The sequence below is a fragment of the Xyrauchen texanus genome, chromosome 16 (assembly GCF_025860055.1).
Source record: "Xyrauchen texanus isolate HMW12.3.18 chromosome 16, RBS_HiC_50CHRs, whole genome shotgun sequence".
NCBI classification, from domain to species: Eukaryota; Metazoa; Chordata; class Actinopteri; order Cypriniformes; family Catostomidae; genus Xyrauchen; species Xyrauchen texanus.
This window is the reverse complement of record NC_068291.1, coordinates 36,945,454-37,057,043: the sequence shown is the minus strand read 5'-3', so window position 1 is coordinate 37,057,043 and position 111,590 is coordinate 36,945,454. Positions and strand designations below refer to the sequence as shown.

General features: G+C 37.4%; 3 protein-coding genes across 10 annotated transcripts; 1 reads left to right on the top strand and 2 right to left on the bottom strand.

The window, feature by feature from the left end:
* Window positions 1-9,835: 9,835 nt before the first annotated feature.
* LOC127657189 (zinc finger MYM-type protein 4-like) lies at window positions 9,836-50,298 on the bottom strand. Of its 8 annotated transcripts, none has more exons than XM_052145872.1 (32): window positions 50,169-50,298; window positions 46,460-46,524; window positions 45,564-45,729; window positions 41,565-41,722; window positions 34,771-34,819; window positions 34,109-34,345; window positions 33,522-33,623; window positions 33,284-33,339; window positions 33,038-33,190; window positions 32,847-32,922; window positions 30,942-31,362; window positions 29,040-29,202; window positions 28,377-28,583; window positions 26,989-27,136; window positions 25,900-26,015; window positions 25,442-25,774; window positions 24,961-25,111; window positions 24,653-24,825; window positions 22,438-22,582; window positions 22,189-22,305; window positions 22,043-22,086; window positions 21,695-21,842; window positions 21,450-21,580; window positions 21,184-21,316; window positions 20,501-20,746; window positions 18,996-19,081; window positions 14,546-14,696; window positions 14,234-14,385; window positions 12,533-12,647; window positions 12,126-12,374; window positions 11,883-12,006; window positions 9,836-11,287 (listed from the first exon to the last, which is right to left on the bottom strand). In XM_052145872.1, exons 3-32 carry the CDS (start codon window positions 45,727-45,729, stop codon window positions 11,080-11,082), a joined length of 4,758 nt encoding a protein of 1,585 aa, XP_052001832.1. In that variant the 5' UTR covers window positions 46,460-46,524; window positions 50,169-50,298; the 3' UTR covers window positions 9,836-11,079. The 8 variants fall into 8 exon arrangements, with proteins under 8 accessions (XP_052001832.1, XP_052001831.1, XP_052001833.1 ...); XM_052145871.1 differs by having other exon boundaries at window positions 46,460-46,527; window positions 50,169-50,250; XM_052145873.1 differs by having other exon boundaries at window positions 33,038-33,187; window positions 46,460-46,527; window positions 50,169-50,250.
* A 1,619-nt stretch (window positions 50,299-51,917) lies between these two features.
* Window positions 51,918-58,808, top strand: rtraf (RNA transcription, translation and transport factor). The gene is made up of 8 exons (XM_052145682.1): window positions 51,918-52,087; window positions 52,953-53,077; window positions 53,221-53,320; window positions 56,527-56,607; window positions 57,731-57,819; window positions 57,923-57,991; window positions 58,093-58,141; window positions 58,335-58,808. Exons 1-8 carry the CDS (start codon window positions 52,027-52,029, stop codon window positions 58,487-58,489), a joined length of 729 nt encoding a protein of 242 aa, XP_052001642.1. The 5' UTR covers window positions 51,918-52,026; the 3' UTR covers window positions 58,490-58,808.
* A 184-nt stretch (window positions 58,809-58,992) lies between these two features.
* LOC127657043 (nidogen-2-like) lies at window positions 58,993-111,365 on the bottom strand. Its single transcript, XM_052145681.1, is given in 22 exon segments — window positions 58,993-59,455; window positions 61,314-61,423; window positions 61,752-61,875; window positions 61,966-62,123; window positions 64,920-65,091; window positions 65,302-65,431; window positions 65,549-65,718; window positions 68,301-68,525; window positions 72,457-72,693; window positions 75,399-75,629; window positions 78,037-78,162; window positions 79,917-80,045; window positions 83,532-83,678; window positions 93,974-94,201; window positions 94,893-95,093; window positions 96,175-96,420; window positions 99,448-99,597; window positions 100,008-100,492; window positions 101,845-102,086; window positions 110,343-110,645; window positions 111,139-111,347; window positions 111,350-111,365. Coding segments are annotated over 21 exon segments (4,038 nt in total). The 3' UTR covers window positions 58,993-59,455; window position 61,314.
* Window positions 111,366-111,590: the final 225 nt, after the last annotated feature.

Genomic DNA, 111,590 nt, shown 5'->3' with positions numbered 1-111,590 from the left:
TCAATTCCGTTGTAGGTGCTTTATTGTAACTGTGATTTCTTTATGTGTTTTGTTTAATAAACTAGGGATGAGTAAATAAAAAAATCAACATTATCACAAATGCTGTTGACTGAGCTTAACTTGTATTCAACCTGGAATATTCCTTTAAGATGCATTGCATTCTTGGAGTGTCTTGCATATTTCACAATCTTGAATAGTTGGGGGGTTTGAATGTATTAGTTGTCTAAAGCAAGATACTTAATTAGTTTAGACCTCATGTTACATTCAAACTATATCTTTTATAGTTTTTATTATCAGGTCTTATAGGTGTGGTAACCACCATCTGTTCATGTGAATGTATATAAATATAATTATTCTGTCAGTCAAAATGCACTATTGGAAGAGGTTAGCCTTTCTCTGAATACATCACAGTAAATGTGAGTTGGCTATGTACATTTTGAGGTTGATATAATATTTGCACGTCTCAAGCAGTACCAAACATTTTTAAGTTTTGTTATGATAGTTTTATTTTTTTTATGTACATACTGTATGTACACAAGTGGTAAAGCATGGGCTCAATTCCCAGGGAATACATCCAGACAAAATGTATACATCAAATTCATTGTCTCCTTTTGGTGCGCACCAAATGCAATAATGTAAACAATGTAAATGCACATGTGTATTGAGTATAGCATTTACATATTCAAGTGTAGGTCCTGCCAGTTTTACCTGTTTGAAGTTTGCATAGCATGCTATTCTTATGTTAACATATTCTCAAGGAAAGAAATATAATGCCATTTCAAATCTCTTCCAGCTTTTCAAGCTCTCAGTATGTATCTGTCTCATTCTTGGTTCGACTTTTCAGTCCATACTGCACTGCCTACACAGCTTTTGTTCCTAGAATGCACTTAAACATAAAATCCTTTAGCCACAGTGCCCAGTGCACTTTCATTTAATTGTTACATAAGGAACACCTCTTTTGCCTTAAGCAACCAATGATTACATCCCTCCTACCTTTTCCATTGCTCACACACACTGTATCACACTGCACATTGAGCACAAAAACTGATTTACTAGATCTTTATTCATTTTAATAGATAATGTGAGAACAGAATGCGATTCTTTCATTCAAAGTATTTTAATTGATGAACCTGAATTTCAAAGCATCATCATGTTGCTACCCTGCATATCATTTTTCAAATCTTCATCAAATTGAGGAGAAAGAACAGAGCAAATGTTCTAATCTATGATTCATTCACTCAGTGCTAATCCTCCTACACATGTGTACTGGCTTCAGCTCAAATGCACACAGCTTTGCTTTTAGCCCTGTTCCTTCTCTACAACCAAATTATGATGTATACGAATCAGGGTTGGGTACCATTCAGAAATGAATTAAGAATGCCCAATTCAGTTTCTGAATTTGAACTGAAACAACACCTCAATGCAAATGGGATGCAGAATTGTCATTTGAATTTAAGGAAACAGAATTTAAAAACATGAAAGTAATAGAAATCTATATGCTGTTAGTGTAGTTTCCAATAATACTTTTAACTTTTAAGTGAAATACCAATAAACTTGTTTTCATACACACAACAGAGAATTTCATGATACAACCAAATATACCTAGACATTTGTATTTAATTATTATATTAGCACTTAATTAGGAACACTATGTCCTAATAAAGTGGCCTATGTGATCTGCTGTTGTTGCCCATCCGCCTCAAGGTTCGATGTGTTTTGCATTCTGAAATGCTATTCTGATCACTACAATTGTACAGAGTGAGTTACCGTAGCCTTTCTGTCAGCTCAAACCAGTCTGGCCATTCTTCATTGACCTCTCTCATTAACAAGATGTTAATGCCGCTCACTGGATATTTTTTGTTTTTGACTGTTGTGTGTGAAAATCCCAGGAGATCAAGAGTTACAGAAATACTCAAACCAGCCCATCTGGCATCAAAAGTCATGCCATGGTCGAAATCACTGAGATCACATTTTTTCCCCATTCTGATGATTGATGTGAACATTAACTGAAGCTCCTGACCCATATCTGCATGATTGTATGCATTGCACTGCTGCCACACTATTGGCCGATTAGATAATCGCATAAATATGTAGGTGTACAGGTGTTCCTAATAAAGTGCTCCGTGAGTGTGCCTTTAATTCTAATGAATAAATTACATTTTATTCACCAAAAGGCTTCGAAACAGAAACTTGAAACAGAAAGTCCATATGTTTGGTGACTGTATTACATTTCTTTGAATTCCTGTGAATCCAATTCAATATCCTGTGGGGTGTAGACATTTCCGTTTAAATTCTTACTAATGAATTGAAAGAGCAAATCTTTGTCAACATGAATTACATCACTCTGATAGAAACAAGATATTCTACAAGAAAATGTAGGACAGGACTTGTTTTTATCCACAGGGACTTAATTGGATCTCGAAAAGTGGCCATTACGATCGTGAAAAGTGGGTGAGCCAAACTGAATAAGAGTTTTCAAAAAAAAAAAAAAAAAGAAAAAGATAAAAAGGCCTAAATAGCTAATTGGCTATCGGTTAACATTATCCAAACTCCCTGTATGATCATGTTGCATAAGTGAGGGAAAATTTCATTTTTTTTAATCAAGTTATTACATTTTGATGACGGGCAAATTATGAAGACAAACATTTTTTTTGGAATGACATGCACTGATGAATTGTTCACAATTAGTCCAGGCCTGTTAATTAAGTAAAGAAGCGTTAACATTTTGATGTTAACACTTTACAATAAGGTTGTATTAATTAAAAACAGTTGACGCAGTAGTTAACATGAACTAACAATGAATACAACTTTTACAGCATTTTTGTTTCCAATCCTGGTTAATGTTCGGTTTTACATGCACTGATCAGCCACAACATTAAAACCACCTTCCTAATATTGTGTAGCTCCCCCTCGTGCAACCAAAATAGCGCCAATCCGCATCTCAGAATAGCTGAGAATAGAATCTGAAATGATGTTCTTCTCACCACAATTGTACAGAGCGGTTTTCTGAGTTACCGTAGACTTTGTCAGTCTGACCATTCTCTGTTTACCTCTCTCAACAACAAGAGATTTCCGTCCACAGAACTGCCACTCACTGGATGTTTTTTGTTTTTGACACCATTCGGAGTAAATTCTAGAGACTGTTGTGAATACCAAGAGATCAGCAGTTACAGAAATACTCAAACCAGCCCATCTGGCACCAACAATCATCCATGCGATTATCTAATCAGTCATTTGTGTGGCAGCAGTGCATAAAATCATGCAGGTACGGGTCAGGAGCTTTAGTAAATGTTCACATCAACCATCAAATGGGGAAAAAATGTGATCTCAGTGATTATGAACGTGCCAGATGGGCTGGTTTGAGTATTTCTGTATCTGCTGATCTCCTGGGATTTTCACACACAACAGTCTCTAGAATTTACTCCAAATGGTGCCAAAAACAAAAAACATCCAGTGAGCAGCAGTTCTGTGGATGGAAATGCCTTGTTAATGACAGAGGTCAACAGAGAATGGACAGACTGGTTCGAACTGACGAAGTCTACGGTAACTCAGATAACCTCTCTGTACAACTGTGTTGAGAACAATATCTTATCAGAATGGTATGCGGGTTGGCATTTTGAAAAACATTTACCAAGATTAGTAAACTGTGTAAAAATTATTATTAGCTCATGATACATAATGCATTAACTTATGTCAAAGAATATAAATGTAGTGTAAAAAATTCTGAATTTTACGTAACCCTGATAAGAATCATTAGTCTTAAATCATTTTTATATCTTTTGTAGAAACACATGAGAACAGATGATCCAGAGACTACATTACAAGGATTGCAGGATATTCACTGCAAGCCAAAAAGATTCAGGTTGGACCCCAGAAACCACAGCGACATTGTTACATTACGTGTAACAGATGGAGGGGAACAAAATGAGCATGATGTAGGTTAGTGAGGAACAACAGCATGTGACACCAAAATCCTATGCACCTTAATGGCACAGAAACTAGTATGTCGTGTTAGCTGACACTCGACCCACTTATGTATTATCTTGGCACACAATGCGTTCAGTTTGGCCTCATTTACACTGAACTAATTAATTTAACTAAAAATAGCCCCTTTTGCCCCTACATCACCTCCAGAATTTCAGGCTCCTTCACTCTGCTCCCAAATAATTGTCATGGGAAATCATGTTTTTATATATATATATATATATATATATATATATATATATATATATATATATATATATATAGGCCATGAGACAGATGGAGGAATAGAATAGAGGCTAAGGAGGGGTGGAGCTAAAAAAGAATCCAACAGCATGCAGAATAAACAGCTACGAATGAAAAAGAGGAAGACGTCAACTTTGATCATCCACATTTATTGACAGCCCATGTAGTGTTTATAATGCATTTCCTTATGTAATGTGTCAACAGGTGAGAATGCTCCCTGCTGATTACCATTTTGCTATTAAGTATTGTAAACTTGATCTAAACACACACATTTCACTGCACATTAAGCATTATTTGTGCTGTAAATTGTGCTTCTTATTGATGAGGCCCTTATTTTTACACTAGTCCTTCAGTACTTTATCTATCACAGTTGATTCTTCAGAAATAACCCAGTAACATATTACATTTACTATTGTTATATAAAGCACACAGCATATATAGCAAATATACTGTAGTATCTATTACTGACAAAACATTGCAGTGTGCAATAGATTTTAGGCTTCTAAGCTTAGGCTTCGATTTGTGATTAAAAGTCATATTGGATTCACAATTACCAATAAACAGCCAGACCTATCAGTTAACATAAATACTTATTGTTAAACATAAGATTAAAATCATAACTCAGAAAATAAAGCTGTCCACCATTACATAAACTTTACCAGAGAAAAGCAGCTTAAAAGAAAGACCTTAAGTGTGCTTCAGAAATTTAGAAAAAACCATTAAGAAAAATCCCAATTTTATTGTGAATTCCTAGATGATTAGCGGATGCTGGAGTTACTACTTGGAAATAATATTTACGTTTTTCAATAACGAGAAAGAAAAACAAATACCTGTATATGATGTTAAGAATTATTTACTGGGCATTAATATAATAAGTTTGCTAGTGCGGTAATAAGTGTTAGAATTTCAGACTTCACCTCAGTGTGCTTCACTCCCCCCTGTGTACACTGTTAGGACACCTCTTCCAGCTCTGCTCTCTCCTGTACAACAATAGCAGCCAACTCCCCACGCTGGCAGGAAATCTGCTGAGCTTGGTTGCCATGGAGCAGTTTGTCTGTATCTGATTGGTCCTCACCGAATAGCTTCTGCAGCACCCCCTGCTCTAGGTCCTTCCAGTAGTCCCACGCAGACTTGGAAGAGTTTGGCTCAGGTTCAGAATCAGTCAGGTCCGAGTCCCAGTCACTATCTCGACCAACAGCAGAGCCCAGAACAAAATCTGCCTTAGAACCACTGTCCTCCGAATCAGAATCTTTTGAGTCACCATATACGGAATGGCCCTCTGTGACCAGCAAGTGGCAATCAGGTGCAGCCAGGTAAACAAAACTGTCAGTAGACAGGAAGTCACATTCATCAGGGTAACGGCAAGGTTTGGTAAAGGATGTAGGAGGTGATGGCTCCTCCAGTGCAGTTTTAGTCACACCTTCCTGTGTGGATAGGGGCAATGATACTGCCAGGTAGACAAAACTATCAGTGGCAACAAATGGATCCATGTCACTCTTGCCTAATACAGTCTTTTTAACTTCATGTTTAGAGGGAGACAGTGGTAAAGGCACATCAGTCTTTGATGTGTTCACAGTGTTATGAATCTCTTGGGTTAGAGATTCTTTGTCCACAGCTTTCAAGCGTTCTTGCATTTCTGCAGCTTTGGTTGTAATCTCTTTAAAAAATGATTGCCTTACTAGCTCTATGGTGTTAGATCTCATTCTAGAGGGTTCTTTTTTGTCCAAAATTGTCAATTTATTTGCCTTTGGGACTGGGGAGCATGTCCCATACTTTCTCTGAATGTCTGTGCTCTCTTCCCCTTGACTAATGGATGAAATACTTCCAAGATCTACATCTGACATAGGTCTGTCATTATCAGAGGTGATGTCCTCTCTACTGGTTTGACTGGGATTTGACATATAGACACCACTTGATTCAGACTCCAGCGTCAGATTAGAGTATGGCGACTCACTCTGGCTATATTTGTTTCCCATTTGAGCATCGATGGTGGCAAAATCTAAGCTGGTTGGAATCGTGGCTATGGCAAGCTTGTGGCCTCCTGGCTGAGTCACAACAATGTTCTTTCTTTCACATGTTTGCAAATTGGACTGAAATAGTGGTTCTTCATCATCTTGGCTTTCCACAACCTCTCTGTTCATTCTCTCAATCTCCAAGAGATCTTCAGCATCCAGTTCGGAGCTTGTGCCAGATGGAGCTTGTGAACCTCCAAACCCTGATGGAGGATGTAAAAGAGGCCAGCGCCTTAGAGAACCAGCATTTTGTGAATCGCACCACGTCTCATCCCAAAGTGTGTTAACCATCTCCAACACAGCCTCCCAATTCTCCTCCTCACATTCAGGATTGGTATTTTCATCAATGCCTGGCTCAGTATTCTCCTGTACAAGAATAATTTTGCTCTCCCCTTCTAAAGCTTCTACCATAATTTTCTCATTTTTTGATGCTTCAGCTTTACGTTCCTCTTGCTCACGCAAGATCTTCCATTCCTGAAGTGAGCACTCCTTCAATTCTCTAGTTAATGAAGATTTTCCAAGCTGTCCATCTACATTGCCTTGATGTTCAGGGAATGGTGAAAGATGAGGGATAGTCTTTTTGTCTGAAACACTCCGTATTAGCAGAGAGGGTAATGGAGGGAGAATTGGTAGGTTGTGATCTGCACCACCTTGTCTTACTGTCCTCCTCCTTCCAATCAGCCGCCGTGGCCAGGTGGACTCCATTGGAGTAGGGGAAACAGTAGCAGGCCTTTTTGATATTTGGGAGCGAAGAAGGGGTGTAGTGTCATTTTCAGGTTCTGGGGTGGTGGATGGCTGTTCTCTCTCGGGCTCAATGTTCTTTGGTTTAAAAGTCAGAAACAGATGATCTTTTGGCCTGCTCCCATCATCCTTCATGTCCTGGTCTTGGGCAGCTTGACCGCACATAAGGGAACTAACTGATAATTCTGACAAAGGTGGTCTTGGTGAAGAAGGTTGGGTGGGTAAAGACTGTCTCTGGAATTGCTGATGGTAGGGAAAGGGTGAAGGAGAAAAGAACACAGAAGGTGTATGAGTGCCAGTAGAGAAAGGTGATCCAGAGAAGGGTGAGATATGTGGGGAGGTCATGCTGTTTGGAAAGAAAGCAACACCTGGGTTCAAATAGTTATTTTCCCCTGGGGAGAGTTCCAATGCTTCTGGGTACTTTGGCGGAGCCAGGACTTTCCATGAGTGGCGGCAGAGATTGTCCTTTTTGCCGCTGTCCTGGAGCTGCTGCCGTTTGTTCATGGATCCACTTGGAGCAGAGCTGCAGGACATGCTGGGGGACGCTGACCTCACAAACCCTCTTGGTGACCTTCTCAGCTCATCATTTGCCAGTTTTAAAGAGTCAAAAATTAACCTCTCATCCAATTTTCTGCCACTGCTGACCAGCACAGAAGACCTTGTGTCAAACATATCTCCCCCTGCTCCCAGAGAGCCATTACTGGAGAAGTCAGTTTCTCGACCCCTCCTCGAACCCAGAGTGCTGTGAGCAGAACTGTGGTCGATCTGTTCATTGATGCACATTGTGTCATAGATGGAGCGTTGAGGGATGTACCCATCTTCGTTGTAGCCCTCTCTTTCATCTCCTTTCTTCGAACAACAAGGGCTCTGTCGTAAGCAGCCTGGACGACTTAATGGCTTTCCCATTTTATCACTTTTTAACAATGGCTTCCTAAAAGACTTTAACTCAACCCTTCAGAAGTCGATCGTGTGACGTTGCCAGAGCATGTGTACCTGTCTTCTTGGCAATTATTGAACACAGATGTTTTTTTGTTTTTACATAAAAACTGAAAAAGTTTCTTAAAACTGGTCTTCTGATGATGAAAAGCAGTTAGATGAATATGTTTTAAAAAATGCATCCGTATCTCCACTGGAGATTAAAAACATTTAAAAATAAAACATGCCTTCTTCCAATGTGTATTTCTCAACAGCAACAGCAAAGGAATCAACTTTACGAGTCAGTAGGCAATAAACAGCCTTGCAAGTAGTAGCTTTCCTTTAAAAATGGACATAAAAAACAATATCTCCTCAGTTTGTTCCAAAATTCTAACTCTCATGCCCTTGAGACAAGATGTTACACTTTAAAAATGAACAGCTTAAAATGAAAAAACTCACTCTTCTTCCTTATTAAAACACACTTCTCCATGGTCTCTTTGGATTGCTTCTTCGTGTTAGTAAGCACTGACGTAACTCTAGCAATCATAGCACTGCAGGCATGACAGATGGACAGTCCAAGTCCCTTGCATCCTGGTAGTCCAGGTGTGAAAAGTGTCCAGGAATCCAAGCATCCAATCTGTCTTCCGTCATTATCTGTCAGCTCTCGGAGTCTTGTCCTTCCTCAAAGAGGAACACTATTGGTTTGATAAATAGACTCTTATTTCAGCACCAACGGCAGCTCTCTCTCTCTCTCTCCTCTCCCTTACTATCACTCTCTCAGCTCTCCCTCCCCTGAATTTTGAGGCTGCTTCAGGGCTTTATCATTTATCAGAAGCTTTGGCCTTTTTTGCCTCATTTTATTTCAGCCTTTTTTCTCTCAATTTGATTTGACCTCTAATTACATTGGTTAGATTTTCATCAGACACCATCTCCATTTACAAATATCCTTGTCATATTGGTTTGTAAAAAGAGCTCATTTAAATTAAACAAGTAGCACATTATTGGGCCAAAAGCACATTTGACATTAATGTCATTGTTTATGATTGTGAATAAAACTAGATGGAACCAGTAATGTACTGCCAGATTGTCTGTCTTTGTTGTACTTCTCTCTGTCTCTCTCTCCCACACACACTTCTTATTCTCAAACCCTCTCGAATCACACCTCATCTGCCCAGAGAACGCCTACACACTTTTGAACATGCAATATAAACTTGATCAGTCCATTAGATGTGCTATCTTTCAATCCATCAGGACCAATTGCACATGCAAAAACAATGGTGGGAGATGTTGAGATCAGTCAAATGTTTGCCCTTCACCAACTGTAGATACAAATAGTCCAGCTTGCTCTCTTAAATGTTTTTTCTCCCCTACATTAGCTTTGCAATGCTGAAAATCACTGCAGACTAAATAAGGGGTCCTGATGTGGGACATTGTCATTATGTTAGACAATAATTCCTGAAGGCTGATGTATATAAGTGCTTTTCATATCTGAATTGCAATGATCTCGACAGCAGTAGCACATTCAGAATCCAGTGTGAAGCACAAGCAACAGCTCTTGTCTCCGTTACCATGGCAGCGAATGACAATTGGCTTTACATCGTAGGCTGGCGCTGCATCTATCTGTGCAAATATCAGCATAATCATGTGGCTAAACATTGCTTAGTTGATTCCTCAATGTTGCCTTGTCAAGGTCCTTTCACTTGAACTAACAAAGCAGGACTGCCCTCTATTGACTGAGACACGACATTTTGACTCCAGGAATGTATCAGATTAATAAATATTGCATTCATTCTTATTGTCTAGAGACGATGTCATCTAATTAAGGTGGCCAGACAAGGTCTTGATTATTGGGACAAGAATGATTTAAAATGAACATATGAGCAAGTCAACATGAAAATCAAAATGGACTCTATTTACTTTCTAAATAGGATTTATTGGTGCAAATTATTCCAAAGAAAAAAATGGTCTTAGTAATCTTTCATCAAAATGTAATAGTTATCAAGCCCTCTTATATTTCCACCGCTCCTCTCCAACAACCCATCAAATAGAGAACTCTCTTTACAATTCAATCCATTCGCAATAAATAAAACCAAGTCTCGCTCTACATTTTTCTCATTTAATATTCTGCCTGTTTCATGTTGACTTGAACTGTGGGGGTCGGTTGCTAGTAGCAGTTCCTATGCGACTGCTGTGTCCAACTGTATCAGGCGGCAGAACAGAAAACATGTTGAAGGAATAGTTCACACAAAAATGAGTTTCTTCTCTACAACTAAAAACAATCCCATTACTTAAATGAACACGTGAGCCACTGTGAATTACCTTATCTCATAGCATTTATGAATGTGCAATAGATGTCAAGATTTTTACAAAAATGACTTAAATTTCAGGTTGTTTTTCACCAAAAGCCACTGTACGCATTTAGAAGACTTTTGAAAAATGATGCACGAGTCACATGAATCACTTTATAATATTTCTGGGTACGTTTTTAATCTTTAAAGTGAGGCACCACCCACTCCCGTTGTATTAAATAGACGGATGAGATATTTATTAAAACATCTTTTGTGTTTTGCATAAGAAAGTCACATGTATTTGGAATGACATGTGGGTGAGTAAATGATGAAAGAATTGTCATTTTTGGGTGAACAATCCCTTTAAGATTAAGGGCAATGTTTATATATCTAACCAGAAGTAAACCAGTCATATGTCTGAGAATTCAAATATATTTCCAAAGGACACCAACAATGACAAAGAAGAATGTTTTAACATAAAAAGATTACGCTATATAATTCAGAGTATACAGAGTAACAACGTCTACTGCAACGTGTCTACTGTGATGCAATCGAAATAAAAACCAAACATTTTTCCTCTTAAATTGGTCTTTAACATTCATGACATGATGACTCGAGGAATGTCTGGTGAGTGTGTCCACATGTGGAAGAGGGAGTCTACAACAGTAATGGTTTCAAATTAAAAAGTCATAAGTTGCTCTTGCCTCCCATTTCATTAGAATAAAAGTAGATGTCTTTAAATGTCTCATGATTGGCTTTCCGGTGTTTGTTTTGCTCCTTTTAAGTTCAGTCTCATGATTGGTACTTTGCTACTTTTGAGTTCTGGGGAGATCCATGATTCGTTATCTTTTTAAAAGCAATGTCCCCTTCTAATGAGCAGTTTTTTTTGGTTCTCATTAAGAACTCTCTTCATCTGATGAGTCCTGGGACTTTTGCAGCTTAGAGTCCAGGTGAATGTCCCGTACGGCTATGATGCGTGTGAGCATGCTCTCCATCATGGAACTGTCCAATGGCTCGGCTGAGTACCACACAGGGCTGCTGGGGTGGCAGGAACTCTCAGGCTGAAGGTAGAACAGATCTTGACGCTGTTTGACGGAGTTTGAGCTGTGGATGTAAAAAAAGAAGGAACATTACATGTCTCACTGATGTCGAATACTAACAGTGCCAGCAAAAATTCTAAATAAGAGACTTTTTTCCAAAAAGAGCAATCTGAATGAAGCACGTATAAGGCACTTAGTGGCATCACTCATGAATATTCATCTTAATTTAAATTCTAATTCAAATACACTCATAAAAACAAAATTTTACAAAGAATAAATCCCACCCAGAACTGAATAAAGACCCCATGAAATAGCTTGTTTTCTTTCCCGTTTTTCAGAATTTTGATAATAAAAAAAAGAAGCTACAAGCCATTATATACAATTTGCAAGTTGGTTGCAGGTAGTAATAGGGGGAGGGACAGTCTCACTCTAGAAACCATTTGATTGGACAAAAATCTGTTGTGTGCAAGATGAGTCATAAATATTTTGTCTGTTTTGCCAATTTTGTCAACTTTTAGGCGTTCACTACCATTTAGATACGTCCAAAGCGAATAGATGTGGACAAAAAGCCAGAAAACTCCAATTTTTTATTTATGAGGTCTTCAAAATAAAATTGCTTCCTGGTTTGGTTTCCATGTCATTGCCTGATTTCTACTCACCATTTAGAGAGATAGAACTCGTACAGTCGAACGGGACAGCGTAAGGGGTTCTTGGAGTTCTCAAGCATCTCCATAAATTCCTCATCCACTGTCTCTTCTTCTCGCTTCCTTTTACCAACCGGTGCTGGATTTTCAACAGCAAAAAAAGTTATGGGAAAATTATTATGAGCTCAGATGTATGCTCAAATGACTAGGAGCTCTGTACAGTTAGTGTAATAACCTAAAACACAAGCGTCCACTTACCTCTCTTTTCAATGCCTTCTTCCTTGCTATGTAGTTTGAACTTAAGATAAGAGGTCTTGCCCTTTTTGGTCATTCTTGTGCAGTTGGTGACTTTAGAGAATGCAAGGCGTTGATGATCCTCAACCGTTTGGAGATTGAGCAGTTTAGCTCCAAAAAACAGCAGTGTGTTGAGCAGAACAATAGGAGATAGGGCCCCCAATTGCTTGCATTCCCAAAGGTACTCCTCCTCAACCCGTGAGTGTATATGCCCTGAGTAAAACAAAAAACAGACGACTCATGGTCATTCATGGTCACCTTAAAAGGAATGTGGGAAAGGGAGGTGAGTAAATGACAGAATGTGTTTAATTACTTTTTTAAAAGGGTGTCAAATGAAGACATAACAGGTGGGTTTTATAAAGGATATTTACCCCCAGGTGGCAAAGTATTTCCCCAGCCTTTCAGCAGAGTGGTGATCTCAGTGATGAACTGATTATAGAGGGAATCTGTGAAGATATTCTCAAGACGCCCATTTTCAAGCAGGCACTAAAAAGTGAACGAAGACAGCATGAGAAACCAATGTAAATACTGAAATAAACAAATGAACACTAAATTTAAAGAACCAAACTTTAAGGTACAGGTAACAATAACATTTTTCAGAGGCATAGGTACACAAATGTGCTGTTTCTGGAACGCAAAGTAGGCAAGGCACTTTGGGTTAGGCACGCGCAAAACTACATATGTTCAAAATTGACTTGGGGATAATTCACCCCAAAATGAAAACTCTCAGTATTTACTCACCCATATGCCATTCCAGATGTGTATGACTGACTTTCTTCTGCTGAATACAAGCAAAGATTTTTAAAACAATACTTCAGCTCTGTAGGTAAACAGGGTCCAAAACTTTGAAGCTAAAAAAAAAAAGCACATAAAGGCAGCATAAGAGTAATCCATGCAATTCTGTGGTTAAATCCATGTCTTTAGAAGCAATATGATAGGTGTGTGTGAGAAACAGATCAATATTTAAGCTCCTACCTGATAAGTAAGTGTCAATATGCACAAAGAATGCAAATCAGCAAAAACAAAAGGAGAACTCTTAGGATAGCAGAACGCACAGGAGGGCTGAGATTTATAGTTTAAAAAAATGAATCTGTTTCTCATCCACATCTATCCTATCACTTCTGAAGACATGGATTTAACCACTGGAGTTTCATGGATTACTTTAATGCTGCTTTTTGGACCTTCAAAATGTTGGTCCCTGTTGACTTAAATTGTATGTACCTATAGAGTGAAGATATTCTTCTAAAAATATCTGTGTTCTGCAGAAGAAAGAAAGTGAAATATCTGGGATGACATAAATTGAAATTTTTAGGTGAATTATTCCTTTAAGCGTTCTAACGTCCACATCAACCCGTTTTAAAAACACATTCATTTTGCTACATTTATGCCTCTCATCCACACTAAAACTGTTTCAGAAACACTCTCCATTACTGCATACTTTGGAAAATGTTGACATTAGGAAATGAAAATGGATTACTGTGGATGTCCAGAAAAAAAGCTAGAAAATTAGAACAGAACGCCGTTGTCTCTAGATCCATTTTAAAAAGTTTTTTATAACTTGACACAACATAAACATTTTTAAAACACGTCACTCCTGCATGAGATGCTTAAATAACAGCAGGATGCAGCGTCTAACAGTTAAAGACGTCCATCTACTGCATGTTTACATAGAAAAACAACTGAGAAAAAGTGCAGATGGACACAAAACACATTCAGTGTGGATGGTTTAAGGATCATCGGACCCCAATCGAATGAATTTCTTAGGTGACATTTATGTCAAATGCATTTTTGCTTTCAAAGACCACTTGATAGAGCACAAAGGAATAGAGCTGGAACGGCATTTTACAAGTTGGACTATTTTGCACTTGACATGCAATCAATAAACAGCGCAAAATATGACCAAACGATCAAAGATGTCCAAATGCATGTGTATGGCTGTAGTGATGGTGCTTTAAAGAGGATGGCATTTAAAATACAACTTTTCTGAGAGGAATACATTTTATATAATATAAAACCAGACAATTAACAAAAGAATCAGACTTGATTTAAGGAAGAGTTATTTATTTTTAAACCTGCTGAATGCCCAGGCACAGGTAGTAGATGCTATCGGGTTCGTAAGCTTCGCCGTTTGGCCTGCAGACTTCTTTGATGAAACGACACAGACCGTAACTTAGCTCTGCAGAGCTGCACTGCAACACATCCTTCTTCAGAGTCATGAGGCTTGCTGAAGAACACACAGTGGGAGAAGAGAAAGCTGCTAAGACACATAGTGGGTCAGTGCAATATTAACAGTGAGAGCGACCTTTACTAATGACACATTAGTCTCATACCGTGTGAGTCAAGGACACAGGATTGCATGTTCTGACCCAAATGTGTGAACTTACAGGACTCTTGGTCCTCTTCACTGTCTGTTTGTCCAGTTCTCTTCTGCACCCAGTTGGTCCAGGCTTCAACTCCGTACATTTGGTTTAGCTTTGAGCTGGAGGTACTGAGCCAAACACAGCCAGATACATCTGTTCCAGATCGCTTACGTCCCTGTGAGACACACAAACACAATTTCCGTTACTATACAAGTGAAGCCCAAGACATTAAAGCGGGATTGTGTAATTTCTTTAATTGCAAAAATAATGACTGTTGTCAAACATATGTTCCCTAACATTCCCCCATCTGCTATTGGTTTGACAAACACATAGTCCCACACTAAACTCATGCCATTAATCAAGCCAATATTGCGCTATATGTACACAATATCTGAAATTAGATCTGAGAAGACGCTGATAAACTGTAGAGTGAACGTTTAAGGCCACTTCCACACATATCCGTTTTCATTTGAAAACTCTTTTTCGTTGTTTTCAAAAGTATGTGGTTATAGAGGGCGTTTTCGAGGAGGAAAATTGTGTTTGAAAGCTGATGATAGTAAAGTATAAACGAAGGAAAATCAATATTTTACTGTGGATGTGGCTTAATTTACTTGTTATAAAACCACACCCAAGCACAAATCTTTTCACTTTGTCATTTATTCAACCAAGACAGAAAAAGCAAAAGAAGAGCCAATGTTTAGAAAACAAGATAGACTTGAACTAATGCATTATAATGTAAATGCAATAATGCAAAGGATGATATTTGGGGTAAAAAGATCCCCCAAACAGACATTGTTTTTTAAAGTGTGAACAACTTTTCTAGTTATTATTGATTACTGAAAAATTTTCAAAGTGGGCTCACATTGACTCATCCAATGACACTAGAGATTAATTTGTTTCCAGAATACTTAAGATGTTATAAAATGCCAAATGTGATTGAAATTAACAGGAAATACTGCACCCTTTTCTGTATTAGTTATTCCCAGTAAGCTTATCTTAACTAGTGAAAGCATCTTGCTTTCTCAAAATTATTTACATTAGTTGACAAATGTTGCACTATAACTATTGCAACTATTTCTACATTATATCACTATAACCCCCCTAGTGGCCATTTACCCAAGTCTGTGGGCCTTTTACCCCAAGTTAAAAAAAATTATAATTTTAATTCAAAACTATTTTCAGTTCTTATTTCACACAAATGATCTTGCTCCATCAATATTCCATAAAAATAAATATTTCCTCCCTGAATTTGCTGCATTCTGTGACCAGAAATGTGTGTCTTTAGCCCCGTTGTACCCTATCAAGTACCTAGTTTTAGGTATCGGCCAATACTCAGTACCAATATGACTAGTTTTGTGTTTGTATACGCATGCCATTCTATTTGCCGATGTACACAAATAGGATTTACTCCCAGTATCGGCCCTATATGAGTACTACCGAATAGTATAAGTGCATCTCTTACAACAACAACAACAAAATGAAGGATACATAATTAATCAAATAAATAAAAAAGGACAAAGAAATTATTCTTGAGCAAATTATAATATTGACACAAATGTCTGAATTATGCACTGTAAAATGTTATGACACTTAGTGCAAGTAGAAAGCTAAGTAATAACATTTGATTTTGGCAAACTAGGCATTAGTTCTGAACAAAAAAGAAAAGCATTTGGCAAAGATGCCTTTAAGCATCCATTCCCACCCAACACATTAATTTCCTTTTATGGCGTCTTTCTTCAACTGCAGCAGCCTCCATGGCAACCGCTCCTCCATCATCATTACCATCACTTTCAGCTTCTTCTGTCCCCATCTGGCCTGGATTCAGTCAGCTTTTATGTCACTATATGGTGTTGTGTACAAAATTCTTGATATGTCATGTTCTTTTCTTAAAAGCCTCAGCCTTTTACACAAACCACAAGGTAGACAGTCTTCTTTGGGAACTTTCCTAATTGCCCCCAACTCCACAATTCACAATCGCCTGTTTTTTTCTGGAGTACAATATGTTTTGTTCGTGTATCAGAGTAAAATTTTGAAGAATTTTCAAGTGTATATATATTTTTGGACAAATCTTGGGTAATCATTTGCAATGCCAATACAAGAATCATTCCCGACAGTCCCTGCATTATTCCTGTTCAGCCTGCTTTGATCATGTCCTCATTGAGAAGTAAACCATTTGGAATGCTTGTCCATCAGTCATAATTTGTGCAGAGCTGATGAAGTAAAGTAAGTCCTTCTTTCAACCTCATTGAAAAATACATTTTAATTGCTTTGTCCACAATTAACTTGCTATGAAGAATGGACTTTGGACCGGAGACATCTGGACCTCTTCTTGAGATCTGGTTGGATTTGAGAAAACTGTGTTTATTGGTCTTTCTACAACCTTTGTATGAGGACGTTTCATTCTCAGTTGATTGAAGTTGTGATCCATTTGGCATACACGTGTCCAATTCATACTCGTTGTTGCCAATGTTTTCAAAACTTAAAAGAGGTATAGAAATCTGCAGCTTTGTTGAGGAAAAAGATTACAATCGGGGAAAAATTTTAGCCAGATTTTGCGGAGAGGCTGAAGACAATCCAGTATTGAAACACTTCTCTGGGTTAGTATTCCGAAGGCAATTTCTTTCAGAGAAAGTCCAGTTTGTTTTGATGAGTTTGACAAATTCTTGACTTCAGTGGCAGACTATGAATTATTAGCAAAACACAATTGCAGTGGCTTGTCATATGGGATAGTGCCTTGGATTGGTTTGAATACTCAAACTCACCAAACATCAATTTTGCAACCTTTTTTCCCCTCCCATTTTCTCCCAATTTGAAATGCCCAATTCCCAATGCGCTCTAAGTCCTCGTGGTGCAGTGACTCGCCTCAATTCGGGTGGCAGTGGACAAATCTCAGTTGCCTCCGCATCTGAGCCAGTCAATCCGCGCATCTTTTCATGTGGCTTGCTGAGTGTGTTACCAAGGAGACATAGCGCGTGTGGAGGCTTCACGCTATAACAACCACAAAGACCACCTTGGATTCGAAATAGTGACTCCAGGGGTGGTAGTCAACGTCTTTACTCCCTAAGCTATCCAGGCACCCAACAATTTTGCAACCTTTACCTTAACATTAACTGTAGCAAACACAAATTTCCCCAATTCTCTCAGGTAATTGCATTTATCTGTTTTTTTTTTTGTTTTTTTTTCCTGCCAATTTCTACACATCAGGTATCAAATGCTCAGATATAAGAATACAAAATGATTGACAATATGAACCTGATGCTCAGCTCATACAGAAATTGGAGCCAGTGTTTCAGACTTTAATCAAAAGAGAGTTTTTAATTTCTGTCAATAACCTAGCATAGACTCACTGGTAAGGAGCACAGGATTCATGTTGTTTAAACACTGGCTGCAGGTACACAAAATCATAGAAACCACAAAGAAATCATTTAAAGACAAAAAGTCTCATTTAAAAACTTTAGCAGCCTGCAGAGGATGATGGAAAATGACATTTACACCTGTCTATGTTTAATAGTGGACTTGTGCCAATCCTAGCTTAAGTTAAATACTTTTTCATTTGTTTAGATTACTATAAGAGACCAGACCAGAATATAAATTTCCACCATCAAAAAGATTGATAAACTTAGTCACCATCACATAAGACCTTTTAAATTGTCTTAAAGTCAATACGGCATGTAGAATAAAGCTTATTTCCAGCAATCATAAAGACATTTTGAATTTCATAATGTGCACATTAATTCGTCCAGTTCTCCACTACAGCAATTAATTTTTTTTCATCTCCAACCATAAACAAAACATTTAATTGCAACAGTTCTTGTATAATCCAATACGTGATAGCACTCAGATTGGGTTCCTTAGAACTTTCCATCTTTTGTATGTAGAACAAAACATTGATAAATAAACCAATTTCAATCCAAAGCATAAAAGCCTTGTGATTTGTCACTGTCAAATGAATAAAACAATTTTGATATCTAAATCTGTCATGCATAAACAATTGTTCTCTGTTTTGTGTATATAATTAAACTTTCAAAACAGTAAACAACCATTATAAACCAATGCAATAGATGATACAGTGTAGGTTTGGGAACGTTTAACAATTTTGAACATTCAATCTTTTTATTTAAACTTAACAATCTTTTGTAATAAAATTTGCTTTCTTGACCCCCCCCCCAAAAAGCGTAGAGAACACCAGTTTACGTCAAAGTCTCGTGAGTTTTTACGGCCATTTATAAAATCCTTGAGACCATTAAAAGGGCTTTTAAAAATAAATCAACTTATTGTTGAGGTTTGACATTAAAATGGACACTATGAAAACACTTCCCTCTTTATCTTTGATCTTAAAGTCAGAAACCAAAAACACACTCTTCAATCATCCAAACTGTGAAAAGTGTTGGGCTCATTCTCAGTCTCTCACGATAAATGAACCAAGTTTGTAATAAGCCATGAATCTGATTCTTGATACTCATTTGTTACATACCCTTTTCCTGGGAGGGTGGCCTTTCTTGTGTCGCTTCAGTGTCAATACCAGTCTGTTCTCCTTAGATGCACCAAGGTCAGTTGATACTGTGAAATGACATGTGTTGTGTTAAACATTGGGGGGATTTTAACATATTACAATGCCACTAACTGGCTATTTATGGTCAATAGATTTGATATACAATGTTTTTAAGGACATGCACAATACTAAAGTTATGTTCAGGGTTCCCACACCCTTTGAACAATACATTTTTAATTTGTTCCAAAAAAATATCTAGTTGTTCATGATTACTGGATAAGTCATTTGATAAAAATTATTTTATATTTCATTCACAAATTTTGTTCTTATGCATGGAAAAGTCATGGAAATTTCTATAGCGAATATAATTTTTCTAGATCAGCTCTAAAATATATTACAAGAAATATACATATTTATATATATATATATATATGTTTTGTTTTTTTCATTATAAAAATTTCCAAGCGTTTTAAAAATGTTAGGAATTTCTATAACTCTTCTAGGACTGGAAATCGTAATTTTAAAATTCCCTAATATTTACTGGTTTTCCATAGCCATGAGAACCCTGATTGTTTTTGGACCATGATAATACCATTGAATATGAATATGGTAATCATTGGGTATCATTGTTTATATCAAATTACAAAGGTATCTAATACCATTTAATATATTTATGGTACCACGACAACATTTTTTTTGTATCTAAAGCTCTATTCGGACAGGATTAGTTTGATATGGGAATGTGGGGTAATGTAATAATTACCAGAGCTTCTCAGTAATTTGAATCCAGTGCGAATAAGACTTTTTCCGGACTGCAAGTTCCAGCACCGGTAAAGATTACAGCATGTTTTACCAACTTTAAAATACCCAGTAAACATAACTCCTGGTAATAATAATCCAGTGCAAAGTGTCTGAACTGGATGTTGGATACCAGAAAACGTAAGATGTGCTTCATAACATCAGATAACACTGGCTGTATCATTTGGACTGATGCAAGTTTATCTCAATCATTTTATGCTGACGAGTGTTTATTTACCCATGCAAAAGAGAAACGAGCAGTTTTTTATTATGATTTGCGTGAGTGCGGGAAATTGTTTTGGCACATAAATGAACATAATGTGAAAGGATTGTCCATATTTTTAATTCAGAAGTGTAATACAAGATTACAGGCTTGTTAATGTCACCAATTCCTTTGCATTTAGCCAGATATTCCAAACAATTTCTTCTAATAAGTACAAATACAGTATATGCTTATGTTTAATATTTCCTGCATAATTATTCAGCACAGTATACATTTTCTAATAGGTCAGTTATGTGTGACAACAGTGTGTAAATGCAGTAGAAACACCCATGTCTGCAATTTTTACAGACATCACTTATTCTGTGTGAATTGATGGTAAATATTACAGACGTCCGCGGTAATAAATACTTTATGGACATATGTCCGGAAAACTAATCCCTACCGAATAGGGTTCAAGAATACATACTTCTGGGAAAGTCGTCTTCCAAATCTGGCTGTTCTTGTGACAAAGATGTGGTAGGAGCAGTAGGAGCAGAAGGAGCGGTAGGAGTAGTAGGAGTGGTAGGAGCGGTAGGAGCAATTACTGGCTCCTCTAGTTCTGCTGATGGGACCAATGACTTCACATTTGCTCCAGGATCCTCATTATCTGCCCAGCTGAAGGGTGTTGATCTGGCTTCTGACTCTAGATCGCCACTGTACGTGCTGCCCTGGTCTGAACAAATCAATAATCCCAATACAAGTCAAACATTGCAAACATCAAATTCAACCACATTTACTTACTTAATACAATGTAACGGGTCTCATTGCACGTTCTTCCAAAAAATAAACCTTTTATAAGCCTCTGATATGACTCTCTCATCCCTTCTCCTTCAACCACCTATCTTATGATCCAATCAATGCATAAAATCATGTCCGGCCCAACTTTTTTCTCTCTCACTGAACATCCTTTCTCATTCAGAAGTATATACCATCACAGAAGCACAATAGGTTGTGAATGCCATTTAATTTTATGACTTTAAAAAGGTAACTGGCCAAAACTACTTCAGCAAATGCTATAATGTAAAAAAAAAAAAAAATCTTGTCTAATGCAAGTCCTGAATGGATAGGGACTTAGCAAAGTGTCAAACAGTAACAAAAATGTTTATTCACCATGTAAAACAGGCTTGACTTTCCCCATTTCCCCCTCGTCGTCTTCCACTGAGCTCTGAGCAGGAAGGCTGCATTTAGTGTCTTTTGGTTCAGGAGTGTCTTGAGATCCAGGGATGACCATAGGTACAGGCACCTGCATGGTAAAAGCACAAAATAATAAAGGATGACATTATAACTAAACAGTTTAAACTATAGCATACAACGCATCATATACACATTACATAATATAATTTCAAAAGACATCAAAAGGACACAAGCGGACGCACCGGTAGGAGTAGTCCCAGTGGAACTGGTGTGTACTGGGTGTACAGATGCATTGGCACAGGGATGTAGACAGGCATCGGAATGGGCACCGGCACTGGCACCAACCTCACCTTTTCTCCATTTTCTTCAATCACTGCAGATGCAAAAAGGAAAACGCAATATTACATTTCATTCATGCGATGTTCAAATACAATACACACATTTCGTTCTGTATAGTGTGATTGGTGTCTTAAGTGTGAAATCTGACCTGTTCCAGGCAGATTTGGAGGTGCTGGAGGCTCTGGCTCACACTGGACTGCTTGCTCTTCAGTAATGGGTCTGCACATCAGAGCTTTGTTCTTCAACATTCTTCGATATGGACTAGCAGGCACCGCAGCATCTGTTTGTGTGCTGGCCTATTAGAAATACAATTACAATTACTGAATCAGCAATTCACCTTCATATCCCAACTTGCTACCTGCCAGAATATTTGATTGTGATTGGTCAATCGTGGGATTCTGTGGTCAAGTATTTTTGTAAATCTAGGTATTTTTACATACATTATTGGGTACTTTATACAACACTGACTTTGAGAAGTATGTGCATCGGTACTTACTTCCCCAATATTTTTTGAGCTGGCATTTGAGGTAGGGAGAGCTCCTGCAAAAATAAGCATTAATAAAATGACATAAAACATTCAATGTAACCAAGTCAAGATATTTTAATTCAAGAACACAACAAAACAAAATGCTATGTGAATACCTGTGAGAGCAGTATTTCCAGGTAATGTGGAGGCCAATGATACTACACCACCAATAATAGGCATGTCCTTCGAAAGAGATAATGGAGCTTGAACTGTAGTGGCTGTAGATAGATTTCCTTTAGACATGAGAACAAAACAAAAGAGAAATTAATAAGTATCACAAACATTGCAATCAAATTTTTTGACATTTCAACTCGTATCTAAAAAAAAAAAGATTTTTCCACATGGAACTACATCATGACATGTACCGTTGCTAGCAGGCTGATGATATCCGACGCTCTTTAAACAGAACAGCAGTAAACAGGAAAGATTACAGAAGTGACGTGTAGTTCCATCCCAGACGAGACTTTCCTTGAGTGACCCCTGATTCTTACAGCCATGACACTTGCCCATCTGACAAATGAATTCAGGAATAATGTAAATAAAGGGAGTTTTTTTCTTATTCTTTACCCTGATATTAGAGGTGCATAATAACACTTTTCAGAATACATTGCTACTAGGGCTGTCAATCGATTACATTTTTAATCAAATTAATTACACGGTGTCCTAATTAATTAATCGTGATTAATCGCATATACAAATATTTGCTGAGAAAGCCCCTCATATAACAATAACTCCATATGTAATGATTATACATATTTATATCAATATATAATTATACATAGTTATCTTTAAATATTTAAAAATTATATATATATATATATATATATATATATATATATATATATATATATATATATATATATATATATATATATATATATATATATATATATATATTCAGATAATTAAAATGCTTTACATTCCTGTAGCAGAATCATTGATAAGGCAATACAAAAACAGCTTTAGAATACAATGTATTGTTTACTACCATATTATTGATCATAAGTCAATCATTGGCACACAGTTCACACCAATCCATTTACACAAGTGAATTTGACAATCAGTTGGAAATTTATTATGAGGGCTTGTTTAAGGGCCCGTCAATTCACACCTATGTCAGACGTCTCGGGTGCGTTGTGTCATAAACATAAAATGTTTAGGTCAGTGTGTCAAGTTAAATATAGTTTAATACTCAATCTTTAAACACATCTTGAGATCCCTTATATCGCATTTGTGCTCCTTCGAGTGTTTTGAACGCAAGAATGTAACGCATGTTTGTGTTGTTCTGCCTACTGAAGTGTTTTCTTCACTGTATAAACTGCACGTTGCTCATAAAGCTGAAATTTGACTTACTGCCCTCTGGAGTAATCAGGTGGTACTACAAGCTTGCATTTCTCAGGAGTCTTCCTTATGGTCCGTGGGCATGTGATTAATTCATAATTTCTTTTAACACGTAATTTGTTGTAAAATTATTCGCACTGAATTAACGCGTTAAATCGACAGCCCTAATTACTACATTTCTCTTTAGGGTGGTAGAGAGGGATGTTTGCAACATTTAGAACCACAACAGTGGCCAAAAAAAGGACACTTAAATCTGAAGTATGTATTTACTGCGACACTAACAATACTGAATATAATTGCAAAAATAAACAATGTTGACAGAAGCTTTAAACGTACAAAGAGGTACAAAAGCTTTTTTATTGTTCCAAAAATAAATAATTTCCATTGAACATTGGATTGGATCTGTAGAACACATGAAGGACCAAAGTTTTAGAGAGAGCCAGTCACAATTAAAGATAAATAGAAGATAAAAAGCCTAAAATAACTAAATATCATAGCATGATGATTGAGGTGTAAAAAGGCTATTTTGTACTTTTAAAACATTTTTGCATTTCTGTTTTTGCAGTTCATAACAACAGAACTCACATTTAAGAAGTAGGCTATGTACTGTATATGATAGAACATTACAATTTCATACTACGCATTCGCACTCACACAGTGCAGACTAAAGCACTGAAGTGCATGCATGCTATATTTTAAAATGCAGTCTTTTAATGTTTAATAATCGTGCAAGACCATATTGCTGTTTTAATCTTAACTCAATCAATCGTGCAGCCTTAATGGACACCATACCAATGTCTCAGAAGTCAAAGTGTTTTGGATGGTTTCCCTCATCATCTACAGGTAAGTGCAACTTTCACAACTCACATCATGTAATGCCAGTTTGTCCTCATTGATCGAGAAAGAATAAAGGTGTGCCAACCCTTCTGCATTTTTATTCACCATTATTTCTGGATTGTGCATTTGAATTCAGAGTTTTTACAAAGTGTGTTGGTAATTAATTATAAATAAACCATTGCATTTTCATGCTTAAAACAATATACCGATGGTTTTTAATTTGGTCAATAATTGGCTCTAAATATCAGCGGTCGATACATCGGTGCACCCCTTTGAAATGCCAGACTGTTCGATATTTTGTCATCTAATGCAATGACATTCATAAATTTTTAAGTTTGGCTTAAATGTCAAAATACTTTTGAGGCCATAGTAATATCCCAAATAGTAGTCCCCATCTCTAACCTCATAAAAAAGCACTGTGTAGAGGGACATGCACTCCTCTGCGCAAAACTCCTCCAGCTTGCCTCCAAAGAAGTTCTGAATGGTTTTGTGGGTCATGTTTTGACAGTAGGCACAAACCCTGCATTGACCTCCATGTCGTTTAGTAAGGTCATGCTTAAAAAGCAATTTACACCCTATTAAAGAAGAGTAAAAAAAAGAAGTATACATAAAAAAGAATGTAAAAATTGTCATTTACATGAAGGATTTTTATTGAAATACTAAATAGCGATGAGAGAATACATTTACAAGAATCATGAGGTTGAACAAACCTTCACAGCAGAAATATCGGGGCTGCTTTTCATACGTCATGATGTCTTTGATCACCCTCTCTTCTTTGCAGTATGCACACTCAGCTTTCACCTTGCTTTCCCTCTTATATGTGTCGCAACACACGCGAGAGCAGAATAAACCTGAGTGACCCTAAGAGAAAGACACAATAGGTTTAAATTAAACAGTACTTTATTTTTATTTCCCTTCACTAGCTTCAACCTCCAGAACATCCCATATGAATAAAGTGCAACATTTTTGAAAACAATGTATTCCATGTAATTAATATTATTTCAGTAATGTAATTGTAATATAATTGAAAATAAGTAACTGATTAAGAAATGTTTTATATAAGCTGTTATATTACTTTTAGACTAAAAAGGACTTCAGATTACAGTAATTATTTTGTAATTGCTTTTCACCTATCACTAGTACAAATCATTGCATAAACCACAAATACACTACTTTTGAACAGAGATGCACCTTAAATTGGAAAACCTCAGGCTTTGTGCTAAACTGACTCTGGCACTGCTTGCACACAAGTCGAATCTTGTCAGAGGAAGAGGGAGGCTTGCTGGGCCATTGCTGCTGGGTTTCTTGGGGGTTTACCAGACCAGGAGCAGGTACGTAAGATGGAACTGGATTTTGACTAGGTACAAAAGGTGGAGGAGGGTTGTGGCTTGGGCCATGCACACTAATTGAAGAAGTTTGTGTAAGCAGGTGATGGTCAGTGGGGGTCCGTGTTGCTAAAGTGCTCTGAGGTCCATGAGAGTTTCCATTCATCTGGTTATGAGGTACAGGTGTATTCATTTTCTCCTACATAACAGAATAATTTAATAATGTTCACATCTACAAAATCTAAAATGTCATGTCAACTACCCAAATACAAAATATTCAGAACACTGGAAGACAAAACATTGTGTATGTGTTGATTTTAATACCTGGAATTTGCCCACACAATCTAGACAGCAGAAGTTTCTGATTGATCCATCAGAAATGGCAAGGTGATACTGAGGAATAGCCATCTTCTTGCAGGTTGTGCATGGGAAAGAGGTTCCTAAGAGTGAAACAAGATGGATCAGAACAAGTAAAACATTCTTTGAGTGAATCTCATAAAACTTGTCCATTATATGTCTTCACACCAAAATCAATAGAAAATAAGATCAAATTGTATATAGGATCATAAATGTTTTTTGGCATTGTGATATTGTCATGACAATTTATTGACAATAAATAAAAAATATAGCTGCACGCACTGAGGACGGGCCCCAAGCACCATGAGTCCATTTCCACCAGGTGGCTTTCGGAAAATAATGCAAGGTGGAAACATGCATTTGGGATTATTCTAAATAATTTCCAAGCAATTTGGGTAAATATAAGAGGACTATTTTAAATTCTGTTGTAAGAGCCACACTTCCTGCTGCCAGGTGGGACTATTTATGACCGTGATCCAAAATAGTCACATCCATGTGATAAGCCCCCAAAACTAAACATACATATACATTTTGATCTAAATCACACACTGCACACAGTTGATATGAGACACTTCCTGTTTCCAATTTTTCGCCATTAATTTAATGCCTCACCATGGCAACACCATTCTATATATAAAAAATCTGTTCACAGTTTAGCATCTTCAATGTCTTGGCATAATATTGTCTAAATGTAGTGACAGATTCATGAATCCCCTAGGAGGAGTATTTAAAATTTCAGAGACTTCCTGTTGGGCGGAGTTAATAACTACAATTATGAAAGTTGTTCGGCTTGATGAGAACTAATATATATATATATATATTATATATATATAAACCAATTTTGGTGACTGTAGGTAACAATGGGGGTGCTACAGGGCCCCCCCTTCCATGCCCTTTTTTAAAAAAAATCATGAAAATCCCAAAATCACAATATTTATTTTCTTTCTGATTTTGACCTAGACATGTTTTCGTGTGATTCATCAGTTTCGTTAATTTTGTGAATGCATCAAAAAGTGGGTATTTCTCATGATCCTCAAATGCGGATGCAATATTTACCGGTCAGACTGGGAGATGCTTGACTCATGGAAACACATTTGTGGGAGCAGAAGAATTCTGTCACACCCTGTATGTTTGTGCCATCCACCATCTGATCCATATTTTTGATCTCTTGGCAATTAGGACACATAAGCCTCTTGCCACTCTTCTGCAAGACAGTAAGAACAGGTTTAAAGACTCCATCACTTGAAGAGAGCAGTATATTTCCTATTGAAACAGGAAGTTTAGGCAGGGCATATTCGAAGAGTTCACCTCTAGGCTTTGGATAACATCACAGCCATGAACCATGATTTGTTACTTGTCACACCTCGTCCTAACCAGACACGACACGATAAGATTCCAGCGACACGCAATCGATCTGTCCAAACCAGGTGTGACGTGACGTGCGTTGCGATATTAATACACTAAAATGAGGGGGGCCTGGGTAGCTCAGCGAGTAATGACACTGACTAACACCTCTGGAGGTGCCAGTTCGAATCCAGGGCGAGTGACTCCAACCAGATCTCCACAGCAACCAAATTGTCCCGGTTGCTAGGGAGGGTAGTCACATGGGGTAACCTCCTCCTGGTCGCTATAATGTGGTTCACTCTCTGTGGGGCATGTGGTGAGTTGTGCGTGGCACATGCCACTGAGAGTAGTGTGAAGCCTCCACAAAACCACTCGACTAAATTATTTTCTTCTTCTTTTTCTTTTTAAATAATATTTTTGGGAATTTTAAGCTTTTAACTCTTTCCCCGCCAACGTTTTTAAAAAAAGTTGCCAGCCACCGCCAGGGTTTTTGACGATTTTCACTAAACTTTAATGGCCCGCAGAACATCTTCTTCCATGAATATATGAAGATGCTATCAAAATAAAGATCTGAGCCTCTGCTTTTAGGCAAAAAAAAAAACGATTTTATTTTATCTTCATTTGTTCTTTTTTTATTGCCACTTGACCAGAGGTAGGTTTTGTCAAAAACAACATTTCGGACAAAAAGCTGAGAAAAAGGCATTTTTATCAAACAAGTGCTTTAGTATTAGTATGGTGTTCCACTTCACGTTTGAGACGATCGCAGTCTGTTTCTTTGATCAAAGAGTTGCGTACTCTTTCAAAACATGCGTGCGGGTCTTCCTTACCGTATACCAACTAAAACACGGATACCCGGAAAATTCCGTGTTTGGCAGGGAAAGAGTTAATGACCACAAAAGTAGAAAATTTGAAATTTTGGGTGTTGTGAGAGGGGGAATGGAATTGGGAGACAACACAAGAAATATCCAAACCTGCATCTTCCACATGAGCACCAAGGCTCAACATGTTTGACAAAACAATAAAGCAAGCATGCAAATGAATAAATATAGTTCCAATTTAAACACACATTGTGTCACATTTGCGTAATGCTGAGTTTTTACCTGTTTGTAAGTGCTGATACATTCGGTGCAGCAGAACTTTTTAATACTATCCTCTATCTGAACCAGGTGATAATTTCCTGATGCTGTACAGTTGCCACAGTTTTCACAGTAGCTCATGTAGAGGTTTCTGGAGGATCGGAAGCGTGCAAAGCATTCATCGCTGCACAGCTTGTGTACAACACCAAGATGAGTCACTTCATGCTGGATCTGTAATTCAAAGACAAACAGAGCATGCTTTAAACTTGACTATTCTCACCCAGACAGCATTTAACTGTAATTAGATGGTCTCGAAGTTGCAATAATAAAGAATGAGTAGGTGTGTCTGAACTTTTGAATGTTAGTGTGCACAAATGTAAAGACAGACATCTTGCACTCCATCTAGCCATCGGGTGTGTGCGCTCCCAGAAAGGTCCAAATTTCACCCTCTTCCTGATTTATTTATATTTTACTTTATTTGCAATAATAGATGCATCTCATTATTCTTAACTTACAACTAATTGACTTTTCAATAAGAGTTACATTAATCAAAACACAATTCAGCCCAGATGCGAGTACCAAAATAGCACATGGCAATATAACAACAAAGCCATGTTGGCTTCTTTTACCAAAAATATATCATCTGCATTTTTTTAGTGGAAGAGAATGCATTAAGCGATGCCTTACCTCTTTGACCAACTTACACACATTGCATTGTGTGAATAAATCCGCAGGTGCGTCTTCATACCGATTTTTATAAATATTTAGACAAGCTGGGCTGCAGAATTCCTTTAATGTGTTCATAGAGCCGACAGGGATGGTTATCAAGTCTTTTAGATTTACAATGACCCTTTTGGACAATAAAGATGAAAAAAGGTTAACTCCACATACACATTATGTAAGTCAAATATTATAATTATTTCAATTGTCCTAAATTGCTGAAACAAAATTGTCCTTACATTAAAAAAAACTTAATTATTTCTCAAAAGGATAGCTCTCACAACAATTAAAACTATGTCATCATTTACTTACATTATGTAAATTCCAAACCTGTATACCTTTCTTCTTTAGTGAAAATACAAAAGGGGTTATTTTGCAGAAATCTTGAGCTGTTTTTTTCATATAAATAAATAAATAAATATATATATATATATATATATATATATATATATATATATATATATATATATATATAGTGACCAGAGGCTAAGTTCTTAATAAAATAAAAAAAGACCAATACCAATCATTTACGACAATAAATGTATATATGTACAAGAACGCAACGAGATTTGAGGGATACGGCAGAGGGCAAAATTTACAGTAATTAATGACTTACGTTTTAAACCGTTATGCCTACAATGTTACTGTATGGCTATAGAAGTCTCAAGTCTCATTTATCAAACTACACTGTAGCACAAAAGTGCTGTACATTCAAAAATATATATAAAGACAACTAAACACATCACACAATAACCAAAAATGTAGGAAATGAAAACAAGCATAAAAAAGACAGAAGTAGTAGTAAAAGCCAATGAAAACAAAAAAAGTTTTTAAACGCTATTTAAAAATAAAATCCAATCTCAAGAGGTATCCCATTCCACAACCTCGGACCACCAACTGAAAAACCCTGATCTCCTTTGAGCTTTAAGTGCGATCTGGGAACAGTCAGTATGATTGGCTGAGCTTAAAGGTGCTTTATGTAATATGTGTACTGTACTAAATCATAAAATGACCACAATATGTCATTAGAGAATTAGGAAACATGCCAAGTTGAAATACTGGCTTCTCCAATAGCAATGCTACAGCCAGTATATTCTACTTTGAAGTTTCCATTCTGGGCCGGAATTTCTGTTTATGTTTTGGCCTGTGTGATCCCGCCCACTGGCCACTCACCAATAGTATTTAGACACCGCCGGGTTGCCACATTTGAACAAGTTTGCAGGCAAACAACACTGTGTGCTGCAGTCACGGAAGCCTGCAAATGAACTGGATCAGATATAACAGATTCCCGACCTAAAAAGCCTTGCCATCGGTCTAAAACCACCATGACCAGAGGTGTAGTAAAACAAGCATAAATATTAGACATTTTCAGTTTCGCTCGTTCCTGTTGCGTGTGCTCATTCTGGCAACTCGCATGAGCTTCGAGTCTGGGGCGGGGCAGACAACTCACCAATATTTTGAATTTGGACTGCAGTACCCATTTCAAACACTTGTCAATCTTACATATAGCACCTTTAATGATCTACATGAATAATGCATGGTAGCTCAATGAGGTAACTAAATAATAAAGTAATACAAAAAAATTATAAAACAGTGAATTTTGCATTGACTTTTATGCTACTTTTGTTCTTTTTGAAGCTTTAATTATGTCACATGGTCACTATATGTTTTTGTTGTATGGTAAAGAACAGCTCAGAAAATCTGCTAAATATATCCTTTTTCTGTTCCACAGGAAAAAGAAAAGTCATACAAGTATGGAACGTTGTGACTGTGAAACAGAATTGTCCTTTCTTGGTCAACTATCTGCTTAGAAGATGGCAAGCTATAAAATGTTATATCATTTAAAGTAGAAAAAGAATCAGAACTCACTTAAGGCAGAGGTGGCAGGTTTTCTTGGGAGCGATAACGGGGGTAAACTGAACCGAGGGTAAACTGAAACTAGTCAGACAAACAGTGGAACAAAACAGCTGATTAGAGCCTTTTCGTTGAAACGCAGTTTGACCCTTCTGCAAGACTTTGGAGCAGCCCGAGCAGCAGATCCTCACGGTGGGTGGAGGGGCATGGAATTGCTGCTGGGTAGGTGGCTGGAGGTGAGTTTGGGACATCATTGGCGTCTGTATCCGGGGGTGGGACTGGATTTGGGGAGGCATCTGTGGCCTGGGCTGCACCCGCAGATGAAGCTGAGGTTGGGGTTGGGATTGGGATTGGGTTGGCAGAACTAAAGTGGTCCCTCTGAGTGAAGCGGTAGGCATAACTGAGAATGAAGATGACTGGGAGGGAGCCACAGAAGCTGCAAAAAAACAAAACATGAGCTAAAAGATGTTGAACACTTTTAATGCATTTATATTTCAAAGGGGCTATATTCTACACTGTTGTGGCATTTTCCTCCCTTAGTACCCTTATAGTGTTACTCAACTGCCAACTGTTATTCATCAGGATTACCATAAACACTCATATAAAAGGGCACCATACAATTCATGCATGTGTATTGTCATTTATTTGTCATTCAAATCAGGATTCATCTGTAATATAGGCATATTTCTGGTTTATATTACATCCGCCAAACCTTAAATAGCAGCAAACCCAAATTGGAAGCTTTTAATTAATTAGCTAGCAGTTCAAGGTTAAAGGATTAAATATTGGTATCGGTATTGGCCACAATGAGCTGTCAATTATCGATTATCAGTATTGGCCCAGAAATTCCATATCGGTGCATCCCTAATTCAGTTATGTAAATGACATCTGGTTACGACTGGCTCATTTCATCAAGGATCAAGTAAAATCCTGTTTTACACAATGTCCCCTCTTTTATGTGTTCAAACAGTATTAACACAAAATGTATTAAAATTGAAATGACATTAAATTCACAATTAAACTGTTAAGATTCAATTCAGTGTGAGTACTTCCTTTACTTTGCTTGTTAATAGTCAATGATAATTCATAATATATGTGACTATTTAGCAATATATAATCAAGCAACAATAATTTTTATTTGTCCAATAATTAATTTTTATATCATTAGGTTCATTTTGCAAACACGCATTATCTCGCAATTTACTTTAAGAGTCTTCGATTAAGCATTAGTAGCAAAAATGCCGTTAAGAATTCATAAATTCAATTCCTTTTCATGAATCAATTCAAACTGTCTATTTTAATGAACCAATTCATGACTTAACGAATCATTCAATGACTAAAAACATGTTTTAGTAAAAATATTTGTAGGTAAATATTGTATAGTATGTATAGTAAATGTATAGTACATATGCAAACATAGTGTAAACATGCCTTGCTTACTTTTTAACTTGATTTTTACTGCATTATGGTTCATTCATTCATCATAATGAATCTACTTGGCATCAAATAGGCTAGTCGAAATAATGGTCACTCTGACTTCAAATTTACATTTACATTTATGCATTTGGCAGATGCTTTTATCCAAAGCGACTTACAGTGCACTTATTACAGGGACAATCCCCCTGGAGCAACCTGGATTTAAGTGCCTTGCTCAAGGACACAATGGTGGTGGCTGTGTGGATTGAACCAGCGACCTTCTGATTACCAGTTATGTGCTTTAGCACATACAAATAAAAAGCAAATACATAAAACTAAAGATATATATTGAATAGTGACAAAAGGCTGCAGAATCCAGATTTAGATGAGACATGACATCTAGAGATTGCTACCTCGCCCATTCCCAAAGTCACATGTATTAACAGTAAAGCTAGTGGTAAACTGTAAAGTCCTGCTTAGAGAAAGTGAAACATGTACTCTCACCAGAAACTCCGTCACTGCTATTTCCTCTAACAGAGAAAACAGAGCTGATCCTCAGTTCATCTGATGGAGAGGAAGCCTAAAATAAGCCAGAAAGGCATTTTTTACACTTCGAAACATTTTCATAATACACAAAGGAAACAGATTTGTTTATGCCTGATTGAACTGCACCTCTGAACATAACTAGACCTTACCTCATTGCCAATATTGTCCAGTTCCTCTTTAATACGACTGATGTCAGACTGGGGCATTAAAGCTTTATCATAGTCCTCATCTATTGGCTCGTCTTTGATATTTATTGGTGAGCAAGATGTTTCTCTATTAGGGCTTTCTGCTGGAGGATCCTGCTGTAATTAAGAATAAAGAACAGTTCCTCACTGTGTGTTTGGCAATATTATCAGAGTTTGAAAATCATTCATTTCTTTTTTTACTAAACTTACCTTTGCGCTACTTTGTAATCCCCCAATCCTCATTTCAGACTGTACGTCCTGGATATCTGACACAGAAAGACAAAAGAATATTTTGAGATACATGCAGTTCAATAAATTGCTTACCACAACATGCAGCTCATCATGAAAGCAGAGTATTTATTCCAAAGTATACTTATCAGAAATTAACAGCAAAATTACAGAATTACTAAAAGATGTGCATTGTACATTTAGCAGATTTTCTTTTTACCTATTATAGTGTCTGATGAGGGGGTGACAGGGTTGTCCTCAGAAGCTTTTGCCATCTCCACATCCATTTCTGAGGATCCACTGGTAGAGTTACTATTCTCTTCTGTGGTCAGAAAGAAGCCCATATTAAGCATTATGTAAAAACTGGAGCCTCATTTCGTTCTAAACCTCTATAATGTACTGGTCGTTCTTTTCCATGCAATTACAATGAATGGGGACAAGGTTTTCACTGAATAATGACTTAAATTTCTGTCAAAGCTAAGCTATCAGATGCCTCCTAAGGACTTAGAATGTATAGCACACGTCCTATAGACCACTTTTATTATCTTATGTGATCTTTTTGAAGCTTAAATGTCCAGTATCCATTCATATCAATTGTATAGAAAAAAACGACAGTACAATACTTCAAAATGTCTCCCATGAAAGAAAGACATAAAAACATGGAACGAGTAAATGTAAGAAACCATTTTAATTTTTAAGGCCAACTATTCCTTTAAATCAAAGGATAACTAACTGTACAGGTAAAGCCAATCTAAAAGTAAAAACGATTTTACATGTGACAACCAATTTTCAGACATGTAAACTTGCCTGCATCTGCACCACTAGTTGGCGCTCCATCTTGACTTTCATTTTTATCGTCACTGTTCCTAGCTATCCGAGTGTAAACTTTGTGACTGGAGCTAAAGTCCATATCCCAATCATCTTCATCTGCCCCAAAAACAGGAAGTCCATCAAGCTCATCTTCCATTGTACTATCTTGAGAACATTCAGGCTGAGCATTGCTGCCTTCACCCTGATCAGTAGATGTTTCAACCCCAAGTTCTTCTAAAGGAGATAAATAAATAAGCTGAAACATAAAAGCATGCAAGATAAAACGAATAAAACCGTAAAGGTGATGTATTTTCTGTTGCACTAAAAAAAAAATTCTGAACAATCCCATTTTCCATTGGTTCGAAAAACAGGTAATCCCACCCAAAGCCCATGTAATTGGTTAAGCAAATGATACCATCTCTGGCTGGTCGGGATGCTCAAACAAATGGAGCAATGTTTTGATGGCGTCACAAAGCCAACAAATGGCTTAATTCTATTTGTCTCTGCATATTTAGTTGGGATATGAGAACGTATTTAAATATATATATATATATATTTTTTTTTTTTTTACACACATCACCTTTAACTGACAATTGATAAAAACTATTAAGGAAAAAATTTGGTAAACTTCAGTGAAATTGAGGTGTTTTGATTTGTACCTGGTAACGGGTCCATCTGCTCCAAATCCACTAGCGGAGTGTCAAATTGCTGGATTTTGGAAAAACATGAAAAGAAAAAGTGAAACTTAGAGGAGACACATTTTGTCTTTCAAAAGTAATGGAGCAAGATAAAGCAAATAAGACTTGTTTTAATGGCAGTTGGCACATAACATGAACGTCTTTCCCTGTGACTGCAGCATGGAATTGACATTTGTATGAAGCAAAGGGAATATTTTCAGACATTTTAGCTCCCTTACAAGGCAAGTTAATTTAGCATATTTTTCATACACAATAGTAATTTAAAAGTGCTTTACAAAACAGACATTAAAGTCAGGATTAAAATAATTTGAGATCATAAAATGGACTTTTCATAAAATGGAAAAGTACCGTATTTGTAAATGTATATACAGTGCATCTGGAAAGTATTCACAGCGCTTCACTTTTTCCCCATTTTGTTATGTTACAGCCTTATTCCAAAATTTATTAAATTAATTTCAAATCTTTGCAAATTTATTACAAATAAAAAAAAATCACATGTACATAAGTATTCACAGCCTTTGCCATGACACTCAAAATTGAGCTCAGGTGCATCCTGTTTCCACAGATCATCCTTGAGATGTTTCTACAACTTGATTGGAGTCCACCTGTGGTAACTTCAGTTGATTGGACATGAAAGGCACACACCTGTCTATATAAGGTCCCACAGTTAACAGTGCATGTCAGAGCACAAACCAAGCCATGAAGTCCAAGGACTTGTCAGTAGACCTCCGAGAAAGGATTGTATCGAGGCACAGATCCGGGGAAGGGTACAGAAACATTTCTGCAGCACTGAAGGTCCCAATGAGCACAGTGACCTCCATCATCCGTAAAAGGAAGAAGTTTGGAACCACCATGACTCTTTCTAGAGCTGGCCGCCCGGCCAAACTAAGCGATTGGGGGAGAAGGGCCTTAGTCAGGGAGGTGACCAAGAACCCGATGGTCACTCTGACAGAGCTCCAGCATTTCTCTGTGGGAGGAGAACCTTCCAGAAGAACAACCATCTCCACCAAGCACTCCACCAATCAGGCCTGTATGGTAGAGTGGCCAGACGGAAGCCACTCCTCAGTAAAAGGCACATGACAGCCCACCTGTAGTTTGCCAAAAGGCACCTGAAGGACTCTCAGACCATGAGAAACAAAATTCTCTGGTCTGATGAAACTTTGGCCTGAATAGCAAGCGTCATGTCTGGAGGAAACCAGGCACCGCTCATCACCTGGCCAATACCATCCCTACAGTGAAGCATGGTGGTGGCAGCATCATGCTGTGGGGATATTTTTCAGCGGCAGGAACTCGGAGACTAGTCAGGATCGAGAGAAAGATGAATTCAGCAATGTACCGAGACATCTCTGGAGAGATCTGAAAATGGCTGTGCTGGTTTGCATCAAACCTGATGGAGCTTGAGAGGTCCTGCAAAGAAGAATGGGAGAAACTGGCCAAAAATAGGTGTGCCAAGCCTGTAGCATCATACACAAAAATACTTTTTAATTTTATAAATTTGCAAAGATTTCAAACAAACTTCTTTCACATTGTCATTATGGGGTATTGTTTGTAGAATTGAGGAAACTAATAAAATGTGGAAAAAGTGAAGCGCTGTGAATATTTTCCGGATGCACTGTACATTTAAATAAAATATTGATGCAAAAAGTACTGGGGTGGTATCAGATGGTAATACCATGGCACTGGATTACCATATTCATGGACAACGGCCTTTACGTGGACTTCCAATTAAAGAATACCATGATACTACCATAGTACATTTACAACAGAAGATAGTAATGTCATGCTACTTTTTATGCCATAATTTTTGTGGTTCTAAAGGAGCCTTTTTGTTAAGAAATACACCTAAAGTCCAGTGATTTGACAAGTGAATTTTTAACAGCTGGAAACATTTGATAAATGTTGATGAAAGTCTCTTTATTGCAATAAAAGTTTTTTCAACTAATATTTTTCAACAACATATATTGAAAGCCTGTCAACATGCTTTGCATACAAATTTACTATAGATTTTCAGAATGAATTAAAAACAAGAAAATGTATGCATCTGAATTTTAAGATTTCAGGACTTTTATTTTTCTTCCTGCCAAAGTGTCACACCAATTGAAAGAAGACATGCTCATACGGAATCACATCAAACATCATCCATTGTGGATTAGATTAATTTATTTTTGTAATTTCATGATACAAATGTACACAAATTAAGACAAAATACAAGCTGACAACAAACATGGGAAAAGCAAACCAAAAGCAAGGATCATCTTTTTGTGGGTGGGTGAGATTGAATTTGTGCAGCCACTTATTCAGATCTGAAAAGAGAGAGAAAAAAAATAAGTAAATTTATCATTTCCAATGCTTCTTTTTTTGGCTTTAAAAGAAATTGTGCACAGATTGTTAAAGGATTAAATGTAAAGAATTAGAGATAAAATTTCTTGGAGCACACCTATTCGTATGGAACACAATATAGTGGAGTATAACAAGCTACACTTGTATTTTTTTAAATAAAAATTAAAAACAAAAAATCATCAGGGAAATTATTTAAAATTGATTTATCTTAAGAATCAATATTTGTAACAGAAATGTCCTCCCCCCTCTCTAATAAAGTACATTTAAAAAATTTCTATCTGTGTTACACAAAAGAAAACATAATCTTAGGGGTTTGGAACAACATGAGGGTGAGTAGATGCTGACAAAATTTATATTTTGAATTTCAAATGGCAACTATCCCTTTAAGCTCAAGATGTCCTGTTTCAGTGGCATACCCAAAATTAAAGGTTTATAACTCAAATAAATAACAAGGAGGGTCAAGTGTTTGGTATAGAAAACTCTTCAATTTGTTTTACTGATATGGATTATGATACAGTACTGTACAAACGTTTTAGGCACTTGTGAAAAATGTTGCATAGAGAAGATGTCTTCGAAAAAAATGCTATAGTTTTCATTTATCAATTAACGTCAAACAAAGTCCAGTAAACATAAAAAAAGCTAAATTAATATTTGGTGAGACCATTTTTGCCTTTAAAACAGCACCAATTCTCCTAGGTCACCTGGATACAGTTTTTCTTGGTCGTTGGCAGATGGGATGTTCAAAGTTTCTTGGAGAATTCGCCACAATTCTTCTATATATTTCGGCTGTTTCAACTGCTTCCGTCTCTTCATGTAATGCCAGACTGACTCAATGTTCAGTGGGGAGATCTATGGGGGTCATGCCATCTGTTGCAGGGCTCCCTGTTCTTCTATTCCATTCTATTTGCAAAAGTAAAGTTTGTGAGTCTAAATTTTATATTTTCTAATGACACACTAAAGCTGAACATATAAATAACTATTTTAAGACAAATGTTTTTTGAAACATCTTATGTGTCTAAGACTTTTGCACAGTACTGTACAGTCTGAGACACCTGAAAAAGAGCCAAAAATGAACGTGTTTTTTTTCCCTTATTTGACATGATATAAATCCAATCATGTCAACTGTCTCTGATAAAACTGTTGTGTTGATATTACAAAGCAATAAAAATAGTTAATTAAAGTAAAATAATTTATCAGTGTACATAAAAGTCTCCATATGTCCAAAAGCCACGCCAAACAAATAAAACATAACTATACATAAAAACTAATTACACATGCAAAAACAAGGACTTAAGGTATACAAAGCATAGAGACTTGTAATGAGATTTCTAAGAATGAGGGCCCTTTGACTCGATGAGTCTGCATCGAGTCTGTGTCATTTAAATGGCGCCATCACCTGGTGGCTTTATGTTACCTTGTGCTTCGTGTGGATAATCAAAAGATCTTTGCATCCGATTACCCACTGTGTGGTCTCGTTTGAAAGATAATCACCACCTCTAAATAATGTCATGTGATATTTTATGTTCCATTTATCTTTTTTGAAGTTATAAGTAGAAACGTGGCATATAAGCAACACCAAAATAATTGTCAAAGAAAAATACACTGGCGGCCAAAGGTTTGGAATAATGTACAGATTTAGCTGTTTCAGAAGGAAATTGGTACTTTATTTCATCAAAGTGGCATTCAAATGATCACAAAGTATACTCAGGATATAACTGATGTAAAAAACAGCACCATCACCATTTGTAAAAAAAGGTAATATTTTATCAAATCTACACAGGCCCCTTTTCAATTTTTTCAATTAATGATCAAAACGAAACACTTGTGATTTGTCTGCAAATTTCAAAGCACTTGTTCAGTTTTGATCATGATGACGACATGCATTGGAATTTAATAGCTTTCAAACGATACCTATTTTGTGTTGGTCAAGATATTTTGATGATAATGTTTTTCCTTATGTGCTTAAAGGGTTAATGTTTCTCTACTCTCCCTTGTCTTACATAATCGTTTCTCCTCTTCTCTTTGCCCATCTTCTGGGCTTCATTAAAACAAAAGTGAATCCAAGTTGCTCAGTTTTGCTCATGTGCAATGGGCTCTGATTGCCAAATCATGACTACACTTTGTTATGGGGTAGAGAAGTAATTCGGCCTAATAAAGGATTTTTTTCCCATTTTATTTTCTCCAATTTTTGCAGTTTTCCTCAATGTCAGCTACATGAAAGATGATGATCTGGTCCACATAAAACTTCACATTTACAAATGTTATGGTCTCAAAATTCCAATGTCTTAAAGAGCTCTCAGATACCAGAGCTGATTGGGTGTGTACTGCTCTAACAAGTAACTTGTTTTACCCTTAAACCATTTATTTTTTTTTTATTTTTTTTTTTTTTTACATATATCATAAATAAGATACAGTGGAAAGAATTTTCACAAAATATTTTTGGCATCTCTAGCAACCAAGTTTGAGAATATTTTCCCTAAACAAATACAGAGCTGATGAAAAAGCCACTGATCTCCCAGCTAGGTTGAAAGAATCAACCTTTTGTCCATCACCGTTTTGCGGCATCTAGCCTTGGAGAGCATCAACTGAGCCTGAAGCTGCCAGTGTATATGAATAGGAAGTGCATTGATACTTTGATGGAGTGTTCACCCTTTGCTTTTATACAAGTCTACTATGCAAGATGGCATCCAATGATGTTTTAAAACATCCATTTCAATTGAAATGCTGCACTGATCAGTGTAAATGGCTCCGTGTCATCACCACCTCACAGCCATTTTCTCAAGAGTTTCCTCCCTCCAGTTTGGATCTCTCTCTGGATTCTCTCCCTGTATCTCTTTGTCCTGTCTTTACTGCTCACCATTTTGTGGTTAAACTGATTATATAAACAAACAAGACTGTTAAATGAAATTGTAATTGACTTCAATGATATTAACATTAGCAAATTCATAGAGTTACTTTTACTGTGTTTTATATATATATATATATATAATTTTTTTTTTTACTTTTGAGCCATTGGTGTGTATGGATATTAGTTGACTATGTAATGGCATCCACAAATATACATTTTAAAAGGTGAAGTATGTCATTTCTGGACTATGCCTGGAATTGCAACAATTATGACCTTTTTCAAAAAGGTTTCCCAAGCACTCCCCCTGTCCCGCCCCAAATTCACACCTTTGGTTGAGTTCAATCAAACAAGCAAAGCAATGTTTTAAAAGCTTAATCAAACAGCAAATATTTGAAACAAGTCACATGGACTACTATTATGATACTGTTGGGTTCCTTTTCAAGCTTTAGATTCGGTCACTTTTAAATGACATTGAAATACACACTTCACCTTTAACCTCCTTTATGCTTATTAATCTTGCGAATCAATTTTTCTATTGAGCTATATAGTTGTTGAAATTGAGCATAAAAATAACTGTACAAACAGTGTAAAATGTTATTATGGGGTAAAACTTACCCTCTTCGTAAGTCTTGTGCTTGAAGGTTGTTTGCTTCTCAAGTGGGTCTTGATCCCCACGAAATCGACAAAATTGCATAACATTTGGTTTTTCTGTCACTCTGCAAGACTTCAAGATTAGTGACATATTACATATATCATTCTAATATGACATAGACTGTTCTAAATTACGTAATATTTCCTAGGAAAAATCGTTTATAAAAACTTTATTTTTATTGTGGTCATTGCTAGTCACACCACAGGACAATTTCCACAATTTACTTGAAATTGCTAATTGAACAAAAACACTAAAACTAATCATAATGATCATAAAATGAATCTAAGTATAATAAACTTGTCTATAATTTAAGTTACATGTTATGTCAACTGCCCAAGCATTCATAATAACACCAATATGACCAAAGAAAATGAACTGAAATGCCACCAAAACAGTTCTGTTCAAGAACTCAGAAATAAGGAGGAGGTTTGTTGGAAGGGACTTGATTATGATTATTAGACATACAAATGATTACCCTTTTTTGCCTTGACATGGCTGGATATGCAGATCAGAAAACATCTGCATTTAGTTTTATATTTAGGCATGCAGTTATTTGTGTTGATTCATTTTCACACAACATGCAAAATCAGAGAAGTCAAAATGAGTTTGGATGCTGATCTGCACTTGTAGCCTCTGTGATGTCACATGCACTCGCTGGCAATGAACAGTAAATACGATGCAGACATTTGAGGTTCCTGCTAGCTAATGAAACCCGGAACAATTTTAGGCCAGAGTGATGAAAGGCAAATGGGGACAGGAGGTAGAATGATGTGTCACCTAAAATCGGTCTGTGCTTTCAGAATTTCCAAACTGCACTGCTCATCTGATATCCGGAATCATTTGAGTAATCACATTAATATACTTTAAAACCCTATATTAAATGAAACTGTATAAACAAACCAATTTTCATTTTACCAGTTTGGGTGAAGGTGGATGTGAGGTTTGATTTGATGTTTTGCACAACCTCAGATGACCTTCCATTTTATTTCTTCTTAGTACAGTTGTATTACAATTAGGACAATGGTAATGGGGACAATTTCTGCATGGTAAATGACATCGACATAATCTTTTATCTGTAAAAAAAAAAAAAATGCATCAAGTCAAACAGGAAAAAAATGCAAATCTGTACAAAAAAAAAAAAAGCAGTTGTTGTCTGAGAGAAACAGAATATTCTGTGAGTAAACAATGTAGGGCAGAACTTGATTTTAACAAGAGGTCATTGATTTAATCGTGAAGTGGGCACTCTACAGCAGAATGGAGCTGGACCTGAATCAGAACTTGTGGTCGATTACGGAGAGAATAAAAACATTTGTTCCAGGAATCAGGCTAAATTTATTTCAGCCTCTATCAGCTGGTAACAGAGATGGTGTCTGGGAGTCAAGTTCAGGTTCAGCCTCAAGGTTAACTAGACATATCAAAACATAGCGTTACTTACTATTATTGCCGTGTCACTTTATAACTTTAACCGGCATTAAACTGCTGAATTCACTATTGAAAATATTTGAGAAAGGTAGTATTAGCTACAAAATTAGTCCAAAACTATGCCTGAATACTTAACATAATTTACCCCACCAGCTTGGGCTAGGTGATATCAGCCTAAAAGTATAAAGCATTAAAAAAAAAAAAAAGAAGTAGAAAAGTAAAAATAGTAATCCCTTATACAATAAGACGTGCTATAACTACATTTAAATGATTAAATAAAAACAATTCAACTTTAAATGACAGACAAGTTAAATTTACTTGTAACTAGTTAACGTTACTTAAAATTAAGTTCCGTTTACTTGAGCCAAATAATTACGTTTTAGGGCTGCAACTAAAGATTATTTTGATAACCGATTAATCTTCTTTGATTATTAGGATTAAAAAAATATTTCCTGTATTTTATTACAATGTTATTTATTTTGAAAAAAAGAAATGATAAAGGGCATATGGATTTACAGTATTGAATTCACGATTCTATACTCTCACAACACTTTGAACAAAGCATGAATCATGAAAAGGTACATTTTTATTTTATTTTTTATTATTATTATTACTTTCAGGACACATGCAAAACAGTTCATTTCCTTGTAAAACTTAACAAAAAGTACTGTTCATTAAAGAGTAAAATGATTTATTGGGGTGGAGCGGGACCAAAAATCAGCCCAGCAGAGGGTAATGGTGACACCAGAATAGAAATATTAACAATTCTGCCCAGATGAAAAATACATAATTATGTTAGATATATATGCTTGTACTTGTCATTCATTACATAGTAGTATTTTAAATGAATATTGCAGGTTTTAAAATAGTATTGTCACTGATTACATTTGTCTAAACTATTCTTTTCAATACTATGTATATATCCAGTAAAATAATGTCTGCCATGATATAAATTTACTGGTGAAATCAGACATTACATTTGGCATTATCAGGAGGACTATCAAATATCAGGACCCTTGTAATTATTATAAATCATATTCAGCATTATACACAGTTTAATATAGAACAAATATCTATATAGATCAAATTCTCTCTCGCTCTAATAATGGCATTGTTGCTCATTGTATTATGCGCTTGCCTGAAGAGGCAAAACAATCTAAAAATGGCACATGTTGACCTCTGCCTTTTTGACCTTTGGTGTGATATGTATGAGAGCTGCACAGTTGATTTTTGAAACTGAAGTCGAGGTATCATATTGCACGAGTACGATGACGCTCCCTTTCTCAATTGCGATCGGTTTGATTGACGCTGATGCACGCGCTGCGCTCCCTTGCTCAATGCTCAGTGAACTTTAACGGAGACTCGTCGTCACATGTGGTAAATACATTTTGCGAAATACGTGGAAATAAGCACCTGATTTTGTATTCATAAAATTTATACATTATAAAACATAGAAAATAGCAGTAAAACGAAAATTACTCACTTGAGAGAAACAACTCTTAAGCACATCATACGGCACAATTAGGGTGTGTTCACACTTGGCAGGTTTGGTTCGATTAAAACGAACTCTGGTGCGATTGCTCTGTTAGTGCGGATCATTTGAACAAGTGTGAACCATAGACTGTAAAAAAAGATGGACGACGCCCCTTCGCTCTTTTCCATTGGTGAGAACTGAAGCCACCAGTGTCCGATATGGCGCTGACATCTTGGGACTTGAGACTGCGCAGTTGCGATTTCGGAACCAGACCTGCGCATTAGTGAGCAGGAAGTAAAGCCGCGAAATCAAGGCCCCGCCCTCACTCTCGCTGAATCAATCGCAAGCACACTCCCATGCACTTTTGACGGTGTGAAATAATTAATTATAGAAATGTAGATATTAAATTTAAAGCTCCAGTCTCCTCAGTCCTCTGAAGATCCCGAAAAAAGTCAGTTGGTGCTTCAGTGACTACTTCGCTCAGAGAACCTGTCAATCACAGCTGTCAATCATGAAGTTATAGCATCAAATAACTATCTAAAACAAACTTATTTTGAAAACAAACACCTGAAATTACATCAACATGATAGAAACTACAGTAAATGACAGAAACTATCTTTGGAAAAAAGATATGTGAAGTGTAATATAATTGTTTAGTTGGTCTCACGTCCTGTTGAATAACATGGGGAGGCGGGGTTTATGACCTATACTAGGACCAGTCACCGGGGGCGATCGAGACGTTTTGACTTCACTTTTGAGGGTTTGTGCGGCACACTTGGTGTGAACGCTGCCATCCGAACCTTGGTGAGCACCAAACAAGCGGACCGAGACAGCCTAAACAGTGGGTCTTGGTCTGCTTCCAAACGAACTCTGGTGCGGTTCGACTGACATAAGATGTCTAAACGGACCAAAAACAGGTAGTAATTTGCCTAATACTGACCTCAAGCATACCTGGTTCTTCTCATCATAGGAGCTATGTTGCCCATTAAAGTTTGGTACAGGCGTCGGAACCGCCATCAGCCGTCCTTGCAGCATATCTTCGTTTGTGTGTATAACGGAGGAATTCCTGGTGCTGTTTTGAATCCTTTACACATTTTATTAGCTCTTCATTTCGCATTTCGCCCAGCAGCCAGCATTTTTTTGGATGTTCGGCAAGTTCCGCCAAAAAATATACGTTATAAAAGCGGTCCAATCAGGTTGTGACTTTTTCCTGATGCCTTTGGTTTTGTATTGTTAGGTTCGGTGTTAAAAATGCCAGTGTGAACGGCAAACGAACCAGGACTAAATGTATCATTTTCTTTTTTGGTGCGGACCAAGAGGACCGAACTACAAGTGGGAACACACCCTTACTCGGTCAATGCACCTGATGCAGCAATCGCACCACATAGAACAGCATCTACCTTGAAGTGTTTATTAAGTGCTCTCGTGTACTGGACAACTTGGGTCTTGTTTTTTTTCCCCAGTTCAACATGTCTCTGATGTTTGTCAAATGAGTCTCATCACCAGGCGCAAACTGGCCATTGGGATTACCGAGACTTTTCCCGGTAGGCCGGCCACTAAATGGGGCCACCGCGTTATGCAGAACGCGCCACAAAACGGCGCAGTTTCTATGTAAAATCCCGGGCCGAATTTTCTTCACAGTCCGCCCCTGCAGTTCATGAAAAAAATGTTCACTGGGTTGTAAAGTGATGTCACTGATGGAGCTTCTCCGTGCTCGTTGCATATATCTAACTAATTGATCATTAAATTGTTGTCAATGATTTCCATTATAGATAATTAACGATTAGTTGCTGCAGCCCTAGTACGTTTACTTAAAAAAGCATGCAAACCAAATGCCTAAAAAAACAAGCAAGATCAAATAATTCGATTGTACAGTGCTGATGGATCACGGTCAAGAAAAAAGCAACGTTTATTAAGGAAGAAAATAAGGTCCATTTAATTTAATGTTGACTTTAAAAGACTTCTACAATCAGTTTCTGTCCTATAAATTTGCTTGTTCCAGTGGGTAATAATCCTACCTTCAAAAACAATTGCGTTTTTTAAATGGACTTCAAAATGTTTTCTCATTTTTAAGATCACGGTTGGTTTCATTTTAGGGCACAGAGGACAGTGGTATAAGTAGCAGCATGTTGTGCACGGTGAGATCACAGGTTTACAGCCTGCAGGGAATATTGATTGGTGCATCTGCAAAAAAAAAAAAAAAAACAGATTGAAAAAAAAAAAAAAAAAAAAGAAAACTCAAACAACTAAATTCCACACAAAACTCTACCACAGCCTAAACTAATGAGTATTTGATATGGTAGTTAATTGATAACAAGGGTTGAATGAGCTGTAAGCACTCCGTCGTCGCCCCCGTCACTTCAACAACACACCCTCTTTCCAAAATCCCGCCCTCAAAGACATGTTAGCAAACCCAATGTCAACAGACCAAAAAGTGCAAAATGACTCAAAGCAGCAGATTACACATTTCAGAATGCTCAAACCGCTATGTTTTGGGGAGAAAAAAAAACATTAAAATTGGTATACGGAAAGTATTTAATAATAAAATATACACACTTCCCCTTTAAAGGTATTTTTGTGCCACTAGCATCACTAAATGGAATTGCAAAAATAATGACTATTTCGAACAGGTTTCCTGAGCACACCCTCTATCATTGCTCAATGTTTAAATAACGCCACAAAATCCCAGTGATTACACTCTTCAGGGAAATCAACTATGATTGGCTTATTTAGAGCCATTTGGAAGGAATATTTTAACACAGAAAAATTACATACCTCACATTTAACCTACTTTAATTATTACTGTAATCTTGAAACTCAATCAAGCTATATAGAGCTGTCAAACAAACTGTAAAATGAGCATGGAAATAATTACATGTAAACAAAAATTATTTTAATAGGAGGTCAAACTTACCCTCTTCAGATGTCTTGCGATTGAAGGCTGTGTGCTTCTCTTCCTAGTGAGTCTGCATTAACAATCTTCTAGGATCCACAAGAAATCACTTAAGAGTCACTCCGCAGGACTTCATAATAAGTGACATATTATATGCATTATATTACATAGGCTTTTTTATTATTTAATATCGGTCAAGGAAAATTGTTTCTAAAAATGTAATGTTTTTATGTGGTTATTGCTGGTCACACAACAGGACAATTTTCACAAATGCCTTGAAATTGCTAACAGAATTACAACACACTAACCCCATAATAATAATAATTATTTTAATAAGTTATCAATTTTACAACAAACCTTACATGTTATGTCAAGTGCCCAGATATTCACAATAAGACCACAAAGTCTTGAGAAAGTGTAATCAAAAATAAGATGAGGTTTGATGGAATGGATATCAAACCCTTCTGCCCATCTTGAAAATGACAAATTTAAGTCAGAGAAGCTAAATCCACATGACCTGCAAGCTACATTTTAGTGATATATTGAAAAAGATGACAAGGAGCGGGATAAGGAAATGACAGAAGTTGGACCCAAAACTTTTGTCACCCACATGAGTGCCAACATGCAACATGTTGTAAAACTTGACCTACCCACCAGGCCGTTTCAATGACACTGAACCAACTTTTTCTTATATTCAATGACAAAGACCTTCTCATTTAGCTTTATATTTAAGCCTACAGCTGATTATTTTGATACAATGCCATGCATAATGCAAAACCAGAGATATCCAAATGAGTCTATCTGCAAACCTGCACTCTCAGCCTTCTGTGAATTCCTATGGACTCACTGCTAAGAAACCAAAAATACGCCATTTGATGTTGATGCAAGCCAATAAACTTAGAATAATTTGAAGTAGACCTAATGTTTGTGGTGTTTGATGTAGGATTACAATAAATGAGCATTCACGTAGGCTAATATTGTTTGTTAATTTAGACTAGCAAAAAAAAAAAAAAATCAAGAAATGAAACAATATAAACAAAATAATAATTATTTTACCAGTCCAGAATAAGTTTGCTGTTAAGGTTTATGATGGTTATTTTAATGCTTTGCACAGTTGCAAATGAGCTTCCATTATTGTTTATCTGAGAATAACAACAACACGGCATGTGAGACAACACTACTCTGAAAAACCAAAAAGCGGTTGTTGACATACTTTTGAAGTCAACTTGAAATGGCCTTTGCAAACCATTTCATTTTCATAATGTGACATGAAAACACAATCAGCAAGGACAAAAAAAAAAAGACAAAAAGAATGGGTTAATTTTGATTTCATGTTGACTTTAAATTTCTCAAACAACTTTGTTTTCACAACCAGTTTCTATTCTTTAAAAAAAGACAATGACTATGTGGTAGTATAATTTCTATCAATTTAACTACCCCGTTCCAGTTATTAATCCTACCTTTGAAAGATATATTATGTTTGTATATGGACATCAGAATGATACTTTAGAAATATTGCGGGTTCAATACAAGTTAAGCTCAATTGACAGCATTTGGGGCACAAGGTTGATTCCCACAAAAATGTATTTTGTCTCGTCCCTCCTTTTCTAAAAAAATAAATAAATAAATAACAAAAAAAGAAAAAATCCATGTTACAGTGAGGCACTTACAATGGATGTGAATGGGGCAAATTTTTGGAGGGTTTGAGTTTGAGTTTTAGGTGCTTTATTATATGTCTTGCACTGAGGAGAGGCTTCGTCTGGCCACTCTGCCATAAAGCCCACATTGGTGGAGTGTTGCAGTGATGGTTGTCCTTCTGCAGATTTATCTCATCTCCACACATGATCTCTGGAGCGCAACCAGAGTGACCATCGTATTCTTGGTCACCTCTCTTACAAAGACCCTTCGCCCCCACTTGCTCAGTTTGACCGGGCAGCCAGCTCTAAGAAGAGTCCTGGTTTTTCCAAACTTCTTCCATTTAAGAATTATGGAGGCCACTGTGCTCTTGGGAACCTTTAATGCAATTTGTGTAGCCTTCCCCAAATCTGGGCCTCAACACATTCCTGCCTCTGAGCTCTGCAGGTAGTTTCTTTGACTTCATGGCTTGGGTTTTCTCTGATATGCATTTTCAGTTGTGAGACATTGTACAGGTGTGTGCCTTTCCAAATCATGTCCAATCAATTGAATTTGCCATAGGTGGACTCCAATCAAAGTGCAGAAACATCTAAACAAATATCCAGAGAAATGGGATGCACCTGAGCTAAATTTCAAGTTTCATAGCAAAGGGTCTGAATACATATGTCAATGTGATATTTTTTTTATAAATTTGCATAGTTATCAAAAAAATAATTGCTTTGTCATTAAGGGGTATGGAGTATTGATTGATGTGAAAAAATATAATTTAAAGCATTTTAGCATCAGGCTGCAACATAACAAAATGTGAAAAAATTAAAGGGTCTGAATAATTTCTGAATGCACTGTAAGTGCCTCACGCTAACCTCGATTTAAAGAAAAGGACTGATGAGTCCAAATACATTTTTGAGGTAATAACCATTATTCCACAAATGCTATGGAATGAGGGTAACTTGTATTGAACCGTCATAATCCTTTCATTCTTTAAATGGGAATTGGTTTCATTTTAAGACAAATCCCTTGGACTTAACTAATGAGTACATTGTTTTTTAAATGACATTAAGTGTTATAATCGATATAATAGATTGAAGGTACTGTCAGCGATTCGTCAGTGCCTCCTCCCTTCAACGGCACGCCCTCTTTCCCAAAAACACGCCCTCAAACACATGCCAGCAAACCAGAAGTCCATTAACACCAACATTCCAAAATGACTGACAGGCAAAGAGCATTTCTGATTGGCTAAAAAGGCGGGCTGCTCCCCTGACGCTCTTTTTTCACAGGACCATATGATATCTCAAGAGACCCATTTCATTGACATCTGTCAGGAAATAAGGACACTTTATACTGCCAAATCTCAACAAGAAATGCAAACGTCCACAAACTAATAGTCCACATATATCTACTTCATATTTGTCCTTGTCAATCACAGATTAAGTTCTAAGCAGTTTAGAGATTGAATTGCGACTATAAATCATACATAACATGGTTATTTCCAAACACCTTTGGGGACAAAAAACTAAATAATAAAAATCCTTTTGCTACTGAAATAATGAAAGGCGTTAATGTGTTTCCGGTTCCTTGGCTGAGAGTGCAGGTCTGTTGCCAGACCACATAAACATCTGATAATAAACTACTACATGAATCACCAATATGTATATTTATTTACATATAATTCACTGGTATTATTCAGCATTGCCACAGTCGTTGATTATCACATATAGATGTTGCAATTATAGTATACACCAATACGAGAAAGTCAAAAGAGAAGGGATGCGTGTAGACTCCCTGTATGCATCTGCATTTAGAGAAACCTCCTGCAGACTCCCTGCATGCACTGCTGGATTCCGCCATGTTAAAAATGCGATCGAATATCTTTTACTACAGCGATCTTACGCGATCATGCGCGCCAAGTCGGTACACACGCGCTTACTATTGTTTTTTTACGATAAATATTGACCATTAAAATTACGATCTTCAGCGTCGTACTCATAGATCTGCATAGTGCGCTCACAAGCGCGCTAGCAGGCTAGATACGAGATGAGCAAGAGAAATGCTATTCTAAATGGAAACAGAGTTGTGTGTTTAAAGATATACTTACGTAGAGATGAAGATGAGCTGTCAAACGGGGGCCTGCATACGTTCCCTCGATATGTTTTAATGTCTTACAGTCCCTTAACTCTTGTGTTGTACGTACAAAGCCTTTGACTAAAGGAACACCGCCAAACGAGCTCCCGGTTTGCAGAACAAGCTGAGTAAGTTATGCTGCGCCCTGGTGTCTGGGAGGAAAAATTGCAGCACCATCCAAAATAAAACGAAATTAAAAGACGAATTTCGGCGTGTTCATATGTGATACTGAATAAAAATGTAGTGCTTAAAAGTAAAAATGAAAGTACTATTATAAATATGACCATTTGTAAAAATTACTAGTAAATGAAAAATTACTAATTTATTTTATAATTTTATATTTTTATGGGTGTCTTGTTGCTGTATTGTATTTTTGTGCACTGAAAGCTCCTGTCACCTAGACAAATTTATTGTATGTGTAAGCATAAAGCAAATTCTGATTCTGATTCTTCTTCTTAAATGTATACATCCGGTCTTTAGTGACATGGGACCTCATTCCACCACCACCTGTACCTCTTCCATGTTTTGGAGTTGTGCGGCTTCTGCACACATCTCTTAAGCATTTCTCATTATCTTTTAATATAATAATAATAATAATAATAATAATAATAATAATAATATAAATAGTATAACACACACAATTTTTTTATATATATATTTTTTTTGCAATATATATATATATATATATATATATATATATATATATATATATATATATATATATATATATATTGCACAAAAAAATTATAATAAACAAAAAGTGTTTTTTTTACACTATTTTTATGAATGTTTCATATCCATATAAGTTTAAAATCAAAGGATATCCATTTCTTTGTTTATTACAAGAGGAATGAGTACTATAGTCATAAAAAATAAACAATTTATCAGGTCAATTTTCTTTGCAAAAATTTATTATCAACAATGAATTAGTATTCCAAATGCGTGTACACATACATATTATACATTATGTTTCTTACTCAAGGTGGTGCTGTTGTTACAGTGATTGACTTGATGTACATTTGACATTGCTGTTTGATGAAGATGCAACATGGAAGTAAACTATAAAAAGTACAATAGATGAACTGTATGATATGACTACTGTAATTTGGGTATACTACTGAAATTATGTAAGTTGTGCATCTAGTTAGGCTGAATAAGTGCCTGAGAAAATACTTATGTGTAATTTATTTGTAGCTTATGTACAACATATGTGTTATTATGTGTTGCTCAATATCATTTTGACAGCCAGTTGTGTCTCAGGAAATTTAATTGTGAAAATAATGAATCCTGTTCTAGGTTTGCCCTGATTTGTTGCATTTTCTCTTTGATATATGAAAAATAAAACCAAATATATATTTTGATATTTTATTTTTCATATATTAAAGAGAAAATGCAGCAAATCAGGAAATAAAACATTTCTAAATGTCTTGAAAATATATGGAAAACTTGACACTATCTGGGCATTTTGTAGATCCATTTATGATAGATATAAATATCGATATGTGACTGTAAATACCTGAATATGTATGTGTTTGTTGAAATTCCCAGGCATTTAAGGGTTAAAATAAAATATCAATAATTAATACAGATAAAGAATAGAAAACACGCTTATTGCACGTTCGAGATTTTTTTAAATGAATAAATAAATGAAAGATAATCAAATAATTGCTGCATTCATTGACTTTTATTTTGAAATAATGGTTTCTTTTTAAGACATTTCCGGTTGCTCTGTTGCGTTGTAGGCTGTGGAGCAGGTTGTAGCTTCTCATGCAAAATTATAGATCTCCTTTAATAAGTTTAAACATCGTTCAGGAGTTAAGCCACGAGAAGCGATGTTTCGCAGAAAGCTTACAGCTTTAGAATATCACAACCCTACGGGATTTGACTGTAAAGGTAGGAATCTATTTAAAACCGTCAGGTTTTGAATGACGTGTTGCAACCTCATGCTCAAAATACTGATAATGTACGTTCATGACTCTTTATCAGAGCTTGTAAAACCATTTAAAGGAATTTTCCGGGTTCAATACAAGTTAAGGTAAATTGGCAGCATGTGTGGCATAATATTGATAACCACAAAAATTAAGTTTGACTTGTCCCTCCATTTCTTTAAAAATAAAAATTGAGGTTCCAATGAGGCACTTACAATGCAAGTGAACGGGGCCATTTTTTGGGTTAAAGACAAATGTGAAGCTTATAATTTTATAAAAGCACTTTGCTTTAATTCTTCTGTTAAATATCATGTATTATTTAAACTAAAGTTGTTTTAATCGTATTTACAGACGTTTAGGGTTTGTTGACATTACATCGTCATGAAAACGAAGTTGTAAATTTGGCTATAACTTTACACACTAAAATCATGTTAACACGCATATTGTTTATGTTTTGTTGCTATACTTAAAAAAAAAAAAAAAATAGCGACTGGACCATTCACTTCCACTTGCACTACAGTGCCTCACTGTAATCCAGTTTTTTGCTCTTTATTTTATTTTTATTATGCCACAAATGCTGTCGATTGAGCTTAATTTAGGGTTTTAAATAACCACCTGTCCTGAAGTAGTCGCCCAGAATCTTTCAGAGCTTGCTGTCCATGCAAAAATTATGACTTGAGATAAAATGGACAGTCAAAAAAATGCCACACTTTTAGGACAACTCTTCACAAAATACAACTTGTATCATGATGATTCTAATGAGATTTCCACATGGAAGTGCCAGACACACTTGTATTATTGATAATGGTTGTGCTCTGTATCTCTCTCAGATGAAACTGAATTCAGAAATTTCATAGTTTGGCTGGAAGACCAAAAAATCAGACACTACAAAATCGAGGAGCGAGGAAACTTGAGGAACATCCCCGGCTCTGATTGGCCTAAACATTTTGAAAAGGTGAGTCGGACTCATTATGTTGAAGGATTCACAGATTTATCTTGACATGTATTCAGTGTATATGTAAAGCAATTAAAACATCTTTTAAAATATGATGTTCTCAAATGTTTTTGTGTATTGTTTAAATGCATATCTGTTTTCAGTACTTGCAAGATGTGAACTGTCCATTCAGTGCACAAGAAAGACAGGAGAGCATTGACTGGTTGCTGGGTCTTGCTGTTCGTTATGAGTATGGAGACAATGGTATGATATATTTATTGGAGATTATAACTAATGTTTGACCAATACACAGCAAAACATATGTGCCTATTACAATTTATTTACTGCAAATGAGATGTATACAAAATTGCTAAAATTATGTGAACACTTAAAATGATCAGCCACAACATTAAAACCACATGTCCCCGTCGTGCCACCAAAACTGCGCCAACCCGCATCTTAGAATAGCATTCTTCTCATAACAATTGTACAGAGTGGTTACCGTAGACTTTGTCAGTTCAAACCAGTCTGGCCATTCTCTGTAGACCTCTCTCATCACCAAGGCGTTTCAGCATTGCATTGGCAGCAGTGCATACAATCATGCAGATATGGGTCAGGAGTAGTGTATATTTGCAGTAAGCACAGAGAAGCCCTGTCAGTGACGTCTCTTCACAGCCAAGTGAAAAATGTGTTGCATGATAACTTGTTTGAAAACAGCAGAGATGACGTTTTGATGAGAGAGGTCATTAGAGAATGGCCAGACTGGTTCAAACTGACAAAGTCTAAGGAAACTCAGATAACTGCTCTGTACAACTGTGGTGAGAAGAATATAATCTCAGAATGCTTTGGTGCTGTTTTGGTGGCATGAGGGGGACCTACACAATATTAGGCAGGTGGTTTTAATGTTGTGGCTGATCGGTGTATGTCTCAGTATATTAACTCAAAATTCACAAAGTTTTTATTTATTGGCAAGGCTTGCAGTAGATTTTGAAACTGACTCAAGGGCAGGAATATTCCGGGTTCAATACAAGTTAAGCTCAATTAAGAGCATTTGTGGCATCACTTTTAGTACCACAAAAAATTATGTCAACTCCTATAAAATAAATAGTTCCTCCTTTTCCTTAAAAAAAAAAAAGAAAAAATCTGGATTACAGTGAGGCACTTATAATGGAAGTGAATGGGCCCAAGTATAGCCACAAGCCATATTCAATATACAGTTGAAGTCAGAAGTTTACACACACACCTTAGCCAAATACATTTAAACTCAGTTTTTCACAATTCCTGACATTTTAATCATAAAAAACGTTCCCTATCTTAGGTCAGTTAGGATCACTACTTTATTAGAATAGTGTAAAATCAGAATAATAGTAGAGAATTATTTTTCTGTTTTTGTTTTCTTTCTTCATATTCCCATTGAAGTTTACATAAACTTTGTTAGTATTTGGTAGCATTGCTTTTAAATTGATTAACTTGGGTCAAACATTTTGGGTAGCCTTCCACCAGCCTCTCACAATAAGTTGCTGGAATTTTGGCCCATTCCTCCAGACAGTACTGGTGTAAATGAGTCAGGTTTGTAGGCCTTTCTATCAGATTGAGGTCAGGACTTTGTGATGGCCACTCCAATACCTTGACTTTGTTGCCCTTAAGCCATTTTGCCACAACTTTTGAGGTATGCTTGAGGTCATTGTCCATTTGGAAGACCCATTTCTGGCCAAGCTTTAACTTCATGGCTGATGTCTTGAGATGTTGCTTCAATATATCCACATAATTTCCCTTCCTTATGATGCCATCTATTTTTGAATTGCACCAGTCCCTCCCATACTTCATGGTTGGGATGGTGTTATTTGGCTTGCAAGCCTCACTCTTTTTTTTCTTCCAAACATAATGATTGTCATTATGGCCAAACAGTTCAATATTTGTTTCATCAGACCAGAGGAAATTTCTCCAGAATGTAAGATCTTCATCCCAATGTGCACTTGCAAACTGGAGTCTGGCTTTTTTATGGCAGTTTTGGTGCATTTGCTTATTCCTTGCTGAGCAGCCTTTCAGGTTATGTCAATATAGGACTTGTTTTACTGTGGATATAGATACTTGTCTACCTGTTTCCTCCAGCATCTTCACAAGGTTCTTTGCTGTTGTTCTGGGATTGATTTGCACTTTTCGAACCAAACCACATTCATCTCTAGGAGACAGAATGTATCTCCTTCCTGAGCGGTATGATGGCTGCGTGGTCCCATGGTGTATATACTTACATCTATTGTTTGTACAGATGAACGTGGTATCTTCAGGCATTTGGAAATTGCTCCCAAGGTTGAACCAGACTTGTGGAGGTTCACAATGTTTTTTCTGTGGTCTTGGCTGGTTTCTTTTGATTTTCCCATGATATCAAGCAAAGAGGCACTGAGTGTGAAGGTAGGCCTTAAAATACATCCACAGGTATACCTCCAATTCAGTACACCAGAAGCTAATTGTCTGAAGTATTGACATAATTTTCTGGAATTTTCAATTCTGCTTAAATATGCAGTTAACTTGGTGTGTGTAAACTTCTGACCCACTGGAATTGTGATAGTCAATTAAGTAAAAAAAATGTTGGAAAAATTACTTGTGCCAGGCACAAAGTAGATGTCCTAAACAACTTGCCAAAACTATAGTTTGCTAATATTAAATCTGTGGGGTGGTTAAAAAATGTGTTTTAATGACTTCAACTGTACGTGTTAACATGGCTTTAGTGGGATAAAATCACTTACTAACCTTTTCTGTGTAAAGTTATATCAAGTTTTACAACTTCGTTCTGGCTGATATCACTAATTGTAGCATACCTATAGAGTTGTTCATTCATGACTTAAATTAATGGAACACTGAAGGCTTATTTGCCATGGGTTCCCTCTGGATTTTTTTATGGGTTTTACAACATATGAGTAAAATAAGGTCTGCGGTAAACATTACTTGACGATACGTGGACGTTTTGTTTACAACAATAATTATGCTTTCATACGTCAAATGATTATTTTTAATCCGTATTACATTTCATACTTGAATAAATATATTATACACACACACACTGAGGTATGAAAGTGTGTAATTTATGTTGTAGAACAAAACATCCACATGTCTTCAAGTAATGTTTACCCAATTAGAGTTCCAGGTTTTTGGACTACAACTTGAACAGCTCTATTCTGTCCTAACAATTCTTTTTAATCCAGCCCACTAGATGGCAGTATGTACAAAGTTTGCAATAGAATGTGAAGTTTGCATCTCTCCCACATGCTGATGCAATGGCATTTAATTGCACAATCTGTATTCCATTTATCCTGATAAATGCTTAAAGCAAAATATTCCTCTTTACAATGTTAGGCTTGTTTTAAGTAAATAACGGCTGTCTGAGATCTCCCTTATGAGGTTTAGTAGCTTTGGCCCCTTTGTTGTCACTTGTATTGCAATGACTACCTGTGTCCTTTTGCCTTCTACAGTGGAGAAATATCGAAACTGCAAACCTGTGACTGAGACCAGTGATGCTCAGAAGCCTGTAGATCCATTACTTAACCTGGACAGTGAGTGTTTCACAAAAGTTTCTCTCTCTCTCTCCCTCGCTACATCTCTCTATCTCCTTCCCCTTATTTCGGTCTCGGAGGTGGCTGATAAGAAAACGGCTCAAGCACTAACCTGGCTTTCCAAGCATGTCTGAACTAACTGATTGCACGCTCCCACCTCTCTCCATATCCTGCAATGCTTGGTCTTAACTGAGCCATGGATCCACAGCTGGAGGAGTGCTCAAGATATGTACTAGTCAAAACAACCTACTTAGTAAAACAACCGTAAATATTTATAGCTAAAATAATGGACTATTTTTAATAGAAGAATTAATGCTTTTGTGTTTATAAAATTATAAGCTTCACATTTCTACCTTTTTTAAAGGGATAGTTCACCCAAAATTTTAAATTCTCTCATCTTTTACTCACCCTCATGACATCCCAGATGTGTATGACTTTCTTCTGCTGAACACAAACAAAGATTTTTAGAAGAATATTTCAGCTCTGTTGGTCCTCACAATGTAATTGAATGGTGGCCAGTGTGAACAAGCACATAAAGGCAGCGTAAAAGCAATCAATACGACTCTAGTGGTTAAAACCATATCTTCAAAAGTGGTATGATAGATGTTGGTGAGAAACAGATAAATATTTAAGTCAGATTTTACCATAATTTCCCTGCCCAGTAGGTGGCGATATGCACAAATAATGTGAACCGCCAAAAGCAAAAGAAGAATGTGAAAGTTGAGATTTAGAGTAAAAAAAGACTTAAATATTCATCTGTTTCTTACCTATCATTTTGCTTCTGAAGACATGGATTAAACCACTTATGGATAGCTTTTATGCTGCCGTTACATGCTTTATGGAGCTTCAAAGTTCTTATCACCATTCACTTACATTGTAAGGACCTACAGAGCTGAACTATTCTTCTAAAAAATCTTAATTTGTGTTCAGCAGAAGATAGTTATACACATCTTGGATGGCATGAGGGGGTGAGTACATGATGAGAGAATTAAAATTTTTAGTTGAACTAACCCTTTAAGTTCTACCATAATCATTTGTGCCTTGCAATGTGTGTAATGGTTTTACACCTATCGTAGTGCGAGACTTTATTTATTATTGATAAGTAACTGAGTGCTGTCTTCAGGTAACAATCCCGATTTTAAAGCTGGTGTCTCGGCCCTTGCAAATCTTCTCAAAATTCAGCGGCATGACGACTATTTGGTGATGCTTAAAGTAAGTATTGTAAAATAGTATAAAAAATCCTCCTGTATCCAACGTAATAACATTTTAATTCAGTAGTTTTAATGCAAAGTTATTGTGTTATGTCACCACATAGGCTATTAGAATCCTGATACAGGAACGTCTGACCCCTGAAGCCATTGCAAAGTCCAGTCAAGCAAAGGAGGTAAGCATATTAGAAATGTTTTTATTAAATTTAAATCACTCTATTAACTGGATTTATACACCTGAATATCTTAAAACATATGATTGTCTTGTCTTTTGTAGGGTTTACCAGTTGCTCTGGACAAGCATATTTTAGGATTTGATACTGGAGGTAAGTTTGCACTGAACTGTACAGACAATTTTAAATACTGCTTTTTGTGTTTTATTTCTGTTTAACACATCATTATAATAAAAGGGATAGTTGACCTAAAATTAAAGTTTAGTCATTATTTACTCACCTATATGTTGTTCCAAACCCATATTGCTTTGTAAAGTGCAAAGAATTTATTGCTTGAATGTTGCAGATGCGACTTTGAACGAAGCGGCCAGGGTTCTTCGCCTGCTTCACATCGAGGAGCTCAGAGAGTTACAAACTAAGATCAATGAGGCCATTGTAGCTGTTCAGGCTATCATTGCTGACCCCAAAACTGACTACCGTTTAGGAAAGGTTGGCAGATAAAAACTCCTGCCCGGACCTTGCTGCAGAGACGTTGTCCACACAACGGAGACATTCGTTGCGAAATATGTATGTTTTCATTAACCACACCACAGATATTTTGTTTGAATTCAAGGCATTTTTGTGGGAATGGAAATAAGAATGAACTTTTCTTCTTGATTATATATTTGCTTTACTCTCTAATCGAAAAAATGGATAGATTGGAATTTGAAATATTGGAAAAATAAATATAGTTGTTTGTACACTGAATGTAGAGGCACATATGAAATGTTAGACTGGTTGCTATAAAAGATTGGCCTCTTTGCATTTGTTGCATAATAAACCTTAATGCAACCTAGAAAGTTTTTATGGACATACTAACTTTGTCTTTCTCTTGGAGCAAGAACTTCTACCTTTTCATATACATTGCAGAGCCAAAAATATGAAAACTAGGTAATAAACCTTCAGAAACATAATGTAGGCAGACATGTTTATGTTGTCAGTCACATTTTATTGTTATAAATATCACATCTTACAAAAGAAAAACAAACGAAACGATTAAAAATGAAGTTTGATAAGACCACTTTGAAAACATTCAGTGCAATTTCACGAGATAAATAGTGCACAGAGTTTTCAAATACTGCATTTTAGTGTATTTATAAACATACCAATTACAACTTATCTCTGGGGTTCTTTTTTGATTTTTTTTATTTATTTGTTTTTTATTTTTTAAAGAAAAGAGTCACATACAAAAGTACAGTAGAAAGAAATGAGGTATAAAACAAATTTACAAAACTATTCTGAGAAAATATTCACGTTTTTATGTTTGTAAATTTGCGCTTTGGCATCGATGGTGACTATTGTTCAAACTTGCGGATTCTGTGATTGGCTCTCTCCACGTTCGGCGGCTGCCACGATTTCCACAGCACAAGCTCTACAAGACTCGCCCAAAATAGCACCATAAATGTTGTCTCTCTCATTAGCATCTCCCTAGAAACAAAAAAAGCATGCTAGGTCAGATATTCATTGGAAATCCTTTATAGAAAGATATGTTTGGGCTAACATGGGAACGTTTCATTTTCTACAAGGGAAAATTCTGTTTTTGCTAGTGCGGATATACAAACAGTTACTCTGATTTTGTTTGACTGTTTTCTGGTCTGTAAAGATCTAAAATGCTTTGAAGTAACGGTGCAACACTAATGTGTCAACACCACAGTGATTTAGAGGTCTGTGCTTTTTACTTTTCTCTGAAGTGCATGTAGATGACAGCTCATGTCTGAAATATTTTGACCTGTTATTTTCTCAAAGACGGGTTACTATTGTGTACATGGTAAACCTGCTGAATAATTGGACACTTTATAATCAAGGACACTTTCCTGATTGAAGTGTACAATTTTCTCACAATGTTTTTAAAATTTCGTAAATGGCTATAGCAGTGTGTTTCGATCAAAGCTTAACCCCTTACACCTTGGATGCATTTAAGGATTTAATGCTTAAATGGCATACCCAAAAGAGCTTATAACTAAAAAAAAAAAATAGCAAAGAGGGTCAATTGCATGCATTTAAAGGAAATACATTTTGATCACGCTCCGAGACACTCATGATACAACACTGCTGACAAAACATGAGCCCTAAAAATAAAATTCTGTCATACCTTTTTAGACAGTAAGTGTGGACGGTCATTAAATTAACTTTAGTGTTGTTTTCCAACATGTCAACAATACTAGAAAAATATAAATTTTGATAGTGTGAAGCAATTCAAAGGTATAGCATTTGGAACCATGGTTCCCAAAGTGGATTTTTTTAATAATCAAAGTTTGCAAAGACCTATCAAACAGAATAACTGAAAATTAGGAATGCAAAAAAAACAATTTGTGAGTTCAGCCTGTTTTGTTACACATTTCAGTCCACAAAACTCAGTGCATAGAGCTCAACACTTCTGAATGAAACTCACCCATGTGTAATTTATATGTTACAGGGCATGCAGAAAACTGCACACCTCTTATAATAACAGAAATTGGCTTAATTTACCCAAAGATATGCGCTAAGGTGCAGAAACCCATACCAGTTGTGAGAAACCACAACGTGATAAAGTATTGAATGTTGCGTGAATACGGGCCACAAAGGGTCTAATTTAAACGGATGTAATAAACAAACCTCACAAAACTTGAGCAGATCCAGAATCCTGTGTAGCGCTCATTTATTTACCTCTAAAGCACGTGAGATGCACAGGACGAGGGACACCGTTTGACCCTTTTATGATTTAATACAGGACACAAACCTTCAATATGGGTTTGTGTTTCACTCTCTGCTAAAATACAGCATCCCAAGATATAAGGCCAAAGTAAAGGAAGTCCCCGCTAAAATGGGCAGCAACAAGCATTGCATATGCCACCTTTTCCCATTTTTAAGTCATTGTCTGTGAAGAATGTTCATATTTGGATACTGCCCTCATGAAAAACATAATCAATGGTAAAACATCCATCGCTTAAGTCTCATGCATGGTGATTATACGCAAGATTTCTGCATTAACGTGACAACTAATGTGGATGTGATAGCAAAAGCGACTAGTCGGAACAGTAAAAAATCTGATTTGGCCACATATAACTTGCAGTTTGAACAGTCACTTTCACAAAGGAAAGAAAAACAGATTTGAGGAAAAATCTGATTTTCTTCCTACAGTGTGAACAAAGCCTTTGACTAATTATTTGAGGATCTACATACCGTATTACATCGAGTATGGGCTTGTTTTATTTGGAGCATGCCATTTTCTACATGTTTATTTTTCATGAAGTTATAAACTAAAATGTGACACAGAAGTAACTTTTACACAGAAGTGTTTAAGTACCTTATAAACAGTGTGGTGGAGCAACTGTAATGCCATACAAATGAGACCTCTGATCAGGCAAGTACTCATCTGTAAATTGACTATCTCGACCAAAAGCGATGACCCCATCTCTGCAATATAAGGGAAAGAAAACACATTTTAGTCCGATATTTTGCAATTGATTGATAAGCAAAATAGGCTGAAAAAAACAAGGACTCCCTCGCAAAAATGTTTTCGTCGATTTCTGGCATAAACTGTTATACAAAACTCATTTTTATCTTAAAATATAGATTTGTGGCAAATTTGAAGCAATGATCACCAGAAGATTGCTGGAACACTGTTATTTTGAAAATGCTTGCTAGCGTGCTTTCATTTATGAACAAACTGAAATCTGACAGGTGTGTTGTTATTCTGATGGCCATTTCACATTGTATGCATGCTTAAGATATGCTTCTTTACCTCCTCCAGTCTGTGTAGTAGTAGTGATTGGCGTAGAAGACCATACTAAAGGGGTAATTTAGGTTGCTGTGCACCACACGCCTCCCTGTACCATTTGGCGATATACATTCCAGACGCTTGGTTCCTGCCAATCACAAAACAGGTTACCAATTTTTGGTTCACATGGTCAACTTGCTCCTAATGTGAGTTGCTTATTCTGGGCTGAAGATTGTACCTGCATCAGCCCAGCAGACCTGGCTTGTGGTGGAGTCATATGTCAAAGCATTGGGCAGTCCAATGCCATCCCGCACCAGAACTTTTCGGTTTTGCCCGTCCACAGAGGAGCTCTCAATTTTAGGGGCTTCCCGGTTCCAATCAGTCCAGTAGATGGTTCTGTGAGAAGATCGAATTTTACTATTGAAGACAGTTTGCCAACAGTTAAAACTTTCAAGTTTTGAAAATCATATTTTCCAAGAACTAAATATAGGAACTTCCGAAACAGCCCTGCTCTATTTTGCATTGATTTAAACAACTTGTTTTTTTTAAAAGGTCTAAATTTGGTCACCTGAGGAGATAATAAATAAAAACTAGCATGTCTTAGAGTTTGTGTACAGTTATGCTGAGCAAAAAAAGATTTATATCTGTAAATAATGTTTCTGCTTTTCAATCCCCAAGGATTTCTAAGCATGAAATCACAATGTTAAACCACTTGAGGTAAAAGATTTACGGGGATCTTTTCAAGAGCAACAAAAATCATGTAGGGGAGCAGCTAACGTGCTAACGCAGCTGTAATTACAGTTTTGCATGACCGCTTGTATGATTAAACATTTGTTTCGTAAAATTCTCAACTAATGCTTCAGACTTCAACCCAGATGGCCATTTAATAGGAACCACCAAACTAGCATACAGAGTAAATTGCAACAAACACGCATTAGCAACTATTCTCATGGCCCATGAGGTTTGTATTATTTATTGTGTCCTCCACCCTAGCTAGGGTTTTCAGTTGCTCCAGATGTTGCAGATGATTGTGTTTGTGGAGTTGCTGGCCCACACGATGTCTGCCCTCCCCTGAGACAAGAGAGCCAAGCCAGACACTTAAGCAACACCAACATCTGGGCCAATTTGTAGCATTGCCCTCTTATTTTCTCTGCCTCCCTTACATGTGAAACATCTGTGCTCGCTCTCAATCTGGTCTTTTGCTTTGCCTCTGACACAAACACTTTCTCAGTCACACTTTTTACAAAGCAGATAACAGTTTATTTTCAAGTTCTTCGGGTTTTCAAGTGTCATTGTAAAAGGAGCATTGGAACATAGTGATGTAGGGGAAATGTGGGTTAAGCTGCTAATTACAGGAGTGATTAAGCAGAGATGTGAATTGAGCAATATTCATAACAGACTCAGAAAGAGAGAGAAGTGGCACAACAGTCAATGTCTAGTCTCTCTAGTGCTTGTTTACACCGGAAAACACTTGGAAAAACTATTTAGACACAAAAATGTCTTTGGTGTGAACGACCCCTTTTTTCTAATTTGTCATTTTATCCAAAGTAAAAATGTTTGCCTTCAATTCATGTCAAAATTATTGTATATTTACGAGATGGGTGCACATGAATGCCACCACAATATTGTGGGATTTTCTTTAAATCCTTACTTTCCAAGTTGGGGATGTCAAATAAAAAATCATTGTAAATGTTGACTACATTTTAGTTTGTGCACATTTTGTGTACTGCTGACAAAGAATAGTGGATAAACCTTGCCACAAAATACTATTCATTTAACCTGACAGACCCATGGGCAACTAAATTGCCCATCATACCCTGTGGATGCACAAGGATAAAATACACCGCGTGAATTGTAAATATAAACATAATAATTGAAAAATAAACCATGAATTAAAATGGTAATAAACTCTTATTTAGCACTATATTTACTAAATTTCACACACAACTTTGAAGCACTTTTACTTTGATGTTGCTGTCACGCGCTTGTATGGATCCAACACGAGCCGCAATCTCCTGACAGTTTAAACAGCCTGGATCACCTGCTTGGATTATCATGGAGTGACTGTCATGATTTGTGAATCAGAGGAACTTTTGATCCTGATCCTGAAGTTTTGATTCTGGGTGATAGAATATGCGCTTCAGAGAAGAGGTTAGATGAGAGCTCGACAGGAAGAAAATGCTGGATTTTCGTGAATTACATTGGTGTAAACGAGATATCTGCATTTATGCAAATGGTAAAGTATATAATAGACTGTAAAGCAATCAATGGAAAGGAAGAGGCGAGAACCGGCTCTTCAATATAAATAATATTTTAATAATAAACTTAAACAGAAGACAAAAAAGACTCAAACACACATGACGGGCATGTCTCCCGCACAATCCTCCGCAGTCAGCCTTTATCCCTCTCATCCCTCTCGGAGGCTTGATTAGCCTGATAAGGGACCGCGTGTGTATAATCACAACCCGGCCCTGCCACATAGACGTTTTATTGATATTTGCCTTTTATCATTAGAAATAAAAGTTAAAAGTGACAAGGACATTCTGAGGAGCGGCTGATCGAATATGTGCTTTAGAGGTAAATAAACAAGTGCTCCACTGGATGCTGGATCTGCTCAAGTTTTGTGAGGTTTGTTTATTACATCTGTTTAAACTAGATATATGCTTATTTGCATTTATTAGTTTTATTAATATTTGCATTTTTATCATTTAGACAAGACAGTTAAAAGTTTTTTTTTTAAATTATTTAAATGAGACTGTGTTGCACAACTGAATTATTGTAGTAACATGATGGCACGTAACAACAAAACGAACCGGGACCAGTTGTTTACATGTCTCAGTCACTTCACTTGCAAGCAGGCGATTTTCTGCACCTCAAGAAACAAATCGGCCAAAGGGGAAAATGTATTGCCCGATGCCGATAATGAAAAAAGTCAAGATTAACGGCGATATATCGGTCGACCACTACCCAAACTCTCCCACGCTCACTTGCACTTTTAGCTGGCATTAAAATTGAGCTTAGAATTAGCCCTCTCACAAAAAATTGGATAAGACGCAACTCGTGATTGCATGACGCTTTGCACACTCACGAAAATAGAGCACAGTATGTGTATTCTTTGTTCTCTATTTTGCAGCATTAGCTCTAGAAAAGCTCCCTGAGTATTTAAAAGATCTTCATATAGAAAGTACTTACCCTGTAGGGGAATCCACAATGATGGCTCTGGGATTTACTAAGTCTGTGTCAAACAGAACACGTCTATCACTTCCATCAAGGTTAGATGTTTCTATCTTATCTGGTGTGCTGTCCACCCAAAACAGTCTTCTACGAGCAACATCCACAGCGAGACCCTCTGGACTTGTTAGACCTAAAAAAAGACAAAATGATGCCATTTCAATATGATTCAAGGTCTCCCTTCTCTTATTAACTTTTATCATGTTTTTTTTTGTTGTTTTTTTCAGAATGGCTATTGTTTGTTAATTGAAGACTGAACTTGAATACGTTTTGGTTCGAAGCATCTCTTCTTTGTCCATACAAACCTGACTGATTGAATGCCCTATCATGAGATAAACAGTACCTGTGTTGATAACAATCTCAGGTTCTGATCCTGGCTCCAGGCCAGCTCGATTGATGGTCCTCCCTGCCAGATCTGTCCAATAAACTTTCCTCTCTCTGCAGTCGTAATCAATACCGACCACTATAGAGCCCTGTAAGTGTGAACAGAACAGTATCAGTGTGCTTTGTCAAAGATCCACTTATCACTTTGCCAGATAATGGCTGCTGAGAGCTCAGTATTGAAGTATTTAGTGTATGAAGTGTCTCACATGTAGAGCAAGCAGCACTGGAGACCTCTCCTTGTCCATCTGTGTGCCATTTAGAGGCAAAACTCCAATCTGCTGCCCCTGAGCATAGAGCAGAGATGTGCCTGTTGGCGGTGGAGTCACATCTGGGCGGGGCAATGGGCGTGTGGTGGGAGGGGCCACAGTAGGTATACCTAACATAGATGATGTTGGGAAATGTTTTAGATAGGATGCACACATCATTTAGGTAGCTCACATGAAACATGAATAGAATAGAACAAATCATATTTAACCACTACTGGAGCATCACAACCTTAAAGGAATAGTTCACCCCAAAATTTTAATTCTCTCAGCATTTACTCACTTCCATGCCATACCATGATTTATAGTAAAAAAATACTTAAATATCTGTTTCTCACCCACACCTATTATATCGCTGCAGAAGACATATAATAAACCCGTGTGGATTACTTTCATACAGCCTTTATGTGATTTTTGGTGCTTCAAAGGTCTGGTCACCATTCACTTACATTGTATTGTAGAGCTGAAATATTCTTCTAAAAATCTGTGTTCTGCAGAAGAAAGACATACACATGTGGGATGGCATGACGGTGAGTAAACTATGAGAATTAAATTTTTGGTCTAACTAACCCTTAAAACAGTGAACGAAAGACATGCAGCTCCTCCTCCCGGTCAGATCATAGTCCATGAAATAGGAGAAATTCGGTCTACTATCAAGCCTGTAAATGTGTTCACCACCACCATCAAGAACCCAGCCAGTGACAGTCCCCTGAACATACCTATCTGTTACCAATAATATCTTGACATTTTCTGCCCTAAGAAAACTTCCCAACTCCCTCCGCATCAACCATGGGACTGTGCCATCGAGCTACTACCGGGTGCGCCACTGCCCAGAGGAAGGATTTGCCCTATATCGCTTCCAGAGCAGAAGGCCATGGAGGGATACATAGAGGAAGCTATAGTTCAAGGTTATGTTCGGCCATCCACTTCCCCTGTCACTTCTAGCTTTTTCATCCAAAAGAAGGATGGAGGGTTGAGACAATGCATTGATTATTGGGCGCTGAACAACGTAATGGTCAAGTACCGTTATCCCCTTCCCCTCATCCCAGCTGCCTTGGAGCTGCTAAGAGGATCAACGGTCTTCAGAAAGCTAAACCTGCGCAGTGCTATTAACCTTGTTCGCATACGGAAGGGGGATGAGTGGAATACGGCCTTCGTAACATGAATAAGGTGTTCCGGGAGTACGTCCATCGCTTTGTCCTGGTATATATTGATGACATCTTGATTTACTTCCGGAACCAGACCGACCATTGTTAGCATGTGGCCCTGGTGCTGGAGCGTCTGCAGAAGTTTCAGTTGTTCACATGGGTTAAACTCCTCGTGGTCGCTATAATGTGGTTCGCTCTCAGTGTCGGGCGTGGTGAGATGCGGAGGCAACTGAGATTCTTCCTCTGCCACCCAGATTGAGGCGAGACACTACGCTACCAGGAGGACTTAAGAGGCATTGGGCATTCCACATAGGGGAGGAAAAAAAATTCAGTTAAGGGGTGTATTCATTCAGTAAATCCAACCAATAATCTGCTCCTTCACAGCCTACTCTCTGATCCTATTGGATCAGTCTTTACAAGCACGTCAAAGAAAGACAAATGGAATTTGTATGTGTGCAAATGTACGAAGACACTTTAAAATGAGAATTTAAACATCTTAACAGTTCCCACCACAAATGGTAGGTCTTATTTTCCCTATTTTTTTTCAAATGCTGGGCTCAATTATTACTAGACAATTACTTATTATTAGACAAAGAAAAATATTAAGATTAGCCTAAATAAGGGGTCTGGGTAGCTCAGCGAGTATTGACGCTGACTACCACACCTGGAGTCGCAAGTTCGAATCCAGGGCATGCTGAGTGACTCCAGTCAGGTCAGGAGTGACAAACCTCCTCTCATTCGGTCCTTCAACAGATCTTCATTCACAAAACATTTGCGAACGAGTATGCCAATATATTCAGTTCGTTCACAAATCACCTCATCTCGTTGACACTCAAATGACTGATGCACTAGTTCAGTGAAGGGGCGTATTCGTTCAGCGGGTTAAACAAATGATATGCTCCTTCACAGTGTGCACTCGAATGTTATTGGCTCATGCTGTAGTCAATCTTTACAGGCATGAAAAGAAGCAGGGCTCATTTGCTTCATAAGGGAGAGATGTCAATGAACGAAAGATATGAGTCTGTGTATGATGGCGAACGAGAACGATTCATTCAATTAAAAGATCTGTTAAAAAAGAATGATTCGTTCACGAACGAATCACGACAACGTCACAACCATGAACCATGACTTTCTACTTGCTAGCTGGTTGAAAGTGGTAGTAGGTGGAGGGACGTTCTCATTCTAGAGAGGATTTGATTGGACAAAAATTTTTAGAGAAAGAATGTCAATTTAAACATTAATTTTGTCAACCTTTTGGAGTACACTCGCATTTGGATAAAGAAACACAAAGCTTACATATATGAGCCCCGTTCACACATGCAACCAGGTAAATTACAGGAAAACCGTTGAGTTTCCTTTACTGGTAAATTTACCAAATGTGCTGTTCACACATACTATCAATAAGGAAATGTATAGGTTCACACACAACCTCTTAACTGGAAATTGTAGGTAATTTTCTGGAAAAGGATGTGTGTGAACACGACTATGGACTAAAACCCACAAAAATATTATTTTAATTCCATGGGGTAAAACTGAGCTGTACTCACAGGCTGGTTTCACAGCGTCATGCGAGCGCGTTCCAGATACTTCCCGCCCATCTCGGTCCACACACCAGCAATAGCTGCTGTCTCCATAGCACTGCACCGGGTTGAACTCACCAGCAGAATCACACTGAGGTAGATAGTTTTTGGAGTCCGGCTGGCCTCCATAGTGCTGCAGAAGACTGGCTCTCCAGCGCTCACACACCGTCTGTAAACGCTGGGTTGGTGGCACTGGGTGTCACAGGGTAATTCAGGTACATACAGTATTACTGATGATGTACAATATGTATAACCACATATGTTAATAATCAAATGAGCAGTCAAAATAGCCAAAGATTTATCCAGCATGCTCAGCATTAAAATAGAGTGAAAAAGTTGTTATTATAAATATTATCATCAATATGAAATAATTAAATGCAATTATGATTAATAAGACATTTTTATTATTATATGATATAAGAGGGATCTTGTATGACCCTTATACGGTTTAGCGGCCATTATCTAGATCACTGTAAAAAACAATTATTGCATTTTATCCAGCTTATGGGGGTTTTTGAGTCACAGATACTATGAAATGTGAATTACATTCATCTACATAAAAACACATGTTCGACCAACAATATTCCCCCAAATGTTGTCCCAATTAGCCTAACAGAGTTGTATGAACAAACAATTTTCTGTTAAATAATTTTGCTGATTTACCAGCATGCATGTGGCAGGGTGAGGGCGAGACCTGACTTGGCAATATAAATAATAGTTTTAATGATAAACGTAAAAAGACACAAACACACGCAAATGACGGATCTCTCTTTCTCGTCGCACCACCGTCTGCCATTGGCCTTTATCCCTCTCGGAGGCTTGATTAGCCTGATAAGGGACCGGGCGTGCATAATCACAACCCGGCCCCTACCCTCCACCCTGCCACAATGCATTACAACATGAATGAATAATATGGCTAGTGTTCTAACATATTTTTTTGCTGTTTATTGACTTTATTTATGCTGTTATTGTTGTTGTTTTTTTTGTTGCCACTGTTAGTCAATTGTTGTGTGGTGAATTTAGGAGTTCATTTTTTATCTTAAAGGTGCTGTAAGCGATTTTAACCATTCTACTTTAACGAGATTGAGCCGTTGGAGTAGCCACGCCACCTCTTTCCAAAACCCTGCACTCCAAAGATAGCAAATTAGCTTTATTGAAAGTGACATCATGCAGAAACGGTTGGTAAAAACAAAAGCAACAAAATATCGCCCTCAACTGACAACTGTTATGAACAACATGGCTTAAAAATGGTATTAAGTCTCAATAATTCGCTGCAACTACAACACTATGAGAATGTGCAAAATAATGCACAGGTTGAAAGCATTATTGTCCGTGGACACATATTTGTTTGCTGTTTACAGAGTCTAGAGCTGTCACAGAGGTAGGTGAGATATCTTACAACCCTTATTTAAGTAATATCTCTCAGGGAGAAGGAACATTTTTGCATACCTTTCCTTGAAAAAAAATAGCTTACAAGATTTGTGTCTTAAGGGTTGATGTCTATTGTATGTACTGCCTTGCCTTGCAAGACATACCTCTCTATAGCAGCAAAGATTGCAGTTAACATCATGTAAAAATAACTGAAATGGTAACAGAATGAAAGTTCTCGTATTGTGAATTGAGAGTTGGCTAAGCAAGAAATTAGTACCGTAGTTCTCTCAACAAGATTTTTTGTATTTAGTGAACAAACAAATTCACATTGACTAAACAAAGCAATATTACTGAGGACAATATTAAACATTTGTTGAGGGAACTCAAAAATATTACTGCGTCATGCTGCCATGATTTTTTACATTTGCTCAATTCTATTTTTACAGTCTACATTTTCCAAAATAAATATGCAATCAAATAAAATTATGAATAATCTTTTTTTTTGAAGACTATTGCCATCTATTTGAGAAACTAAGATGAATCTTAAATAAATAGTGTTAATCCACTGTGCACAGATCAGCACCTGAGGATACATCAGTGTCAAAGCAACAGACTTTCAAAATCTTTGCCCAAATCCAGGGTTCTTTCAGAATCTCACATGTCTTAATGTGTAAAGTTCCACTTAGAGGAGTTTCAACCTGATAAGAAGCCAGCTGCATCAGAAGAGGAGACCAGTCTGACCTGACCTGCATTTGCAACTCAGTACCATGTCGTGTGAAATAAGCGGTGTGGAGGCTTGACAGAAAAACAAATTACACCTACTCAAATCCCGTCTGTGTTTAAATCATCCTCTGTATACACTACCAGTCAAAAGTTACTCAACACTCAACTGAATTTATGTTTCCCATGATCTTAAAAATCTTTTGATCTAAAAGCTTGTGCTTTAATGCTTAAAGTGTGAGTGAATTTCTATACAAAACTAAAGATTTTATCTAAAACCTTTTTTTTCTTTTCTTTATTTTTTAATGTATGAGTTTTGCCGGAGAGTAAATTCATGTTAAGTATTTCAATACTGTTAAAAAAACAGAAGTTAAAATATAAGCTAATTTTAAACAGTTTAAAATGTTTGGTCACTACATAACTTCAATTTGTGTTATTTCAGTGTTTTTCTAAATTGTGACAAATAGTAATAATAAAGAAATATAGCTTCAAGAAGCAATTACGGAGCCAAGCACCGAAATGGCTAGCATTGCACAGCATTAACCACAACCCAAAGATCACATATGACATTAAGCGCAAACACACGCAACATTACACATCGCAAAGAGACATCGCAAGTTTAGAGTCAGCATACAAGTGTGAATTATCTTTTGAACTATAGGCTCAAAATTGCTCCGGTATCCTCAGAACATGACGTTTATGATGCATAAAATATATAAAAAATGATATTTAAAATCTGACAATGCTTTAAAAAGATATACATTTTTAATAAAATTCAATGTGGCAGAGGGACATTATGGCTGACATGTTGGCTGACAAATCTGCATGACCTAAGGAATCCACAAGCAGCAACCCCATGATTTTAGGACAAACAGTTCAAAAGCTATGGGCAAAAATAACTATTTATTTTACATCTTTTGACCCATAGGTGGTGCTGTCTCCAAACTTTGCATGCACCCTCAAACCATGGTCATGATAGGACAAAGAGCTTCCAAGATACTGCCTCGCATCCAGTTTTATATCGACCTCGTTAACTTTGTGCTGCTGTAACTTTAAATAAAGGTGAAAATCAAAATGATGTACTATTATTTCAGTGCGACTTGGCCTGGAGATTATTTCGAGCCATTATTTGGACAAATCGGACAAAAACTGTAAACATCATTATCCAAGATGGCAGCTACTGTAATGGGCGGAGTTATAATGTATGGAGGTTCATTTGAAACAATAAGAGGAGATAAATCAGACAAAAATTTAATTTAGTTTCTAGGAAAAACTATTCAAAAGATGCATGAAAATAAACTGAATTTTTGGACTGGTGGTGGTGCTTTGGAGTTTGTCCTAAAGGTCCCAAATGACAACCTCAAAAATTTGTGTCAAATTTCATTATTTTCTATACGCTATATTAACTGTTTTCCATGTGTTCTCTCAGTGTCTCTATTTCAAATACACTTATATAGCTGTGGACATACACACTGCACTGCACTAAACCAGAGTCTAAAATCTCCTCGTGTTCTTTAAACCACTCTGGACAGATTTATTAATTTCTCTCTATTCATTTAAAGTTCAAAAGCACACTTCCACATTAGTCAGTTTCTTTTTTTGGTAGTAAGACAGAGAGATGGAAATAGGAGGGTTTCAAACTGTGGTGAGAAGAGGACACAATTCATCTGCAGAGTTGACATGGACCAAACTGCTCTGCTTTCCTTCTCTCTATAATTTCCTAGAACGCAGGCCAGACTGGACTCTGAGCTCTGGTAGAAATTAGACTGTTTACATACACATGATGAGAAACTACTTAGCAAATTAGAAAGGTTGTAATTTTCAAGAAGCATTACAACACTAACACCAGACATTTGATTGTGACCTTTGTTAATGTTTTGGATGTTTTGAATTATATAACATCACTAAGGACTTTGAAATAAAGTAATTGGCTAAACTGGATGGAAATAAGAATATTATTGTCATTTATCATCCATCATAAAATCCTAATCAGGTGTGATGCAACAGTGTCAAGCAATTAATCGCATCTTACCTGGTTCATCACAGTTTCTTGGTGGGGCTCCGGGTGGAGTGCGGGTGCCCACTCTCTCCTGCCCTCTACTGTCCACACACCAGCAGTGACCTGTGGAGCCATGACACTGCAGCGGTCTGTACTGACCCTCCTCATCACACTGAGGGATGAAGGCTCCTATCAGAGGAATGCCATCTGTTCCACCCTGAAGACTGTCTCTGTGCTGCTCACACTGAGTCTTCGGATGAACTGAAGGCACTTTAGATACACAAAGGAATTTGAGCAGAACAGAGAGTTATTCCTAAATCCTGCTATTACACCCCTGAGTACACTGCAAAACATTTCTGTCTTGTCTTCTTCAGCCATCTCAGATGTGTATGACTTTCTTTCTTCTGCTCAACACAAAGAGTTTTAGAAGAATATCTCACAATACAAGTGAATGGTGGCCAGAACTTTGAAGGTCAAAAAAGCAAATAAATGCAGCATAAATGTAATCCATACGACTCCAGTGTTTAAATCCATTTCTTCAGAAGCAATATGATAAGAGTGGGTAAGAAACTGATCAATGTTTAAGTCAATTTTTACTATAAATTCTCCTCCCTACACAGTAGGTGGCGATACGCAACAAAGAATGCAAACTGCCAAAAAAAAGACGAATATGAAAGTGGAGATTGATAGTAAAAAAGGACTTAAATATTAATCTGTTTCTCACCCAGATTTATCATACCATTTCTGAAGACATGGATTTAACCACTGGAGTCTTACGGATTGTTTTTACGCTGCGTTTATGTGCTTTTTGGTACCCATTCACTTGCATTGTGCGGATCTACAGAGCTGAGATATGCTTCTAAAAATCTTTGTTTGTGTTCAGCAGAAGATAGAAAGTCATACACATCTGGAATGGGATGAGGGTGAGTAAATTATGACAGAATTATCATTTTTGGGTGAACAACCACTAAATTGAAAAAACTATGTTCAAAGCATAACTGATGTACTCGATACGCCAATGGCTACAGAGAAGACAAATGGTAGTTTTGACAAAACTCTGCCTCTGCACCTTTTCAGAAAGGAATGCAGTATGTATGTAAACAAAATAATGTGAATCTCATCCAAATTTGACAGTTGAATGAGTGTTTTTCAGCATGGAAAGATATCCTTTTCCCCTTAATGTCTTGGGGGCTTGTTCTCCTAGACTGCTATGGCCTTTCAGCAAAATAGCATCTGAAATTTGTACTGAAGATATGTTCTAATGAAAAGAGTGTCTCTAAAGCTGTTTCCATGGCAATTATTGAAAAGTTAATTCATAATAACTAGGCAGCCACAGCACACTGGCCAGAAGATGACAGGATTATTTCATATAAATACTATTCAAATAATCTTAAAATTAAAACATAATAAAATACTATAAAACAGCTAAACATGAAGATCAAGATGGCCTACAACATAAAGACCCTGGCATACTTCATACAAAATCGAAGAACGAACATGTGTGACATAATTTAGAACAAATTCTGGCCAAAATGAAGGTATTTTTAAGTTTGTTATAGATGTTTGTAACAGCTTTCCAGGGCAAACTTTCTGGAAAATGTAGTACCGGCTGCTAAACACCTTCCTGCTATTGGTCCATGTCATCTGTAGGTGTGACCTGGAGGTCCACCTATTTTGAGGCCGATAGTTACACTGTTCAGTCAGTTAAGATCAGTCAACATGAACAAACTGGCATGTGTTATTAGCAAGCTGGTGCAAACGTACCTATATCTGTATGATTGTTCGAGTAGAGTTTTTTTGTTTAATACGTTTAATATTTGTCTACAAAAAGGAATCAAATTTAATCAAATATTCTTAAGTGCCCATTCACTCTTTTGTTTGATAAGCTGCTTCACTCATCTGCCCATTTGAATGCATAAAATGTTAAAACCACCTGCCTAATATTGTGTAGGTCCCCCTAGTGCCAAAACAGTGCCAAACCACATCTTAGCATTCTGAGATGCTATACTTCTCACCACAATTGTACAGAGTGGTTATCTTAATTACCGTAGACTTTTTCAGTTTGAACCAGTCTGGCCATTCTCTTGTTGGTGCCAGACAGGCTGGTTTGAGTATTTCTGTAACTGCTGATCTCCTGGGTTTTTCACGAACAACAGTCTCTAGAATTTACTCACAATGGTGCCAAAAACTAAAAAAATCCAGTGAGATGCAGTTCTATTGACGGGAATGCCTTGTTGATGAGAGAGGTCAACAGAGAATGGCCAGACTCGTTCGAACTGACATAGTCTACGGTAACTCAGACAACCACTCTGTAAGACTGTGGTGAGAAGAATAGCATCTCAGGTTGGCGCAGTTTTGTCAGCACAAGGAGGACCTACACCATACTAGCCAGGTGGTTTTAATGTTGTGGCTGATCTGTGTATATGCTTCTTCACATGCTGTTCCTGCTACCTTTGCAATGTAAAGATGGCTATAATAATAATAAAAAAACAAAACAACACGGGTAGATTTTTGCCCATTACCCTGTTTTGCCATTGCCTTTAAACACATTTGTCTGTGTTTCTAACGAATTCTCCAATGTAAGCAAGTATTGTGCACATGCCTCTTCATGGTTTGACATTAAAAGCAAACAATAAATTGATTATTTAAAGTCTCATATGGTTTTCTTGCTTTGTCTGATTTTTTAAATAAGCTGATTTTGTGTGAGTTATCAGCATATTGGTGTGCATGTAAATGGGCTCATTGACAACATTGACTCTCTAACACATCTCACTATCTTAATGTATCAAAATATCTAAATACAATGCTTAGGTCTCAAAACAAATATAATTCTGTTCATAAAATGAAATTCGTATTAACCCTTGAGGATTATACCTAGTCATCTTGAAAAATGTTAGGGAATTTCAAACAAAATCCACACCATGGCCCACAATTTGACTGGACCAAAAACTTTCCAGTAGCCCTATATCTCTTACCTGGCTCAACACAGTTTCTTGGTGGGGTTCTGGGCAGAGTGCGGGTGCCCACTTTCTCCTGCCCCCTACTGTCCACACACCAGCAGTGACCTGTGGAGCCGTGACACTGCAGCGGTCTATATTGACCCTCCTCATCACACTGAGGGATGAAGGCTCCAACCTGAGGAACGCCACCTGTTCCTCTCTGAAGACTGTCTCTGTGCTGCTCACACTGAGTCTTGGGATGACCTCCTAAGTAAAGGAAGGGAATGTAAAATGAAAACGTAAAATGGATATGTAATTGGTAATGTCTCTGCTTAAGGGAAAGGAGGAAGCCTTTTTTTTCTCCACACAGAAAACTTGCTTTTCAGCTAAATCAAAATAGCACTGTCTCTCTGTGTGTGCGTGTGTGTGTGTGCAGCTCTCTCTCCCCTCACTGGCGTCCGGCTTGCCCTTGAAGCTTGTCTCCACTCTCACTGCAATGACAAACAGCTGTTAGAGACAATCATTGCCAGGTGATGATCCTTACCGTTCTCATCTCCTGATCTCGCTCTCCATTCACATCCACTCAAACACGCCCCCACCACCACATACCCCCATGGCCCGACTCAGGCCAGGGAGCCATCTGGCCTTCCCAGTGTTAAGGGGATCTGCCAAAAACCCTTACGAATCATGATTTTCAGGGTTTTATTAAACGTTTGACCAAGCCGTCCATTTGTGGGTCGTAGACGCTTGTCCGAATCAATATAATACCCCTTAATTCACACAGCTCGCATAGTGTGCGTGACATAAAATAAGTTCCTTGATCAGTGAGGATTTCTTTTGGAATCCCCACTTGGAAGATAATTCTGAGGAGTGCCTCTGCATCACTACGGATATCGTGTTGCGTAGTCCACCAGATCCAACACAAAGTGATGCCCGTGTGACGTCCACTCTGATGGCCCGACGAGGTCTATACCAATTCTTTCGAAAGGGACCTCAATGAAAGGATGCAAGCGCTCTTGGGGTGGCCAGCAGATTCACCAGCTGACATTCACGGCATGCCGCACACCATCTGAGAACATCCCAGTGAACACCAATAGAAACAGGCCATTAGATAGTTCAGTGTCTTTTCCTGCCCTAAGTGACCTGCCATCGGATTATAATAAGCCATCTGGAATAACATGTCCTGACAGTTCTTCAGTATAAATAACTGGGTTGTATCTTCCTATGTATGAGCCTCCTGTGTCACTCATTACAACAGGTCATTCATAATAGAAATGTACAGGTATGTGAGTGGAATGTCTGGCTGAAGACGATGACCATCAATCACTCTCACTTTGTCGAAGGCGTGCCTAAGAGTCTCGTGTCTGCTCCAGAGGGAAATTGATGGATGGAAGTTTTGCTACAACCCGAATCCACCAAGGCCTGATATATATACCCCCCGTTAATACTCATAGGTATGCGGTATGTCCCAGCTCAATCAGGGACAGCCTGCGGTGCATCAGGGACCTGAACCAATGTCCCCATCTCCAGCACCAGGCATCGGTCCCGGAAATGCCCAGGCTCCCCGGAGCTCCAACAGAACGTCCCAGAATCCACACCCGTGCCCGTGACAGCGGGTCCACCACCATGGGAGTGAGGCAGAGGAAACCAACGGGTAGTGCAATCCCCAGAGCCGAGGAGCCAATTTGGGAGGAACAGGACGGAAAGTTCACCGGCTCCCGAATATGCCACTATGTGGTCCTCTGCCAGCTGGATGGCTGTTTGGAGTAACGCCGGGCAGTGGTACTGGACCCACTCCACCGTCCCTTACAGAAGTCGAGTGATAAACTGCTCCAGTACCACCAGATTGATGACAGCTACAACGTCGCATTGCTCAGCCAGCAACCACCTCTGGCAGGCATCCCAGAGTTGTTGGGTGAAGGCAAACTGGCGGCCAATGGTCTTCGAGCGTAAGCATTGGTGCTGCTGCTCAGGTGTCCGGCTGACCCATTGCAGGATGGTTTTCCTCAAGTCTGCGTACACCAGGAGGTGATCCTCTGGTAACTGCTGCGCTGCGAGTTGGGCTTCCCCGGACAACACTGGGGCCATCTGCATGCCCCCGCCGTCAGCTCAAAGATCTCCAGGAAGGCCACTGGATCCTCCTGGGGAATCATCTTGACTAGTGGAACCCAGGGTGGGGCGTTCACAGAGTCTGGGGTCACGGCTCTCCTGGTGCAGCAATCTCCGGAATGTCTGCGTGTCCTCAGCTTGGGCCTGGAGGAGCGCAATGAACCACTGCTCCTGTTTGGTGCGCAGCTCGAGGAGGGCCTGATGTTGTGTCTGGTGGATGCTGGCAAGGGTCTTGACAACGTCATCCAGAGGTGAGGGATCCATGGTGGCATTCTTCCACCCTTAATTCCCCGGTTTCGGCTCTATTCACAAGCCGGTGCTCAACCACGCCCCCACCACCACAGGATATTTAAAATAGATAGATAAAAAAATGCATTAAACTAACTCAAGTGACTCATCTAAAATTCTCCTTGTGGGGAGCAAATCCATTAACTGTAAATAATTTTGCTGTCTACTGCTTTATGCACCCTTTGCATTGGGAGGTGGACAGTTTACTAGGGTTTAAAACATCCAGACAACCAAAAGATTAGCTTTTCCTTTCATGGAAGTAAAAAGATGGCCCTACCATTTTCAGGATAGCACTGGAAACCATCTCCATGGAATCCTGGTTGGCACTGACACTGGAATGATCCTTGAGTGTTTGAGCACAAAGCCTGGCTGTGGCACGGCTGGTCACGGCATTCGTCCACATCTGCATTCACCAAAAACACAACATTCACTCCACAATTCAACAAATACACCATCCCCAAAGCACATATGTATTACATTACTCAAACATTAACAACATTTCTCAGGATGTTAGTCTGACTCCTGGTTGTAGCCCAAAGTCTTCTAACTCCAACCATCCTGTTGAAGATGAGAAAGGGCTGAACAGGAAGAGTTAACTGTCCTCTGACCCCCATGTGTTGTTCAGATGTGAGTCACCTATACTCATTCCCTGAGTGGGGACATTGGGTTATTGTTTCAATCAAAATACCCCCTGGTTACCCATGTCTTTCCCTGCACTGCAAACTCTTCACCCACAGAATTCAGCTGAGAGAATGAGCCTGTGTATGTGCTCTGTTACATTCCACTGACTACACAAATCAGTAACACATTTTTTAACAAGATTGAGTAACACATTAAATGCTGACCAGGGCACAGTTGCAACACTTAAAAGAATAAAAAAAAATTACATTCTCTCATTATTTACTCACCTTCATGCCATCCCAGACATGTGTGACTTTCTTCTGCTGAACACAAATTAAGATTTTTTAAAAAGGTCTATACAATGCAAGTGAATAGTGATCAAATCTTTGAAATTCCAAAAAGCACATAAAGGCAGCATAAAAGTAATCCATAAGACTTCAGAGGTTAAATCCATGTCTTCTGAAGCAATCTTGACCATTTTGGGTGAGAAAAGACCAAAATGTAAATTATTTTTCACCATAAATTTTGACATCTGCAGTCTCCTTGGTGATAATAATTTCAAGCTTGATTACACTTCCTAAGGTCATCTAGCACTCTGCGCATGTGTCAAGCACTAGGAAGTGTAATCTGGAATTGCAAGATGTACAGTGAAAACTGAGTTACATTTTGATCTGATCTCACCCAAAACCAATTGGATAGCTTCAAAAGACATGGATTAAACCACTGGATCGTATTACTTTTATGCTGCCTTTATGTGCTTTCAAATGTAATTTTTTTTTATCACCATTCAATTGCATTGTATAGACCTACAAAGACCTATATTCTTCTAAATATCATCAATTGTGTTCTGTAGAAGAAAGAAAGTAATACATTTTCATTTCTGGGTGAACTGTTAACTTTTAAGTTAATAAAGCCCTTAATCATAATGCCCTGAACATTTTTAGCAAAGTGTTTTAATAAATTGGATTGTTGGGGATTTAATATAGCATTTAATATAACCCCACCTTAGAAATAAAAGGTTATCTCCTGTGACAGGGCGGAGGGCGGGGCTAATCAAGCCTCCGAGAGGGATTAAGGCTAACTGCGGACGGTGGTGCGAGAGAGAGAACGTTTACAGGCATCTGTCCGTCATGTGTGTGTTTGTGTTTTTTTGTTTAAGTATTAAATTACACATAATTTATATTGTCAAGCTGGTTCTTGCCTCCTTTCCCTGTAATGCCCTTTACATCTACCATTATTAATCTAATTTTGTGTACAAAAAAGAAAATGACAGAAAATGCGCATGCTGTGCACAGTTTACATAACGCATAATGAGCAGTATAGTGGGATGCCATTCTAAACATAGCCAATGACTAGTTTAAGACAGCATAAATTAATTTTGGCTTTACACTTGCCACAATGCCAAATGTAATGCTGCAGTATCTTCATATTTTAATCTAAAATTTAAAATCCCACCACGAAAATGCCTGGTATGCCAGATTACCAGTCCAGCCCTGGGGAAGACACGTCTACTTTAGACATGAGGAAGTGTCTTACCCTGACATGTGCGTCCATCAAATCCAAACTCAAATCCGCCGTGACACTGACAGCGATGGCTTCCGGGCAAGTTCACACAATGAGAGTGAGCACCGCAGGAGCTCAGACCTTCTGCACACTCATCCACATCTACAACAAGAGAGAACAAGTACTCAATAACAATTCACACTGCTCTACTTTTAAAGGAATAATTCAGCCATTTTTAATTCCTAATGCAAATGGGGCCTAGATGTGAGCTTCCAAAAATTGGAAGAATAACACAAAGTAATCAGCAACCATTGGTCTTCAAACTTGGAATACAGTGCACAAGTCCTATGGATTAATTTAATGGTACTTCTGTATTTCTATATTGGTCTGAGCTGCAAGAACATTCTTCAAAAATTTCTTCTTTTCATGTCCCACATAAAAAATTAAATCATGGAGATTTGGAACAACATGAGGGTGAGTAAATAATAGCAATTTTCAGGTATTTTGGGGTGAACTATTCCTTTAACCAACTAGGGAACCAGATTCTTCCAACACCAACATTTGTTTGAAGTACATTTGGTATGTGAAAAGTTGAACGAGGTGTCTTGGAATTCATCAAGCATGGCAGTCAGGTGCTAGAGAGACAAACCATGCCCTGAGATCTGGGCGTTTGTGATGACAGGGAGAGAGAGCGGGGGATCTCGTCCCTGTCGGAGTGCGTGGGAACAGGCCTGAGGCTCTGGGTGGGTAAAGGGCTGGACAGCAGGAGACCTGGTTTTGATCACTGCTAATTACAGGGAGGGTAAAGAACCCCCCCCCCCCCTCTGTTTTTCTCTCTTGATTTTTCTCTGCTCTCTTTCCTTGACCCCTTTACTATCTAATCTGTAGAGTGAGCAGTTCAGACAGGTGATGAAATGATCCTCTAATAGGAACATGCTGCCTGAAAACCCACATACTGTATGCACACATATACTTATGCACACACACACACATACCGGTACAACTCCCACACACATATTGAAGTGCAGGCAGTGCCCTTCAGAATAGTACTGGGAAATCCGATTCATTTCAGAAAATCACTTTGTAAGGCTAGTTTCTCTTAAAATAATTTGTTCAAAAGAACTGTTGATTTACCCTTTTTTTTTTTTTGAGTCATCACTTAAATGTTTCCCAGTAAAATTTGTATTATCAGCATTGCCGGATTTACAAAGGTGATACTTATCACTTGTGTCAGTTCCAAAATAAAAAAAATTACATTTTAGGAGAGAAAAAAGTATTTAGAGAGGGGAAAAAAATTATAGAGATAAACATTTATATATAGAGAGAGAGAGAGAGAGAGAGAGAGAGAGAGAGAGAGAGCGAGAGAGAGAGAGAGAGAGAGAGAAAAAAAAAAACTTAAGAGTGACAAAATAATTATAGACAGATTATGTTTTTTTTACTAAAAGTTTTTTTTTTTTTTTTTTCAAAGTGCAGTTCAGGGGCTTCTGTTCTAAGTAAAGTCATCCCTTACAGTCATGCGATTATATGCTTTGAATATTAAAAAAAAATGGCTCAAAAGTACAATCCTTTCGAAAATTGGACATCACTACTTCAGAAGTAAGATATCACCTCAAAATCCATGCTCAAACGAGGAAATATCAGGTTGCCTATACCCCCTTTCTAGCAAACAGTTAAGGATGTGGCCTCTTTTCGTGTGGCTCAAACAGAAATAACACTGAAAACGTTGCTTACAAATTGTCCCCAGATGCACCACAACCCTACAGATCTTCCACATTCCATATGGAGACTGTTTAGTCTTTCTGCTGTATGGCTTGTAACAGTGGGCAGAAGATGAAAAAACAGCAGTCTGTGAAAAGGGGGCAGAGGGTCAACTCAGGATACACTAAAACCCCATTTCCACCAAAATGGTACTGAAGTTCATACCGGAACTGGTGTTTGCCTGGGGAACATAGCCATGTTTCCGCTGACTTGAGAGCTGAACGATGACGTAACTGACTATGTTACAATGTATTCTGCCCAAAACAAACAAACTGTAGCACATCTTGGCCTTATGAGTTTTTAAATAAATATATATTTCAGAACATAGGTAGCCAGTTTGTAATGCTTCTTTAAAAATGCAGACATTTTGTTGCACATTGTCAAATAACCTTTTCAGCTATCTTGTTGTAGCATTGGCAGCTACAAATAACAAAGAGTGTAGCAATTTATGTAGCGTATATGCTAGACTAGCAGGCTAATAAGCTAACTTTAGAACTGTTAGTATAATAGTTAGCAGTAAGGTAAGCTATCAGGCTAACTAGCTTACATTATGCTAAACTAGCCAACTAATCAGTTTGCTAATCTAGTAGAATAATGACAAGTGGTATGCTAAGCTAGTGAGTAAATGGCTTTATTATGATATTTCTGAAAAATCAGATAAGAAACATAGTTGACAATGTGGCATGCAATTTCAAAGATTAATTGTCATATTTACATAGTAAAGACAACATCATATAACTGATTTTGCAGATTTTCGAATCAGGCACGGCAGAAAGTAGCCTGAAAGTTTCTTTAGCCATTAGAATTGCTTTATGGTCCATGAGGATTAAGATTCTGCAAACACCAGTAGGCCTACCAACACCCTGTCAGTGGAAAAATAACTTGAGTGTTTGAGTAGTGTTTGACTCATCAGATAGGAAATGTCTGGTTGTGCTGGTGTCCTACAGTTGTGTTGACCCCACTTCAGAATGAAGCGCAGTTTTGATGTTACACATATGCAGGACTCTAATGAAAGTAGATGAAAAGCAGACTGTTGGGTTACTCCCCGAGAGGAATAATTCCCAAAGTACTCCAGACCCTCATCAGATTAAACAAGAGTGGCCCAAAAAGTTTTTGGAGTTTAATATCATTAGAATAAAAATATCAAAACAAGTAACATCTGGACCCAAATGAGGCTAGATATTTTCACAATGCAAAATGTTCCTTTTTCTGAGCTGTTTTTGCAACAACGAATCAGCTGGTTTCAAGGTGATTTTTAGTGGATGTATTAAGTTCCCCTGAAGTTCACACAGGTGTCTTAGCCAGGGCAGGACTGGGAAGAGAAATCGGTCTGGGATTTTACATAGCAACTCGGCCAAAAGTTGTTGAGCGATTGGGGGTGCTGGCCTTTTCTGCATATCGCGGCGCCGTTTTGTAGCCTGTTCTGCATAACGAGGCGGTACATTATAGCTTATCGCGGCCAATTCGGCCCGTTTCGCGGCCGACCCACCGGCCCACTCGTTTCTCCTGGTGGCCTGTCCGCCCCTGATCGGCCCCAAAGTGTGTCGGCCCACCGGGAAAATGCTCGGTATGCCAGAGTACCAGTCCAGCCCTGGTCCAAGCAGAGTAACCACTAGTGTAGTTCATCACGTAAACTATGGCAGTGTTCCACAAACGTTTGACTTTTTCTTTTTTTTTAAATATCCTGTATCTACTATTTAATAATTTGCAACCTAACTTGAAATATTGTGCATAAAATGCATCATTGTGTTATATTTCTTTAAAATAAATGCCACTTGGTTTTATGTTTTGCTATAAAATGCAATGACATTCTTAAATCTGTATTTGTGTCTCAAGTGTCCATATACTTTTTGAGGCTACTGTATTTCCATTCAAAACCACTTCACTTACCATAACAGTTATGTCCGTCTCCTCGGTAACCTGTGGCACACTGACACGTGAACAGCTGGCCCTCGCCCGGCACACACTGTGCAGTTGTGTCACAGTCATGATTTCCAGAGTAACAGGGGTTCACATGTTCTGGTTCTGGGTCCCCAGCTGTAGATGTGGAGGCACAGAAATTATGATTAGGAACAAGCAAATAACTTGAAATGACCTGGTTCTAATTCATGGGTATCAGTCTAATAGAAAACTAAGCAAACTGAAAAACAATAGATTGCAACAGTGACCGCCCACTTTTACAGGGTTTTGAATGTATATTTCCCATTCATTTGCACCATATGCTTTTTTTCCAGCTCATAAAATTACTAAACTTTGATTAAAAAAAAAAAAGTATTAAAATCTTATTTAAAATAATTGTTTTTATATCAAAACAAAGAATGAAAGGGGCCTGGGTAGCTCAGCAAGTAAAGACGCTGACTACCAAATCTGAGTTCACAAGATTAAATCCAGGGCATGCTGAGTGACTCCAGTCAGGCTTCCTAAGCAACCAATTGGCCCGGTAGCTAGGGCGGGTAGATTGACGGTGGGTTACCTCCTAGTGGTAGCTATAATGTGGTTCTCGCTCTTGGTGGGGCACGTGGTGACTTGTGCATCGATGCAGCGGAGAATAGCATGAGTCTCCACATGCATGCTATGTGATAAGATGTGATAATGCTATGCGTGGACTGATGGTCTCAGATGCAGAGGCAAATGAGATTCGTCCTCCGCTACCCGGATTGAGATGAGTCACTACACCACCACGAGGACTTAGTTGGGCATGCCAAAATTGGGGAAAAAAGGTGAGAAAATGTGAGAGATTGGGAAATGGCACAAGCCTGATTTGAACATGTGTTGCCCACTGGGTTGCCAACTTTCCACCACCCAAATACAGGACATTCCAGACATTGTCAACATCAGACATGATGTTATACTGAGTGGTGATATAGAACCGCAGACAGCTTTCAGACATTTAGTAATGGGGGCCTTGTAATAAACGTTCATTCACAGGTGTTAACATATGGAGAGGTGTGAACACAATCTCAAATGGGCCATTCTTCCTCTAATGACCTCAGAGGTCAAAGTACTTGACCTGGAAAAACCAACAACTTTAATATAGTTGTAAAACTCAGGATGGCTCCCGCACAATTAGAACAGACCACCTAGCATTACCAGACTGACATTACCAAACTTCTTAGACAAAGACAACAGAACTTCATTGTGCTTCAGTAGAATTCGCCATACGAAACACCATGAGGGACCCATTGTTGGAACCCTTGGGTAATGCCAGAGCCATATAGAGAGAGAGAGTTGCGACAACTCCATTGACTCCAATGGAACGTTTTTTTTACAGCAATGGCGGCTCGTGGAGCCTCTCAATAGTTCCCGGAAGTAGCAGCAAACACATGCCCCGCCGTAGAGATGCAGCAGTACAAACCGCTTGTTATGCACTTTTAAAAGGTGAGACGTTTAAAGAATAATATTATCTTATTCTGTATATTATCAGTACATCTAAATAAAAATAACTTGTAAATTAAAACCTTATAGTTGAGTATTACTCATTAAATTAGGAGATAAGGGATGTTATCGGATAACTAACAGATTAGGCAAGGATTGGAGCTGGATAAAGTTAGTTACGAACACCCTATTAATTGTAAAATCTGTTCTCTTGATTCAGTTTCATCCATCGTTTTAAAAAAAAAGTAATATCGTAATAAATTATTACAATTTAAAATAACTGTTTTCTATTTTAATGTATTTTAAAATGTAATTTACTCCTGTGATGCCAAGCTGAATTTTCAGCCTCATTACTTTTGAACGGCAGTTTATATACAAGTATGCTTAAGTTGTTTTAAAGATGAATATACACTCACCTAAAGGATTATTAGGAACACCTGTTCAATTTCTCATTAATGCAATTATCTAATCAACCAATCACATGGCAGTTGCTTCAATGCATTTAGAGGTGTGGTCCTGGTCAAGACAATCTCCTGAACTCCAAACTGAATGTCAAAATGGGAAAGAAAGGTGATTTAAGCAATTTTGAGCATGGCATGGTTGTTGGTGCCATACGGGCCGGTCTGAGTATTTCACAGTCTGCTCAGTTACTGGGATTTTCACGCACAACCATTTCTAGGGTTTACAAAGAATGGTGTGAAAAGGGAAAAACATCCAGTATGCGGCTGTCCTGTGGGCGAAAATGCCTTGTTGATGCTAGAGGTCAGAGGAGAATGGGCCGACTGATTCAAGCTAATAGAAGAGCAACTTTGCCTGAGCAACTTTGTATGCAGCAAAGCATTTGTGAAGCCACAACACACACAACCTTGAGGCGGATGGGCTACAACAGCAGAAGACCCCACCGGGTACCACTCATCTCCACTACAAATAGGAAAAAGAGGCTACAATTTGCAAGAGCTCACCAAAATTGGACAGTGGAAGACTGGAAAAATGTTGCCAAGTCTGATGAGTCTCGATTTCTGTTGAGACATTCAGATGGTAGAGTCAGAATTTGGCGTAAACAGAATGAGAACATGGATCCATCATGCCTTGTTACCACTGTGCAGGCTGCTGGTGGTGGTGTAATGGTGTGGGGGATGTTTTCTTGGCACACATTAGGGACCTTGGTGCCAATTGGGCATCGTTTAAATGCCACGGCCTACCTGAGCATTGTTTCTGACCATGTCCATCCCTTTATGGCCACCATGTACCCATCCTCTGATGGCTACTTCCAGCAGGATAATGCACCATGTCACAAAGCTCGAATCATTTCAAATTGGTTTCTTGAACATGACAATGAGTTCACTGTACTAAAATGACCCCCACAGTCACCAGATCTCAACCCAATAGAGCATCTTTGGGATGTGGTGGAACGGGATCTTCGTGCCCTGGATGTGCATTCCACAAATCTCCATCAACTGCAAGATGCTATCCTATCAATATGGGCCAACATTTCTAAAGAATGCTTTCAGTACCTTGTTGAATCAATGCCACGTAGAATTAAGGCAGTTCTGAAGGCGAAAGGGGGTCAAACACAGTATTAGTATGGTGTTCCTAATAATCCTTTAGGTGAGTGTATTGTGTATATGAATAAGTATTGTAAGAATTATACATTAGATATATAATATTTATAATACATAAATAATTATATTACTATATATAGAATTGTAAGAATTGTAAACAATAAGCTTCATTTCGCTAAATTTTAAATTTCCGTAACTGCTGCTAATAGTTAATAGTTCATTGACCCATTGTGCGGTGCGAGCTGGAAATCACCTGTCACCAGCCTGTCTATGTACTATCTGAAAAGTCATAAATATGACATTAGTTACCATGAGATTAGTAAAAACAATGAACATGAGGTAACATAAAAAGGCAACAGAAACCCTAGCCTGAAATAAGTTGAGGCAAATAACGGTAAGCGAACACTAATCCTCAAATATTAGCTGATTTGATCTTTAAAAAAACAACATCGCTGTAACAACATATTCATGCTACATACATATGTCGGTGTGTTACATAAATATATAAAATAAATGCATTTATTGACTACTAATTACCAAAAATCGCAGTTCTGTCACTCTACTCTAACAGTTTGAAATGCCCGCCAAAGCACTTCCTGGAACTATCTGAAGTCTACGTGAATCACGTGACGATCAAGCATTTAGAACTTCCGTTGTCGCAACTCTCTCTCTATATGGCTCTGGGTAATGCTGACTATGTTAAACCCCACCAAACGCCTCCTCATCACACATTAAAAACAGCTTGATTTCCTCACCCAGTCCAGGGACCAATTTGGCCAATTATCAAAGGCAGACAAGAAGACTTTTGTTTGAAGTGAGAGAGAACGAGAGAGACAGTCCCCTTTAAAGTGACTCCACACAGAGGAGGGGGAAAATGGAAAGAAACTAGAGGACAAATGTTGCCAAGGTGGATAGGAGGGTCCCTGGTTCTTTTTAACTTTGGTGCTAATTAAAGGGACAGGGACAGACCAGTGGGGTGGAGACAAAGGTGGTGGATGAACCAGGTGGGAAACTGCTGTCCCGACCGGGAAAGGAACAGTCCTCACTTTTTTATCTCACACAATAAACTTATGTCAGGTGTGTGTGTGTGAGTGTGATGAGCTTTGGCCCATCAATTAATTTCATTCATAAATTAACATTTAATTCTGTGTCATGTTGTTCCAAAACCCTTTGACTTTTCTTTCTTCTGTTGCATACAAATTATGTAATTTAAATTACCATTAACTTTTATTACATCTCTTTTACTTACATTGAAAGTGAATGCTGATTGAGACGGTTAGTCATTCTGTGTAATATCTCCTTCTGTGTCAGAAAGTCATACAGGTTTGGAACAACATCAGAGTGAGTGGATGATTACAGAATTTTAATCTATCTATCCCTTTAAGTGTCACCACTGGCCTAATTACTATACGCTAGTCTTGTCATGCTGGACAGACATCAGCAGCTGTGTTTTCCAATTTCGGACAGGGTCCATGTGGAAGAAGCTTGGATCTTTTGGGAACAGGGATTCCGGGGTGTCCTTCTGTTCCCACAACATCACTCCACAACTATTCCTCCGAAACCTGCCTTCCAAATCTGTCATGAGGGGATAATGTGTATGAGTTCTCTGGAATCCCAAGCACTCACTACAGTTACATATCAGCAGCTGGTCATACACCAAGCACTCCACCACTAGTCTAATAGCACCAGACGTTTGACTATAAGCAGTTCTGGACATTCTGATAATGCTGCCATTATTTCCTCACCCGCATGTTGCTCCAAACACATGTGACTTTTTATGTGGAACACAAAAGGGAAAAGTGTAATGAATGTTCTGTTCCATCTGGTTAATATATTGGCAGTTGACAGAAAAAAGGAGCCAAAATTGTAATGAAAAAAAAAAAGCAGCTAATACAATTTGTGCATCATATTCCAAGTCATTTGAAAGAATAAGTTTTGGGGAGAAACAACACAAAATGTAAAGGAGTATTTCAAGTTCAATACAAGTGTATCCCAATTGACAGCATTTGTGTCAATGTTGAATACCACAAAAAATAATTTAGTCCTTTTCTTTAAAAAAAAATAGGAGGGTGAAATGGCAGAAATGTGAAGTTTATAATTTTATAAAAGCACTTACATTAATTCTTTTGTTAAAACTCATGTAGTATTTGAGCTGTTAAGTTGTTTGAACCATCGTTTTTATAGTTGTTTTAGTGTTTGTTGACATTACATAGTCATGGCAACAAAGTTGTAAAATTGGCTATAACTTGAAACAGAAAAGGTTAGTAACGGTTTTATCTCACTAAAATCATGTTAACATGCATTTTGTTTATGTCTTGTGGGTATACTTTTTAAATAGTGAGTATTTTAACATTTACAGATTGGCCCCATTCACTTCCATTGTAAATGTTTCATAATAACCCAGATTTTTTCTCTCCCCTTTTCTCCCCAATTTGGAATGCCCAACTCCCAATGTGCTCTAAGTCCTTGCAGTGGCATAGTGACTCGCCTCAATCCGGGTGGTGGAAGAAAAATCTCAGTTGCCTCCGCGTCTGAGACCGTCAATCCATGCATCTTATCACGTGGCTTGTTGAACGCATTAACGCGGAGACCTAGCGTGTGTGGAGGCTTCACGCTATTCTCCGTGGCATCCACGCACAACTCACCACACATCCCACCGAGAGGGAGAACCACATTATAGCGACCACGAGGAGGTTACCCCATGTGACTCTACCCTCCCTAGCAACCAGGCCAATTTGGTTGCTTGGGAGACCTGGCTGGAGTCACTTGGCACGCATTTTAGATTTATTTATTTTTTTAAGAAAAGGGGCGGCAAGTCAAAATAATGTTTTGTGGTAACCAACATTAAGTCTGTTGATTGAGGTTAAAGGAATGTTCCGGGTTCAATTCAAGTTAAGCTCAATTGAAAGCATTTTTGGCATAATGTTGATTACCACAAAAATGTATTTGGACTCATTCCTCCTTTTCTTTAAATCAATCAAAAGAAGGAAATTAATTATTGTGGTAATCAACATTATGCCAAAAATGCTTTCAATTGTGCGTTTGTCTTGTTTTATTTTTTTCTAGCACTATTTTTTAGTTGTATTTTTTGTGTTCCACATAAGTAAATAAGTCATAAGGGTTTTGAACAACATGAGGGTGCGTAAATTATGATAGAATTTGCTTGGAATATTCTCATTTTCAGTGTCGGTAATTAGCATCTTCAATCTAATTACTTTTAAGCTTCTAGTATTCAGATTACAGTTACTAACGTTCAGTGAAGTTAATTACTTTTAAGTACATTACTTGGGTTACACAGTTCTAAAATATTATTATTTATGTCGATTTTAAAACATGAATTATGGTCATTAGCACATCTCTGCTTTTCTATGACAGCTTAAGGACATGCGCCTCCTAATAGTCTTTTGTAAGGGAGAAACATGTGGTGCTAAGTGTGACTTGTTTGAGTGACTTGCATGTGAAAATGGAGAAAATAGACATTATTTTGAATTTGTTGAGCAAAGAAAAATGTCTGTGAAGATTGAGAAAGTAAGAAAAATTATTAGTAATGTATTACGTTTCTAAGAAATAATCATGGGAAAAGTAATCTGGTTACAATTGTATTTAAATAATTGGACATTTGTAGGGGATTACTTTTTGAGTAACTTACCCATCACTGCTCATTTATTTATAAGATACTTTGGATAAAAATGTATTTTGTAACAGTAGAAGATAGACAGATGTTATCCCAAATGAGGCCTTTATCATATCTACTGGGGTGATAAAATTCATTATGATTGAAAGAACTACATGTAGTGAGGTTCTAACATCTCCTATAAACCTTTCTTGCTTAAGTCAACTGCAAGCAAAAGAAATGTCACATCAGGTTTTGGCTATCAAATTGCATGATTCCTTAAGTGAACTAGATATGCTATGATCTTACTCTGCCTACGGACTAGATACAACACAGCTGGCGATATGCTCATCCCAGCCCCACTTATCATCTTAAAGTCAACATCTACAGCAATAGCCATGAACCACAACGTCATGGTCTGTCGTCCCATTAAAATCTCTCCTTTGAACAATACTGCCTTACAAGGTCATAAATCCAAGGGTTCAAAAAGAAACATTTGATTTAAAACATGAGCGAAATCAATGGATAAAGGGATTTGTTACAAACACAAGGCTTAACTGCACACACAAATTGCCATAAAATGCTACAGGCTCAACACTTGTTTTACTTTGCCAACATAGTTAACTTTAAGTGCAGTCCTCCTCTCTCTCTCTCCAGACCCTGTTCTGTTGTCTAATGATGGGCCGTGTTAGAAAGCAGCCGGTGGCTCTGGGTGGTTATCTTAGCCCTCATATTTGCATTATAGTAAGATAGCTGGACTCAAGCCAATGCACTGAAAGTCCTGTGTGAAAGCCACATCCATCAGCATGTTAATAAAGAAACTATTCCAAAAATGAGGGTCAGTGTAAATGAATAAGAGGCCATATATAAAGATCTGAACTATTTTCTCTTAAAGTACAGAGGGTTTTTGAAGATTTTGCACAAAAATTGAATTAGAAAACCACCATGAACAGCAAAAAGTTCCAAAAACACTGTCTGGTTAAATGCTTTCACATTAAAATGCAATGTATAAAACAGACTGTTCCGGCTCTAAATTGAAACACCTGTGAACACACTTTAAACAAAGTTTTATCTCAAAGTAATAGTTCACCAAACTGTTTTATTTCTGTCATCATTTACTTACACTCATTTTGTTTCAAAACCATATGACTTCCTTTCTTCAATTGAACACAAATTATGTTATGCCTGGTTTATACTCGACGCAGCCGTTTGATCGTGAGGTTGTGCATGATATAAAGGACGTCATCACGGCATTGGCAGAAGTGCACGTTGGCGCCGCAAGCCATCATTTCACGTGGTCGTGCACATTCCAATTATTCTGACTTGGACAAACAATGCATGCGGCACCACATTCAAAATAAACTAATTCGAGGCAACTGTGCAGGCACATCTATGATCCGTCCATGCATATAAAGGTATTATATTATACAAGACAAGTAGTCTAATAATAGTAATAAAATAAATAAAAGGAGGTTTCAAAAGACAATTCATTAATCTGTTAGATTAATCAAATATTAAAAAATATTAAATTATTTAACAAATATTTTTGCTTTATTATTTTTACATAGTTTTACTATATTATGATATCATTGCAGTTCTATCAGAAATACATTAAAATTAGGTTTATTTTCCAACCATTACTTACAGAAATCCTACATAAATCGAAATAGAGGTTTGTTGCTTTTTATTACAAAGGTTCTTAAGACTTTTACATTGGCCAAAAAACAAACCAAAAAAGGGCACAAAAAACGAACACATGTTAACGAAAATTAAGTGAATTTGCCTTGTTCAGGAAACACAAGCAGAACATATTTGTGGGCAAATTGTTAGTAAAACAATTATTGTGGAAACTGCCCCATTCATTTCAATGGATGATTTACAAGCATGTATTTACACACAAATTTGTTTTTCTCATATTTCAAGAACAAGGCCCAATGAGTTTGCTCAGTCAATACACTGCTTGTTAGCATTTCTTTCATTTTATGTCAATTTAAAAAGCATAAAATAGAGGAACAGTGCATTCAATGCCTTGAGCATTGCTCTTCAAATTTAAATGCTTTTGTATTGTTTGTTAGGAACACTTTATAAGAATATAAGGCCAAGAAATATTCTATAAGGATTTCTTTGGGCATAAATACAAGGATTTGTCTAGTGCCTTTTATTGAATCCTGAATTAAAACTAGATTAACTTTGACACACTTAATACAAAAGAATATATAACACAGGTCATTGAAAATGTATTACATTTTCCTTACTCATGACACATGAGCAGAACACACTTTTTAGTGTAAATCATTAGTAAAACCATTCTTGCATAAATTGCCCCATTTCAATGGGAATTTTTAACGCATGATACACGTATTTGTCCAGTGCCTTAATATCAAATTAAAACAAAACCAGATTGAAATTTGATGCTTTTATTACAAAGATTCTTGTATTCATTTTCTTCTTCATTCAATGCAATAAAGATTCTTGTAAAGTTTTTAAGTCGTTGTGACTTTTTGGCAAACTACTCCTTCTCATAACTACTTTCTGCTGATTCAGATTATATTTCTCAGGGCTGCCCTGTTGTTTCACAGAATAGTACAACGGCGGGCATGTCAAGTATAAATGGCTCTAGAATTTGAGGAGGTATGCGTGCGGTCTGCGGCGCGGTGCTCAGCGGTGCCAGCCGAAAGTATAAACAAGGCTTAAGGCAGCATGTTAGTCTCGTTCCCATTCATTTCATCATCTTTTCTACACACTGAATGTGAATGGTGACTGAAGCTGTCATTCTGCATAACATCTGTCTTCTATGGACGAATGAAATTCAAATGATTGTGGAATAACATGAGAGTGAGTAAATGATGATAAATGTTTATTTTTGGGTGAACTATCCAACCGTAAACAGGCAATGTTAAGGCTATATTACTTGATGAAACGTTAATCTGATTATTACATTATATTTCATTTTCCGGCATTTTTATAAAAGCAATAAGCTACTAAAGACTGTGCATGACAATGACTGCACCACAGTTAAAGGACTAGTTCACCCCCAAATAAAATGTACTCATGCCATCCCAGATGTGTATGACTTTCTTTCTTCTGCTGAACACAGAAGAACATCTCAGCTCTGTAGGTCCATAAATGTTGGCCAGAACTTTGAAGGTCCAAAAAGCACATAAAGGCAGCATAAAAGTAATCCATACATCTCTAGTGGTTAAATCCATATCTTCAGAAGTGATATGATAGGTGTGGGTGAGAAGTCCTTTTTTACTATAAATTCTCCTCCCTGCCCAGTAGAAAAGCCCTTACAACAGAAGAGCACTTAGGAATGCTGTTTGAAAGCGGAGATTTATATAATTTATTTTTTTTAAATTAATCTGTTTCTCACACACACATGTTATATCACTTCAGAAGATATACATTTAACGACAGGAGTATTACGGATTACTTTTATGCTGCCTTAACATGCTTTTTGAGCTTCTAAGTTTTGGACCCTGTTGACTTGCATTGTTTGGACCCACAGAGCTGAAATATTTTTCTAAAAATATTTGTTTGTTTTCAGCAGAAGATAGAAAGTCATACACATCTGGGATGGTATGAAGGTGAGTAAATTATCAGAGAATTTTCATTTTTAGGTGAACTTTCCCTTTAAGAAGGGTCCAATTCACATTGTGCATAACAATTTACCACTTTAATGTGGTGCAATCACTGTAACACACTCTCTCAAGTGGCTTACTGCTGTTTTTTAAACTCCATTCTTATACTCTCTATAAAATGTAACTGTGATGAAAACCTACCTCCAACTGGGCCAATCTTGTTGGTCATGGCATATCGAAGTATGTGTTCCTCTTTGACGAACATAACAAATATGCGCTCCATTCTCAGTTCCTGTGTCTGGAGTCCGCTGACGGGCCCATGACTGCAGTACCTGTACGTGATGTTCTGTTTGACCTGGAAGGTGAAGGTCTCAGCTCCATTTTCTGCTGACATGACTGTAAACTCACGCACTGACGTAGAGGTAATCACTGTGAACATAGAGGTAGGAAATGTTTATGCCATCACCTAGAAATAAAAAAAAAACTCCAATACAGGACTTTTATAATAGGCTCTTTAAAACCAACAACAGCTTATGTTTAGGGTACATTGAGATCAGACACAGCTTCATAAAAGTAAATAGACTAGACTGGAGAAGACAAGAGTCAGCTTTTAGCTGGTGTTTTTAAAGTCTGTAAACTTTCAAATACTCACTGTTTAAAATGTATAGCCACAAGACATAAACTATATGAATTTTAACATGATTTTAGTGTAGTAAAATCACTTACTAACCTTTTCTGTGTGAAGTTATAGCAATTTTAAAACTTTGTTGCCCTGATGATGTAATGTAAACAAACCCAAAACCCTAAAACGACTGTCAAAATGACGATGTAATCAAGTTTACAGTTTAAATAATTAAAGTTTTCACAGAAGAATTAAAGAAGTACTTTTATACAATTTTAAGCTTCACATTTCTGCCTTTAAACCCTCAAAAATTGGCTCCATTCACTTCCATTGTGAGTGCCTTAATGTAACCTCGATGTTTGCTTTATTTTTTAAATCTTTTTTTGTGGTAATCAATATTATGCCCGAATGCTGTTGATTGAGCTTAAACTGGAACAACCCTTTAAGGTCACTTTTTAACCCTGTATTATGAAACCCTTTCAAGAAAGCAAAACTCACATGAAGGATAATAGTGGTAGGTGTCCTTAAATGGCTCTATCTGCACTGTGGCACCAGGGAGGATGAAGGGTACGCTGCCCTGTAAATGAGTATCCACATTGAGGTAGTTCTGAGTGTCCAAACCTGTGGCGGTCTGGACGATGCTGAGACGCTGGTGACCGGGATAGAAGGTCACATCAGCACGACGAGTGAACTCCGCGCCTGTGCAAAATAAATCATGCTTTTCAACTTGTTTTTAAAGGTTGTTGAAGTGCAGTGTTGTAGTTTGCTCATGTTACTGAAAACAAATATTAAGTTGCAAAATCAGATCCAGATGTGGGTTTTGACCAGCTTGATGTCACCGATGGGAATACGAATTAATTCAGTTTTTTTGCAGAACAATTTAAAGGGGCAGTTCACTAAAAAATTAAATTCTGTGATCATTTACTCACTGTCATGTTGTTAATATGACTCAAGTTACTTTTTTTCTTCTGTGGAACACAAAAGGAGAGAGCAGTATTTTTCCAGACTGACAGTCACTATTCACTTTCATTGTATGGAAAAAAGATGCAGTGAAAGCGAATGGTGACTGAGGCTGTCAGTCCCTTACATTCAGTATAAAATAATTTTTTGTGTTATATAGAGGAAAGACAGTATTACTTGTTTGAAAAAGTAAATGATGACAGAATAAACATTTTTGGATAAACTTTAAGTTTAAACTTTAAGACCATCAATTGAGATGCTTAAACTAAAAACATTTACATTTATGCATTTGGCAGACGCTTTTATCCAAAGCGACTTACAGTGCAATTACAGGGACAATACCCCCGGAGCAACCTGGGATTAAGTGCCTTGCTCAAGGACACAATGGTGGTGGCTCTGGGGATCGAACCAGCAACCTTCTGATTAACAGTTATGTGCTTTAGCCCACTATGCCACAACCACTCCAATCTAAAAAGATTCAAGATTTCTTTTCATCTAATGGTTTGTAAAATGCAGTGATGTGGCTCGCAAATAAATATTAAGTTGCTAAATAAGATCCAGATGGGGGTTATGACCCTTATAAAGGTGTTTGATTTTTTTACGCAAAGTGAAAACACCTGACTTAAATTATAGTAATGGTCTGAAAACATGTTAAACAGACCTTGAATATCAACCCATCAGAGAGCCCTTGAGAAAAGCTGTGGGACTCTATTAGCAAGAACCAAAACTCCTTGTCTGAAATCTCTCAGCAGGAGGCCATTTGTTAAACAAATCTACAATGCCATAAAAGTGGTATAAGATGAGCTCATGAAGGCCTCACCGGTGATACTGAAGCCATTAAAGCTATTTGGCAGTTCCAGGGCAAAGAGCCAACCAAAGAGACCGCCGATGGGTGCCACGGGCATGAGGGCCCAACCAAGCGGCTCTGGGACCTCACTGATAGCAGAGTATGCACGTCCATCACCCACCACGATGTAGGCATGCAGGTTGATGCTGTCCAGCTGAATTGGAGTCCCGCCCACAGATACGGTTCCCCTAACCTTTCCATTTACACGATGAGGGGCACCTGAGATGACAAGATGAAGAATAAATCATACATGGTACATAAACGCTGAATGATCTATCCGAGCTCTGTGTGGATAGCGATTTCATTCCTAAACTGTTAATAAAAAAACAGGTTAACTATTTTATTCCTTAATTTAAGAGGGCTCTACACCTGTAGAGTAAAATAGCTTTTTCAAGGCCTGGAGTACAGGACTGGCATCTGGAGCCTTCATCTCAGTTGGGAGTACAATATTTTAAATAATTAAATTTAATTAGGTGAAAAAACTTAAAGGAACAGTTCATCCAACAATGAAAACTCTGGCATGGTTTTCTATCTTACAAAGAACATAAAAAGAGATATTTTTTAGAACGTCTGAGCTGCGCTTTTCCGCAGTTTTCAAAATGTAAGATATTATTCCTCCATACATCTCACATCCAATTATTTTTTATTTATTGTGGCTAATCACGACGTTACATGTTTGAATGTTCGAAACGTATGAGATCAAAATATTTTGTCAGATATAGGGTGTTGCGTCTTGAGACATCATATATGAATGCAAAGAAGTGCAAATAAGGGAATATTTTTAATGAATAATGCTTATTCATCACACATTGCTCTTATAAAAGTATGACAGAAGACTTGGAATATAGCACTCAAGTCATATGGACTACCTTTATGTTGCTTTTTGGCCCTCTTTTGGAACTTGAAAACAGATAATCATATAAGCTTGAAACAACGTGAAAGTTAGTAAATGATGACAGAATTTTCATTTTTGGGTAAACTATTTCTTTAAATGGAACTTAGTGCACCTTTAAAAAAATCTGTTTATTTGTAAACAGGTGTCATAAGCTCCAGTTCTACCAGTTCCCACACACTGAGAATGGCAAGGCTGTCCTCCTTGAAACAAATCTGTAGATGAAGGTTTTTCCTCTCCAAAACCTCCTCGCACCACCTCCCTCTCGGTGCGCACAAAGCTCCTACTGTACACATGCATTTCCGACAGCTGAGGAAGCTTTTCCACAAAATATTTGCTATCAGACACAACTATCTGTCATTTAGCACAACCCTGACATGCCTCTTTGGAAGAATGCTCAAGTTTTCTTTCACACATAGGCTTGAAGTGGATCTTCACTGGCAGATTAGAGTCAAACAAGGCCAGTGTGATGACATTGTCTTCAGAAGATCCTGTTACTCAAGCCTTATGAGGGCCATTGAATGATTTACCAGGGAGATTCCTGTCAAGTTTACAAAAGATCATTCAAGAATGATTTGCACCCACAAAGATGGTATTTTTTATTTGCATGTAAAGCCTGCTTTTTTAGCACTCAATTCAGTAAGGAAATAAGTAATTATGCAAGTTACAGCGCAAGCGTGCCCAAAAATTTAGTGCAATTCCCAAGTCTGCAAAAAACTATCCCTAAACTATCAAACTACTTCTATTTTTGTATATATATGAATATTTTGCAATATAATTAAACTATATTGTTTATATACTTATAGTCAACAACTTTAAATTGAAAGTTTTATATTTTTAGTACTTTTCAGTCGATTATAATTTTTAATTACATAAGTTTTTGTAATTAATCACGATTAATCGAAGTGCTGAAATTTGACTCTCAATATACTTCTTTTCCAGTCAAAATGCATTTATTTCCATCTTAGCAAAGAAAAGAAAACAATATGTAACAATATAATGATTTATTGACATTTTCCAAACAAAGCCTTCTGAAGCATAAAGATAGAAATGCACTAAAATAGCATCAGTTCAAGTAACATTAAATGTTTCCCAAAGTCTATGTGCGAATTAGTCCTCACATAGGTTGTGTATTCATTGAAATGGGCATTAAATCTCTTAAACTCTTATCATCCACAATATTAGATAGCCGGCAGACTGTGGCTATCCCCTTTATAACAGCAATCGTGAAGCCGTGTACATGATTCGCATCAGGGCATCATTGACAGCATCAAGTGCCGCTTTGAACTCCACATGAAAAGCGCTTGCAGACAAAAACATTTCATTCTGTGTTTTGGTGATAGTTAAGATTTGCCGTGCTTCTACGGTAATTAAAATGTCTTACACAGGCTGAAAAAGACTTGATTTCTGACACAAGCTCTAGCTACGTTTGTTTTGCACAACAAATAGCATTAAGAGCTCCTGTCCCCATCACTTTATTACTGACACTGAATCACTGCTGTGTGCATCAGCGTAATGACTCCAGGCAGATTCTTTGCAAAGGTTCTGCCCTTCCAACCAGTGTTGGTTTATGCAGTAATAATGGTAAATGCATTAATTGCGGTTAAAGCGTGTATCGATTTACGATTATTTCCGTGCATTAACATATCTTCTATGTCGTCTACATTTTCAAATCCTATTTTGTTTGGATCAAAGTTTGTAATGTTGTTATTCACCTGGGAGCTGGCTGATTTTGTTCATGGCTTAGAACTCTTTTATAAAGGGTTTAATTAAATCCATATGGAAAAAATATTTATAGAAAATATACTACCAGAACCAAGACGGCTGATTAAGTGGGTGGGCACTTTTGAACTCAAAGATTTTTTTAATAGGTCTTAATGTATAATAAGCATAATTTTCAAAGAAAGGAGGCATGTTTGTGATCTTAAGTCTTAAGTATTTCAAATGAAAAAACTCTGTGGCAGCAACAACTATTAGGAAAAAGATGACAGGGTAAGTTGTGGCTATAACAACAGCTAGGTAACAGAAATGTTTGCAAATTACAGACAATTAGTGGCCCACACTACACGCAAATGTTGCTGTCATGGAGACATGGCTACATTAGTGGGGCTAATCTGACAGGAAATAACTGCATGGCATTAGCATAGCTAACCAGCACAAAGTGTGTGCAAAATTAAGTGTTTATCAGAAAATTCCATCACATTATGCCTAAAAATAGTGTGCAAGTAGAAAATAAAAGCTGGTAACATATATTCCCAGAGGTGTATTCCCAGAGGTCATATATTCAGAACAAGTTAATGTTAAGTGTGGCTTTAACAACAATTCTTTATATAGCATTTCCGTCCCAGTCTTACCATTTGGAAGGCACTGGCGGCCGTTGCCATAGAATTCAGAGTTGCAGTGACAGCAGAAGCCAGTGGAATAGTCCATGCAGCGTGCGTTCTGACTGCACTGCTGTTGGAAGCGCTCACAAGTCTCTTTATTATCAGTGGAGTACTGAATCACTGCAGAAGAGAGGCAATATACCAATTCAATATTCCTTGACCTTTCTAGTCATTTATGAGTACTGGATAAGGATTTAAAGAAATATCATTTTATAGAATGAACTAACAAATATCAATTTGTTATGCCAATTATTGCCAGGCAAAATTATTTGGCAATATCTTTTGACCAATAGCCATGCCTGCTTGTCCCAGTTCTACCAATATCTACCAAAATCTACTAAAAGCCTTGTCTATGGATTATATAATTGTTCTTGTTTTAAAGTATCTTGAGTGAATATTAAGTGAGAATTGTGTAAAATAAAGGTTAATTAAGTTTCAAGCAACTTTGTGTACATTTGCTAACATTGCAATAATTACTGGCATTGGTTTCTGAAAAAAACTTTTTTTTATCATAATCATTAAACTCTTACCTCCAGAGTCAAAGTTGACTTTCTCCTCAACACTGAACACTTGGCCACCAGAGGTGTGGGGTGGGACATCCTTTACTTGGTTTGGGTAAACCTGCTGTATCGCATGCTTCAGTGGTGGCCGCTGGGGCTGGGTTACATCCTCTGGAGGGAGATAATGGGTTTCTGGCCGAGGAAACTCACCTGGAACAGACACTGAAGGCTCGAGAGGAGAACGATCAAGTGGCGCCATCTGTTTGAGACCCTCCAATAAAGAGGAATCCTGCTCCGGATCCAGAAACTCTGTAGTGGTGGGTTCCTGGAAGTCTGGATCGATGTGGTACTCATCCTCATCAGATTCTGTGTAGTCTTCTCTGGTGAACTCAGCATCCAGAACTGGGATAGCTCTGGTTGAAATGGCCTCAAGTGGTGCAGGAACAACGTTCTGGAAGGAATATCTGTTTCCAATGTGAAACAGCCAAACTCCAGGCAATCCTGTGTTACCCTTCCTGAGGAGAGTTTTTATAGGACAAAAATATATAATTATTCAAGTCAAGCAAGTGCTGACATCCATATATAACATTTCCCTGAGACCCAAGCAGCTAAAAAGAACATATAAACTTATATTTGTTACTTATGTTAGGGATACAAGTATTTAGGAACTATACCAGCCACTGAACAAAGTTTATATCAAAACCTGACAATTCAGAAGCAATATGATTGGTGTGGGTAAGAAACAGATAAATATATAAAAATGTCCTTTTTTACTTTAAATCTCCATTTTCACTTTCACTTTCTTCGTCTTTTGTTTTTGCCGATTCGCATTATTCATGCATATCGCCACCTACTGGGCAGGAAGGAGAAATAATGGTATAAAATGACTTAAATATTTATCTGTTTCTCACCCACACCTATTATTTCACTTCAGAAGACAGATTTAACTTCTGGAGTCATATGGATTAATTTTATGCTGCCGGTATGTGCTTTTTGGACCTTCAAAGATCTGTATGCCATTCATTTGCATTGTATGGACCTACAGAGCCTAAATATTCTGCTGAACATATATATTTGTGTTCAGCAGAAGAAAGAAAGTCAGACACAACTGGGATGGCATGAAGATGAGTAAATGATTAGAGAATAAAAATGTTTGGGTGAACTATCACTTTAATAAGACGACAACGTGTGTGGTCATGTAAATGCAAAAAACTGCTTCCATGTATCAGTGAAAGGGTTAAACGGCATAAGATTAAACCGGTTGGCAAGGTTAGATTTTTGCCCTTAACCCCAATATCGCATTGCATGTAAATACTTTTATCAGCACATATCCAGTGTATGCAGATGTTGTGGTCATGCCTCTGTTTGATGTAAAAAGCAGAGAATAACTCTCAAATCTCATGTAAATGCGGTTTTCTTGCTTTGTTTTTTTTTTTTAAATAAGCTGATTTTTGGGGGCTATCAGCATATTGCTGTGCATGCAAACAGGACCAGTGTTCATCGCAGTTTTCGACACTAGCTTCAATTCAGTGAGCTACTTTTTGCTAGTAGCTTATAGTGTAGCAAATACATTTTCTAAACCGTAGCTTGACTGAAGTTTAGTAACTAATGAGTAAAGCTTCTAGCTTAGGAAGCTTTATTGTTAATATAGCTTCCTCAACACTATTAAAGACTATTATGTAAATTACTGATTAAAATTTTTTTACATTTACGTAGGTTTGAGGTGTTTATGTTTTGATTATAAATGACAGTTAAATTGAACTGTTATGAAGCAATTAAAACATTTAGCATTTTCATTTATTTTCCTACAAGATACCATACCACACTTTATGGCTTTGTTAACAATTCAACATTTTGACACACTTACTGATAAAGATTTTTGATGGATTGTTCCTCATTGTTGGTGACACTGTAGTATGGCCCCTCTGCCCGGGAGAAGAAGTAGGACAGCTCTCCTCTGGTGAAGCCCACACGAGCTGGAAGCTCAATTTCAACATTGTAAGATTCTTTGGGCCGCGTTCCAAAAAACTGCAATCCATCCTCTGGGTACAGGAAGAGTGCATATGTATCCTTTTCATTGTATGCAAGCACCACTTGGAACGTGTTCATCTACAAGGAAGAAGTAAAGACTATTACTCAAGACTACTGTTACGTGACCCAGTGTTCATTGTGGCTCTTTAAAAGGTAAAACTAAAAAGTTTTCACCTGTAACAATTCCATTACGCAAATACATCTAAAGCTGCTACCATCTAGGACATGCTTTCAACAACTTCAAAGATTTTGCAAGGCACTAGTAACCCACCAACTTTGCACCATATCAGAATCAGAATGAGCTTTATTGCCAAGTATGCTTACACAAAGTCTTGGTGACAGGAGCTTCCAGTGAACAACAATACAAAAACAGCATATATATTTTCTAAGACATAGAAAATATTAAAAAGTAATACAAAAAAATAATAAAGTATATGTAGAATACACAATAAGACTATATATATATATGTGTGTGTATATACAGTCGTAGCCAAAAGTATTGGCAGTAACATCAATTTTGTGTTTCGCAAAGTTTGCTGCTTCAGTATTTGTAGATTATTTTTTAACATGTTTCTATGGAAAACTATGATAAGCATTTCATGTTTTAAAGGCTTTTATTGGCAAAAACACTCAATTTATGCAAAGAGTCAATATTTACAGTGCAGACACTTGTTCTTTATAATCTCTGCAATTCACTCTGGCATGCTGGATATCAGCTTCTGGGCCAAATCCTGCCTGATGGTGATCCATTCTTGCCTTATTAGTGCTCGGATTTGATCACAATTTGTTGGCTTCTGTTTGTCCACTTGCCTTTTGAGGATTGACCACAGGTTCTCTATGGGATTAAGATCCGGGGTGTTGCCTGGCCAGGGATCCAAAATTGCAATGTAATGATCTCCGAGCCACTTCATTATCACTCTTGCCTTGTGACATAGTGCTCCATCATGCTGGAAAATGCACGGATCATGACCAAATTGTTCCTGGATCATTGGGAGAAGTTGCTCTTGAAGGACGTTTTGATACCATTCTTTATTCATGGCAGTGTTTCTGGGCAGAATTGTGAGAGAGCCCACTCCCTTGGATGAAAAGCAACCCCACAAATGGATGGTCTCGGGATGCTTCACTGTTGGCACACCACAGGACTCATGATAGCATTCACCTTGTCTTCTCCGAACTATCGATTTTCCAGATTCCCCAAACAGCTGGAAGGGGGCTTCATCAGAGAAAATAACTTTGCACCAGTCTTCTGCTTTCCAATCTTTCTACTTCCTGCAGAATTTCAGTCTGTCCTTGATGTTTATTTTGGAGAGAAATGGCTTCTTTGCTGTCCTTCTTGACACCAGGCCATTGTCCAAAAGTCTTCGCCACACTGTGTGTGCAGATGCTCTCAACCAACCTGCTGCCAATATTTAGCAAGCTCTGCACTGGTGGTGACACAATTCCGTAGCTGACTCCTCGGGAGATGGTCCTGGCGCTTTCTGGACACTCTTCTTCATTGCAGCTGAACCTCTTTCCTTGAAGTTCTTGATGATCTGGTAAATGGTTCTTTCAGGTGCAATATTCTTTGCAGCAATTTCCTTGCATGTGAGGCCATTTTGATGCAAAGAGATGATGGCTGCACATCTTTCTTTAGAGGTAATCATTGCTAACAAGAACACAATGATTGGAAGCACTTCTTCCCTCCTTTTATAGCAATCAGTCGGCTATTATAATCCGATCAGAATGATAGAGTGATTTCACCTGACTAGTACTTGTACACACTTTCCCAGGTGCTGCTGATATGATTAGTGAAATGATGTTAGCTGGTCATTTTGATAAATTTTGGTTTTTGTGATAAAGTAAATTTTTTTGGCCAATGAAGCTTTTTGCAATTATTTAAAATGCATCTGATCACTCTGCACAATAATCTAGAAACAATGTGAATCAACACCACAACAACTGAAGCAGAAAACTTTGCGAAACACAAAATTTATGTCACAGCCAATACTTTTGGCCACAGCTGTATATGTGTGTGTGTATATATATATATATATATATATATATATATATATATATATATATACATACATGAAAATCAGAGACTTTTATTTGAAAATCAGAGGACACTAGCAAAAATCCAGAGGGTTGAAATTCTGAAAAATTTGAATGCAAATTCTGAGATCAACGTGAAATGTTGCTTGCAACCGACTTCCATAATGTAATGTGTTTCCAAGTGATACAGGATAATAAATGGCAATTGATTGGATCATGAAAAGTAAGCTCAAGCAACAACATTTGTGAACAATATGTGAACATTTTGTGGTAATCAACATAAAATGTTGATTACCACAAAAATACATTTAGTTCTTTTCTCTCAAAAATAAGCTGGGTTACAGTGAGGCACTTACAAATGAAGTAAATGGGGCTCATCCATAAATGATATTTTAAAAGTATAGCCACAAATATGTGTGTTAAAATGATTTTAGTGTTTTACAATTACAATTTTATAATTTTGCTGCCATGACGACATTATGCCGTAAACCCTGTATTCCCACAGAAATGATGATTTAAACAAATCTACAACTTAAATATGACACTATTTTTAATGAAATAATTAATGTAAGTGCTTTTATAAAACTATGAGCTTCACATTTCTGTGTCTAAACCAATTCACTTCCATTGTAAGTGCCTCAACATAAACTAGATTTTTGCTTTTTTTTAAGTCAAAATTTTTGCGGTAACCAACATTATACCACAAATAACGTCAATTTAGCTTAATTTGTACTGAACCACCGAATAGTCATTTTACTATGCATTTCTAGCAAGAAATGACTATGGAATTTCAACACAGATATTAGAATGTCCCCACCCCAGCCTCTCACTCTCTCCTTCTCTCGCATACACACATACAGAGGATGTGTGTGAAATTCCTCTCATCTCCAAGCTGTCCCTGAGTGGAGCTATCACCCCCAGCAAACAACCCCCCAATTCCAGGGAGACAATGCTGCATCTGGTTTTTAAAGTGCTGCAGGCCACCTATTTCCCCAGCATGTATCCCTTCACATAACCACCCAATCCCCTCACCCAACCCTACAGCTTCAAACTCCTAATTGCAGGACCACACTACCTCTAAGCAGAGTAGAAACACACCCATAAACAAGATTGCTTAAAGATGTTATAGTACGAAAAAAATTAGGCTCCATTTAGGAAGGCAATGCCTAGCCAATGTACTTAAGAGGACGTTTAATCGGTTTGGCAATGTATTTATTTACCAATATTCACACTTTTCAACTCAAGGTTCACGGATCTATCCATTAATGATTAACCTCCTTTTGTATTCTACTGAAGATGGAAAGTTATGCAGGTTTGGAACATCGTCAGGATGAATGAATGGTGACAGAATTTTCTTATTTGAATCAAATATCCCTTTAAGTGGTTTACAGAACCAAGACTAAGTTGGATCTCCAATGTTCATGGACTAACACCCACATAAGCCTGTATTCCTTCCATCCAAAGATCATCTGTTCAGATACAGACTGGAGGGGATGGGGGCTGGAGGAGATACAGACTGAGATAAAGATGTGGTAAATCCCAAAGGAAAACACAAGATATCATCCAGACTTTTCACCAATATGACCTCCAGGGCTTATCCAAACACTCTGCTTAGAGTCCGTCCGGAAGCATAGTAAATCAACTCAAGGATGTGCTTTCTTCAAACAACCCGCATGGCTTAAAGATCTTCTATTGCAATCAAGTGAAATTTAATAAGCAAAAATTGCTTAAGATTGTAAACAATTTTGAGGGCTTGCAGAGCGACATGACTGTTGAGTAAAGAAAGATGACTTGGGTTTGACTTTCCACCCAGTAACCCAGAAAGAGCCAAACAGTGGGAGGCCAGTATAGCTGAGCCAATTTGTCACAATTATTAAGTATCTAATTCTGGCATCTTTATAGAATAATGGCAGCCACTAGAGCTCAGTTTATTATTTTTGGTCACTTCAGCCTTGACTGCATTTGATCCTTTAATGAACGTGTTGATATATTGCATGACCAGTCAAAAATTGGGACACATTTAACTGAAAATATGCTTCTTATGATTTTAAAAAGCTTTTAAACAAAGTGTTTTAATTATCTCATCATTTACTCACTCAATTGCCATCCCAGATGAGTATGACTTACTTTCTTCTGCTGAACACAAACGAAGACTGTTAGAAGAATATCTCAGCTCTGTAGGTTCATATAATTCAAGTCAACAGGGTCTAAAACTTTCAAGCACAAAAAGCAAATAAAGACAGTATAAAAGTAATCCATATGACTCCACTGGTTAATCTATGTCTTCAGAAGCTATATGATAGGTTTGGTAGAGAAACAGATCAATATTTAAGTCCTATTTTTACCATGTATTCTCCTCCCTGCCAGTAGGTGGCAATATGCACAAAGACAGCTAATCGCCAAAAACAAAAGAACTACTACTCTTGGGAGAAAAGATAGCTTTGGAGGGCTGTTTGAAAGTGGAGATTCAAAGTAAAACAAAGAACTTATAAATTGATCTTTCTCATCTACACCTATCATATTGCTTCTGAAGACCTAGATTTAACCAGTGGAGTCGTAGGGATTACTTTTATGCTGCCTTTTATGCTTTTTGAGCTTCAAAGTTTTGGAAACTGTTGATATGTCTTGTATAGACATAAAGCGCTGAGACACTCTTCTAAAAATCATTGTGTTCAGCAGAAGAAAGAAATTCATTCACATCTGGAATGGCATGAAGGTGAGCAAATGATGAGAGAATTTCAAGCACATACACACAAGGCTTAATCTTATGTGCTTGGAAATTGTTTTAAACTCTTTACTAAATAATTCTGTTTTAACAGATGAGTTGGACCGGATAGTAAAGGAAAAGCAGCCAACAAGTGCCTTGCATACATGGAAACTCCTCAGTTACTATATATATATATATATATATATATATATATATATATATATATGAAAAAAAAACATCTCAGATGGCACCTCATGACGTTGGTTGAGACGATGCCCAGAGTGTGCAGAGCTTTATGACAAAGGGTGGCAACTTTGAAGAATCAAAAATATATATTATAATAATGTTTAAAAAATGTTTTTTTCAAATAGAGATGTTTTTTTATTACATAATTCTGTGGACATTATTTAATTGTTTGACTACTACTGAAATCTAAAATGTAGGGGGTAATAAGAATGAGTATGTGTCTCCAAGTCCAGAGGAACTCCAGATGATATTTACTCTGTCTGAGAAGATAAACAAGAGCATGAATATATCCCTATGGAACTCCAGAAAACATAAATGGCTCTCCTCATCCAATGAATAAAAACTGATATTTTATGAGCAGAGCAGCTGTTTCTTCTCAGCAGTCTGGACAAGAGAGCCAAAAACACACCAGAGTCCTGGAGAAAAGAATGGCCCATTCATTAATGCCCATTTGAATACATCAGCGACACTCGGAAATCTGTTGTGTGTTTTTAACCATCTCAGCTGAAGTCACTTAAACAGTGTTGAGGAGTAACTAAAAGTAATGACACTATTAACTTACTTAGCATACATTATACAGTAACATAACAGTAGTTCAACTAATTCACAATGAAGCTTTTCACAAAACAAGCAACTTACGAGTAGCATCACAAAACACTATTTTTGTAACACTGTACTGTGCACCTAAACCATTCTACCTCTCCTCATTTCTCAGGTTGGACAGTACAAAACATTGTATATTGGTTCGTTTAAACGGTTCATGAATTATGATTCACTGATTCACATATAGGCCAACCACTGAAAACCTAAACAAGTGGACTACTCCTTTTACGTAGTAAACTCATTCCCTCAGTTTAATTGAAATAAAAAGAAAGATCTGCACTATGGAAATGTCTTGTGAAAAATACTGGTTCTTCATCGTTTAAAAATAGCAGCAGGGGAATAAAAACAGACCAAAGCATTCTTCAGTGAGTAGACACATTTCTCAATTCACAAAAATATGGATATCAAGTTGATTTAAACAGGAGTGCATAATTATGATAATCACTCAAATAAAAGATGATAAAGTCTCTATGTGGTGCAAACAGATGGAAAGTTACTGCAGAGAGAAGCATTCTGGATGTATAATTTACAAACGGTCTCCTTTAGGTTTAAATGAAGACTTTGATCTAACACCTTTTCTATAAAGCCTTTTTTTGTTTAGTAAGTGACTGCTGATTTATGAGCAGCATTGTAATGCTCAATGTGTCAGTTTGTTACTTTTCTGAGCAATTTAGTTGATTACTTTGTTTATTACTTTGATTGTCTCTGGGTATTGTCAATGGGTAATTGTCTGAGTGATTATCTTAATTATGTACACCTGTTTAAATCAACTTGTTATCCATATTTATGTGAATTGAGAGACGTGTCTACACGCTGAAGAAGACCTTGGTCTGAAATGGTTGTTTTAATTTCTCTGCTGCTATTTTTTTTATTTTTTTAACTAAAGACATAATTGTTTTGTGAGACATTTCTAGAATGCAGATCTTCTTTAGTTTTTTTTTTTGCATGACTCAATAATTAGGACATAGCACCTGGATTAACTGGGAGAGCACAGTGATTAACTCTTTTTGACTCTATTGAATTGATTAATGGCATCTCCAATGCTTATGTAATTAAGTTCAATTAACTTTGTTTTCATAGAAAGAACTTTCTTTTTTTCTCCCCAATTTGGAATTCCCAATGCGCTCTTAAGTCCTCGTGATTGTGTAGTGACTTGCCTCAATCCAGTCTCAACCCAATCTCCATTGCCTCCGTGTCTGAGACCGTCAATCTGCACATCTTATCACGTGGCTTGTTGAGCATGTTTCCGCGGAGACATAGCGCGTGTGGAGGCACACTCTGTTCTCCGTGGCATCCACGCACTACTTGCCACGCGCTCCAACATTATAGCGACCACTGGGAGGTTAACCCATCATGACTCTCTACCCACCCTAACCACTGGGCCAATTTGGTTGCTTAGGAAGCCTGACTGGAGTCACTCTGTATGCCCTGGATTCAAACTTGTGACTCCAGGTGTGCTAGTCGGCGTCTTTACTTGCTGAGCTACCCAGACCTCCTCCATAGAATGAACTTAACTATTTAGGTTAAGGTAATTAAATACAAGTAGATTTAATTTAGATTTGCTATTTAAGTTGAGTTGTTTCTGCTGTTATTCATTTTAATTGAATTCAATTTCAAACAATATAAAAGCTCAAATAAAGATAACAAATTCTAGGTCTGTCATTAAACTTAATTCTCCAAAGAAATGCATATATAACTGCACATGCACAAAGTGAATTAGAGTCAACAGGGTTCAATTTGACTAAATGGGACACTGATCACCCTAATGGTGACATCACACGAAACAACTATTTGCAACCAAACAATGTAAATAATACTACAAAAAGAGTTTAAACATGAGTTCTTAATTACAACTATTTAAATGCCCCCATAATTAAATAATTCAAGCACAAAGAATATGTCTATTCCCCATAGAGTAAATTTTGTACTAAAAGTTTTAGTTATTAACACTTAAAATCTTAAGTCTACGTATTTCTAAGAAAAATAAGTTCAATATTTGAGTTACGAGCCCAAAACCTGACATTTCATGTAATACTTATAATGAAGACAACTTTATATTTCCAGTAATGACAACTTTAGGGTTTACAGTAATGTTGGAAATTTACATTAATTTTAGTGAATCGGTTCAATGAAGCCCCTGTGCTGAAGAAGTTGCTGTGTTTTCTTTGTATAACCGAAATATTTAATTAATTGCTTGTGAATTGTGCACTTTTTTTAACACTAATTTAGGCATGTAAGCCTTTAAAGTAATCAACATAATAAAGAAATAAAATTCAGTCAAATGTGTCCACAATTTTGTGTCCACACGGTTGTCGACAGACATTGACAGTTTCTAATACAATAAAGCTTGAGAATGACTTAAAGACAATTAGCCCATCAGACCCCTAAACAACAGTGTTGCTTTGATCATCTAAAGCCTTTCAAGTCACTACTCAGCATTTCTCATGGTATGTGAAATGTAAATAAGACTTAAAGAGTGAGAAATGCTTGAACAATTAGGAGCAATTCTATCCCACCCATTGTTCCTGGGAATTGCAGGTAAAATTAAAGGCTCTGGGATAGATTAGCAGGTACTGGGAGATGGTATTGTATGTGCAGACATCCTTCAGGCATGAGAACAGAGAGGGAGAGACTAAATTGGGACAGACCACTGATGACCAGCTTTGATAACCTCTGTCTAAAGGGAGCTCAAGGGAACGCCAGACCTTCAGGGTCACATTCGGTATCATTCCAATCACTGCTCTTACCCGGTTGGATGGGGTAGAGCTACGGACGACCTCCTCATAGGCTGACACGTTCTCCCAGGTAACGATAAAGGCATGGGTAGGGGTGAATGTAGCATCTGGAAAGCCTCTCTTCACATCACCTTCTACTTGCTTTAGCACGGTAGGGGACTCTGTCTGCCGGTAGTAGATGGAGCCTTTTCCATTGCTGGTGTCAATGTCTGCCAGAAAGGGGGCTATGACAGGGAAGTCAGTGGGGAAGCCGTCGTCCACGTACTGCTTCTCCATGGGAAGATCCTGAGTTGAGATGATTCCATTAGTGGCCACCTGGAGAGAGACAAATAAAATATTCAAGAGTCATATTTGTATTATTATGCAATGTAAAAATGATAACAAGTCATAAGTTCAATTTAACCTGGAAAATCTATAATAAAACAGACAATTATATCAATGTATATCAGTGTCCCACTGACAAAAAATATATATATATATATATATATATTTTTACATTACCAAAATCTGGTTTTAAGATCATTTCATGCATTCAGTGCATTCGATTTGATTTAGATCTAATTTCCTGAGTCAACCTAAACTGAAGGCTGACCCATTGAAAAAACAACAACATAGCTAATGAAATTATACAGCCAATTATGTCTTTACTTAATAATAATAACAAACTCTTTTTGATTAGTTAGCTATAGCACTATTGATTACATGGGTTCTGACTTTCTTAGACCACTATTACAGTTTTTATTATATTATCAAGTTTTTCAGTCATACATTATAAGACAAATGTGCTAAAAACTGCTTCTGTACTTACATATAGATATCTGAAGGACGCCTCATAGAAGTACATAGGTTTTGTCAGGGTTATCACTCTGGAAGTTTCATCGTCCCCCTCTTGTAGAGTTACATCGCCGGAAAACATCCCATATGGATACAAGTCTTGTCTTTGAATGGCTGCAACATGATAAAGTATCCATGAAAGCTTCAAAAAGAATACCGTTATTTTGTCCCACGTCATTTTAATGAACAGCAACTACACATTCAGCTGTCGTAGTTTCTGGACCAGAATGAATGAGTGACAGAACGCTGTGATGTCGGGAGTAAAGGTAGAGGTTTAAGAAGTCCAGGCACTAGGAGAAACGGGAGGGATGTGGGAGGTCACGGAGACGTTGATTGGCTACAGTCCGCTTGACGGGTGATACACTGGACGTTAGAGAGAGCCTTTTAAAGAGAGAGAGAAAAAAAGGAAAGAGCTCACGTCTGCTT

What these genes read in the sequence shown, in the direction of transcription:
- LOC127657189 (XM_052145872.1), bottom strand. Translation starts at nt 45,729, where the DNA reads ATGCACCAATCAATATTCCCTGCAGGCTGTAAACCTGTGATCTCACCG. An exon ending in ATTGTGTGGGCAAATTCCAG is followed by an intron (nt 25,775 to 25,899) that starts GTATTAAAATCA and finishes TCTGTTATGTAG; the next exon opens with GAGAAAATGAATACACCTGT. An exon ending in TCATCAGCCTGCTAGCAACG is followed by an intron (nt 22,306 to 22,437) that starts GTACATGTCATG and finishes TCATGTCTAAAG; the next exon opens with GAAATCTATCTACAGCCACT.
- rtraf (XM_052145682.1), top strand. Translation starts at nt 52,027, where the DNA reads ATGTTTCGCAGAAAGCTTACAGCTTTAGAATATCACAACCCTACGGGA. An exon ending in TCCATTACTTAACCTGGACA is followed by an intron (nt 56,608 to 57,730) that starts GTGAGTGTTTCA and finishes TGCTGTCTTCAG; the next exon opens with GTAACAATCCCGATTTTAAA. An exon ending in ACTATTTGGTGATGCTTAAA is followed by an intron (nt 57,820 to 57,922) that starts GTAAGTATTGTA and finishes GTCACCACATAG; the next exon opens with GCTATTAGAATCCTGATACA.